The sequence below is a fragment of the Nomascus leucogenys genome, chromosome 22a, assembly GCF_006542625.1.
Source record: "Nomascus leucogenys isolate Asia chromosome 22a, Asia_NLE_v1, whole genome shotgun sequence".
Classification (NCBI taxonomy): domain Eukaryota; kingdom Metazoa; phylum Chordata; class Mammalia; order Primates; family Hylobatidae; genus Nomascus; species Nomascus leucogenys.
In genome coordinates, this window is record NC_044402.1 from 14,358,936 (window position 1) to 14,463,407 (window position 104,472).

At 51.7% G+C, this 104,472-nt stretch overlaps 1 protein-coding gene across 1 annotated transcript; it reads left to right on the top strand.

Moving 5' to 3' along the window:
- The first annotated feature begins 18,280 nt into the window (after positions 1 to 18,280).
- Positions 18,281 to 97,701, top strand: LOC100588242 (protein Daple). Its single transcript, XM_030802277.1, has 25 exons — positions 18,281 to 18,375; positions 19,825 to 19,899; positions 21,369 to 21,520; positions 21,832 to 21,865; positions 22,379 to 22,478; positions 34,777 to 34,846; positions 50,917 to 50,975; positions 52,127 to 52,210; positions 54,555 to 54,695; positions 55,117 to 55,301; positions 56,008 to 56,089; positions 56,415 to 56,573; positions 68,294 to 68,440; positions 69,417 to 69,561; positions 73,321 to 73,505; positions 78,815 to 78,952; positions 80,464 to 81,534; positions 84,623 to 84,750; positions 86,113 to 86,254; positions 87,384 to 87,572; positions 88,687 to 88,848; positions 90,913 to 91,190; positions 94,989 to 95,132; positions 97,571 to 97,660; positions 97,698 to 97,701. Exons 1-25 carry the CDS (start codon positions 18,281 to 18,283, stop codon positions 97,699 to 97,701), a joined length of 4,059 nt encoding a protein of 1,352 aa, XP_030658137.1.
- The last annotated feature ends 6,771 nt before the right edge of the window (positions 97,702 to 104,472 follow it).

Here is a 104,472-nt window from a genome sequence, read left to right on the forward strand (position 1 = left end):
TCTAGCACCCTGTTTTTAGGGTGAGAATTTGTGGCATTCACATTTTATGGAGTAGAGCTCATGAAGTTGATTTCTTTTCTTTTCTTTTTTTGAGACGGAGTCTCGCTCTGTCACCCAGGCTGGAGTGCAGTGGCGCGATCTCAGCTCACTGCAACCTCTGTCTCCCAGGTTCAAGCAATTCTCCTGCCTCAGCCTCCTGAGTAGCTGGGATTACAGGCATGGGCCACCATGCCCGGCTAATTTTGTATTTTTTAGTAGAGACGGGGTTTCACCACGTTGGTCAGGCTGGGAAGTTGAATATTTCAGATGGAAATGGACTAAGTTGCAGAGGCGAGTATCCCAAGCTTAGATGCCAGAAGAAAGCAGTGTTGGTGGTTTCTGAGAACTCTGGGCTATTTTGATAACCACTTGGGGCAGTTAATCCAAAACAGGTTGTCCAGACCTTCAGAGGGAGCCAGATGGGGGCTGAGGTGTGGGCCATCTGGGAAGGCGCTTCTGTCTGTACCCCTTCTCCTACCTTACCCTTGTTGCTTCCTTCGGGAGGTAGAATTCGCTCAGGTTGCCTCTGCCTCATCTGCCCCTCTGCCTGCAGGGCTGGGGGGTTAGGGGGTGGGGGGGCGCTCCCATCCTGCTTGCAGACAGAACAGCTGGCACCTGGATCTGCCATCTCCCAGCTCAGCCTCTCCCGGGGCGGCTCCTCTTGTCCTCCAGGGCCACGCTGACACTGGTGCGACCTAGGGCAAGCGGCCCTCCTAGCCTGTTGCTCTTTTGTCAGATGGGGGTGATGACTGCACTTCCCTCCCTGGGTTGCAGCGATTCCAAGAGAGCCAGTGAGCGATTGGTGCCTGGGAAATGCCCAGCCTAGTGCCCGGTGCCTGTGGGCTGTTTTCCAGGAGCAGACTCCGGTACTCTCTCCCTCTCCCGCTCCCTCACACGTCCTGCCCTTGCAGTTTCTCCTGCCCCAGTACCTTTCCTTTTTCCCTATGTGAGGCCTTGAGGACTCTCTGGAATTTAACATCATTATCGCCGTCATCACACCCCTGGCCCTGACTTGTTTTCTCTGTGTCCCACCCCACATTGCAGACTCACTCAGGGCGGGGACTCTGGCAGCCTCTGCCTCTCCCAGGAAGCGCAGTGAGGGGGCTCAGTGAGAGTGAGGGGTGCGGTGAGAGTGAGGGGCACGGTGAGAGTGAGGGGTTGCAGTGAGGGGCCACCCTTGCTGGGGTCTCTGGTGCTGCCTCCAAGATCTCCAAAGGGCCAGGTCCTGGGGCTGGGCTGGGCTCTTAAAATGTTCCTCCTTTTATGCATCGCTGGTATGGAAACCCTGGGTCATTATCGGCTCAGGGTTTAAAAGATGAGGTAAATTGATTTCTAAAGGCAAAGCCACTTTGACAAGCCTTTTGATCTCATTCCTTTTGAACAGAAAGGAATTGGAAATGTGACCAGCTGAAGCCTCTCTCCTTTCTCTTTTCCCCTTGAAAAGGTTCTCCTCCTCTAGTCCTAATTGAGGTGTCCTTCCCTGCTCTGGGTGGTTGAAGCCAGCCCCTCGGAGCTCCATGTCCACCGACTCCCACCTCTACGTTGTTGTTGCTATTGTTTTGTTTTATTTTGTTTGGCAGGGTTGGGGGTGGCATGTGGTAGGAAAGGGTGATCTGAAGCCACAGTTTATAGAGCATGTTAAGTTCTGGGTCTGTTTGAACTCCTCCTAGGTACAGGTTCAGGAAGGGAGAGCTGGAACCACTGGAGGTGGCTATGTTCATGGGAACAGGGTCAGTGGGAGCAGCTGTCATGGTGGCCCTGGGGGCTGCTACCCTGGAGGCCCCAGAGGCACCAGAGAGTCAGGAACAGCCAAATGGAGCCTGGGAGTGAACTCATGAGACAACTTTGAGATCCAAGTGTATGTTCAGATTTAGTTGGAAAGAGTTTAGAAAGTAGCTGGATTGCGTCACTGCACTCCAGCCTGGGCGACAGAGCAAGACTCTGTCTCCAAAAAAAAAACAAAGTAGCTGGAAAGCAGACTTTCAGCTCCAGAGTAGAGTAAAAATTTTAAAAACAAGAAAAAGGAATATAGTATACTCAGGAACATGTAACTTCTGGTCTTTTAGGAAGCTGCCTTGTTTTTTTTTTTTCTTTTTGAGACAGAGTCTTGCTCTGTCACCCAGGCTGGAGTACAGTGGCATGATCTCAGCTCACTGCAGCCTCAGCCTCCTGGGATCAAGCGATTCTCCTGCCTCAGCCTCCCGAGTAGCTGAGATTACAGGCACACGCCACCATGCCTGGCTAATTCTTGTATTTTTAGTAGAGACAGGGTTTCACCATGTTGGCCAGGCTGGTCTCAAACTCCTGGCCTCAAGTGATCTGCCCGCCTCGGCCTCCCAAAGTGCTAGGATTACAAGTGTGAGCCATTGTGCCTGGCCTACTTCTGACTTTTAAAAAGCAAGAAACACAGGGAGTTATTTGTGTAAGGGGTACAGAATTTCAGTTCTGCAAGATGAAAAGAGTTCTAGAAATGGATGGTGGGGATGATTGCACAACAGCATAAATGTATTTAATGCTGCTGAACTATACACTTAAAACTTAACCATTTTAGGCTTTTTTTTTTAAGGTTGTGCATATTTTACCAGAATTAAAAAGGGGCACCCAGTGGGTGTTTTTTTGTTGTTGTTGTTGTTGTTTTTTTTTTTTTTTTTTTTTTTTTTCAGGAAGAGAGTTTGTACTGTGAAGATGATGGTAAACTAAAAGAACTGTGTTCTGCATTCCCTGGGTCCAGCATGAGGCTCAACACACAGGTGCCAGTGAATGGGCAAGCTTCTCAGGCTTCTAGAACATTCTGGTTTGTGGCTGCCATTGTGTTAAGCACTTGGTGTTGAAGGCAGTGGGTGTTGGGACTGCTGCTAAGAATCCTTGCTTTCTTCCCTTCAGTCTTCACCTTCACTAGGTGGCATTTATTCTCATCTCAAAGATGAGGAGACGGAAGTTCAGAGAAACCACGGACCCTGGGAACCTTGTCCCAGAGCCCAAGACCTCAAAACAAGGAAGTGGTGAGCCTGAGGACCGAATCCATGTTCTTCCTTTCTGGAGACCCTGTCCTCTGCGCTCTCTGGTTCTGATAGGTGATGGGAGACCAGGTAAAGGAAGTAGAGTGTTTCCACCCCATTCTCTGGGCTTTGGAATCTGTTTTTTGGGTTTTTTTTCTTTGTAACTAACTCCCTTAGGCTCTGGGAATCCTGTAATAGAAGGGGACCAGCCACCGGCTTTTCGCATGTGTACCTGGAAGGCGACTTTGGTACGGCCACCGGCCACTGGGAGGGTGCAGTGGGCTGGCCATGGACTTTCATCCTGGTGACCCACAGCGCTGACTTGGAACAGTTAGTTAGAAAACCCAGAGGCTGGACGGGTGAGGGCCCTGTGGCAGCCTGTGCGTCACCGCCCCTGTGTTCTCTGTGATGGGAGGCTTTAATGAACAGGAGTGCCTCTGAGATGCCAGCTTGGTTTTTCTTCATTTAGCACAGAGCACGGGGCATGCTTTCGGTGTTGAACTGAGTGAGAAGAGTCCCCACCCTCTCCAGTCTGATAACGAGGTGGAGATGCCAAAAGCATAAATTAAGCGGATGGAGGGTTTCTGTGGAACATATGGCTATGTGCCAGACGCCGTGCTTAAATCTGTGTCAAGGAGCAGAATCGGGCATCTACTAAGAATGTGTGTGATAGTCATCATAAGGGGTTTGGAACCCCAGCCCAGCCTTGAAAGTAGCAACTTGCTGCCCCACTGAGGGGGCAAAGTAACCATGGCTAGTTGAGCAGGACTTGTCAGCATTTCTTATATTTTCTCTTTTTTTTATCCTTTTTCTTTTTTAAGAAAAAGCTTTTCTCCTCTTTTTTTCTTTCTTTCGTTCTTTTTCTTTTTTCTTTTTTTTTTTTTTTGTATTTTTTAAATAGAGCCAGGGTCTTGCTGGTGTTGCCCAGGCTAGTCTCGAACTCCTGGGCTCAAGTAATCCTCCTGCCTCAGCCTCCCAAAGTGCTGAGATTACAGGTGTGAGCCACCACGCCCGGCCAAAAACCTTTTTTCACTTGGAGTCAGCAAAGGGGTTTTTCCACATCTAAGCAATTCCTCTTAAGCCCCAGCAGCCAAGGTACTCCTGTTGATGGTGGATAGTCCTAGGATAGCAATGCTTTTTAGAAGCTCATGCTTAAATCAAGCAGGACTAAACTGTCAGACATGGAAGCATCCCTTTCTACTTGAAACCCTTGGGGTCAGTGACCTTGACTTTGAACTTGGAATCACATCTTCAAGAGCAGTTGTTGACTTTTCCCTGGGGAAGCCGGGAAGACCAGGAGGAGGATGGAGCAGAGGTCCGGGCCCATGACCCTCTCTTCTCTTTAAATGTTTAGACTCGGAGGAAGTCTGGATGGAGCCATTTTCCCTCCTCACCGTACCTGTCCGTCCCTGGTTTATAAACTACCCCCACTCCACTTGACCAGTAGCTGCTGAGGCCATAAGGGCCAGGCAGGCCTTCAGATGAACTAATTGGCTCCTCATTCAGGTGGGGGACAGGAGTGTATCTGTGTACTTCAGTTTCACTTGAACCTCATGTTGGGCTGGCATGCAGACTAATATTCTGACAGGCTGAGCAGAATCAGGACCCTCGGTGCTTTATGTCTTTTGTTTTTGTCACATGAATGATAGGGGTCTGAAGAAGACAGAGACTCATGCACCATCCTGCCACCTCAGCACATTCAAGTGCTTCAGGGTTCCCTGCGGAGCCTGTGGCCCTTCCCTGGGAAGGGAATCTGTGGCTTTCGTGGGGACAGCTGAGGGCCATTAATACCCAGGGAAGTCCTTTCCACCAGCCCCAAAGGGAGGAGTTCACATCCCTTGCTGCAAGTGTGCTTGAGTCATGGCCCACAGAGCGGATCTCAGTCTGTGTTTGGTTGAAATGTCACGTGTTTGAGTGTTTTGATCCTTTTTAAGTCATTCTCTGTGTTTTGCGAGTGGCTGACAGCTTGCTGTGTATGTTTCTTGTTTATACATCAGTTTGAGAGCTTACTGTGAGCGTCTGAGTTAAGCCCTGGGCAGCAGACGCGGTCACCGGTCACCGTCTGCTCAAGGCTGCTATAGCTCAGGTCACCCAGGAAAAGAGGGATCTAGTGTTGTTATGGCAGACACCTTAGCCCTGGACGTTTCCAGAACGGGCGCTACCTGGTACCTGCCTGGGCCTTGAGTGCCTGAGGCCTAGAGGCTGTAGCATCAGTGTCAAGAACGTTGAGAAGCTGGGCTGAGGCAGCCTAGAGCTATGAGGCCCAGTCCCCTCATGTTACATGGGAGGTGGAGTTGGGGGGTGGCTGAGGCCACATGGTGAGTTAATAGCAGAGCTGGAGCTCACTTCTGTGTGACAGATGACAGAAATCTGGTCATACATTGGTTAGGGCCCTTCACACCCTGGCTGTCTCCCACTTGCTGGCTGCAGCACAGTGGGGATATCGCTGGGGCGTGATAACTGCTCTTCTGTTTAGGCTAATGGTGACTCTAAGTGGGGTGGTTTCAGAGCAAGTCCTGATGGTGTGTGGCTTCGCTCAGCAGTGGAATGTTCAAGGTTGCAGGGACCTGAATCCCCAGCCGCAAGGCAGAACCAATGGGGAGCCCTTAAAATGCATTGTCTGGACCCCACCCCTTGCAGAGTGAGGGTTTCTGATTTAACTGGCCCAAGTGGGCTTGGCTGTCAGTATTATTTAGAAGCCGTTGTCTTAAATGATTCCGATGTGCAGCCAGGGTTGGGCACTGCTGATCCTGCCCAATCTGCTCCTCATTTAGCCAACAAGAAAACTGAAACATGGGCCATTAAGTGGTTTTTGTCCATGCCATCAGCATCTTGGCTCTTGTCTCTCAGGGTGCTGCCTTCCCTCCTTTCCTTGTTTCCCTGTCAGGCATCAGCCAGGAATCTTCCCGCGGCTGCATAAAGCCTTGTGGAAAGTCCCTGGAGTGGCGACAGCTGGCCTGTGCACTTCTTGTGGTCAGAGCGACTGGAGGAGGCCTGTCTACTCTGCCTCCTAGTGCCTTTGTCCAGGGCCTAACCTAGCAGGCAAAAGAGTTCAGGTTTGTCAGTTTCCATCTGGCTTTGGAAATCTGGGGTCAACAGAAAGAGAGCTCTTACAGGCGGCAACTGTCATTGCCTTCCTGGGAGCGGTTTTATCTATATCGTGTGTGGTTCCTGCCACACATGCTGCGGCGGTGGCTTGGCCTGACTGGGCCTTTGGAATAAGACGCAGCGGAGTGTAACCGTCATCTGAGCCAATTCGCCAAACCTCCATGGCCCGGATGTTGGCGCTCTCCATGACAACCGGTAGAGGTTCTGTGGTTGTGGGAACGGAGCTGAGAGGTTCAGTAACATAGCTCAGCCCCTTGAAACGGACTGTCAGTTCTACAAAGGAGTTAAAGTATCTTTGCGTAAACATTGTGTGTTTAGAGCCTCGTGGTTGATTTTCTTTCCCCAGAACAAGTCCTTGCGTTAGGCTGTGCATTTTGGATGTGGACAGTTGCGCCAAAGCTGATTCCACTTTGGGCGAGTCACTCTGCATCTTTATGCCTCATTTTCCACATTCGTGAAGTGGGAATCACAACAAGGTTAGATTAGACTGAGGATAAATAAGTTAATATATACAAAATACTTAGAATGGTGCCGGGCACTTAGTACACAAATATTAACAATGACCTCCACTTTTGCATTTCATCACAGAGGATGCCCAGTACCACCTCATTGTGGTGGGTCTTGGCTACCTTCTCTGGCAGAGATGACTTAGTTGGTCCAAGCCCCTAAAGTGGGGCTAGCCTGGGTCATAGCCCGTGACTACAGAACCCAGGGTTGTTTTGGTGCTGGGTGTGAGGAGAAAGTGTGCTGGCCTCTAAGACGGAATCCACAAGGCTTCCCTCCCATTTGAACAATCACGTCCAACACTGGGCTCGGCCGTGGTGGAAAGTCTAAAAGGTGGCATGCAAGCTGCATGAGCAGAAAACGCACAGATTGGCCCGAGCATGGAGACTGTCAGCTTCCAGAGCAGGGTCGCCCATCGGGGTGGCGAATGAACTATGGCCACCGTGGCAGGTGTGTGCGTGGCATGTGCAGATGTGCACAGGCCCTGTCGGTTCTACCATTGGTCTGCTCTACTATTTATTTGTTTATTTGTTTAGAGATGGAGTTTCACTCTTGTTCCCTAGGCTGGACTGCAAAGGTGTGATCTCGGCTCACTGCAACCTCTGCCTTCTGGGTTTGAGTGATTCTCCTGCCTCAGCCTCGCGAGTAGCTGGGATTACAGGCACCCACCACCATGCCCAGCTAGGTTTTTTTTTTTTTTTTGTATTTTTAGTAGAGACAGGGTTTCACCATGTTGGCCAGGCTGGTCTCGAACTCCTGTCCTCAAGTGATCCACCCACCTCAGCCTCCCAAAGTGCTGGGATTACAAGCGTGAACCACCGCACCCGGCCTGCTCTACTTTTTAAATTGTTGGCTCATCATAGAAAGAGCTCAATCATCACAGGATCTATAAAGAGCATGAAGTAGATGGTTCAGGAAGTATTGTCCCCATTTTACAGATAGGTAATGAGGCCCTGGGATGTTAACTGGCTTGCTCAGGGTCACACATGGCTAGTGAGTATCAGACCTGAAATTGGAATACAGGCCCTTCTGCTCCTGGCCCAGTGTTTTTCTCTGTACTGTGTGGCCTCTGATATAAAAATGCATGTGGACAGTTCTCCTAGGAGGTGGAGATGTGTCATAGGCAGCAAGCCCTGTGCCCCACCCAGGACAAAAGCAGGCTTTTAGTTTTAATTAATTAATTTTTTTTAGAGAGGCAGGGTCTTGCTATGTTGCCCAGGCTGGTCTCGAACTTCTAGTTTCAAGCAATCCTCCCACCTTGGCCTCCCAAAGTGCTAGGATTACAGGCATGAGCCACCACACCTGGTCAAAAGCAGGCTTTTAAAACCCTGGAATATCTAGCCCCCTGTTCAGCACACCCTGGACTACCAAAGAGGGGCAACCAGCTTATGGTGTCCGAGTTTGGCCTTGCCTCCCACCTTGTGACCTGAGGCCCTTCTCCAAACACAGGTTTTCTGTGGGCCAAGTGGGCACGGAAACCCTCACCTCCCGGGGCTGGGCAAGCTGCAAGACATCTGGCACTGTGTTAGCTCCTCCTCCTGGGAAACTTCTGAGGCTGTAGGAGGCTCCCACCTTGGTAATATGCGTCAGGGTGCTGCTGTCTGTCAGAACCGAGGCCTGATGGGGTGGGGGTGGTGGGGAGTACATGCCATGAGGGCATTTCTTTTTTTTTTTTTTTTTTTTTTTGAGACGGAGTCTTGCTCTGTCCCCCAGGCTGGAGTGCAATGGCACGATCTCAGCTCACTGCAAGCTCCGCCTCCCAGGTTCACACCATTCTCCTGCCTCAGCCTCCCGAGTAGCTGGGACTACAGGTGCCCGCCAACACGTCCGGCTAATTGTTTGTATTTTTGGTAGAGACGGGGTTTCACCGTGTTAGCCAGGATGGTCTCGATCTCCTGACCTCGTGATCCGCCGGCCTTGGCCTCCCAAAGTGCTGGGATTACAGGCTTGAGCCACCGCGCCTGGCCTTATGAGGGCATTTCTTGTGCTAAAGTTACTCGTGGGGTGAGAGAACCCTGGGTCTGGGGTAGAGATGGAAAGGCGTGTTGGGGCCCTGGCTGCGGTTGGCTGGCATTCATTGGGAGACTTCTTAGGTAAAACTCATGGCCAGTGGGTGACACTTTCCACGTGGGCTCTGTGTGCTTTGGGGTCTTGCAGAGCAGCACACCCAAACCTCCAAGTAAAACTACCTGAGCGTGCTACGTCCTGGTGGACCTTGTCTGTCTCAGAAAAGGATTGGTAGTGCCGGTCTCACCATGTGGCTCATTAGAAAAGGCTTCCAGGGGATCTAAGGGATCACACTGCATTTCTTCATGGGGAGAATGTGCTTTGAAAGGAAAAAGTTTGTCATCTTTAGAGGATAGGAACTGTAGTATCCTTTGCCGCTGGGTGGGTGGTGCCTTAAGAACCAGCCCCGTGCTGTGGATTTGAGGGTCAGGGTTTGGGGCATCACCAGTGGGCCTCTTCCACCCTTGGGGCTGTCTGTGGCCAGGAAGGGAGTGGGGGAGGACTCCAGGATCCGGAGTCCAGCAGCACACTGGGCTTGTTCGCAGCACGTTGACAAGTCTGGTTCCCCAGCTGGCCCTGCACCATGGAGCAGCCACAATGCAGGAGAGAGCAGCTGATGGGCGTCCCAGGTGTGCGGTTGGGGGTAGGCTGGCCGCCCTTTCCTCCTGGTGCCAGTGCGTAGTGTGCAGCACAATAGTGAAGGTCATAGTCTTTCCACCTGGGAATTTTTGGTTTATTATTATTATTTTTAAGAGATGGGGTGATGATTATGATGAAGAAGGTGAAGAAGCGGATGAGGAAGGGGAAGAAGAAGGAGATGAGGAAAATGATTCAGACTATGACCCAAAGAAGGATCAAAGCCCAGCAGAGTGCAAGCAGCAGTGAAGCAGGATGGTCTACCTTCTGCTTCCCTGGAAAGGATGAATTTACATCATTTGACAAGCCTATTTTCAAGTTATTTGTTGTTTGTTTGCTTGTTTTTGTTTTTGCAGCCTAAAATAAAAATTTCAAATACAAAAAAAAAAAAAAAAGAAAGAGATGGGGTCTCCCCCGTTGATCAGGCTGGTCTCTAACTCCTAGACTCAAACGATCCTCCCATCTCAGCCTCCCAAAGTGCTAGGATTACAGGTGTGAGCCACCACGCCTAGCCTCCACCTGAGAGTTTTTGGATAATCATGGCTTGGATGTTGATGCATTGTCTGTTGCACCTCGGTCTAATTGGATGCACCAGTCCTCTTGGTACCCAGGTGTGGTGCCCTAGGAACATCTTCCCGGGATGCACCAGTGTGCCGTGGTACCTGGGTGTGGCACTCCAGAAGGCCGTGCCCTCACATTGCCTGCAGAATGGGCCTTTATAGTAGAAACAGAGGGAGGCTGCTTTCTGCAGGTGTCACCGCGTCACCCATTACTGGAAAAGTTTACATACAGATAAATTTGTTTCTGCCTCACGGTGAGAAAGAAGCCCCTTCTCTTCTGGGGCTATCACCTTCCAGTGCTAGGTCCTCTTCGTTGGAGACCCCTCCCTGTCACAGCACAATGTGGGTAATAAAATGGTTTGTGGCCTGCGGGAGCGCTTGTGTCTTTTCCCAGGGCTTCCTTTCCCCAGTAATGTGGCTGTTCCCAGGGGTGTCTGGTTTCCAACTGGCCATTCACCCGGTCCCTACACTATTAAGCAGCAAGAACTGGTTTCGCAAAGTAAACCGATACCTCTGTGGAGTATCCTCAGCCAGCAAGGATGAGACAGTTTAATAAGTGCCTGGCGACCTCCGAGGAGGCAGAGTGTCCCTGGCTTCCCACTTTCTCCTCCCCCTTCCTCCTGGCTCCCGGACACCTGAGTGCCCAAGCAGAAAGAGGGAGGGGCTTTCTCATTCCTTGGTGCTGGGGAGGAGGCCTTGATCACAGTAGTGGTGTTTGGTGGAAACAAAGACAGTCTTGCTTGGGGGGTCTGTTCATGGCCCCCTGAGATTCCTGGCTGGACCCCCCACTGCATCATGGCCAGCCGGGGCTTTGAGCAGTCTCCTTGGGAGATGAGCCTTTCTGTGGAACGGATTGCCCTGGGCACTCCAGGCCTGGCAGAGCCAGGGTGCGAGGGGGTGACTCTCTTACCTTTGAGAAGCAGCTTCGCCAGCTCCAAGTCTGCAGATGGTGAGGAGGATAGGGCTCTGTAAGAAAGCTGGAGGCTGCAGTGAGGCAGGAAGGCACTGGGCTGGAAGGTGCTGGGAAGGGGTGCACTGGAGCCCTGAGGTCCTTCAGTAGGATCTGGCTTTAAGATGAGGCTTTGAGGGAGGCAGGAGCAACCCCAGCCTTGGAGGATGGAGGGAGGGATAGTGACTGACAGGCCCCTGCTCTGTGGCCTCCTGGGTAAGTAGGATGAGGGTCACAGCCCAGGGCTTTTCAGATTTCCGGGGCCTGTGACACTGGTTATTAAAGAAGCACAATAAGATGACACCTGGGCCCTGAGAGGCCCTAGTCTTTATGTTGCAGGAGATAAAGCAGAGAATTTTAAAGTGGGTGCATGGCCTGGGTTTGGAGTGTTCGCTTGAGTCTGTGCCAAAAGTCCAAGAAGACCAGGTCGCCTCTCGAATTTTCTTTAGGAGGCCAGGTAGTCCCTGGGAGCATCTGCGCATGCCTGTACCTACTTCTTGGGCTAAGGTCAGATTTAATCTCATCCCAGCTTTGGTGGTTGTGTATTTCCCCCCTCTTCTCTGGGTCATCTCTGCCTCACCTGCTGGATGGTGTCTATAGGACCCATGTCCTATAGAACAAAGGGAAACAGGCTGAGCTGGAGATGGAACAGCTTTGTTAGGGACCTGACTTTGAAGAACCTTTCAGGGTCTGTTATTCCTGACAAAGAAGGCCAATTTAGAGTCCAGATAAGCTGGGGAAAGATTGTGTTCTCATGTTTTGCATAATCTTCAAGGTGCTGTGTCATGGGGCCCGCCATGTTGAAAGGGTCCCTGGAAACCACCTGGTCCAGGGAGTGGCAGATAGGTTTAATCTTGAGTTGATTGGTTGTGGCTGCCCAGAGGGCTGTGTTGAGAAGGATTATGAGGCCTCTGCCTTGAGATTTGTGGAAAAGAGTGCTTTCATCAATTAGTGATGTCTGCTGTGGGGGCAGGAGGTGGGCAGTAGTGCTCCATACACAGTGTTTGCTATCTCTCATCTTACAAATGAGAAAACCAAGGCCCAGAGCAATTGTGACTTATCTCTGTATTTAATGGCGGATCTGAAACTAAAACCTAAGGCTGCTGAGATCCAACCCGTGCTCTTTCTACTGCCCTGACGTTACAGAACCCATCCTAGTAGAGGATGAGACAAAGTGTGAAACAATGAAGACAAGATGTCGTGATGAAATGGGCTGTTCAGAAAATACACCGTGGAAGGCATCAGGAAGGAGGCAGGGAGGTGGGCTCGGACTGGAGAGAGGAGTGAGCTGAGTCTCACAAGAAAGGGCTGGTTTTTTGTTGTTGTTTTTGTTTTTTGAGACAGTCTTGCTTGTTGCCCTGGCTCATTGCGACCTCTGCCTCCTGGGTTCAAGCGATTCTCCTGCCTCAGCCTCCCAAGTACCTGGAATTACATGCACGCACCACCATGCCCAGATAATTGTTTGTATTTTTAGTAGAGATGGGGTTTCACCAAGTTGGCCAGGGTAGTCTCGAACTCCTGACCTCAAGTGATCCACCCAACTTGGCCTCCCAAAGTGCTGGGATTACAGGCGTGAGCCACCGCACCCGGCCAAAAGGCCCAGTTTGGATGGAAGACAGATCTGCAGTCCCCTGCAGGGGCCACCTGGGGCAGAAAGTGTTGCTGCTGTCTCTCTTCTTGGGTCAAGTTTTAAAGCATTTTTCTTCAGTAGCAGGAAGAGGATGCAACTTCGTGGGCATAGAGAATGTAGAGAAGATCACATCCTAAACCCAAAAAATTCCTCCCCAAGTTTGCGGGCTGGTTGACCACATCTGTGTCCCCAGTACCCTGTGCACAGGTTGTTTGAGATTTGGAGTTTGCCCCCGGCATGGGCATGTGTGAGGGGTCTTGTGGGTCACAGTCTCCTTCAGAGGACAAGCTGGGGGGCAGGAGACTCAGACCCCACCAGGAAAGCCCCACACCTTTCAGTTCTGCCCACCCACAGGTGCTTCTCTGGGAGCCCCTGACTGATAGAGGTAACCTTTCCCATGGTGGGACCAGTGGCTTTCAGTGGGTTAAACAGAGGGTGGACCACGGCACACACTGCTTCACAGCCCTGTTTGTGGCTCATTTTTCTTGCAGGAAGGGGCATCAGTTTGGCACTTAGAAGAGTTACTTAAATTTTTCCACCAGCAATGCTATCATACCCTTACCGGGTTGGTGGGCCACGTTGTCAGCCTTCCAAGTTCCCATTCTCCTTGGCTGGTGGTTAGTGGTTATAGTCATAGAAGGGAGGACTACAGGGAGGATACAGGGAGTGCAAATCACAAACCCTCCCTGGGGACTGCAGCTTCCACCAACACAGTTCTCTCTCCATGGTCTCCCCCACCCCTTCCCTCTGTCCCCTACTTCTGGGCTGGCCTCCAAACACATACAGAGGCCTTCATTTTAAGAGGCACATAGGGGAAAAAAAAAACAACTTCAGAGCATGTAATTGTGGTTATGTAAGAAAATGCCAATATTCTTTAGAGGCGCATTCTGATGGAGAAGTGGAATGACATGATGCTGGAGTTTGCTTTAAAATTCTTTGCCTTTACAGCAAAGGGAAAAAAAGATAGATGGAGCCAATCTTGCTTGTTGTTGAATTGGAGGGTATACAGGGGCTTATTGTACTGTCTGCTTTTATTTGCATTTGAGACTTTTCACAATAAAAATGTTTTTAAAGTGTATAGAATTCTAATGACAACTTTTTGGCTTGCATGTAATTTTTGGCGCTTTTCTAAAAACTGATTTACCTATTTAGAGATGCGAGCCTGACTCCTACACCAGCACTTTGTTCTTGGGACTTTGCTGCCGCCGCCTCCTAGCTGAACACTGGTGTGCTTTATGTAAGGTCTTCTGAAAAGCTGCAGTATGTCCAGCCGCCGCAAGATAGCCGAATCCTATTATTAACAGTTTTACAAAGGTTATTTGTACTCTTGCATAAATAGTAATGTGAGTTTTGTTTTTACTAGACAAATATTGATTGAGCATATATGTGTGAAAACAAATATGAGGAAATGAATGAGGTGGGGGAGGGACCCTGACTGTCTCAGAACCCTGCTCCGGAAGCTGGCAAGGGAGACCACTGTAAGGAGAAAGGACCTTCAGCGTGGAGGTGGTTCTCACGGTGGGCTCGCCCAGTTCCCAACAGTTTTACCCCTTTTGATATCCCGTAGTGAGCCTGTATTCAGCCTCCAAACCCCTTTTCCTTTAGTAAAATCTTCTCATCCTGTTTTCAGGATAGACCCTTTTTCTGGTAACTAAACTTCTTGCGGGCAGACACAGCGTTTGATTTTTCGCATTGGCTTCAAGCAAACCCAGTGGAAGTGGACAGTGAACAAGACACCCCCGCGGGAGGCCCGGGCATGGGGTGTGGCTGCCAGGCCTGGCCACGGAAGGCCATCACTGTGGGCCATTCTGGAAGTGGCACTGACAGCCGGCAGGGAGAATGGGTGCTGGGGCGGAGTGGAAGGAGGTGAGCCTGAGGCCGGAGTTCCTCCCCCAGGAGGCACCGTCAGCGTCCCACTTCTGCTCGTGTGATCCCCTGGAGGCACATGAATCAGGCAGTAAACATGGAGTGAGAAACACCAGAGTAGAAGACCTTGCAACAGCACATGTGTGGGCCTAGTTCCTAGCTGCCCCGGGTGGCCAAGGCCACATCCTGTACACACTGGTCTGGGAGTGTCTGCATTTCAGCCCTTGACCGTGAACTTGACCCTCTGGAGGTGTCCATCTTGATGTGATCCTCTGATTGCAACCTCATCCTCTGCCTCTCAGAGCTGCCTCCCCCTGTGGCTTCTTGCCCTGAGGCATGGGAGGCATTGTTGCCAGGAGCTTGGGGTTTGAGTCAGGTTGGCTCGGGGGCAAGACCCAGCCCTTCCACACATTAGTTTGTGATGCTGGGTCATAGTGCATCTGTCTGCTCCCTGTCAAGGGACCAGTAACGCGAGGGGTCGGAGAAGGGATCAGAACTCTCGTGGGCCTCCAGTGTGTCGCAGGTTTTTGCTGTTCTGCTTTTCATCAGCTGCTGGTGGGATTGCAAATTGCTGTGCTCACTTTGGAAAAACTCTTCGGCAGTAATGCCTAAAGTTCCACATCCACACACCGTACTGTGGCCCAGCCGATTTCTCTCCTAAGGGTATCCCAGAGTAACTTCTGCACACGGATGCCCGGGACTTCACAGCCCTTCTGCGCACAATAACAGAAACCTGGAAGCCGCCCAGATGCCCATCAGCGGGAGAAGCGATGAATACACGAAGACACGATCACACAATGGAATATTATACAGCTGTCCAAACAAATTAACTGCAGCATAACTCAGTGATGTAGGTGGATTCTGGCAATATCATAAATATTAGTAAAAATAGCATGTTCCCAACGATGACGTACAGCACTATGCCTTTTAAAAATAAAGTTAAAAGCAACTGCAATGACTGCACTCTCTAGGAAAACTTACAGATGCAATAAAACTGCGTAAAAAAGAGCATGGGAATGTGTACTTCTCATTCCGGTTTTGGTGTCTTGGGTGGGAGGGGGCGGCGGTGTGCTGGGGGCGCCATCTGGTTGGCTGTAGGTTATTGTCGAGGCCCTAGCCTTTGTTTCAGCTGGCGGGTGTGCAGGTGGTTATTACATTGTGAAAAGTGACTAAGTGGAAGTGGGCCATGTGCAAACGAAAGATGAGTGTCCCGAGCCAAGGACTGCCATGAACAATTAACCCAGTTCCGTGCATGTCAGGCCCAGCGCTCCCTCGGCCCGGAGCTGGTTTAGCTGAGGCTGTGATGGCCCGGCGTTCACTGGGGGAGGGGGTGGAGTCTGCTTTTCCAGTTACTCTTTCCCCTGCTTCTCTTGTCACCCCCTGTCCCTCCAGCTCAGGCCTCCCCACTTCAGGATATCTGCTGGCTGTAGTGACCTCTGCCAGCTTGTGGCTTTGCACTTCCTCAACTACTGTTTCCTATCTGTGTCACACAATTAGTGCCTTGTTTTATATAGCCTCACCCACTAATCATTTCCACATGTGCGCGTGTCTTTTAATGAGATGGTAATCTCCACAGGGCCAGAGGTCATGTTTTATCTCCGCTAATGTGGCAGATTTCTGCCCAATTCTGTACCCACTCTCCTCTTCTTCCTTAAAGAACCCCCAGTCTCTCCTCAGCTAGGCAGGGCCATGCGGCTGCATGGCATGTATGGAGCAGCGTCGTGTGCTCCTGGGAAGTCTTCCTAGAAGGAGGAGGCAGCGCACCTCCCTTCCCCCTTCCTCCTTCCTGCTGCACGCGCTGCAGCGTAATGGCTGGAGGTCCGGTCCCCACAGAGGAGCAACCAGACAAAGACTGGTCCCTGACACCCGGCACTGGGGTCTCGTATAGCAGCTTTGGGCTGCCTGTCTCCTGAGAAACTTCAATTTTGTGTAAGTCACAATTTTTAAGGTCTTTGTTACTCACAGGTGAACATAATTCTCAGGGGTGCATCTTGTAACCCTCCCCACCATGGTTCTTAGCACTTCTGGGTACATAATGATGATTACACTGTGAATCCTGTGGGTTAAAAAAAGTGAGAACCTTGAAGTGGCACCGAGGGGGACCATCTGCATTTAGCAAGAGATCTGGACTCTCAAGAACTGACGATGAGTCCCACGATGCATCCCATGCTCGGGTGACCGGGGTGCATCCCTTAACCCCCTGAACTCCACTTGCTCGCTGGTTCAGGGAGTGAATAACCACGCCTGCCGACATCAGAGCTAAGTGGCATAGATCGTCAGCCATTCAGCACCATCACTCTGGCTCTCATTCGCGTGAACTGTCATCTTCACAGCAGGCCTCAGGCTGAGAGCTCCGCTATGGAAGAGTAAGCTCATTTCTTAGCCTGCCACACAGGAATGGGTTGAAGGGCCCCCGTGACACCCATGCCCTGTCCCTGGCAACTGATGCTGCCAGCCCTCAGTGGCCACTGCCACCCGCTCCTCCTGAGAAAAGCTCAGGGCAGACAGTCTGAGGTGGGATGAGCTTGTTTGTTCAGGTGGGGATGCTTTTTCATGGCTTCTGTTTTTCTTTATTTTTTCTTTCTTCAAGACCAGTGTCTCAGTGGACACAGGGTGAGAGCCGCTTTGTGGCAGTGGAGGGCAGCGTTGCTCGGGTGGGTGTGAAGTGGCTGGTCTGCCCACCCGGAGCAGTTCTTCACGATGCTCTGGGGCCAGCCCCGCTTTCCCAGGTCTGGGTGGCCGAGGCTGTGGCAGTCACTTTGGGATATTAACCTCAGGGGCTTGGCAGTGAGCATCTCGGCAGTGTGAACTGAGGGACAGACATCCTTTCCTACCTCGGCAGGCCGGGGTGTCGTGGGCAGCCAGCTGGAGGCTGAGCCAACACTGGGCTTACCTGGGGGTGCATGGCACCCATGGGAGGGCACCATCCAGGGGACTCCTGGGCCTCCCCACAGACAGCACCAACCACTCTTCCGCATCTCTGCTCTCTGCCTCTGCTGCCAGGTGGGTCTCAGGATGCCCAGCTGCAGGCTTCCCGGCATTCCTTCTCACCTCTGCGTTCATGCAGGAAATGTTTGTTTAGAGCCTCCCTGTGCCCCACCAGGGCTGTGTTCCCACCTACGGGCTCTCCAGAGACAGCGGTGGATAAAAGCCCCTTGCAACCTTGACTGTGGTTCCTGGAGGGCAGGGGTCCTATCTGCTTCCATTCACCATCACGCCCTGGCTCCCAGCACATGCCATGAGGGGACGGGGGCTCAGTAAACACTTGTTGGGTGAGTGAATGAACACATGAGTGGATATAAAATCCAGGCAGTCATGAGTGTGCAAAGCACAGAAGATGGCGACCAAGGTCGGGGAGCAGGAGCAGACTGCGCCCCCACCACCAGCCAGACATGCATACGCCCTTGTGAGGAGCACCTGGGTGTTTCAGGAGGCACTGAGCTCACAGGAGAGAAGCCTGGCCTGTGGTTGTCACCCTGTCCTGGGGGCAGCAGCGGGAGTGACAAGTGTGGCCTTTCCTGGCCGCCACAGCCTAAAGGGTGCTCTGCACCTCCCAGCTCCTCAGGTCTCCTCTGCAGATACATTTGGGCTGCTGGCAGTTGGCTGACTGGGTTCAAGCCTCTTCTCCTGTGAACTCGCGGGGCTGGAAGGTCTGCATTTCCAGCCCCAGCCTCATCACTTCTAGTGATGTGACCCCAGGGCACATCCTTACTGTCTGTATCTCAGTTTATTCCTCTGTAAAATGGGCACAGTTAAGGCACCTGCCCCATTGAATGCAAGAAGATGCATGCCAGCTGGAAAGGGTCAGATCAGAAGGAGACATTTGCGCCCCCCCCCCCCCCGCCCTGAGGAGCCTCGCACAGGGAAGGTGCTCCAGGCATGGACAGGGTTGAGTCTCCCCTCATCTCGTAGCTTGGGCTAGAAGAGTCCACTTGCTGCCGAGGCAGGGCTGGCACAGACTGCCATCCTGCTTGGCTTGGGCATGGGAACAGCTGGTGAGGGTGCTTTTATTTGCCTGAAGTGTGGGCTCTCGGCTGGCCCTGCGGTGAAGCCAGAGCAGCTGGTCTGCCTTGCCTCGTGAGCAGGTGCCAGGGCCGGTCTGTGCGCCTGCCCTTCCCTACTTCCCCGAAAACGCTCTTTGATTCCACTGCCCACCCCCCTCTTCCCCACCTCACCCACATCTGAAGAAAAGCTTCCCTACTTAAAGGAAAAAAGGAAGAAAAAGCTTCATCTGATTTGATTTGATTTTTTTTTGGAGTCCTCAGGTCGGAGCCTCACACAGCAGGGGTCCAGCTGGTCTAATTGAAGGGCATTGTTTCTGTCCCAGTCCTTTAGATTCAGGCTGTTCACACAGCCTGTCTCTCTCTCCCACATGCGCACACGCACACACACACACACACGCACGCTAACCCTGGGGCCAGTGGCCCTTCATTAGCTCATTTGACAAATGATGGCTGAGCCCTGCTGTGTGCCAGGCCCTGGGAGAGCCCTGGGGACCGAGACGTCCAGATCGCCACCCTCAGGAGCCCACAGCCTAGGAAGGAGACTCAAAGAGTAAGGCTGGTTTAGCAGAGGAAGCTCAGTCCGTAGCTTCGTAACTAGTGGAGAGAGTTCCTGGTGTTTTGCCCACATCCCCTCGGCATGTTGTATACCACATACGTGTTACCGCTCCTGTCCCATTGGGCTCCGTGAGGGAGTGTCACCACATCTTCATTCTTGGCTCTGACAGGCACCATTGACCGATCTTGGCCCTCTTTGTGTCTAAGCCCAGATCTGGCCTCAGAATCCTTCTCAACACAGAGCTCTAGGTAACCACTACCAGTCATCTGTGCCTGGGACCCAGGCTTAAACTGCCACTGGGATCACAGTGAGTTACTTGTGTGAGAGCTCCTTGTGCTTCCTGAGGCTTCGGAATGAGCCTGACCGCAGAGACCACTGCAGACGCTGCCAGACTGTTGGAATGGCCTCAGAGGTCAGCTGGGCCACCCCAGGCTCCGTGCTCAGCAGGACTGCACAGCCTGTTCTGGCTGCAACCTCTTGCCCCTGGCTGTTCCCTCTGCCTGAGATTCTCCAATTCCACCCGTCCGCCTGGCTCACACCCTCCCTACACTGGCGTTTTGCTCAGCTGACGATTCATCAAGGGCCCTCTTTGACCACCTGTCCGTAAGAGCTATGTTTTCTGTCACTTCCTCCTATGTTCCTTTATTTTGCTTCTTAACACACACATGTGACATATATTTACCTCTTTAGCCCTCTCATTTACTGCAATATCCCAAGCAATCAAAAATACCTGTTGATCAAATGGACCTTGCATTAGAAGATACCTGGTGGACTTAACCCTGCTACTGCCGGCCAGAGTTAGGATGAGAGGTAATAGACAGTGTGTCTAGCCGAGCTCCTGGTTTATGCAGCATGCTGATTTATTGCTGTTTGAAATACAGTGTTCTTTGCACTGTAGATGGGGGAGGGTGCGTTTAGTTGGAGGTCCCAAAGCCTCTGTTCTCACCAGACCCTTCCTCCCCGCAGCCAGTTCCATTTAGCCAGCAGCTGGCAGGCATCTGCTGTGGGCCACAGTGTGCAGAGCCCTGGGGGGATTCAGAGGTGAGCATGTTCCAGCATCTGCCCCGGGGACCCTGAGGATCTCAGTTCCCTGTGTGGGACTCAGGTGGGGACACGAGAGAGGGGCCTGGGAGCACTGATTGCTGAGGAAGTGATCATTGCCGGTGGAGGGGTCTGAGGAAGGCTTTGGGTAGGGAAGGCATTGCAGGCGAGTGTTGCCGGACAGAGAGGATTTTGTCAGGTGCGGGTGGGCAGGGGACCGGCTGGGCTGCCAGGTCACCTCCAACCCCTGCCCACCCCCCAACTTGTACAGCTGTTGCAGTCGATAACATCTTTTGAGATTTTCACTTCCTGCCGAGATATTAGTCATTAGAAACTTGTCATTTCTGAACCTTCCTCCTCCCCGGCTTTTCAACTGTGTCCCGATGTGCCCTCCCCCAGTTTCCTGCTATAGAATACATTCTTGGTGATAGAATAGAGAGTTTCTTGCTCTCTAGATGAAGTCTGATCTTTTGCTGCAAACTCATGTAACGAAAAGTGACCGGTTTGCACGAAATGTCTGCTCTACTGTCTGTTTCCTCCAGAAAGCTTTTTTGGAGGGGCGAGTGGGGGCTAAGGAGGGGTAATTACAGTCTTACTTATCCATGCTGGAGAGTCGTGGTTCCCGTGTGTGTAGAATTTCTCCTTCTCTTCATCCTTTGCCATTTGCCCAGCACAAGTTCTGCTTGGCCCCAGGCAGATGTCACTGATGAACCGTGGCACACTTGCTCCCGGGGCCAGACCTGCCCCTAATGTTCTCAGCGTAGCGTCCAAGCCAGCCCCTGTGAGTCCAGACCACCATAGGGCACTGGTATCGTGTGTGTTTTTCTTGGCCCTCCTGAGACCAGAGGGAGAAGAGAGAAGGTGGCCCCAGCAGATGTCCCGGCTCAGTTCTTCCTCCTTGGTCCTGAGCCCGGGGGCTGGGAAGGGTTTGTGTGTTCCTGGGGATTTCTAGAATGGACCCCGCTCCTTGCACACACGGGTAGCTGGAACCGTCTTACTTTATGGGCTGACTGTGGTGACTGTGGCTTCGTGTGTTTGCCCCCTGCAGAGCTGCCCTGTGTTGAAGCAAGAGGGAGGACAGTGTGTCGCCCCTGAGCATGTTGAGAGCATGGTGCCCAGCAAAACCTGACAGTGTAGGAAAGGCCTCAGGTTCAGCCAACACCTCCAGGGGCCTGATTTCATGCCAGGCACAGGCTTGATTGTCGCTAGGTTAAGTGATGCCTGCCTGCCCGGCCACCTGCCTTTCTGGCCACCTGGCAGGGGTTGACGCTGAGGCCCAGCAGCAACATGGTGGTGGAGCTGGCAGAGGGGACTCCAAAGCTGCTGCTGTCACCGTTTAGATACGTGCAGATGGGGCTGGGTCCAGAGTTCTGTGCACATCTGGTTCTCAGTTGTCCTTCATCGTGGGACTGTAGCCGGAGACACAAGGTGGGGGCACCTTCTGTGTCTTCCTTTTCCTTTATTCCTAGCCCTCCCTGCACTAACACATGCCCCCCAACCGCTGCCATCTACCTGGATGGCACCTGCTCCTCGTTCTTTCCCATTTCAGCTTCCGGCCACCTCCTCCTTGGAGCTTTTCTGGATTCCCTGCTCTCCTTTGCTCCCAGTGCCCCCAGCTCAGGTGCCTGCCATCCCTCTGTTAGGGTGCCAGACTTGCTGGTGGGATTTGCTGGTGGGATCAGGCTGTGAGCTCCCCAGGACAGGGCCTGGCCCTGTAGCAAACACCCTGGGCCCCCTCACTGTCCCCCATCCCACAGGCTTTGTCCTCCTTGTCTGTCTTTGTTTCCTGGCTCTGAGGGCAGCAGTCTTGGCTTCATACCCTCCACCTCCCCACTGGCATGCCATCAGACACCCAGCAGGTGCCCAGGAAATGTGGCATAAATGAGAGAGGGAATGGCTGCCCTTCTCCAAGGAGCTCTCCCTGCCCTCCAGATGCCTGCCCTGGGACACTGGACAAGGAGGCCTGGTCAGTTGGGAGTGCTGGTGCCCCTTGTGCTGTGGTGCTCGTGCCTTGAGGCCTGGGCTCAGGTTGGGGCATGGGGTGGGGGGCTGGTTGCCCCCACCGCCTGCCTTTCCCACCCTCACGGGTCCCGCCAGGCTGGGGTGGTCTGGGCTGCCATCTACCGCTGGAGGCTCCTGGGTGCCCTCCACCATCCTGCTCCGACTCGTGCCTGGGAGTGAGGTGGCATTGTCAGGCCACCGGGGGAGGGCTGCCAGGGTGTGGTGTGGCCCCAGCCCTGCCCTGGCTTAAGTGCCTGCAGGCCTGGGTGGGTGAGCGGTGGAGTGGGACATGGGACAGTGTGGGCAGGCGCCACGTTCCCCCAGCCCAGCTACTTGCTGGGACGAGGAAGGCCTTGCTTCTGCTGAGCTAGGGAGGGTGTGCCCAGGACAGATAGGTGCCCACCCAGGAAATCAGCTAGAGCCACCCCTGACTGGAGGGTGCGGGAGGCAGTCTTGGTCCCAGTCTGTGACTCCACAGGCTCCTCGGGACCAAGATTGTGGTCTTGGTCTGTGCTGTACTCCTGCCGCCGCCGGCCTCTGTACTCCTGCCGCCGCCGGCCTCTGTACTCCTGCCACCGGTGGGTGAGGCCGGCTGGGCCTGGACAGCACATGGCTCCTCCCGTGGGACCCCTACACTCTGGCTGGGGGGGTCATGGCCGTCCCAGCCCACCCTGCATGCATACCGTAGTTGCCTCTGGCCACACTTTCTCGGCCCCTTTCTTGCTTATCCATCAGCAGAACTACTGACTTTTCCATCCATCAGCAAAAATACTGACTTTGCCAAGAAACTTAAAAAAAAAAAGGACTCTACCACCACCAAGTCACAGTCATACGATCCCTCGCAGCCATAAAATCAGGGCCCTTGTATCAACTCCTAGCACTGGAGCACTGATGCTGTCGTTTTAGCTGGGGGGCGGGGGGGTGGCAGGAGGGGGACTTAGGCACAGAGGACAGGGCAGCCCAGAACCGCTGCAGATGCTGTCCTGTGGGGACAGGGCCCTGCTCTCCATCCCTAGCCTAATCCTTGAGGTCCTTCTGCCTCACCCCAAACACACACCTTAGGGCATAGCATGCACCCCGCAGACACCGCTGAGTGGATACAAGCTTCTTGGTGTGGCATAAGGAGCCCTAGGGCGGAGTCCAAGGAGACCTGGGTTTCCAGACCTGAATGTGGGGCTACGCCTCTGTCATTTTTTGCTCCGGGCCTCAGTTTCCTGACTCTATGGATAATCTTGATGGCTCTTTTGGTTTTAAAATGCAGATTCTCAGCATCCCTCTGCTGTTGGGGTCTGTATGCATGGATGTGTCCACCTGCTGACCCGCCTTCCCCTCCCCCACCATCCACACCTGTGGTTGCCACGGCATCACTGCAGCAGGTCATTCCGAAAGCCCAATGCACAGACCAGGCTTGCATTCCTCTTGTAAAATCGTTCCTGAACTACCGTTTATGGGCAGAGGTTCTCTTCCAAGAAGTCGAATGTTGTGTCCTGCCCATGTTTCTGGGGCTGCCCCCCGCCCCCTTCTTTGGCTCAGGGGCTCAGAACAGGCCCTTCCTGGCATCAGATAAGACAAGTCTGCCCACAGAGCAATCCAGGGCATCACACAGCCCTAAAGGGAAGGTGGCAGGCACTCCTGGGGGTACTTGAAACGTCCTTCGGTTCCCTCCCCGCCGGGTTCCCTGAGTTCTTCTGGACGCGTGGGCACTTGCCTGCTGGTGAGAGCTGGCAGCTGAGTTAACGCCATAAAGATGTGCTGTGCCTCTCTTGCCAGCAGCGTCTCCTTTTCCAGCCCCTCCCTTCCCCCTTCTGAAGGAGACTGAAGTCCTTTAGAGACTGTGGAGTCCTGATCCTGGTACAGATGAGGGTGTGGCTCAGAGAGGGACTGTGACTTGCCTGAGGCCACACAGCAGGTTACAGGCAGAGGCAGGAGTTAGTGGCTCTGCCCTCACCCGGTGGTGTTTGAGATTCCAGGTGCTCCTTCCCAGCGCTTCTCCTCCTGGGTCAGCTCAAAGGAAATATTTGTTTTCCTTTCTGTGAACAAAGAACCCACTTAGGTTTGTTTCTGTGAACGCAGCCACAAGGACAGGCAGTTAGGAGGTGTTCCGTGGGAGGCGGTTTTCTGATGACGTGGTAGCCTCGGCCGGGCCGAGTTGGTCGCTGGGTACAGAGACACGGGTGGCCTTGTTAGGGGAGCCGGCGCTCCTGGGCTTGTGCAGATTGCAGTTGGTTTCAGGCCCTGGGGATCCCAGGATTAATCAAAATGAGGTGGAACAGATGGATTGAATCTATCAGCAGCTTTACATGACAGCCTCGTAACATAAAAGCACTTCATTGCCACTCGTTTTGCCAGGACTCCCCGCCCCGAAGAGGGACTGGGTGGAGAGGAGAGCCTCTTGTGCAGATGGAGTTACGAGCATGTGGGCCCGGGCTTTGTGCAGGCAGTGAGGACAAACCACTGCTTGGGTTTTCCTCTCAGTGGCTATGTTAGAAAGTGTGCTGTGTTCCAGAGGTAAAAAAAGAAAAATAATAATGAATAAAAAATAAGAAAATTGGCCGGGTGTGGTGGCTCACACCTGGGATCCCAGCACTTTGGGAGGCCGAGGCAGGTGGGTTACCTGAGGTCAGGATCCCAGCACTTTGGGAGGCCGAGGCAGGTGGGTCACCTGAGGTCAGGAGTTCAAGACCAGCCTGGCCAATATGAGGAAACCCCGTCTCTACAAAAATACGAAAATTAGCCGGACATGACGGCGGGCGCCTGTAATCCCAGCTACTTGGGAAGCTGAGGCGGGAGAATTGCTTGAACCCAGGAGGTGGAGGTTGCAGTGAGCCGAGATCGCACCATTGCACTCCAGCCTGGTGACAGAACAAGACTCCATCTCAAAAAGAAAAGAAAAGAAAAAAAAATTGTACTCCAGCTGTAGTTAGCAGCCCAGCCCAGAAAGTGTTGGTTTTGGGGTCAAGTCCCTGTTGCCCTCTGATGGGGTGACACCGTGGCGGGTGTGATTGGCTGGGGTTGGGCCACAGGCTGTGTCGTGAATCATTATTGAAGGTTTGGGGCAGGCCTGTGCTGTAGAAAGTGCCCTGGCTTCGGGCATCAGGTGATGAAGACGGTGTCTATGAGGAAAGCACTCCAGGCCTGAGGTTCCAACCGTGGTCTTGCTCCGGACCCTGCTGGCAAACGATCGGCGACATTGTGCTGCGGCTCTTCCTTCCCACTGGAAATGCTCATAATTCTTGTCCTGGCCACCTCGCATGAATGTCAGGGAGGAAGGAGGAGAAAGGAGATGGAACCGCTTCACCGTCTGGTGTTTCTGGTAACAGAGCCTGGGGTTGGCTGGTTGCCAGTGCCAGGTCGCCAGGTGGTTTTTTGTTTTGGCCATCAAGTTGTTGCGGTACATTCAGGGGCTGCTTCTGGCCAAATCCAGGAAGAGGTTGTGAGATGTGTCCTGTGGAGAGTTAATCAGTGGCATGAGCGTGGACGTTCCAACACCTGCAAAGGAGATCTGTGGAATATCTCTCCTGACTACAGGGTTTTCTTGGGGGCCCTCAAAAAGCATCCCACCTGCCTGAAGCACAGCCAGCACCGTGCCGTTTCTAGAAGTGTTAAATCGATGCAGGGTTTCGACACCTCTCCTAGAGCACTGGACTAGACATTGGGAACACTGGAATACGTGTGGGGTCTTTCCTGTCTGAAGTCACTTCTGTAGTTTAGGAATTTAAAATTCATTTAGTTTTGCTTAGTTTGCTCATAAAACTATTGCATTTGGGATTTTACAGTTGGAAAGCATGGTGTATTCCAACCAGCATTACCAGTTCACTTTGGAATGTTTTTAAAAATCTACATTCAATCTTCCACTTATACAAGTTCTAATGGAAAATTCTAAAACAAATTCGAAGCTTTTTTTCCCACTCTGAAATGTTTTTAACTTTTGTTAGCAGCTACGGGCTGTGAATCTTAAGGAATATGGTGTCAGATTTTCCAGGTTTCAAGGCACAGGAATTAGCAGAGAAACCACCCTCATTGCAGTGATAGAGCAGAACAGTCGGTTTTCAGATCTTGGTTCCCTTGTCAACATGGAGGAGACAGAGAAGACACCTCCTCCACAAAAGAGGTTTTTAAAAACTGTGTACTCAATATATATTTTGAGGAATATTTTCTGATTTAATTTTCCCAACTGTCACTATTAGCAGCTTTTTGCCACTTCGGAGTGGGGAGTTGATTGACATGGCACAGTGTAGAAAGTGCCACAGAAGGGGGCTAATGAAGCATTAGGAGTTCGGGGGAGAAAAAAATCATCAGGCATCAGGTGGCTGCCTAGAGGAGGGGGCGTTTTAGCTGAGCTTTGGAGGGCGAGTAGGGTCTGGCAGGTGGTAATCTGGTGGTGATGGGGCTGTGGGAGGAAGGGCACCCTCGTGGGAAGTGCAGAGAGTGTAGATAGTTCAGTTTGATGCTCAGGGTAACCGAAGGGTTGACTTGCTGCCCACACTTAGCAGTTAATACATTTCCTGGCTCTGTCCCTCACGTGTCAGACTCCTAAGCATTCTCTACAGCCCAGCTCAGAAGCTGCCTCCTCTGGGAAGCCGTCCCAGACTTGCTTGGGCAGTTTGGCAGTACTCCCTGTGCTGTGCTGCCACTGTCTACCTCCCTCCCAGACAGGATGAGAGTTCTCAGCTCGCTGCAAGGTGTACACAGTGCGTGTCTTCTGAATATCTGAACCCCAGACCAGACCTAAAGGTGTAGAAAATGCCCTGGCTTTGGGCACCAGGGAAGACGGTGTCTAAAGGTGTGCTGGGTGCGCCTGCGAAGCCGACGTCACTCATGCTTCTGCTGTTTCAGTCTTGACTGTTAGCGTGTGTGGGTCAACAGCGGCATTCTTTGTGGTTTTGCTTTGGCTGTGTGGAAGGCTCTCTTTGCTGTTTGGACCATCTTGGTCTCCTTGGCAACCGTGAGCGTCACCTTCATCCTGGATGCCTGTGCCGGGCATTCGTCTTAACTTTTCTGGGATTTCCCTCTCATTTACTCTGCATTAGCAGCTCCCATTCATAGCCACATGAGGGGCATCCCATGGGCCTAAATGCTTGGCTTTCGGTAGCATTTATTCTTCCTTCCTGGTAAAATATCAAGCTGCGAGATTCAGTTTCATTTAGAAGGAGAAAAATAATTCTTCCCATTTCTTTGTGAAATCATTGTTCTTGGTCCAACCGTCCTAGTGTTTTCAGTGGATACTGAAGCCAACCTCTGCCACATGCATAGAATGGTGTTTCCACCTGAATCTTTCCAAGGACTGTAAAGTTTCTCCCACCTGCAGAGAAAAGGACCTTTTTGTTGGAGCAGGCACAGAGGTTGAGACGGCCCTGGCAGGATGTTAAGTCTTTTCAGGAGGCCATTACTTTGCCTCAGGTGTTGAGTGGGCCTTTTCTGGGACCTCTGAGGCTCTGTCTTCACAGGGCTTGTACCCTGAGAGTCAGCCTTTCGCCCAGGACCCCGTCCCCCTTCACTGGTTACAGACCCCTTGGGTGCTCCTGGCTCCCATCCGTTCTTCCCAATCAAGAGGCTTTGCTTCTCCTGATGAGAAGATGCTTGAAGGTGCAGCTTGCTTTTTGTGGCTATTATTTAAAATGGCAATCTACTTCATTCCTTATCTTGGATAGTTGGTGAATTGTCTCAGAGGAAAGAGTGAATATAGATATATAGATATAGATACAGATACGTGGTTTTTTCTTTCTTGTTTTTTATTTTTTATTTTTATTTTTTTTAGACCGTCTCGCTCTGTTGCCGAGGTTGGAGGGCAGTGGCGCAATCTCGGCTCACTGCAATCTCTGCGTCCCGGGTTCAAGCAATTCTCCTGCCTCAGCCTCCCAAGTAGCTGGGATTACAGGCACATGCCACTGTGCCTGGCTAGTTTTTGTATTTTTAGTAGAGATGGGGCATTGCCATGTTGGCCAGGCTGGTCTTGAACTCCTGACCTCAGGTGACCCACCCACCTAGGCCTCCCAAAGTGCTGGGATTACAGGCATAAGCCACCATGCCCAGCCCTGTGTGTGTGTGTGTGTGTGTGTGTGTGTGTGTGTGTGTGTGTGTTTTCAGTGGGTCTGTCATACTCACAGCTGAAATACCTAGTAAATAGATGCCTCTGACTATATGGTCTCTGTGAGAACCTTTACAGAATATTTAGAAAATGCTGGGGTAACTTGCTCTTGTCCTAATCACTCTAATAAAGAAAATTCTGTCATTTTAGTGTAATATATTTCCTTTGAGGTTTTGTTTTCTTTTTTCAACATCCATTTCCTACTGTACGTACAATTATGTATCTTTTTACACCTTTGAGCACTCTTTGCTGCCTTCCTAAATGGGATGAGTGGCCATAGCGTCCTGAACCATTCCCCAGCATGGATGAGTGGCCATAGCATCCTGAACCATTCCCCAGCGTTAGGTTGCATCAAGACTGTTAGAGTGCTGTTCTCTAATCTCACACCTCTTTCATGCTTCCATTTGAAGTTTTGGGGAGGATTAGGGCCTTTAATAGTCTGTGGTTGACAGATTGCATAGTAGATAGTTGACTCAAGTTGGGGTCTACATACCTGTTCTCAGAGGAGGGCTAAGGATGTCATTTAAGGTACTTGAGCTGAGTACCTTGTTGCCAAACCAAGGGAGGAGGTCCCAAAAGAAAGCACAGGCTCAGTTCAGGGCTTCCAAGACATTGAGCCCGTGGTGAACATGGTTGAGTGGATGCACTATTTCTAAGTCCCAGATAGAGACTGGCTGAAAAGCAATGAGGTGGCCTGTGCCCCTAACAGTTTAATGGCCTCAACTGGACAAAACAGAAAATGAGTTTCATCTACAAGCCCCAGGAGCCATACAGGGTCGTGTGGGGCGTGAGGGACCACCATAGGTGGAGAAGGGAGGCGCTTAGGCCCCTTTCCTTGGGTCCTTCCCAGCCCAGTCCTTTCCCGTCCTGATGCCTACCTGCTTCATGGGCTCCAGACACCTGCCTGCCACTCATTCTGTCCTGCCTCTCAGGAGGGCAGAAGCCCCAGCAAAGTGAAACCTGCCTGGGAGGGGTGAGGGGTGAGGGAGTTGGAGGAGAGGAGGAGAACACTTAGGCTGGAAGGGACCGTAGGGTGCCTGTGGCCTCCTGGAGCCAGCAGTGACAAGTGCTTAACATCAGACCATTGGCCTGGACACTGGTCTTGTTTGCAGTGGCCCCACCACCCAGCATGGGCGTCACTCCCTAACCAGGCGCCTCTACGATCTGATGTCGTCCTCCCCCGTCAGAGCTTCATAGCCTATGAAGCCTGGAGTGGGACACCTGTATCCTGTGTTTTGGGGACAGTCCCGATTTCTCAACAAGTACATTCATGTTTGTCCCCAGCAGGTTCAAATAGAATCAGCTTTCTCTTTGGTTCTGTTCTTAGAACTCTACGCCTGTGACCTTGGAAAGCCACTGCTACAGGCCTTGAGATGCAGCATGCTCTGGGCCACCCTCAGTTTGCTTCCTGTGATCTGGGTCGGGAGCTGGGAATGGAGGCTTGTTGACACCGTGTGCAGACACAACTGCTGCCCCTACCACCTTCCTGCCGGGGTGACAAATGCTTCCTGAGGGGGTCCTGGCCCACCCCAACCCTCCCCCATTGGGTGACTGCTAAGAGCCTAGATTTTATTTTATTTTTATTTTATTTTATTTTATTTTATTATTTTTTTTGAGACAGAGTCTCACTGTGTTGCCCAGGCTGGAGTGCAGTGGTGCCATCTCGGCTCATTGCAAGCTCCGCCTCCTGAGTTCACGCCATTCTCCTGCCTCAGCCTCTCCGAGTAGCTGGGACTACAGGCGCCCGCCACCATGCCCGGCTAATTTTTTTGTATTTTTAGTGGAGACGGGGTTTCACCGTGGTCTTGATCTCCTGACCTCGTGATCCGCCCGCCTCGGCCTCCCAAAGTGCTGGGATTACAAGTGTGAGCCACCGCGCCCGGCCGGAGCCTAGATTTTAGATTTGAGGCCAGGGTAGTGTCAGGTGGGTGGGCCCTCTCTCCTTTTGACATTACAAAGTGCTTTTCAGCCTTGCTCTCCCCCAACCCCTGGGGACTCCAGTGGCCCCTGCAGTATCCAAAACACAAATGCACCTGCCTCTGACCCTTTGTTCATTGACTTTTCTTTTGGTTTGTTTAAAGCACTTAATTGGCCGAGGAGTCATTCCAGGATGCAGTTGAAAAGCAAGTCATTTATGAAAAGCAAAATCTTATTTTAGGATCCGACAGCAAACCTAAAGGAGAAGTGGGGAGGAGTGGGGAAGAGTGCAATCTACCCTGGATTGCGATGCCGCACCCCCACCATGAGCTCTGCGGAAGCGGGTTCCCTTGGAGGGCCGTGCACCAAGCCTGACCCTCTTCTTCCCTGTCCATCAGACCACAGGACCAGTGACAAGACAGAGGCCTCAGCGAGGCTGGTGTGTGTCCCTTGTCCCTCAAGCTTGCCTTGGCACTTGTTTCTGCCATTGCAAAGGCTAGAGTGGCACAAGGAGGGCTCGCTGGCAAATGTGGGGGCCTGTCCGGAGCACCACTGGGCTTGCACTCTCCAGCCTGGTGTGGTCCTGTCTCATAGGTGGCTGGCTGGGGTGTGACCAGGTGCCCTGGCAGGACAGCATCAGCTGCAGCCTCCAAGTGAGCAGCTTTCTGTTCTGATGCCACATGGGAGGGTCCCCTCGTCAGCAGCCTCCTCACGTCCCTGCCAGACTGAGGGCCAGCCCAGAGGCCCCTCACCCCACCACATTCCCCGCGGGGGAGGGCAAAGGTCTGGTGATGGGGCCCGGTAGCCACCAGTCGCATGTGGCCTTCAGGGCCTGGAGATACTGCAGTGTGACTGTAGAAATAAATTTTTTATTTTAGTTCATTTAAATTTAAAAACTGGTACTCAGTTCAGTTGTAGGAAAACTTTTAAATGTGTTTGGAACAACCTGGGAATACAAGTCTGTTTTTTCTTTCTTAAAAATTTTTTTTATTATTTTTTCTTAATCTCAGCATATTATACCTCCAACAAATGAACTTTTTCAACTCTAGATTTCGTGAAATCTGGAAACGGTCAAGTATTTCCAGTGAAAATTTAGCATCTGAATTGGGATGTGCTGTAAGTGTAACATACACACTGATTTCAAAGGCTGTATGAAAAAAGAATGCAAAGGCCGGGCAAGGTGACTCACACCTGTGATCCTAGCACTTTGGCAGGCCGAGGTGGGGGGATTGCCTGAGTCCAGGAGTTCAAGACTAGCCTGGGCAACATGGTGAAACCCCCTCTCTACAAAAAAAAAAAAAAAAAAAAGTAAAGTAACTCAATACATTTTTATGTCAATTACGGGTTGAAATGATTATATTTTGGTTATATTGGCTTAATTAAAGTTGAATATTTTCACCTGTTTCTTTTTACTTTTTTAAAGATGGCCAATAGAAAATTTGAAATTAATGTGTCTCAATTATGTATATTGCTGGACAGCCCTGGCTTCTGAGCCAGTTTTTGCTGGAAATGTGATTGATAGTTCTGTAAGGGGACCAGTTAATGGCTTGAGAGTAGCTTTGGCCATAGGATTACATCTTAGGAGAACCACGGTGTTTTGAAAGAAACAACTCAGAAAGACATTGTCTGTTCCTAAAACATTCTTTCTTTCTTTTTTTTTTTTTTTGGAGATGGAATCTCACTCTGTCGCCCAGGCTGGAGTGCAGTGGCACGATCTCGGCTCACTGCAAGCTCCACCTCCCGGGTTCATGCCATTCTCCTGCCTCAGCCTCCCGAGTAGCTGGGACTACAGGCACCCGCCACCACGCCCAGCTAATTTTTTGTATATTTAGTAGAGACGGGGTTTCACCGTGTTAGCCAGAATGGTCTCGATCTCCTGACCTCATGATCCACCCGCCTCGGCCTCCCAAAGTGCTGGGATTACAGGCATGAGCCACCGCGCCTGGCAAAACGTTATTTCTTCATTGCACAAATGACACATGTTTCTTGTGGGAAAACTAGAAAGTACTGATTAGACAAAATTAAACATCCTGTTTTGGAAGGAGAACACATACATTTTCTAGCAATATTTCCAGCAGTGTTTTGCTTAGATTAACATTCGCATAAAAATAACAATTTGCATTTTTTGCAGTGACCTTCAGATTATTTCAAAAAACAAAACAACAAAACAAGATGATTTCATGTATTGCATCTCACTTATAAACACACGCACCCTGATACAGGGCTGAGCTTGGACAAATGGCAGAAGAAAGCTAGCCAAGAGTTGGAAAGGGGACTGTGGCTGGTTTGCTGGTGATGACCTTTGTTCTTTGGGTTGACTGGAACACTGGAGTGTAGTCTTTTTTTTCTTTTTCTTTTTTTGGGACAGAGTCTTGCTCTGTTGCCCAGGCTGGAGTGCAGTGGCGTGATCTCAGCTCATTGCGACCTTTGCCTCCTGGGTTCAAGCAATTCTCCTGCCTCAGCCTCCCAAATAGCTGACATTACAGGTGTGCATCACCAGGCCCGGCTAATTTTTGTATTTTTAGTAGAGACGGGGTTTCACCATGTTGGCCAGGCTGGTCTCGAACCCCTGACCTCAGGTGATCCGCCCACCTTGGCCTCCCAAAGTGCTGGGATTAAAGGCATGAGCCTCTGTGCCCAGCCAGGAGTGTAATCTTGAGGCTGGGAGGGAGCTGTGTGACGGACAGGCTCATGTCATTGGGCATCCTCCTTTCACTGAGTAAATTAGCTGGAAAGCAGATTTCACGGATTTTACTGGTGTATTTTTCCGGGGGTGGTAGGGTGAGGGTGTTGGAACCCTTTGGCGAACTCATGGACTTAAGAGACAATTTTTTCACATTGACTTTTCCCAAGCCCTAAAGGAGGGCTGAGGCTGTTAAACAACTCACACTATTGTCTGACGCGTACAGATATTTACCAGCTGAGACATGTTTGAGAAAGCATTAGCCGTTGCTGATGTGGTGACATGTGACCCTAGATAATGGAGAAATGTGATTTCCAGCATTGAGTGGAGGGGGGCTGGTGTCTTCAGGAGTGGGGTACACCTCATGGTTTAACATCCCCTCCTGCAATGTGGATAGGAGCCATAGAAAGACAATAAGGAGGGACGAGAAAACCATCTTCTATGTTCTCTGCAGGTGCTGGCCTCTCCTGGCATGTGGCCTCGGCCCCCGTTCTAATCTGACTCAGAGATGGTCTGAGATACGCACCCGGGTCTTGTGGGTTGTGTAATTATCCCCCTCTTCTTCTCGAGCGCTAGTTAGCAGCATACTGGATATAGAGATTCCGCATGTCATGCAATAGAGCGACTTATGAAACTAGTTGTGTCTGAACAGAAACACATTTTTAAAGGCCTAAGAGGAGCTTTGTTGGTGAAGAATTTCTATAGTGGCCACTATTAGAATAGTTACGAAACCCACCCTCTTTTTTGTCTTCCGTAAAATTGGATTTTTTTTTTTTTTTTTTTTTGTAGACAGGGTTTTACTCTGTCACCCAGGCTGGAGTGCAATTGTGCAACATAGCTCACTGCAGCCTGGAACTTGTGGGCTCAAGTAATCCCCCTGGGCAGCTGGGACCACAAGGCCTCAGTGCCACACCTAGCTGATTCTTAATTTTTGTAGATCGGAGTTTTTTCTGTGTTACCCAGGCTTGTCTTGAACTCCAGGCTCAAGCCTCCCACCTCAGCCTCTCAAAGTGCTGGGATTACAAGCGTGTCCACCGAGCCCCGCCAGAATTGGAATTTTAAAATCTCCTTATTTGTGAACAACATGGTGCATCTAGGCACAGAAGACTGATCTGCCCCGAGAAATACTTAGGGGGATGTAAGTGGTAAGGCTGGGTTGTGAGCTGGCACGCTGAGGAGAGCCTGTACCCAGACGAGCGGGCATGACTGATAACTGATGCCTGGGCCTTCTCTCCAAGCCCGTTGGTGTGAGGGCGGGAAGGCAGCTTGTCGCCTGCACCCCACCTCTGGCTGGGCAGAGCAGCTCTGATATATCCCTTGCTTAGGAAGCCCATGCTATAAACGAGAGGAGTCTCCTCATTTATAACTTGTACCAAAGACCTGCTTAGTGCTGGATCCTGAACCATCAGATTAGAAAGGCTCAGTAGCATCTCTTTAATCTTTATTTCTTCTTATTATTATTTTCTTTTTTGGAGACAGGATCTCCATCTGTTCCCCAGGCTGGAGTGCGGTGGTGTGATAGCTGACTGTATCCTCGACCACCCAGGTTCAAGCGATTGTTCCACCTCAGCCTCCTGAGTAGCAGGGATCCCAGGCACACACCACTATACCTGGCTAATTTAAGAGTGTGTGTGTGTGCGCGCGCGCGTGAAGATGGGGTCTTGCTATGTTGCCCAGGCTTGGTCTCAAAATCCTGGCCTCAGGCTATCTTCTTGCTTCAGCCACCCAAAGCGTTGAGACTACAGGCATTAACCACTGCGCCTGGCCTCCTTATTTTTTAATTGCACAAGCCATACAATAAAATTAAGGGTATCTTTTAAAAAAGAAACATCATACTGCTGTCCTAGCATGTCATCTATTGCCTTTTTTTCCAAGGCCTTTCTACCTATGCAGACATAACTTTAGCTTTCATTTTATTGTTTAAATATGCTTTTTCTTTTTTCATAACTCCATTAAATCTCTCGTAGACATACTTTTTATTTGCTAACAAGACAGAAATACAGTTAGGCTTTGGCTTTCATGTTTGTTTGCATCTTACGTGCTCCTTGCTGTCATTATTAGCATCTTCGTAGTCACCACGGGATGGCTGTGCACCTGTCCAGGGGCTTCGTTACTTGTAATTTACTTAATCCCTCTTTATTTTTGTTTCCGGTTCTTAATGGTATCTTTTCCCCCTTTGTTTCTGCAGGAAGTTCTCCAGCAGCTGATTGTAATGAATTTGCCCAATGTTTTAATGATTGGCAGAGACCCACTGTCTGGTGAGTGAAAGCTGCTCCCTTCTCCCCTGCAGTGCCCAGCCAGTGCCATGGCGTTGGGCAGCTGCTGGCCATCGAGCTCTGGCTGCCAGCTTGGGCCAGCACAGTGAAAACACGTGATCATTTTGGTGAGATTTTAAAGAGTGGGTTCATTACCCTGAGGCATTCGGCCAAGGGCACATTTCTTCCTTAAGAATGAAGCCTCCCAGGCCGGGCGCGGTGGCTCACGCCTGTAATCCCAGCACTTTGGGAGGCCGAGGTGGGTGGATCATGAGGTCAGGAGATCGAAACCATCCTGGCTAACACGGTGAAACCCCATCTCTACTAAAAATACAAAAAATTAGCTGGGCATGGTGGCGGGCGCCTGTAGTCCCAGCTACTCGAGAGGCTGAGGTAGGAGAATGGCGTGAACCCGGGAGGCGGAGCTTGCAGTGAGCTGAGATTGTGCCACTGCACTCCAGCCTGGGCGACAGAGCGAGACTCTGTCTCAAAAAAAAAAAGAGAAAAAGAATGAAGCCTCCCAACCGCTCAGATGTGTGTGCAGTGGCCGGCGAGGCCACTGCCTTGTTCCTCCTGGGAAGGTGAGTCTGGGTTTAGGTACGTGAGTCATACCATCTGGTGGACTCACCTCCTCAGTAAGTGTGGAATCAGCTGACACCATCAGGGAGTGTGGTACCTTAGACAAGAGAGTAAGAATCTCTTTAGAGAACTGACATCTGTCTTCAGTGGGGTCCTGCAAGGCTTCATTAATGCTTGGTGACGGAGCTTATTGATCTGTCTTATGTCTCCCTGCTGGACTCAGCTCTCCTGGCAGGCACGGGTTCTAGGTCCCCTCAGACTCTGATGCTCAATGTGAGTTTGAAAGACTCAGTGAGGCCGAGTGCAGTGGCTCATTCCTATAACCCCAAAACTTTGGGAGGCCGAGGCAGGAGGATCGCTTGAGCCCAAGAGTTTAAGACCAGCCTGGGCGACATAGTGAGACCTCATCTCTAATTATAAAATGAAAAAGACCAAATTAAATGTCCTCCTGGCATCTTACAGAAAGTCAGAACTTAATCTCTGCCTGTCAGATAACTTCCTGGGTGCATTAAATGGAGTGATGCCTTGCATCCCTTTCACCTGTGTGTGTTTACCTGCACCCATAGCTCATGGACAGAAGTCACAGGCCCCAGGGACAGACTTACTTGCTGTCTAGGACTTCCCTTGTTCTGATGGAGACCTTGTCATCATTTTGGAACCTTAGGTCTGGGGCCTCCTGGAATAGGTGAGGGGTCAAGGAACACAGGAAAAGCCACACCTGTAGGATGGTAATAGACCGTGAATCCTAAACATTAGAGACGTTTCCAAAAGGGACTCAGGCTTCCCTCTGTTGGCATCTCCTCAGCCTGGTCTCACTGCAGCCTGGCCATCCCCTCTCCTGTCCGTATGACAGTAGCTAGTGGCCTTGAGACTTTAGAAGAGTTCACTGAGTAACCAGCCAAGGACAAAGCTGGTGGGAGAGCAGTCTTCTTTTAGTGCCACTACCCTGAGAACATCAGCAGCAGCTTCCTTGTTCCGTGGGGGCGCTCTTTCTGGGCTCCAGCTGGCTGAGGTGTCCACCTTTTCTCTGCATGAGCCAGAAGGAAGAGCATCCCTGGACCCCTGATAGTCTTCAGTGCTCTGGCCTGTGGGCACTCACCGCCTTACATGGAGACCCTGCAGAGGCCACCCCTGGTCCTCCTGGTGGCACCTGGCAGCAAGTGCCCTCCCCCACTTCACATGTTAGTAGCAGGGAGCCTTTGGTTCTGCTCCCTTGCCAGCTCTGCCATGGGGCCATGTGTGTTCCAGCTTTATTTCATGGCTCCCCCAGAGAAAGGCGGGGACGCCAGATGCAGTCCATGCTGGCCACAGCCCTGGGCTCCAGGGAGGGGGGACTCTCATGATTTCTGGTAACTTCAGGGAAGTGGAGCCTGTTTTGCTGAGCAGAACTCTGCCACCTTCCTAGTTTATTTGGGGCTGGTTATGGGAGGAGATGAGAGTGACGCCTGTAGAGGTTGGCAGTAGCTTAGTCCTGTTGTTCCGTCTGCCCTGGAGACAGTGGAGGAGCAAGAGAGGGGGACAGCCAATCCTTAGCAAGCCCACCCTGTACTTGGCACTGAACGTGCATTACAAATGGAATGGAAGACTTAAGGTGGTGGCGAGACACTAGCTCTACAAAAAATAAAAAAGTTAGCCGGGCATGGTGACACGCGCTCATAGTCCTAGCTACTTTAGGAGGCTGAGGCAGGAGGATTGCTTAAGCCCAGGAGGTCGAGGCTGCAGTGAGCTGTGATTGTGCCACTGCACTCCAGCCTGGACGACAGGCAAGACTCCATCTTTAATTAATTAAAATTTGTATTTAAAGGAATGAAAACGTGCTTCTGTGGTGTGGCTGCGCCCATTTCCGTTTATAGGGAGAGAACTGAGGCTCTGAGGGCTTGGGTGCCATGCCCTTGACCACTTGGCCTGTAAGCAGAGGGGCTGATTGGAAACCTGCTCTGTCCACCCCCAAACCTGAGCCTCTTCATCTGTCACACATGGACATCTATGGGTGAGGTTTAACTGTAGGCGATTGCCAATATCCAGCCTTTTTTGACCTATAAAAATGGCATATGGTTGAACCTAACATTAAACACATCCTTCTCCCTGCCTTTTCTCACCCCTCCCTTTAGCTCCGACGTCACCTGCATAGCTTGCCCACCTTCCTGCTGGTGCTCCCCCTCTTCTCATCCCTGCAGGTGTCTCCCCTTCCACTGCCATCTGGAAGCCTGCCCTCTCTACCCCGCTGCCATCAGGCCCCTCCTAACACCATAGAGATTGTCCATGGGCAGAGAACATAGGTCCGCATCTCAGGTCTGCTGTCAAACAGGAACATCTGTAAAGATGTAGATGCTGATTTTTTTGTAACAGCTTTATTGAGGTATCATTTGCATGCTGTAAAATACACCCATTGTAAGTGTATAATTCAGTGATTTTTTTTCATAAATATACAAAGTTGTACAACCCTAACCACAATTCAGTTTTTAGAATGTTAAGGGGAAGCTGGTTTTAGACTGTTGACAGGTGAATTGAATGTCCCTGGGGCCCCCATGGTATATAATCAGCCCACATGGATCAGCTGGTCCCAGCTCTGAAGGCGGATTTGGAGAAACTGGACAGTGAGGGCTGGGAAGGTGAAGGACGGGAATAACCCTACCCATCACTGAGGGCTCAGAGGGCCCCGGGCCTCGCTGACTGACATGCTAGACGGTGGCCTCGGCAGGCTGCACACGGAAGGCAACGTGTCAGGGCTGGGGGACCGGGAGCTAGGTGCATGGATGAGTAGGTTTGACAGGGGTTCCAGGGTGCTCTGAGAGCAGAGGAGGCTGGCAGGGGACATCCACCAGCAGGAAGATGCAGACACCAGTGCTGGGGGCAGAGAGATGTATTTATGAAATAGCATTTTCAGTTTTAAATTGTAAAAATAGATGTGTGAAGCTTTTTTCGTTTCTTTTTAAACAAAGAACAAAGTTGGTGTTTTTTTCATTTGTATGGTTGCCCAGGGTGGGGCGTTTGTGTGCTTTTTAACTAACTCTGTCCCCCTTGTGTGTGAGGGGCTTGCTTTGTACTCTTTTTGATGGATGCTGACACTGTACTGTTATTTATAACGTTTTATAGTTTGGGGTAACTTTTCTGTTTTGGGCACATAGCATCACAAGCTCCCAGATTCCAGATCCCAACAGAGCATCTGGTCCACCCGCTGTTCCCCAACACAGTGATACTAAAAGACCCTCAGAGTCTATGCATTTGTCGCCTTTCTCTGACCTAAAAAAGGGAGGTACCACAACTTAACAGTTTTTCTGTACGTCTCACTTAACCCCCCACACCCATCAGACGGAAGGGTGTTTACTCTTCCTATCCTAGGTGGAAGTCAAGGACAGTGCAGTAACTATGAAACAGTACTTCGTATACTGAAAATTGCATTTGAAATCACTCCTCAGCGTCTGCCCATCCCAGCCCAAACTCCCCACTCCCTTACACTGTGTCCGCCCCGGGACCGTCTCTGGATTTCTGTTCTGATGGTGCTGTGGTTTTGCAGCTCACTCTCAGCTGCACCCACGTGCCTGGGGAGGGGAGGGTCTGTCTGGTTCCTCACTGCTGTAGTCTCTGCGTCTCCGAGCACAGCCTGGGCTCTGGCTGGACCCTGCTTGAACCCCGCCCTCACTTTTATATGACGGCTCTTATAAGAGCCGGCCCCCATAGTGAGGCAGTGTGCAGGCTTCTGGGGCCTGAGTGCCGTATAGCGCCCTTCGCTTTGTTTCCCCTCAGCCATCCTTATCCTTCCCTCTTACCCATGTCTTCGCCTTCGCCTGGCATCCTGGGTCTACCCTCAGTGCACCCCCAGAAGCCGAGCTCTCCTCACCACAACCAGCTACCCTGCTTCCGCCTGGCTGCTCCCCAGGCCAGTGTCCTCACCTCTGCCCCCTGCAGTCTGCTCCCAGCATGGCAGCCCAAGCAGCCCACTCCTCAGGTCAGCTGACTGTCACTTTGCAGCCCGCTCTGGGCACTAGGGCCTGTGCACCTGCCGGTCCCTCTGCCAGCGAGCTGTGTAAACACCTCCTGTGAGCCCCTGTTCAGTGTGGCCCCACCCGTCTCTCCTGCCACATGCCCCGTCTTCTTTGTTCTGCTCTGCTTTCCCTTCTCCATACCTTTTGGCACCTGTGAATAGACTACACTGTTCACTTATTTTTTCCCCTCTGTGGCATTGCATATTTTTCCCCCGCTAGGGTGCATGCTCTCATGACAGCAGGAATCCTGGGGTTTTTTGTTGTTGTTGTCAGTGCATTCTAATGCCTAGATCAGTGCCTGGCATGTAGTAGGTGCTCAGTAAATACAGCATCCATGCAGGGGGCCCACCTTTCTCTCTTCCTCTCTCCACTTTTCTCCCCCGTCAAGCTAGGGCCCCCGACAGGTGTTACCCACTTGCTCTCACAGATAAGAAGTCCAGTTTTCAGTGGTCAGGGTCAAATGAGATTCATTCTCTGCCCAGTACCACATGTCTGTCTCCCCTAGGCCTGAGATGACTCCCTGAAAACCGCCTTCACCATCTTGCCAGCTGCACAGCTATTAAACATCTTCCGCGGTTACTGATGAGTGTTTTCTACAAGAAGCCTGTGAGAAGCAAGAGCTCACGTCTGTGCTGTCTGAGCAGTGAGGGAGGATGCTGGATGGAGCTAGACCGGCTCCGGGGTCCCTCCAGCTCTGGCTTCTCAGCATCTTTCTCAGCAGCCAGGCCTGTCACTGTGCCACATGCACAAATAAAGATTGGATTTGTCTGACGGGAAGCCAGGGTGTTAGCAAATTACTTTCTGCGATGAATCACAGGACAGTTGCGCTGGAAGAGAGCATTGTTTTTTCTTCCAGGGTTTGTATCCAAGTATAGTAGTGGTTTCCAGACTTACACATGGCCGATCCCACTGAAGCCATTTAGGATGGAAGGGAACAAGCCATTTAGGTGCAGAAGCCCAGCCCAGAGAGCGGAGGAGCTCATTCAGAGGCACACAGCATGGAGGTCCCCATAGGTGCAAGACGGATTTCACACCATAAATTGCACAGATGGTTACTTTTGTGGATAGTCAGCCACTGGTTCCAAGCAAGAGGGTTACCGTCACCGGTCTGCCCTGATGTTTCTTACATTCTAAATGCCAAGCAGGATTCCTGGGAGCCCTGGAGGAGCTGTGACTCCATATGCACACCCTACAGGGTCCTGTCTGAATATCCCTGGAACCTTTGAGAAGAGCCTTGGGGTTTCATTAATTGCTGTTCAGTGGCCTGGCCCTCTGTCCTGTGTTTTCTCTCTCTTATGATGGTTACAGAGGGTGCGCATTCCAGCAGCAGAGGAAGCACCCCGAAGAGACAGGGTTCTGTGCACACAAAATGCTGTGACCAACCTTCCTTCTCAGCTGAGTGCAGGACTCTGCTCTATCTACTGCACCAGCTGAGGAAGCCAGAAGGCCCGACTTCTGACCTCCCCAAATAAAAGACTAGAGCACCTTTTCATCTTTCCTCATCTTAGCTGCCCGCCCCTCAGCCAGAGGCTCACAAAAGGAGCTCAGCCCAAGCACCTCCTTTAGCTCCCCTCTGCTGGTGAGATGAACAGGCCGCCTCTGCTCCAGAAGCCCCCAGTCTGGGTTGAGGCAGGAAGGGAAGACAGAGTCCTACGACATTTATTCTAGGACAGAAGATGGTGCAAGAATGTGCTTCACAGCCAGTGCAAGGGGGCTGATGAGTTCTGCTTGGGCAGGCCAGGAAGGCTTCCTGGAGGAGGCAATATCTGGGCAAGCCACGGACAGAGAAAGCGAGGAAAGGTGTTCTAGGTGGAACGAGCTCAGGGGAGTGCAAGTTGCTGGGAGTCTCATGAGGAGCAGCAAGCTTGGGGCAAGGAGGAGGCCTTCTGTGACAGCCGAGGTTTAGGTTTCATGGGCCAGAGGAAACAGACCTCCTGAAACTCCTTGGAATTTAATATTTAACCCTCTCAGTATTGATTTGCTCTCCTGCCAGTGTGTCCTTGGAGTGCTTTTCAGATCCCATGGAAACCTCTCTCTCGTAGCCCACACGGCACAGCCCTACCTTCCTTCAGGAGGCCCCTGGGAACTTGTGACGGCTGGGTGTGCCCGAGGCTTGCTGACCTCCACCCTGGCAACCCAGGCACAGGCTCAGAGTCCGGCTTGTGGGGAGCAGTCCTCCTGCTGCGGAGATGGTGCTTTTAAAAATCACAAGCCCTGTCTTCCTGGCCCTACGGCCCTCCCAGTCCTGCCCCTGGCCTCCAAGCCTGCTCACCGTGTGGTGTGGAGGCTGAGGGTCGGCCACTTAGGCTTCATGAGCCATTCTTGTGTTCTTTTCCCCTACCCCTGTTGTTTTTATTTTATTTCTCCTGGCCATAATTTTCTAATCCTGTGTATAATATGTGTGTGTGTGTGTGTGTGTGTGTGTGTGTGTGTGTGTGTGTAATATACAGTTTTCATATTTGCAAAAAGTTTTGGGCCTTTGAATGGGAGGGAAGAAATAAGAAAAAGCTAATCTTGCAGGCATTTTGATTGTTTTAAACTTTCCTCTTTCATCCTTGAGAGAGAAGGTTCAGAAAAGCAACCAAATGCTGTTTTAAACTACCCCGTTTCTATCCTGCTTCTTTGCTTCTGTGCTGCTTGTTGGATCCGGAAATGAGGTCTCCAGTCAATGTGCGGTGCTGGGGCACTTGAGCTGGGAGCCGAGGCTTTCCTTTCCTAGGAAGGTGCAGAGTTTGGCTGACACCAAGCCCAGCCAAGCGTCACAGCGCGGCCCACACGCTGGACTCCGAGCACCCGCGGATCTGCCTGGAGACCAGACTTTGTTAGTAAACTTCTTAGCGATGGCCCAGGCACACAGAGAACGCGCCGCTGGCTGCAACAGCCACACCATGGCTTACAGCAGCCCTACTCTCTGTGGCCACCGCCGTCTGCGGAGGAGGGAAGAGATGCTATTTGTCAAAGGTCTTTATGTTTGAGTTTTCCGCCTGGCGGTTGGGAGGGACCCTTTCCCAGAGCATCCCCTGCCTGCCCTAGCTCCTCGCCCCTCCCAGGGCAAACTCGGATCTCAAGCTGCAGGCTTGTGGCTGATTCTGCTTTTCTGGTCTTCAGTTGTTTGGTGCTGGGAAATGAATTCACTCTCAGCTTCTGCAGCCGTGGCAGGCAGGTGGGGCGGGAGGTCATTTTTGGGGTGAGGGTGCTCCGAGGGGCTGATATTTCAGAGTGTTCTACATGACCTGGGGGCAGCTGTCGTCTGTTGTGCATGGTGGTGCTGGGGTATCTGTGGGGGTGGGACTGACTTGACACGGGCAGCAGAGAGACACTAGGGTAAAAGGCCACTAGTCAGAGTGCCCCCGGGAGGCTCCTGCACCATTCCACACAGGCATGCAGCTTAGTGCCTGCCAGAGTCCACGTCTGATAAATGTGTGTGCCTGGTTATGTTAATGCCGGGGGGTGGGGGCATGTGGTGACATGAGGATTCCACAGGGGCCGCTCCCAAGAATGAGCCCGTGCGTAGAGGTGCCTGCCTTCTTCCCCACGGGTGGGGACACATATGATGGAGCATCCCCATGTGCCCACCCACGGGGAACTCTCCACCTCGAGTATTCCTTGGCAGTGCCTGGGAAGTACCCCAACTGTTAAAATAATAATAAACAGCTCTTCTCGTTGTAAGCTGAGCCCTCAGGAGGGCCCTCAGAGCCGTGCCCATGTGAGTGAGTGTTGGGGTGTGCCTGTGTACTGAGGAGAGACAACAGGGTCATGTTCAGTGCACTGCTGTTTTCAAATCACTGTGACAGCCTCGTGAGCATCCTTATGAAATAACTGGTTTTTAAGTACAAAACCAGGGAAAGCAGTTAGTGATTCACACCAGCATATAAGCCAGAAGAGAAGAGAATGTAGAATGAGTAAGCACACATATGTGCCGTAGAAGAGAGAAACTGAAACTGCTCTCTTTGCGGTTCTAACCCAGGTACTTGATGCTAACAGTTAACCTCACTCAGTCAGCAAACGCTGGTTAAATAACCTGCATGGGACCACTGGGATCAGACGCGAAATCACATAGCTCCCTGCTTTGGAAGGAAACATAAATAAGTTAGGAGATGGTAGGTGGTGGTGTCCCCGGGAACAGATCTTAGTTCTGTGACTCAGTCTTTCTGAGCTGCGTCCTTCTAGTCATCATGCCGTCTTCGGGGGATTGCTTTCGGAATTAAGTCACGTGGTAGCATGCCGTATATTAAGGTGCAGTAATGGTGGTCTATAGAAGGGAAGGGCAGAATTACTCTATGGAATATGGTCAGTCCAGTTGTGAGGATTAAACCCTGAGCCTGGCTGGTGATTTGCAGGTCCTGGGCCTCTGTGGTTGTGGGGAGCTGAGTTAGCAAGACAGAGGAATCAGTTTCACTGCTTTATCTCTGAGCCCTGTTCATCTGTGGAGAGGCATCACTGTGCCTTTGACCCCAGCAAGGGCAGAGAGTGTGCAGTTTGGGGCAGGAAGGGCTCCCTCTTGGAAAGGGATGCTTGCCTGCCATTGCTTAAATGCCCAGCTTCACGCCTCTGTCATTGTTTATACACAACAAGATTTAGTTCCTGTATCCAGAAATCAGAAAGTGTCTTCTGTCTGGGCATGGTGGCTCATACCTGTAATCCCAGCACTTTGGGAGGCCGAGACGGATGAATCAATCACTTGAGATCAGGAGCTCGAGACTGGCCTGGCCAACATGGTGAAACCCTGTCTCTACTAAAAAATACAAAAATTAGCCAGGCGTGGTAGTGGGTGCCTGTAGTCCCAGCTACTTGGGAGGCTGAGGCAGGAGAATCGCTTGAACCCGGGAGGTGGAGCCTGCAGTGAGCCGAGATTGTGCCACTGCACTCCAACCTGGGTGACAGAGCGAGACTCTGTCTCCAAACAAAAAAGTGTCTTCTGAACATGTGCATAGCTACATCTTAAAGAACCGAAGAGTGGAGTCAAAAAGGACTCTACACATTATGTACCAGTCATGGAAGGAAGATAGGTTTTGTTCCATGTGTTAACTTCCATTAACTGGTAGTCTGTGGAGTGCTGTGTTCAGAAGGATTCTGAGGCCTAGTTCCACCCTAAGTCAGAAAGTGCTGTGATTGACTAATCATGTCTGCCATGGACTCAGAGCTAGCAAGTTGGGGAATTTTCAAACCTTGATATACGAGACCACGGTGAAACCCCGTCTCTACTAAAAATACAAAAAATTAGCCGGGCGTGGTGCGGGTGCCTGTAGTCCCAGCTACTCGGGAGGTTGAGGCAGGAGAATGGTGTGAACCCAGGAGGTGGAGCTTGCAGTGAGCCGAGATTGCGCCACTGCACTCCAGCCTGGGCGACAGAGCGAGACTCCGTTTCAAAAAAAAAAAAACCTTGATATAATGCACATTTTAGAGGATGGTGTATTTTAATTGTGCAACTACTTTTTTTTTTTACTATACTTCAAGTTTTAGGGTACATGTGCACAATGTGCAGATTTGTTACATATGTATACATGTGCCATGTTGGTGTGCCGCACCCATTAACTCGTCATTTAGCATTAGGTATATCTCCTAATGCTGTCCCTCCCCCCTTCCCCCACCCCACAACAGTCTCGGGTGTGTGATGTTCCCCTTCCTGTGTCCATGTGTTCTCATTGTTCAATTCCCACCTATGAGTGAGAACATGCGGTGTTTGCTTTTTTGTCCTTGCGATAGTTTGCATGCAACTACTTTTCTATCCTCACCTCTGCCCTTAGAAATGTGTGCTGTCAGGCAGTTTCCCTTCTGTTTTGGAAGCTTATGACTGTTAACACCTGCAGCTTTCTATATAGCTTATGTTGGCCTGCCTGCATTGCATTTCTGCTAAGAAAGGCTGGGGTGAATTTCTTTGTGTCAAGACTCCAGGAAGCAGGTAGTAAGGTAAGGTTTTTCTTAGACTCAGCTATTGACTCAGGCCGTCCTGGGATTCCCCCGGGGGTTCTCCTATTCTCGACAGTGTAATTGTGGTAAGTATGGAGTGTGTCCGGTCTGATGTTTCTCGATCCCCGCCCCCAGTGGTTGCTTTTGACTTTTTTGGTGTAGAAATCCACGTCGTTTTATAACCTGCCCCCGTTTCTCCCTCTGAACAGCAGCTTGAGTAAGTGTAACCATAAAGCACTTATACTTTGACAAGCAGCATGCTCTCTTACCTCTTGGCCTTCGCACATGCTGTTCCCTGGGCCTGGAAGGCCCACACTTGCCTACCTGATAAGTCCGTCTCCTCTTTATCTGTGGAACTCAGCTCAAAGGTTATTCCCTTCAGAGTCCTTGCCCTGGGTCTTGCTGCAAATTAGAAGTTCCTTTCCCAGGTTCCCGTAGCATTTATCAGCTTTCAGATTGCTGGTTCGGCTCCCAGCACATAGTAGGTACTTGGCAGGGAGCTGTCTGTAGGTTTGTTTGATCTTGGCCTGCTTGACTGTGTCACTGAGCCAGTCCTACTGGCAAGGACCCAGGAGGGAATCTTCTGCTTTGTTTTGAAACTATTCAAAACCCACAATCTGGTAGATTTATGGAAATAGCGGTTTTTCTTACGACTGAAATCCTGAAAGAAATTGGGCATTGGCTTCTCATGAGAAATGAGGAAACTTCTGCTCCCCGCCCTGGGTGCTTTTTAAAAAAAAATTTTGTAGGAATCTGTAGGGGTGGGGATCACAGGATGCATTTGTTATAAGCAAATGTTTCTATTCACTCAGCCTGGTGAGAGCAAGCATCGCTCTGCTTCATTTGAATGAGGGCAGAGGTGAATTTCTTAGTAACCTGTTCATCACCAAAGAGTTTATATTTTTCATGAATATTTTTCTAAACTTAATTCTCTACCTTTAAAGCCTTTTTCCCTCCTGTTACAAACCTTAGCAAACAGGAATCCATACTCTTCTAACCTGTGCTGTGGGTCAGATTGAGTGTTTTCTTGATGTCTGATGGGTGTTGGGATGAATGAGGGAATGAATGAACTCAGGGTTGTCATCGTGTGTGATTGCAGGGTGCTGAGGGAGTAGAACCCTTTGCTCTGTCACCGAACAGCTTCGGAGTGTTGTTTGTTTCTGCGGTGTTTTTTATTTGTTTGTTTTGGAGACAGGTTCTTGCTCTGTCGCCCAGGCTAGAGTGCAGTGGCACAATCAAAGCTCACTGCAGCTTCACCCTCCCAGGCTCAGGCGATCCTCCTACCTCAGCCTCCCAAATAGTGCACCACCAGGCCAAGCTAATTTTTTTTTTTTTTTTAAATAGAGATAGGGTCTTGGCTGGGTGCAGTGGCTCACATCTGTAATCCCAGCACTTTGGGAGGCCAAGGCAAGCAGATCACTTGAGGTCAGGAGTTCGAGACAAGCCTGGCCAACATGGCAAAACCCCATCTCTAATGAAAATACAAAAATTAGCTGGGCATGGTGGCGTGCACCTGTAATCCCAGCTACTCGGGAGGCTGAGGCTGGAGAATCGCTTGAACCTACGAGGCAGAGGTTGCAGTGAGCTGAGCTTGCACCACTGCACTTTAGCCTGGGTGACAGAGCGCGACTCCATCTCAAAAAAAAAAAAAAGACTCGGCACAAGTGGCTCACGCCTGTAATCCCAGCACTTTGGGAGGCTGAGACGGGCAGATCACAAGGTCAAGAGATCAAGACCATCCTGGTCAAAATGGTGAAACCCCATCTCTACTAAAAATACAAAAATTAGCTGGGAGTGGTGGTGCACGCCTGTAGTCCCAGCTACTTGGGAGGCTGAGGCAGGAGAATTGCCTGAACCCGGGAGGCAGAAGTTGCAGTGAGCTAAGATCGAGCCACTGCACTCCAGCCTGGCAACAGAGCGAGACTCCATCTCAGAAAAAAAAAAAAAACAAGGATGATGGCTCCCTATGTTGCCCAGGCTGGTCTTGAACTCCTGAATGTAAGCGATCCTCCTGCCTCAGCCTCCCACAGTGCTAGGATTACAGGTGTGGGCCACTTACCCGGCCTCAGAGTGTAGTTTTGAGCCCTCTGGTGTGTGTGCAAGGTTTCTGGTCTCTTCCTTGCTCTCAGAACACCATCAGTGAGCCTCTCCAGCACTTTCCTCCCTTTTAATTTGCTGTTGTAATCTGCTTTGGGCTGGGGAAATGGATCACCAGAGTTGTCTAAATGATTCTACAGTGTGATGTAATTAGTTTCTTTGGGGCCTTTGCTGTGAATAGAGTACATAAAGATTTTCTGTGCAGACTCTGACTTCTGTTTAGGCTGATCTCAGGCCCTTAAGTGCTTTCTTAGTGTGTCATCTCCTCTGGTGGGTACAGTATCAGGTGAGTGGCATTTCAAAAAGTGAGTCTCACTGTAGGAAGACAAGCCAGTAACGGCTGGGAAGGATCTGTGCCTCTTATATCCAGCATGGGCATGCGATGAGCACTTGCCAGTGATCTGTGGGCCGACAAAAGGGAAAGGGGGAGGTGGGTGACTTGGGCTTAGCCGGCAAGCACTGTCAGAAAGACTGATTGGAGGCTTTGTTAGCACTCATGTGGGCATTCCCTTTTCTCTCTCTTTTTTTGAGACAGTCTTCCTTTGTCGCCCAGGCTGGAGTGCAGTGGAGTGATTTCAGCTCACTGCAGCCTCCGCCTCCTGGGTTCAAGTGATTCTCCTGCCTCAACCTCCCAAGTAGCTGGGATTACAGATGCGTGCCACCATGCCCGGCTAATTTTTGTACCTTTAGTAGAGTCGAGGTTTCACCATGTTGGCCAGGCTGGTCTCGAACTCCTGACCTCAAGTGATCCTCCCACCACGGCCTCCCAAAGTGATGGGATTACAGGCATGAGCCACCATGCCCAGCCCCTTTTCTCTTTATCGATACTAAAATTAAGTGGCTGATGAATAGCTCCATGTTAATAGGGAAGTGAGTCACTGTGGTGATATTTATTCTATGGATTAGAGTGTCTTGGGCCAAATAAAAGATCTCAAGTAAAAAAAAAAATACTAAGACTTTGAGAATTTTTCCATTTCAAATATTGACGAATTTCTAAACTTACTAGCAAAAGAAGGATTTAACCTTAGAAGATTTAGACCCTGTGGTCCAGCCCACCAGTCTCTCCCTGCCCTGCCTTCAGGCTGGGGGGCGGGGTGTGTTTCTGGTTCAGTGAACCCCCAGTTCCCAGTTCTGAGGCTTAACAATGATGTCATTATCTCAAGGAAAGCCAATTTTAGCTATTTCTCAGTTGAGGGGTCTTAGGAGGAGGTCGCATATTCACTCACTGCTTATACCCAGGGATCTGAAATGAACCGCAGCATTGGTTCTCCGGATGGCGGTTTGGTTTCTTCATCCCAGCAGTCTTTGACACTTTGAGCCGCTATAGCAGTGTGTGAGTTGGTTAAGTCTTTTAAGAGAAGAAAGCTATTTCTGGCATGTCCTTTCTTCCTCAAATACAATAGGATATAAATAAAAAGACAGAACACATAGTTTTGTTTTTTTTTTTTTAAACCTGAAAGGGAACCCTGCACATTACCCAGGCCATTTTATAGATGTGGAAACTGAGGCTTGGAGACAGAGTATGGCTTGTCTGGGACACACAGTTCCTGGGTGACCAAGCCCATCGTCTAGGCCCAGGTGTTCTAATGCTGTTTAAGTGTTTGAGATAGATAAACAGGTGAAGATGTATTCAGCCCCAAGCACAATCAAAGAGACACAGCCTAGATGACGAAATAGGATTTTTGGCCTGATTGACAAAGTTGGGAAAGAGTGGTAGGTTAAATTTTGGTCAAGGACAGGAAAGTGGGGATCACCACATATTTCCCAGGGTGAAATGGCAGAGCCTGTCTTCAGGGCAGTTTGTCAATATGAAAAGCTTAAAAAGGGAATGCATAAAGAATTAGCTACCATGATATTCTTTATAACATTGTTTAGATTGAAATATTTTAAGGCCAGGCACGGCAGCTCACGTCTGTAATCCCAGCACTTTGGGAGGCCGAGGCGAGCAGATCACGAGGTCAGGAGTTCAAGACCAGCCTGGCCAACATGGTGAAACCCCATCCCTACTAAAAATACAAAAATAGCAGAGCATGGTGGCGAGTGCCTGTAATCCCAGCTCCTCAGGAGGCTGAGGCAGGATAATCGCTTGAACCCAGGAGACGGAGGTGGAAGTGAGCCAAAATTGTGCCACTGCACTCCAGCCTGGGTGACAGAGTGAGACTCTGTCTCAAAAAAAAAAAAAAAAAAAAAAAAAAAATATATATATATATATACACACACACACACACACACACACACATATACATATATATATATATATATAATTGAACCTCTGGAAGGGGATTGGTTAAATAAGTTAGTGGCCTTGATTTACAAAGCAAGTATGCAACCATCAAAAAGGTACGGTGGCTCACACCTCTGATCCCAACACTTTGGAAGGCTGAGGCGGGAGGATCACTTGAGCCCAGGAGTTCAAGACCAACCTGGGCAATATCATGAGACCCCGTCTACAAAAAATACAAAAGTTAGCAAGGTGTGGTGGTGTGCACCTGTGGTCTCAGCTACTTGGGAGGCTGAGGTGGAAGGATCACTTGAACCCAGGAGGTGGAAGCTGCAGCGAGCTGATTGCACCACTACACTCCAACCTGGGCAATAGAGTGGGAACCTGTATCCAAAAAAAAAAAAAAGGGATGGCTTTATGTTATCTTACGGAATTCACTTTAGAATACTCCAGCCAAACAAACTTAAAAGGGGGAAGGAGGAGGCAGGTAGAGTGAGAGGTGCAGAATGTTGATAATGTGAGGCTGAGTGTATTGTGGAGGTTCATGATACTGTCCTCCCCTGTCTGTTTGGAATTTTGCATAATAAAAAGGGGAAGGTTGTATACAGCCTTATTTTAGCGTCGACTCAGTATTTCCTATGGGAGTTGTTCTCTCCCATTGTGTACTTTGCTTACCTGATGTGCTAAAAAGGGATGCTGACGTTATGGTTTGTTAATTATCATGGGGAGATATTTATGACATATTTGAATGGAATGGGGCCTCAAATAGTTATGTACAGAATTCTCATTTGGTTTAAAAAGTAAATAAGGCTGGGTATGGTGGCTCACACCTATAATTCCAGCACCCTGGGAGGCTGAGGTGGGTGCATCACTTGAGTCCAAGAGTTTGAGACCAGCCTGGGCAGCATGGCAAAAACCCATCTCTTCAAAAAATACAAAAATTAGCTGGGCATGGTGGTATGTGTCTATAGTCCCAGCTACTAGGGAGGCTGAGGTGAGAGGATCACTTGAGCCTTGGGAGGTCAAGGCTGCAGTGAGCTGTGGGCCTGCCACTGTACTCCAGCCTGGGTGACAGAGTGAGACCCTGTCTCAAAATAAAATAAAAAGTAAATAAAGCCACACATGGAAGATCGATGGAGTGTGTATACCTAAGTGAATGTCACAGAGTAGAGAGATGATTTTTTTGTTTGTTTATCTGATTTTTTTTCCTTACAGTAAACATGTCACTGAGATTATATCAGCAGTTGAGCTGAGTTAAATGTGTTGCTCTCTTGATCTAGGGAAGAGCATGGAGGAAATCAAGAAGGTGCTGCTGCTGGTGCTGGGCTGTGCCGTCCAGGTAGGGATTGGGCATGGCTGCAGCAGAGGGACCTACCCCAGCCATCTCACACTGGGTTTGCGGGACTTGAACGAGCCCTTAGCTTAGGTGGGAGGATGCTGCTTTCAGTCCAATATAACGGAAGGCCGCTGGGTTCCTGGAAGAGAGTGGCCATTGTTTTACGTGGCAGCTGTTTCTAGTACCAGGGCACCTGGGGCAGGAGGCGAGATGGGGATCTCTCAGGCCAGGGTACCATTAGCAAATCATCCCCAGTGTAGGAACCACTAGAACAAGGATCTGCAAACTACAGCTTGTGGGCCAGATCTGACTTGCTGCCTATATTTGTAAATAAAGTTTTATTGGGCCGAGTGCAGTGGCTCATGCCTGTAATCTCAGCACTTTGGGAGGCTGAGGTGGGGGAGGATCGCTTGAGGTCGGGAGTTCAAGACCAGCCTGGGCAACATAGTGAGATCTCGTCTTTACAAAAAATAGAAAACATTAGCTGGATGTGGTGGCGCATGCCTGTAGTCCCGGCTACTTGGGAGGCTGAGGCGAGAGGATCACTTGAGTGCAGGAGTTTGAGGCTGCAGTGAGCCATGATCATGCCACTGCACTCCAGCCTGGGTGACAGCGAGACCCTCTCTCAAATAAAGTTTTATTGGAACACAGCCTCATGCCCGCCTTTACATATTGTCTGTGGCTGGTTTCCCACTACAACGACAGAGCTGAGTAGTTGTGACAGAGGCCAAATGGCCCACAGAGTCTAAAATATTTACCAGAGTCTAAAATATTTACGATCTGGCTTTTTACACATGAAGTTTGCTGCCCCCCTGGCCTAAACCAGGTGTTCCCTGTCTTTACGTATTTAAGAATCACCTGGAGAGCTTGTTTAAAATGACGCGTTGTTCCACCCTGGTCTTTTCAATCTGGGTGGGGGCTTACGGATGGGAGTTTTAAGAACAAGCTCCCCAGGTGATTCTGGTGTGGGTGGTCCTGGCAACCACTAGAGACACATCACTGTAAGGCTGGTAGGAGGACAAGATCGTTCTTAGTTATGGAGGAGGAGCCCGGGGTGGGTGGTTCCTTTTGAAACTGTCGTTCTGTGGCCGTGGTGGACTCAGCTTCGCCCTCACTCGAACAGTGCTTCCATTAACACATGTAACCCTCTGCAGTGTGAGAGGAAAGAGGAGTTCATTGAAAGAATCAAACAGCTGGACATTGAGACCCAGGCTGGCATCGTGGCCCATATCCAGGAGGTAGGTGCGTGGCCTCGTGGAGGGCTCAGCCGGGGACTGCTGCTCCCGTGGTAGCCGGGAGGCAAAACTTCTCTATGAGTGGAAACGTTTAAAGAATACATCACTCATTATGATTTTGCTAATCTTAGGTTTCAGACACCACAGACACATTGATTCTATTTGGAAAGATAGCCATCAATCAGCCAGCTAAAATAAAATGAGGGTAAAAATAAAAATTAAAAAAAAAAACACCTCAATCAAGTCGTCTTTTGTCTCCTTCTTTTTGCCTAATATGGACTCAGACTATTTTTAAGAGCTGTCAAGTGGTTGAGGCTCAGAATTTGATTTACAGGCCCTGAAATTGTATTCTGGCAAATGTCACCCTGCTTTGAACGGTTGATCTGTATAGAATAGAGAGATTCTCTGCTTCTGTCAGTGACATGGCAGAGACAAGCTGACACCACTTGGGAATCAAAACCAGCGAGTCCCAGAAAGACCGCCTTGGGAGACTTGGCCCAGCCCCAACTCAGGCCCCCTAGCGAGGGGTTGGGAGGGCTCTGCACTGAGCTTCAGCGGAGTGGAGGAGGAGGAGCCCCTGGCCTTTGAGGCCTGACCTTCCCGGCCCTTTGCCGTTGATGTTGGCAGAGGTGGTATCAGCTAAGGAGGAGGCCACCCTGGGGGACGGTATCCAGGTGGAAATTTACTTTCCTGACCTCCACTTCCACACTCCTTTCAAAATAAGCATTGTGTGCTTTAATTACTTTAGGGGATATGGGTTCAGCAGTCAGTGTCATTGGACAGATGAGATAAATGCATGAAGAAGATTTGCATGCACAGGAGCTGGTGTGTGATTGGCAGAGGCAGCTGAGCACAGGACTCCCTGGGTTGATATTGGGGAGAAGCTGTAGCTGGGCCTACCAGCTTCCACAGCTGGCTGGGGCGGTTGCACCTGGGCTTCAGAATTCCCTGGGTGCTTTTTAAAAATTTGGGTGCTGGGCTCCATGAGAGACCCACTGAATCAGACTCGGGGAGGAGGGGGCATAAGCATTTCAATAAAAGCTCAGCAAGTGGCTCTGGTGCAGCCAGGCTGAGCCCCTGAAGCCCAGCCACACCACCCTTTACAGAGGCCCTGAGATGTCCAAGGACTTTCCCCAGCATTGGGTCTGGACCAGGCCTAGAACCAGCCTCAATCCTGTGCCCTTAGGGTGCTCTGAATCATGGGATACGATTTCTCGTAATTCTCAGATCACCTGTGTCCAAACTTGGCCTTTTAAGGTGGGGAGAGGTAAGAAGGTGGTGTCTTTTCAAATTTTGAGAAATTGAAGGGCCTTTGCTGACAGGATTCTGTCTGCTTTTTATCTTATGGGTTTGTCTTTTTTTAAGAGACAGGGTCTCTCCCTGTCACCCAGGCTGGAGTGCAGTGGTGTGATCATAGCTCACTGCAACCTCAAACTCCTGGCCTCAAGTGGTCCTCCTGCCCCAGCCTCCCAAGTAGCTGGGACCACAGGTGCATGCCATCTCGCCCGGCTAATTTTTAAAGTTTTTGTAGAGATGGGGTCTTACTATGTTGCTCAAGCTGAGTTTTTTTTGTTTTCTCTACCTCTGTTGATTGAATAAAGACTTCTTTGGGTGTGTTTCAGAGTAGATACTCCTGATTTCATTCTTTTTGTTTTCCTCTTTTGAGGCCTGAGCACTATGGTATCTTTCTTCCAAAATTGACAGGAGAAGAGCTCAAAATAGATCCTGTCTCCTGTGGCAGATCTGGGGGTGTGCGTTGAGAGGCTGCTTCACGTAGACAGAGCTGTGTATCTCCGCTCCCTGGCCAGGGAAAGGGGCACAAAGAGGCTGTCTTCGGTGGCCCGTGGGAAGGAGATGCACCCTTCCCTGAAAATTGTTTGATTATGAATAGTTCCAGAAAACAACCCAAGATTGCTTTGTACACAACATTGTGACATAAGATTAATATTTTTGCTCTGTTCGCATAGATTTTAAGAAGTAACATACAGTCCCTTTCCTCACTCTCTCACCCCGAAGCTTTCCTTCTTTGTATTCTACATTGATGTAGCTCCAGTGAAGATATCTTATCCCAGGACCCTATAGGGAAATAATTGTAAGGCGTGCTTTCTGGTCCCCTTGAAAATCAGCATCCTCTTTGACCCAGTTCTGAAAGCAGAAGTGGTTTGTATGAGCAGGGCTCTGCTGAAGGGTTTGGCCGCACTTGCGTAGGGCACCCTTTTGCTGGCCGCAGTAAATTTGTCACTGAGGGATTAGTAAGGTTGATTGGAAGGAGATGCTGTTTGCAGTGTGAGGGAAGTGGGCGCCCGTCTCTGCCGCCCCTGCAGTACCCTGCCATGTGTGCCCACAGGTGACTCACAACCAAGAGAACGTGTTTGACCTGCAGTGGCTGGAGCTGCCCGACGTGGCTCCGGAGGAGCTGGAGGCCCTCTCGAGGAGCATGGTGCTCCACCTGCGGAGGCTCATCGACCAGCGGGACGAGTGCACCGAGGTGCGTCCGCAGGTTGGCAGCTCAGTCAGCCTGGGAAGGGGCTCAGGCCCCTTCATCTCCTCTCCCTTCGTCTTCAGCCTAGACGCCTCGGTCCTGCTGCTGAGGTTCTGGTGGGGGTGGGACGTGTGTGCTTTCCCTGGTTATGGCCCCTGCAGTGCATGGTCACCTTGGGCCTGTGGGAGGATACAGGGAATCAGGACGTGGAGCTTGGGGCCCTCCTCCTTTGTACACTCCCTTTTGTTTCACTAAATATTTCACCTCTTTTCAAAACCTATGCCAGCCTCCTCCCACCTTCCTCCTCGTTTCTTAGTCTCCGCTGAAATATCTGTCTTTTGGCAGTTTCTTCACCCTGTTCAAGCTCAGGCGTTGTGCTGGTTAACCCCGTTTGTTCTCCTCCATCCCCCTCTCTGCCCGGCTGCAGCTGATTGTGGACCTCACTCAGGAACGGGACTACCTGCAGGCACAGCATCCACCCAGCCCTGTCAAGTCCTCCAGCGCTGACTCCACTCCCAGCCCCACCAGCAGTCTCTCCAGCGAAGACAAGCAGCACCTGGCCGTGGAGCTGGCCGACACCAAGGCCAGGCTGCGGCGTGTCAGGCAGGAGCTGTGAGTCCCCGGCTGCTTCTCCTATCTTTGTGTGTGTTGCAGACATGTTTCTGGTGTGGCATCGACTCACATGTGTGGTGCTGCCAATGGCACAGCTCTGACGTGCGCCCCGGAGTCAGCTGGGGTCTGCCGTGAGCTTACTCTTTGGCCTCGGACTAGCTGCCTCCCCTTCCGAGGCCCGCACGGGGATGAGGGCAGGGGTTCTTCCTGGTCTTCAGGGTTTCCTCCAGTCCAGACAGTGCGAGTTGTCCACCGAAGCAGCCTCCAGTCCATGCTCAGCTCCAGCTTGGGGCCGGGACCACCACACCTGATGTGTTTTCTTGGCTGGAGGGAGGAGGTGCCCCTCCTTCCCTCCAATCTGGTGAGCCTGTTCTCCCAGTTTCCTGCAGCTGATGGATGTCACCTGTGGAGCCTGGCTGTGGAGTGGCACAGCTGCCGCTGGGGTCTCCTTACCTGCCCCACACACTTGGAGGGAGACCTGAGTGGCGGATGGACATAGTTTAAGGGCCGGTGTTGCAAACTTATGAAAAGAAAAGAATTTTGAGTCGGTAACATTTTTGCAGGCCCCATAAGCAGATCGCCTCCCCACCGCCCAAATCCTGGGTCCTTTCCTTTTCCTACTGGTCTTAGGAAGTGGCAGCCTGCTCCCAGGGCTGCTTGTTGAGGAAGCTGCCTCCCACACTCTTTCTCCTTACTGCCTCTGCAGGGAGGATAAGACAGAGCAGCTTGTAGACACCAGACATGAGGTGGACCAGCTGGTGCTGGAACTGCAGAAAGTTAAGCAGGAGGTGAGTCGGGGGCCTGAGTCTGTGTGTCCTGGGGGTGGCAGGGCTGGAGTGTCCAGTAAAGGGGCCCAGAGGGTCAGGAGCGCAACAGCAGCGCTTTTAAGCCACCCAAGAGCCACTTGTCCTGAGCACGGCTATGGGGATGACCCTGTTTCTTAGTGACAGCAGGTGGGGATCCCATGTGGTGGCGGCACATGGAGGCCCCTGGCCATCAGGAGCTGGCTTGTCCTGGGCCATCATGGAGACACCATGCAGGAGGGCATTGACCTTTCTGCCCTCCCTAGAGGATGCCCTAAGCTAGGTTCTCCTGCCTTTGTCCACCTTCCAGAACATCCAGCTAGCGGCAGACGCCCGGTCTGCTCGTGCCTATCGAGACGAGCTGGATTCCCTGCGGGAGAAGGCGAACCGCGTGGAGAGGCTGGAGCTAGAGCTGAGCCGCTGCAAGGAGAAGCTGCACGACGTGGACTTCTACAAGGCCCGCATGGAGGTAGGCAGCCTTGCTGTGAGTCCCCTGGACGCGGCTGCTGGAAATTCCTCAGAAGCAGATTCAGACTGACCTGTCCTTGGGGGCTTGGGGGAGCGGAGCCACAGCTGTCTCAGCAGATGCTTCCCAGGGGCACCTCAGCCTGGGCTTCCCAGTGCCCCCCTCTTGCTCCTCCTCATCCCCCAGTCAGTAGGGGAGGGGAAGGAGTGTCATTGGTTGGTGTAAGGCAGTGATTCCTTTCAGGTTTTCTCCTGCCCCCACCTCATGGCATTATGATCACCTTCTATCCGTGTGCATCTTTTAAAAGACTTCTTGCAATTTCTGTGGCTGATTTGCTAGGACTGTTTCCTCATCTGTGGGAATAACGGGCAACCAGGTGCAGCGGCTCACGCCTATATTCCCAGCACTTTGGGAGACCAAGGTGGGAGGATTGCTTGAGGCTAGGAGTTTGACATCAGCCTGGGCAACATAGCAAGACTCTGTCTCTACAAAAAATAAAAAAATTTAGCCAGGCATAGGTGCCACGTGCCTGTAGTCCCAGCTACTCAGGAGGCTGAGGCAGGAGGAGTGCTTGAACCTGGGATGTCGAGGCTGCAATGAGCTATGATTGCACTGCTGCACTCCAGCCTAGGTGGCAGAGAGGAACCCTGTCCCTAAAAATAAAATAGGAATACTGTTATGGCTCTATGAGGTTTCAAAGATGTAACTGGTGTTGGGCAAGCCCCATAGTAAGCCATCAGCCAGTGGAGGCTACTCTAACCATCTTTATTTTAAATCTTATCAAGGTTCTGGGGAAAATGCAGGTGAAAGGGTCAAGGCTACATAGAAACCCAGACCCAGGTGAGGTCTCTGATGCTTTGACCACTCACCCTGACAACCTCATGTCAGTAGCAGCTTCTGGGACCGTCTTTTCTGAGGATTTAGGAATTTTTTTTCCCATTGCCTATTCCAAGGGGGGCTGGAAGTGGTTAGAAAACGTGAGCTGAGTGAATTCAGAATACTGGCACACATTGAGTGGACTTGTTCAAGGCTAAGAAATAATCCCGACATCTCTCCTACCAGCCAGAAGGGCTTCTTAGGCCACCGAATGCAGAGCACCGTATTGCCCTCTCCCTGCCGTGGAGCTGTCGGGCTTGCCGGGGAAGGCCTGGGCCCAGGATCTCCACATGCTCTGTGCTGCGCTGGGCCCTGGAGGCCCTGGGACTGGGCGAGGTGGGTTGGCGAGGCTGTGGCGAGGGTTTGTCTGTTTCTCAGACCCACTCAGGGAGTGTCCCCTGAGGAATGTGAGCCACACGCTAAGGCTCCTTACCTCCTGCTGAGGAGGCATCCTGGAGGCTGTGCAAAGCCAGCCCGCGCCTGGGTGAGGGGTGGGGAGGGTAGACCATTTCTCAGCTTTGTCGTGGAGATGGGCCACTGGTTCTGGGTTATGAGAGGCACGAATCCCCGGCACAGATGCGTTCCAGGACATGGGCAGCTTCTGATGGCTGCATTGCTTACTGGAAATGTCCTGGGTGGGAGGGCTGGGGATTGTCATGCACAAACCACCACCTCAGCAGCTCCTCCTGCACATGGGGGACCTCGTGCAGCCCCAGAATGGGGTCATGGATGGAACGTGACTCCCCATCTCACCCCGTACCCTGATTTGTGGAGGAAGGTGGGTTTGGGAATCCCGTCTGCGTGTTCGTTCCTGGCCTTGTGGGAGCAGCCTTGCTCAGTCACATAGACGCGTCTGCCCAGCACCCACCTGCGTGGTAACTGAGCCCTGCACCAGTAGCAGAGGATCTAGAAACACACAAGCTGTGCCCTCTGCGTCAGGGACTTCTTGGAGTTTTAGAGAGGTTTCCATAGTTTCCAGTGTCACGCCTCTGTGAAGTGACAGAAGTATTTTTCACATTAACGACTTTCATAATGGAAAATTACCATGAGATTTATAATGCCTTAGATTTCGTATTCACTTTATTAATCACAAGAGAAAGAGAAATAGTGTCTATCTGCATGAGACATTTACTCAGGGATAGGTAGTGACCCAAACGTGGGTTTGCAGACACTGAGCTGCAAACACAGGTGATTAACTGGGCATGGTCAGTTGAGTCCAGGCCACTGTTGAGAGGAGTGAGCTGTACTCCCTTCGGATGCCCATAGTGTCAGGAATTAGATAAATGGTGGAGGACACCTGTCCTCAGATTGGAATAGTTACAACAGCCTAGCAAACCGTCTTCAGTCCTCATAGGATGCTTAGAACAATTTGGGATTCCCTCCCTTGTCCCTCTCCCAGACTTGAAACCTTTCCGATTGTGAGTGACTTTGCCTTCTTCATGCAGTGACGTTAATTGAGCAGCATGGATATAGTCATGGAAGAGACAGCTGGACCCACAGGGCTTAGCCTCTGGGGAGGGAAGCAGGCAGGCAGCACATTGTTAGGACGCAGCACCATCAGTGCTGTGCTGGGGGTCACAGAGGAGGGCGCCTCACCCAAACACGGCTGGGGCCAGGGGTGGGGGTGCTGTTGAAAGTGAGGCCTGAAATAGCTAGGAGTTAACCAAGCAGGGAGAGCCAGGCAGCGGGAGGAGCAAAGGCCTGGAAGCCCGAGAAAGCAGCGTGCAGGAGGGACCCCTGAGGTCAGGGCCACAAGGTCCTGGTGTGTCCGGCCTGTTGTGTCTGGGTGGACAGTGAGAGGTGAGGCTGGAGGGAGGGGCTCTCAGGGCCCAGCCATGGAGGGTGTGCAGCGTGCATCATGCCCATCAAGCATTTTCACGAGGCGGGTGGTGTGGGGTGTTTCAGAACATTTAAGCACTCAGGCTACGTGGCCCTAAGTCTGCCCGATGCACGAGCCCTGCTTTCTACCACTGCTTCCCCGAGTCCCAGCGGACGAGGAACCCTGGCCCAGGAGTTTGGTTTCTGTCTTCTTGGGCATGTTCTCAGCATGTAGAGCAGTTCTGGCCCCTGGGAGGTGTTGGAGAGACATTTGCTGAGTGAATCTGGAGCTGGCTTTGGGCAGTGCTGCATTTGCAGAGCTGGTGGCTGCTCTGCTGCATTGGAGACCCCACCTTCTCAGATACCTGCAGAAGCCGAGTATGGGAGCACAGGGCTCTTGGGGCGGGCCTCCCACCTGAGCACTCAGGTGTGTGTTAGACTTAACTTAGAATGCAGCTCAGAGGCCTGGAGCTGAGCTGCTTTGAGATGGGAGCCAGGTACCATCTGAGCCTTGCTGGGGTTGAGGTGAACCCTTGCCCCCAGTGGCAGATGCCTGAGCCAGTCACTCCCTCCAGTGCTGAGTGGGCTTCATGTCAAGGCCCAGCACTGCCTTAATGCACAGGTGACTTTGATGGGCCCGTGTTTGCTTTTAATAAATGTGTGCCCAGCTTTATATGAAAATCCAGGGTTTTCAGGGTGTAGCGATGCACATTTCCAGGGAATTTGCCCTGAGATTCCTTAAGAACAGTTCCTATGCAATTAAAAGCAGACAGCACCATGAAGAAATGCATCTGTGGCCCAGGCATGGTGGCCCATGCCTATAATCTCAGCACTTTGGGAGGACAAGGCAGGCAGATCTCTTGAGCCCAGGAGTTCAAGACCAGCCTGGGCAACATGGTGAAACCCCATCTCTACAAGGAAATGCCAAAAATATTAGCCGGCTCTGGTGGCAGGCAGCTGTGGTCCCAACTCTCGGGAGTCTGAAGTGGGAGGATTGCTTGAGCCTTGGAGGAGGCTGAGGTTGTGGTGAGCCAAGATCGTGCCACTGCACCCCAGCCTGGGCGACAGACTGAGACCCTCTCTCTCAAAAAAAAGAAATGCATCTGTGAATTGAGGTTGACTCGCAGGTGGTAAAATGTTAAATTAGAAAAGACCCAAGTACAAGGTATGTTTATCCAGAAAATAAAAATGAAGTGGTTAGAGAGATGGATAGATGGATGGATATGTGATAAAGCACATACAGCAAAAATTCTAATTGTAGAATCTAGGTTGTGTGTGTATGGGTGTGTATGATACAATTATTTCGACCTTTCAGGAAATTTTATATTTTTTATAATAAAATGTTAGTGTTAGAAGAGGTATTCCAAATAAAAGGTCAGCGGGACAACAGGCACTTTGCCTCAGCTCACACCTGGTCAACCACATCCATTGTGAAAACAGTTAAAAATATTGATCAGTTTAAAGCTGTGAAGCAGCTTCCCATAAGTCTCAGCTCTTCATTTCTCAATTTCTCAAGATGTGGTCTGTGTCTGCCTATATCAGGATCAGCCGAGGGTTTGTGTTTAAAATGCAGATTCCTGGGTCCCACCCTAGACCCTAGGGAGTAAGGGCAGGCCCTAGAAATCTGCATTTTACAGGCCATCTTGCCCCCCTTAAAAAAATAACCGTTACTTTTAAAAAATTAGTATGTGCGTTATAGGAAACTGAAAAAGACAAGCAAAGAACAAAGTCCTCCAGAATCACAAGCAGTTTACAGTTTGCCATGTCCTTCTGTGTCCTGTGTGTGCACACAGCATCGTTTTACATGGTTGAGAGCGTGCAGTATATGTCATGCTTTTTCACACATCATGAATATTTACCAATTTGAAATCCCAAAGCTGTATGAGTATTTTGATAACCAAGAATACACTACACCAACTCAATCTGTTAGGAAAAAATGTAATCCTGCCTTTCTTTGGACATAAATTTCACAGACGACAAAAATGGCAACAGGCTTCTAGATAAAATTGTTGGCAGAGTTAATGTTAAAATACTATATTCCCTTAAGGCTCAGTTTAAAATGAGACATAAAGCAACAGGGTACACTAAGTATATGTTTCGAAGAGAATTCATTAGCAGATCTATACCATTAAAATATTAGCAAGAAGGTTCCATTGAATTACTTAATGTATTCCTATAGTACAGCCAAAAGAGATGCACATACGTCAGTGGCTGTCATCCAAATGGAAATATGAACACATCTGCGTGTGTCTCTCTCTTTATACTTCTTGGATTCCTCCCAAGCTGGAGGAATATGGTTGCAGATGAACAGAGTGCTTTTTTTCCCCCTGAGGCTCTTCACTCATGGATTCCCTCTGGAAAAGCAGGGTTTGCAGAGCCAAGGGCCAGTCTGTGGGTGGAGTGTGGCCAGAGGCTTTTTGTGTGGACCTTGAGCCCCAGCAGGCGGGACTCTTACTTGACTGCGTGTACACAGAGCCTGGCACACACAAGGCACTTGGTAATCACGCCACACTTTACTCTGCAGTTAAAAGGCTTGCAGTCTGGGGAGGAGGGAAGGGGAGGAATCATGAGTTTTTCAACTCCTTGGGATTGGAGACAGGGCTGTTAGGTGAGATGGGCAGGAGAGCAGAGAGGTTATTGCATTCGTGCCAGCTCGAATTGATGCAGCACTTGCAGGTACAGTGGGAGAGACTGGTGGCCGGGTCTGCCCAGACAGGCTGCCCCGTCTAACCTGGAAAGCACATCGGTGTGCATCACCGAAGGGAGAGCACGTCCTGCCATGTGGGAGGACAAGATAAAGGACCCAGGCTTCGGGGCAAGGGCAGATTGATTTTGGTTACAAAAGCATGGAACACAAATGTACATGGTTTGTTTTCAAAAGTCTGGCAGCTATTTTTGCTCCTAGCCTAGCTTACATAAGAGGTGAAAAAACAAAATGAACAGCAGAGTAGGTGTCCCTCCGTCCAGGAGGAAGCGTGCAGGCGGGCGTGGGGTGTCCCTGACTTCCCTTTGTAAACAGTAGTTCTGCTCAGTGCTGTCCAGGGCACGGGGGTTGCTCTCAGGGCTGCGTGGGAGGAGGACGAAGGCAGAGAACTGGAAGGTTCTCTTTCCCCATATTTTAAAATTGGCTGAAAGTTTCTACTGCAGGCAAAAGGCAGATGCATAGATGCTGTGTGCATCCTGAGCGGAGTGGATGTAGCCTCTCTCTGCTCCTGTGCGATTTACGGCTCTCTAGGCCGCGCTGGCTCCCAAAGAGCCCGAGGGGCAGAGACCTAGCTGGGCACAGTCTATACCCAGCTTGCCAGGTGTTGGGCAAGTGTTGTCCCCATCTGTCAAAGTAGGGGGTGCTCTCGGGCATGTCTGAGACCTTGGCATCCTGTGATATAGGAGCATGTTTGCAATGGGCTTATCCTGGGGTGCACCTGTCCACGGGGAGTCTCCCCAACAGGGAGCTGCCCGAAGGAGGTGGGGACCGTGGAAGAGATCTCTGCAGTGAGGGGTCAGCCAGAGGGACAGAAAGGGTTGTTGGCCAGCACCGGCCAGTGAGGAACTGGGCTAATGATCATTCTCAGAATGTGTGTCTGTCTTTCTCTCTCCTCTCTCTCGCACGCGCACACACACATGTGCACATGCACACTCCCCCCACCCCACCATGGTGACCAGGAATGGGGTGGGGCAGGAGCTCTGCTGTGGCCTGGTCTGCCTTACCCATGGCGCCTGGAGATAGGGCCACAGCTCCTCTGCCCTTCTCCAGCCTCCTCTGGCCCCAGGCAGTGTCTCCTGCAGCTCTCAGAGGTCTCCGTCATCTTCGGGAGGAAAAGGTGCTTGGGACATGTTTGTTGATTTGTGTCCAGTGTCTTAGGGCCCCTGAGGCTCTCCCATCTTTAACTTAAAACAGACCTTTCCACTTTCCTCTGATTCTCTCCAGCTGCCTCTCCCTGGGCTCAAAGGCAGACCTGTGTGAAAACAGTGTCAGCTGTGGGCCCATTTCCCCCAGTCTGGGGCCACCTGCCGTGCCTGCAACCCTGCTCCCCCCACTTACCAAAGCCACTCTTGCCAACGAAGGGTGCTCCTGACATGGACATATCCGGCAAGCTCTCCTCAGCCCCAGCCCCTCCTACCACTTCCTCCCTGAGCTTCCACTCTCCCCACTCCTGGACTCACCCTCCCCTCGCAGGCCCACCCCTCAGTATCAGGGCCCTCATTCACCCCTCGCCCTCTGCTCCTCTGGGCTTTCTCCAGGGATGGCTCACCTGCCCCGCCCCCTTCCCTTAGCCCACACATAGACCCTCGAGTCCCAGATCTTAATCCCTGGCTGAGGCTCTGTCTTGTGCTCCAGGCCTCAGTGTACCCGGGTCGTCCAGAGACATCTCAAGGCCAGTGTGTTCAGAGTCATTGTCTTTCCCTCCACACCTGCCTGTCCTGTCTCTGGTCTGGAGTTACATCCACTCGGGTGCTCAAGCCAGAGCACAGGGCCACCTTGGTTCTTTGTCTTCCTCCCCATCCCCCTGTCCCCGGTCCAGGTGCCCCTCCTGTTTGTAAGCCTGTTTCTCACCTCCCAGCATGTCCTTGTCCAGAGGCGGGTGTTGAAGAGTGTGCCTCAGCCTCACTGACATCCTCACTCATGTTACTCCAGAGTCGGCCCGCGGAGTGCCTCCCTAATGGTCTAGACTGGCCGGTCTGCCTCTGTCTGTCCTGCTGCAGAGGCCTTTGCAGCCACTCTCCATGGCTCCTGGGTAAAATCCACACTGTGCCCTCATCTGCCACTCCCCGCTTCAGCTCCCCCAGGACTCCTGGTGCTTTTGCACAAGTGCTTCCTCAGCCCAGCCCCGCTCTCTCCTCCCAGCTCACTCCTCAGACTCCGGGGCCAGGTCAGGGGTGGGGTGCTGAACTGTGCAGGCTGCGTCTCCCAGCCTCCTGCTCCAGGCTTCCTTGAAACCCCTCCTGACTGCAGGCAGTGCTCATCACGTGGCACTTTCCTGTCTGTTTCCCAACCAGAGTGGGAGCTCTTTGAAGACAGGGTCTGTGCCTTACCAACCCCTGGTCCTCTGTGCCCCATGCACCTTCTGGCTCAGGGGTCAGCAGATGGCAGTCCCTGGGCAAACCCGGCCCCCGTGAGTTTTTATGAACACAGTTGTGTTGGAACACAGCTAACACCCATTTGTTGTCTCTTTTTGTGCTCCCTCTGTGGAGTTGAGTAGTTGTGACAGAGACTTAAAACCTGCAGAGCTGAAAACATTGCCTGACTGGGCCTTCACATTCTCAGGGGCTGGCCCAAATGAGGTGCACAATCGGCTCTTTCAGTGAGTGGTAACGACCTGTGTATCTGTGGAGCTTTCCCCGCCGGCTAGGAATGGGGTCAGGCCCTAACTGCATCCACGCACTGAAGCCTCATGGTGGCTCTGCAGGTTTAGCAGCCACTGTCAGTTCCTCCCCTCTTTTCAGATGAGGAAACTAACGATTGATTAATTAATAACTTGCCCAGCATGGCAGTTGCTAAGCAGGGGGACCTGGGATGGGAATGACTGTCTGCCTCCAGACCTCGATGCTTGCTTGTGAATGAATGTGAGCTTCAGCCTTCACAGGAAGGAAGAAAAAGGGGGTGTGGGAAGTGCTGAAAGAGGGGTACTCCTAGGAGAGGTGAGAGGCTGCCACTGTCTCGCCGTGGAGGCCTGAGGAAGGGCCCCAGCCTCCAGCAGCTCACGTTAGAGCTGACACATCATGTCATACTTAATCAGGGAATGTCAAGATTCAGGGCACTTACTAAGGACACCTTGAACCCAGGGAAGTCTTCTGTTCTCACCTGGGACTTTGTGTCTTCCTTGTTCCTTAATAACTGCTGAGGAGTTGTAATGAGGTTCAGCACACTAAGACGTTGAACAGGACAGACCTGACGTTTGGTTTAAGTCCCCCATGCTTCTCAAAGCGGGTGAAATTTAAAAACAGGCAGGTCTTCGGTGAAGTTCAAGGGATGTCCATGAAGCTGGATGAGCAGGTAGAGTTCAGAGCGGGGGTGATGTTTCCTGGGTGGGTAGGAGGTCTGCCCGGCCTGAGTCAGCTGACCCAGATCCTCCCGACTGAGGATGCCCTGGGCTGGCCTCCTGCTGTGGCCCCCTTAGGGAACCGTATAGCATCGTGGTCGCTACCGAGCTCCCTGGCGGAAGACTGCCTGTTTGTTTGATTCCGCACCCTCTCTGGTGCTGTGTGCTCCTCAGGGGTCAGGAGGCACCCTAGAAGCCAGTCTTTGCTGTTAACATGATAGGTGCTCCGTGGGGAGTGCTGGGGGTGCTCTGTCTGTGTGAGTTGGTGGCGATGGCCGCTGGCGAGTTTGTAGGTCTCAGGCGCTGCGCATGGAGTATTTCACATGCATCACCCAAGCTGTGCATCACCCTGCCTTCAGGCCTGTCCTGTAAAGGAGGAATCCATGTTGAGGATGTATGTAACGGGAATCGGGGCCCATTAGCTCCCATGCCTAATCACTGCCCCAAGTCGCAGTGGCAGATTAGAAGTGAGCTCTTGAGCCTCCTGGACCAGCCCTCAGGCCTGGCCTGTGACTTCATGAGTCTGGTCCCCTCAGCTGTTTGCTGGGCTGGGTCGGGCCTTCAAATAGCCTCCTAGGTCACTTGTGGTCAGGGCCATGGTGGGGCGTTCTGGCCTTGGACAGCTACCCAGAGGTGCGGAATTGGGCTTCCCACTCCTCCTCACCGGGTGACCGAGCGAACTCTGGGCTGGCTTTGGGAGCTTGGGCGCAGCTTCTGGATCTGGCTTCTCATTTCAGAGGTGGTAGTGCGGTGTGCAGGGCACTCGAGATGTTTCTGTTACCTTATATATAGTGGAGGTTGAAATGGCCAGAAAACCACGGCATGTTTGAGTAGCAGTTAGAAATCTCCTGTTCCATGCCATCTCCCGCTCCTGGCCATCTCCATTCATTCCGGGAAGTCTCTGAGTTCTTTAAGGTCCACCTCACATGCCGCCTTTGATTCCTCCTTGTGGCATGATTTGGCCAACTAGTGTTATTGAACACTTATGCGAGGCTCACAAGAGCAAGAGCACAACAGTCCTGCCTGGGGTTCCTGGTCTGGGGGAGGAGCAGGCCAGCCTGCTGTGGCCTCAGAGCAGACCCAGGGAACACTAGGAGTCCAGAAGCCTGACTTTTGCTGGGACACAGTGAATTCTCAAGCACTTCTCCTAGGGGACAACTCCGGCTGGGTCTTGAAGGCTGAATAGGAGTTGGTTGTGAGGGTGAAGCAGTGGGCAGCCTGTGCGGTGGTTGCTCAGGGCCTGAGGGTAGTGATGCTGGGGAGTGCTGGCGGTGGACCCTGCTGGAATGCTGGTTGGAACAGTGGGGGCAGTAGCCAGAGAGAAAAGGCCAGGCCTTCTTTCTGCTTTGAAGCCGGTCATTGTGCTCTGGCTTGTGTCGTTAGTACAATAGGGGCCTCTCACCCACACAAGCCCCTCGAGGGTGGGCTTCAAGGAGCTGAGGGCAGTGAGGAGAGCACAGGGTCTGCAGCCTGTCCGGCCCCAGCTTTGTACCTCACTAGGTTTGTGGCTTTGAGCTCATTATTTTTTCTGAGTTGGTCTTTCATCTGCAGGAAGGGACTGTCCCTGCCTCCCTCTGAGGGCCACTGTGAGTAAGGTAGGACATGGATTGCCTGGGGCAGGGCCAGCTACATAGTAGATGTGGTCTCTGCTGGGGACAGGCAGAGAGAGGGCACGCAGGTGAATCCAGAGACTTAATGGCCAAGCCCCTCACCCCGCCTGCCAGGCTTTGATCAAAGCTGTGTCCTCTGGCTGGAAAGTGTGTGGCTTCCCCTCCACCAGGAATCTTGGATTCTGGCCCACATAGGAAGATGAGCACATGGTGGATAAGCAGAAACTCCCAGCCTGGTTCCCAGTGTGATTCGTGAGTGGGACAAACCTCAGACAGCTCTGCCCACTGAAAGAAGTGTACAGGTTCCCGGCGTGTGCTGTTTGTAACCTGCGAAGGCATTTGGGGGAAGCTCGGTTCCCCACCAGATACCGAGCGGTGCTTGGAAGGGCCCAGGAGAAGAGAAACCAAGAAAGCCCTTAGCAAAGGAACAGTGGAGATGTGTGCCCCGGACCGACTTCTTCCCTTGTGCACATCACTGCCTGTGTCAAAAATAGATCCAGCGGACCCCTCAACTGTATACATTTGTGGAGCCCACATTTGTGTGGTTTGCTGTGCTGAAACTTTACTGTCTTAAAGACCCCCATTTCCAGGAAACTGCCAGAACTTTTGTTATCTAAGAGCGTTTGTAAGATACTCAGATAGGAGCAGTGTATTGAATGAAAGTTTATCCGAATAGCTGCTTTTTTCCAGGCCCCACATCTGTAGAATGAATGTTGCATTAAGAGGTCTACTAGACTCAGACCTGGAACCCAGGATTTACTCTCGACCCCACTCCTTCCTTGTTAAGGAAATGGGCTCAGGGTCCCCTTGTCCGTCCAGATGAGATTAGGCACATCAAAGCCTTGGCACTATTCCCAGCCTATCTTGATTCATGGATTTTTTTTTCTTAGAGAAAGTCCATTGTCCTTGCCCGATTAAAAAGGGTGAAGATGGGCTGGGCACAGTGGCTTACGCCTGTAATCCCAGCATTTTAGGAGGCCAAGGCAGGTGGATCACCTGAGATCAGGAATTCGAGACCAGCCTGGACAACATGGTGAAACCTCATCTCTACTAAAGATACAAAATTAGCTGGGCGCGGTAGCAGGCGCCTGTAATCGCAGCTGCTTGGGAGGCTAAGGCAGGAGAATTGCTGAACCCAGGAGGTGGAGGTTGCAGTGAGCTGAGATTGCACCACGGCACCCCAGCCTGGGTGACAGAGTGAGATTCCGTCTCAAAAAAAAAAAAAAAAAAAAAGTGGAGGAAAAACTCCCTGCCTCGGACTTCCCTCTAGATTGTTTGCTTGGGTCCAGATGCCTGAAAGAGTTTTGGTTTTAGAATTCCATCCTAATGACCCAGGTGCCTTTATCTGATGGTTCTCATGTATGTTTTTGCTAACCAGGAGCTGAGAGAAGATAATATCATTTTAATTGAAACCAAAGCCATGCTGGAGGAACAGCTGACTGCTGCTCGGGCCCGGGGCGATAAAGTCCATGAGCTGGAAAAGGAGAACCTGCAGCTGAAATCCAAGCTTCACGACCTGGAATTGGTACTGCAGGCTGTGTTGTTACTGCACTGAAAACAGATTGGGCTCGGGAACAGTGGCTCATGCCTGTAATCCCAGCACTTTGGGAGGCTAAGGTGGGAGGATCCCTTGAGCCCAGGAGTTCTAGCCCTGGCAACCTAGCAAGACCCCATCTCTACAAAAACTAAATAATTGGGCATGGTGGTGTGAGCCTGTAGTCCCATCTACTTGGGAGAGACTGAGGGGGGAGGGTTGCTTGAGCCTGGGAGGTTGAGGCTGCAATGAGTCGTGATCACACCATTGCATTCCAGCCTGGGTGACAGAGCAAGACCCTGTCTCAGAAAAAAAAAAAAAAAGAAAACTGATTGGGGCAGGTTCAGGTTTATGCTGTGCCCTTCTCTGATAGTTTAGCTACTGAGTTTGTTGCTGCTACTGCCGCTGCTGCTGCCACCGCTACCCGCAATGACTTGTTGACTGTGGGGAGTAGCTTGCTAAAATCAGCAGACTTGAGTGGGTGCCACTTAACACCCACAAACAGCACTTGACTTCTGTATTGCTTTTCTGTAGGAATGAGTGTATGTGTGTGTCTTTTGCAAGAAGGGTCTTTGCTGGTGTTGATGGTGGGGGTGAGCTGTGATTTGTTAGCCTCTTAACAGCCTTAGAGGCCTGTTAGGGCTTCGCTAGAGCCACGAAGCTGCCCATCACTGCACACTTGCTTTAAAGCCCTGTGCAATGTGTCACTTTGTTCAGACAGCATTCCGTTAGGGACCTCGGGTCTCTCTTCATAACCTAGGTAGCCAGGTCAAGGTACCTTTGAGTGGCTTTACCTCTCATAGCAGGGCCCTGTGTTGGGATGTTTCTATGCAGCTCTGTTTATTTGGAAGTGAGCCAGTACGTCTTCATCCACAGCACATGACGGTAGCTGTACAGGGGCTGAGGCTTGTCCAGAGGGATCCCCAGCTGTGCAGCCTCACTTCTTGCCTCTTCTTGCTTGCCCCAGGACCGGGACACAGATAAGAAACGAATTGAGGAGCTGCTGGAAGAAAACATGGTCCTTGAGATTGCACAGAAGCAGAGCATGAACGAATCTGCCCACCTTGGCTGGGAGCTGGAGCAGCTGTCCAAGAATGCAGACTTGTCAGATGGTAGGTAGCGCCTGGTGCCGGAGAGCCAGCCTGGCCGTGGCCGCCGCTGCCTCCAGGGAGCTGAGTCCTGGGCTCTGAATCTGCCATGTTAGCCCATCCATTCATCCCAGGCAAACATGATTTCCTTCAAGCTCCACTTGGAACTGTTTCATTACAGTTCTCCCCAGGGAAGACACGAGGGGTCTGGCAGCCTTGATGTCAGGACGCAAAACAGAAATTAAGTGTTGCCAGGTTTCCCAATTCCCATATGGACATTCCCAGGAGCTTCCAGATTATAGTGCACTGACACCCAGAGGCTCTCTTAGGCCATCTGTGGATGGCTGAAAGCCCTGGATGGCAGAAGCCATCACCAGTGGCCACGAATCCCTGCTATAAATGTACCCAGGGCGTCATTTCCTCCATTCATTTGCATAATTGGGCAAGATGGAGGCAGCCTGTTTTCTGCCTCCTGGGTGGGGAGGGTGCTAAGTGGCTGCTGCCTCTGAGACCCAGGTTCTCAGCGCCTCTGCCGGGCCTCTCCCTTTCCCTCTCCCTCCTGGGCTTGTTCTGCTGCCCACTGCCCCGCGCCCCGAGAGGTGTCGGTCATGGGAAGCGTGGGCGGGGCTGCACTCAGCCCCCTGCGCAGGAAGCCTCAGCCCCGGCAAACAATGAGCCAGTTCCTGTGTTTGAAAATAGCACACGCTCACCGTTCCCGTGCACGTGATAGTGCAAGTTCATAGTTACTTAGACTTCCCAGGGTGTGATGGGGCTTTTGGCTTGTTTAGGGGGTGGCTTTAAAAAATTCTGATAGACATCTAAGCATTCTGGAAAAGTTATTGGAAATAGGTGAATATTTCTTGTATTTGGGGTTCCTATCAGTTCCGAACCTAAAACCAGTTTCTCTGTGAATCTGTGTGAGAAGTTAGCTGTCTGTGCTTTGATATCTGTGTGTAGCTCTAGGGCCTGAGGGCTGCACAAGGGGGATCCCCCAAATCCCTTGCCTCTGGAAGTCCAAGTTGGGGGCGCCCCCTGGTGGAGAAGAGAGGTGGTACAAGCAGCTAGGATGGTCTCCCATCAACTAAATATTTGTTAGAGACCATAGTGGCTGGTGAGAAGGCCTCACCGATTTAGACCATTTTGTATAATGTGTGAGCTCTTTAAAGTTAATACCGTGATTTATTCTTAGTGTTGTCAACTCCTAGTGCCTAGCTAGAAGCTGACATCATTCTAGTGTTTGCTAGAATGATGGCATCGTGCAAGCAAAGCCTGAGTGTATGGGGCAGTGGCTTCGAGAGCCAGAAAGACCTGGCATAAAGCCTTGGCTCCTCCACTGGTTAGCTGGGTGACCTAGGGCAAGTACTTAACCTCTTAAAACTTTAGTTTCCTTACCTGCAAAATAGGGGTAATGAACCTGCCTCGCAAGATGACTGTGAGGATGAGTGAGAGAAAACAGTGGAGCATGAACCCCGGCTCTGGCCCTTGGTGTGTTCCGTACAGGGCGGCCCTTCTTGTCTCTCTTACTAAGACATACCCAGTTACTCTGGTTGCTGCGGGGTGCTGACGAGATTTGCACTAGTAAAGAAACACTGGGCCGGGCAACAGTGGCTCATGCCTGTAATCCCAGCACTTTGGGAGATTAAGGTGGGCAGATCACTTGAGGTCAGGAGTTCGAGACCAGCCTGGCCAACATGGAGAAACACCCCCCCCTCCCCACTAAAAGTAAAAAAATCAGCCAGGCGTGATGGTGCGCACCTGTAATCCTAGCTACTCAGGAGGCTGAGGCAGGAGAATCGCTTGAACCTGAGAGGTGGAGGTTGCAGTGAGCCAAGATCATACCACTGCACTCCAGCCTGGGTGAGAGAGTGAGACTCTGTCTCAAAAAAAAAAAGGCCGGGCGCGGTGGCTCACGTTTGTAATCCCCGCACTTTGGGAGGCCAAGGCGGGCGGATCACGAGGTCAGGAGATCAAGACTACCGTGAAACCCCGTCTCTACTAAAAATACAAAAAAATTAGCCGGGCGTAGTGGCGGGCGCCTGTAGTCCCAGCTACTCGGAGAGGCTGAGGCAGGAGAATGGCGTGAACCCGGGAGGCGGAGCTTGCAGTGAGCCGAGATTGCGCCACTGCACTCCAGCCTGGGCGACAGAGCGAGACTCCGTCTCAAAAAAAAAAAAAAAAAAAAAGGAGAAACACTGGCGTTTTAGTAGTAAACCACTGTGTCATTTTAATAGTCTTCAAGCCACTGACTTTAATGGAAGAGGAAATGAAACATCGATTCCATTGTTTAACTCATAGAACCTTAAAAATTATTCTCTGTGGTCAGGTTGGGAACGTGAAAAGGGATGGTGGTGATGGTTGCAGAAAAGAGTGCTGTACCTAATGCCACAGATCCAAACACTTTAAAATGGCTAAAATGGTACCTTTTAAACATATTTTTCTGTAATTTTAAAAATGGGTCCCCCCCCATGAATTCTGCAGAGGCACTGTCCAGATGAACACAGGTTTTGAAATAACAGAGTCTTATTTGAGGCTTGGTGTTGAAGTTAGGTTAGTTTCATTTACAGCTTAGTTGGGACGGAGCCCTCCAACCATCCTTGTATGTGGAGTGCGTGTGTGTTTATGTGTGTGTCAGCGCTGGGCTGGGGCCAGGGACACACCGTCCCCTCCACTTCTCACCTGTTGTTGGTTTGGGTCTTTAGGGCGTTCTGGCCTGTTGGGTGGTCCGTGTCGTTATCCTTGGTAGAGGATGAAGACTCAGAGGGAAATGAGACGCTGTTCAGTCCTTATGATCACCCGGGGGATCTGAACACACACATTTGCAGATTTATGTGTTTGCTGTGAAAGCCATCACCCCCCTGTACCCACAGCCCCTGGGGTGAAGAGGTAGGGGGAGGAATAGCCATATTAGCAACAGCGTGGAAAGGCCCCAAGAGATGAGGATGTGGCACTGTGTTGGGTAAATGAGGGGTGGAAGAACCTGGCTCCCTTCCTAAGAGGGCTTTTGCATACCTTTTTTTTCCCCCTTCCCGAAACAACCCCATGACTTACCTAAAATCATGCACCTGCTTGTGGCAGGAGGGGGCCAGGAACTCCCATGCCTGACTCGACACTGTTCCCTTCTCCATTTGCATCTGAGCTGTTTAAAAGCAGAGTAGATAGTCTGCCTTTTACTATTTTTAGCTTATTTTTCATCTCACTTAGAATTTTAAAAGTAATTTGCATTTACTATCACAGTTTTCTTCAACATAATTGTGAAGTCACAGAAAGAAATCTCTGCATAGCGTCTCATCCAGGCTGACAAGTGCCCGGCACGTGTTCCAGTGTAGCTTTCTACCACCCGTGGCCAACGGGAGTGGTCAGTTACGTGCCCCTACCTGCTGAGCAGCCCAGATGTCCACTATGCTCTGGGGGGTATGGAAAACGTCACCTATGTGCCATCTCTATTAGCATCTTAAAATCCTTGATTGGACAGTTAGGATAGCAGCCTGATAGCCAAATGGTTCCCGTAAGTGACACAGCCCTTGCTTTGGCTCCTGGACTGTAACCTGCCACCTTCTTGAGACCTGGATTGCTGCCCTGACAGACCCCAGCAAAGCCTGCAGAGGAACCCTCAGGCACTGGGAGCGGAGGGGCAGGAGGGAGGGTCCCCAGGTGACCTGTGGGAGCTCCTCCCCAGCCCCTTAGACCCTGGACTCCGGGACTGATGACCATCTCAGAGCTCGGGGCAGAGAGTGGAAGCAGAGGCCCACAGAACACTGGGCTCTGATTGGACTTTGTCTTCAGCCTCCAGGAAGTCGTTTGTGTTTGAGCTGAACGAATGTGCGTCCAGCCGCATCCTGAAGCTGGAGAAGGAGAACCAGAGCCTCCAGAGCACCATCCAGGGGCTGCGGGATGCATCCCTGGTGCTGGAGGAGAGCGGCCTCAAGTGCGGGGAGCTGGAGAAGGAGAACCACCAGCTCAGCAAGAAGGTACCTTGGCCTCCTTAGGTCAGCGGGGAGGCACAGAGCCCTCGGGCACCCTCCCATCCTCCCCAGTGCTTGTCTGGAGCACGGACAAGGAGGCGGCCAGGTAGAGCATACAGGTGTCAGGCAGTGGGCAGAATCCAGGTGCAGTCACCACTGATTATAATAGGAACAGGAGTGAGGACTGGGGAGAGCCAGAGGGAGTGTGGCCCTGTCCCTGCTCTGCTGCCTTTAGAGGATGACCCGGACATGTGACTTTCTTGTGCCTCGTTGTCTTCATCTGTGAAATGGGGTTGATGGGGTGCCTTCCTGTAAAAAGAAAACTCCCTTGTTCTCTTCCATGCCACTGCTCCCAGTACCTCACTGCTTGTACCAGGGGTGTGGGGTTTTCCCCATATCAAGCAATTCTGGAGTTCTCGGGGGACACCAGCTGGGTATCCTACAATTTAACTCAATTCTGACACTACAGACCCAGCAGCCTGAGGGCTCAGTCCCACCAGACTGCCTCCTACTTCAGGTGCCAATCCAAGTCCGGATTGTCACCTGTGCTTCTGACCGGCTGACTGTAGATCAGAGGTTCCCACCGCTCCCTTCGTGGGCTCCACTATTGCCTAGATGGCTTAGTATTCCTTGTTTATGACGAAGTATACAAGGCACAGGCGGAACAGATGCACAGGGTGGTGGGTGCAGGGAGTGGTGCCACGCTACCCTGCCCTCTGTGGGTGCCCCTCCAGCACCTCCACATGTTCACCAACTTGGACACTTTTTGACCGAGTCCTTTTGGGTTTTTATGGAGGTTTCATTATATAGGCATGATTGATTACATCATGTGCCATTTGATGAGCTCAACCTCCAGCCCCTGTCTCCTCCCTGGAGGTAGGGGAGGCCTGTAAGTTTCAACTCTCTAATAACATGGTTGGTTCCCTTGGCAACCAGCCCCCATCCTGAGGCTCTCCAGCAGCCCCCAGTCCTCATTCATCTTAGCATGCAAGAAAGGCCCCTATCCCTTTGGAGATTCCAAGGGTTTTTGAAACTTGTGCCAGGAAGTTTAGCAGCAACCAAACACGCATTTCTTTCCTTTTTTTTTTTTTTTTTTTTGAGACTGAATTTTGTTCTTGTTGCCCAGGCTGGAGTGCAATGGCACAATCTCGGCTCACTGCAACTCTACCTCCCAGCTTCAAGCGATTCTCCTGCCTCAGCCTCCCGAGCAGCTGGGATTACAGGCACCCACCACCATGCCCAGCTAATTTTGTATTTTTAGTAGAGACAGGGTTTCACCATGTTGGCCAGGCTGGTCTCGAACTCCTGACCTCAGGTGGCCCACCCGCCTCGGCCTCCCAAAGTGCTGGGATTACAGGCGGGAGCCACCGTGCCCGGCCCCAGACACACATTTCTTATGCTAGCTGTTGTGGGGATTAGAGGAGGTAGTATGTGTGATGGATTCGGCACATAGTAAGCGCTCAATAAAAAGAGAGCAGTGCACTGTTATAAAGCATACAGTAGGGACCCAGGGAGAAGAACCAGTAAGGTACCGAATACCAGATGCTGAGTTGTTGACTACTGTGATAATGAACGTCCTTGGGGCCGCAGAGCCTGGGTATGTATGTGTAAGGCCACTGATGGAACACCTTAGGGTCTTGCTGTGGTAAAACAAGCAGGTCAGTGCTTTCTCACTCCTCTGGCTTTATGGGATGGGGAAGAAGAGATAGCTGAACTGTGTTCTGTTTTACTGACAGCTGTTGGGTCTTCCTGGGAGCACAGTAGAAGCCATACATCTGGGTGAACACATGAGGATTTGCAAGCCAGTCTCGTTCTACAGTTAAGAGGATCCCTGTCCCATGGCAGATTCCATCTCAGGTGCAGGAACCGGCCATTGAGAGACTAGGGATTGCCGACAGGGCTTGCTCATTCCAGGTCAGAGGACCTGTCATCCACCTGCCTCACGCTGTGGAGGCACTGGTGTATTGTGGGCTCTGAATGCACCAGCTGTCAGATTCCAGTCGAGGGAGGAGGCCAGAGTGTTCTTGCGGGCTGACTGCCGTGCAGGACAGGCAACCCTCAGCCAGCTCAGCTCATCCTGAATTTCCCTCTCCAACCTCAGCCATCCAGCTGTGAGTCCTGGCAGTGTCATTTACTGAGGCATCACTGTGGCGGGAGACCTGGGTCCCCTGGCTCTGCAGGTTCTTTTTTTTTGGACGGAGTCTCACTCTGTTGTCCAGGCTGGGGTACAGTGGTGCAATCTCACCTTCCTTGCTGTCTCCACCTCCTGGGTTCAAGCGATGCTCCTGTCTCGGCCTCCCAAGTAGCTGGGATTACAGGCATGTGCCACCATGCCCAGCTAATTTTTGTGTTTTTAGTGGAGATGAGGTTTCGCCATGTTGGCCAGGCTGGTCTCCTGACCTCAGGTGATCTGCCTACCTCAGCCTCCCAAAGTGAGCCACCGCACCCAGCCACTCTGCAGGTTCATCATCTCTGAGGCTGGGAACAGGTCCCCCACTCCTAGGAACTGGTCCCTTGAGTTCCCTCATGGGACCTCTCCTACGTGGCTCCTCCCTCTTTTCCCTTTGAACTTTGTGTGCCTTGCAGCGTTTGAGCTGTCGGGTGGTTTTTCCTCTCTTTGTAGGACAACAGAAGACACCCCCGTCTCATGCCACGTCTTCCGGTGCAGGGCAGCATGGGAAAGTGACTCAGTTTTTTGAGACAGGGTCTCGCTCTGTCATTCAGGCAGGAGTGCGGTGGTGTGACCATGGCTCACTGCAGCCTCAACTTCCAGAGCTCAAGTAATCCTCCCACATCAGCCTCCCACATAGCTGGGACCACAGGCACGTACTACCGCCCCCAGCTAATTTTTTTTTTTTGGAACTGGGGTCTCTTTATGTTGCCCAGGCTGGTCTCAAACTCCTGGGCTCAAGCAGTCCTTCTGCCTCAGCCTCCCAAAGTGCTAGGATCACAGGTGTGAGCCACCACGGCTGGCTCAGTGTTTTGGTTTCTTGGATTCATGTGGGCCTAGCACAGGAAATGTCTTCATAAGTGGCAGCCCAACCTTGGCCATGATAAAAATAATTGCCCTTTAAGAAGATGAGAACCTCCAGCTCTGCAGGCCCTCACGATGCTGCCTCAGAAGGCCTGCAGTATTATCTCACTGGCCTAGTGATATTTTGGGTCCCCTCCTGGCAGGTCACCGGGGTGGTGCCCAGGCATCTCTCTGCCCTGTCCTGTCTGCTGTGGCCCCTCCTCTGTACAAACAGGACCTGGCGGGGGCGCCGCCCACCCATCACAACTCCTTATGCTGATCTCTCAGGCCCTACCCATTTCCTCCTTGGCCCGACGCCAGCCTCTCCTGCCGTGGCCCTAGGGAGGCCCTGTCTTGGCACACACTCCCTGGTCTCGAGGGCGCCGGAAGGGAGGGGCCGCTGTTTTCAGGCAGTGCTGTCCTGTGTCTGAAGCCTGGAGCTCTCTCCTCCCTCTTGTCTATGGCCTGCCCTGAGCCTGGCTGGAATCTGGCCCGACCCTGCAGGGTGGTTCTCCCTTCACCCTCTGTCCATGTCTCACTGACTGTTTTATTGGCCCCATGGAAGGGGTCCCCGCCAGCGATTGACAGGTGAACCCTTCAGCACCAGCAGGAGGTGGGCTGTGCTTCAGGCCTGGCAACCCTCAGCCAGCTCAGCTCATTCTGAATTTCCCTCTCCAACCTCAGCCATCCAGCTGGCATTTCCTAGTCAGTAAGCAAGCCCGCTGGCCCTGCTGAGTCCCACAGAGGGCCCCTAGTGCCAACCTGGCTCTTCACCTCACCCCAAATGTAGCCCAGGATGCATGCTTGCTTTGGTCTGGGACCTCTGGAAACCATAGTTCCCTACAGTTCAAACATCTTTCTCTCTAACTCAAGGCACCTCCGTGGGTCCTAAAAAAGCCCCCTCCCTCCTCTGTGTCTGTAGCTTTGTATTGAAGTCATAAGAGTTCATTCTTTGAGTCAAGAAGGAAAAAGAATCCTTATTTTTAGAGGAAGAGGGGCAGCTTTTTGGGGGCCTGTCATGAGAGGCAGGAGCAGCTCATGTGAAGACATGCAGCCTGGGGGCTGAGGGGCAGGGTCCTGGCCCCACAACTCCCGGGAAAACCTGATGCTGCACCACATGAGACTGTTGCCCAAGCCAGCAGCTGCAGGGAGGACAGGAAACCCTCTGGGGGCCAGAAAGTCTGCAGCCATCCCGTGTCTCAGCCCAGCAGGTTCGTCAGGGGCAAGGGTGTTCTTCGGGGATGGACAAAGAACCACAGAACGAGAAAGGTGAGGGGTCCAGCAGGGGTAGGTAGGACCCAGGAAATCACACCTTTAGACCAGAAGCAACAGCAATCAGAAATGCAAGGGTTGGCCAGGCGCGGTAGCTCACACCTGTAACCCCAGCACTTTGGGAGGCCGAGGCAGGCGGATCACCTGAAGTCAGGAGTTTGAGACCAGCCTGGCCAACATGGTGAAACCCCGTCTCTACTAAAAATATAAAAATTAGCTGGGCGTGGTGGCGGGCTCCTGTAATCCTAGTTACTCAGGAGGCTGAGGCAGGAAAATTGCTTGAATCAGGGAGGCGGAGGTTGCAGTGAGCTGAGAGATCATGCCATTGTACTGCATCCTGGGTGACAAGAGCAAACGTCCGTCTCAAAAAAAAAAAAAAAAAAAAAAAGTGGAGTCAGAATCTGCATTTCAGCAAGTCGGGCACTCATGTGCAACGGGGAGCATGAGGACCTCTGTTTAGGTAGTTCATGTTTAGGAAGGCTGGGAACAGGTGGGTTCTGGCATAAGACCTTGATGTCAAGGAGATCACTGGGTGGCCGTCAAGGCCAGACAAAATGTGGCGTGGCCTGGCCTGTGATGGAGATGGTGGAAGTGTGGAAGGGGTAGGAAGGACAGGGCTTGGTGACAAATTTCCATGGAGGTGAAAGAGGAAGAGATACAACAGAGGGCCACTTGAGCAGCCAGGTGACATCACCAGCTGAGGCAGGAAGTCCGGGAGGACAGGAAGATGGGTGCAAGTGAAACCCCCCAGGGCACCCAGCGGTGGTGGCCCCAGGCAGTGGAGCACATGGCAGCAAGGATGGGGCAGAGGGACGCTGGGGGGATGGTGATGGGTTGCTGCCTGGTGACTTTCTGTCTTAAGAGTGACAGCTGTGGTGTGGGGAGGTTGCTACAGAATGATGCCAGGAGGTCTTCCCTTGAGAAAAGACCCACTAGTGCATTCTATGGGGGCGGTTTCTGTTTTGTTTTAAATCATGGTTCACTTCGTAGGACTAACGTCTGCACTGGGCTGGGTCTTTTGGTTCTGCAGATTGAAAAGTTACAAACCCAGCTGGAGAGAGAAAAGCAGAGCAACCAAGACCTGGAGACCCTCAGTGAGGAGCTGATCAGAGAGAAGGAACAGCTGCAGAGTGACATGGAGACCCTGAAGGCTGACAAAGCCAGGCAGGTAGGTGCCTCCACCACTAACGCCTCTCCCAGAACCCCTGCCTGCAAGATGGAGAGCCAGGATTACAGCCATTCCTGTTACAGTATTGTGCATGCATGGATTATCCATTACCTAGCTTAGCCGCAGCTTAAATCAGCAATTCTCAATTTCCCAACTGGCGGTGGGAAAAGGTGGGGTGAATTTTGCCTCCCAAGGGACATTTGGCAATGTCTCAAGACATTTTTGATTGTCGTGACCCAGGGGAAGAGAGGGGGTGGTGCTCCTGGCATGGAGTGGGTGGAGGCCAAGGATGCTGCTACACATTCTTCAGTGCGCAGGGCAGGAACACTCCATCTGCAAATGTTCGTAGTGCACCAGCTGAGAACCCTGGCAAACCCGTGTGGTTTTATTTGCCTCACACTACAGGCAGCCCCAGGGCAGGCAGTCCAGGGCTGATGTAGTGGCTCAGGGATGCCATCAGGAACCAGGCCTCTTGCCTACAGCTCCACCAGCCTTAGCAGTGGCTGCCGCACATCCCTAAGGTACAAGCAGGAGAAAGGTGGAGGGCTTAGCGGCACAGGGAAACCCTCCCAAGGATGCTCCGTAGACGTCATGTTGGCCGGAACTAACGTGTAACTACCTCTGCCTGCAAAGAATGCCAGGGTACCAAGTATTTTAGTTTTTTGTTTTCGTTTTGTTTTGTTTAATTTAATAGAGATGGAATCTCGAAATGTTGCCCAGGCTGGTCTCGTACTCCTGGGCTCAAGTGATCCTCCCGTCTTAGCTTCTCAAGGTGTTGGGATTACAGGCATGAGCCACCATCCCCAGCCCCAAGTATTTTAGCTTTTTGGTGTCTGTAGTAGAGGAATAAAAAGCCTGGAGAAGATGGTTGGAATGGCGCATGGTAAACAGACTGACAGGGCTCTGCCCAGATGTTGCTCCCAGCCAGGAAGGCACACTTCCAGGTGACAGGCAAGATGATCTCAGGAGGATGCTACTGAGAGAATAGGGTGCTGAGGGAGAGAATACTGGGATACACGGCCACCTTAGAATCATCATGCCAGGATCTTTTGGGGGGCTGACCCCAAGTATGAGAAAGAGCAAGTGAGGCAGATAGCCAGAGGAAAGTACTCCAGGCGGAGGGATCAGCATGTGCAAAGTGTTCACAGTCAGCTGGGCTAGGAGCAGTGAGCAGGAGGTGGAGAGTGGTGTAAGCAGAGGCTGCAGAGGTGGGCAGGGCCCGGCCACCAGAGACCAAGACAAACGGCTGAAACTTAAGTGAGGGAGAGAGATGTAATTTACATTTTAAAATCCTGGCTGCTCTGAGTGTATTCTGACTTGAACCATCTAAGTGGCGGTGTCCGTGCCCACTCACCCATGTCTGTCAGGCCTCTGGGGAACACACAGGCAGCGTCTGAGCACAGGTAGGACAGCTGTTGAAGGCCTTCTCTCTCCCATCCCCAGTGTGAGCCCACGTCACTGAAATAGGTTCCTGCAGCAGCCTGGGTTGTGCCTGTTGTGTTTTCCCGTAGATCAAGGACCTTGAGCAGGAAAAGGACCACCTCAACCGAGCCGTGTGGTCGCTGCGGGAGAGATCGCAGGTCAGCAGCGAGGCCCGCATGAAAGATGTGGAGAAGGAGAACAAAGCCCTCCATCAGACGGTGACGGAGGCCAATGGCAAGCTCAGCCAGTTGGAGTTTGAGAAGCGGCAGCTGCACAGGGACTTGGAGCAGGCCAAGGAGAAGGGGGAGCGGGCAGAGAAGCTGGAGAGGGAGCTGCAGCGACTCCAGGAGGAGAACGGGAGGCTGGCCAGGAAGGTGACCTCCCTGGAGACGGCCACTGAGAAAGTCGAGGCCCTGGAGCATGAGAGCCAGGGCCTGCAGCTGGAGAACCGGACACTGAGGAAGTCTCTGGACACCTTGCAGAACGTGTCCCTGCAGCTTGAGGGCTTGGAGCGTGACAACAAGCAGCTGGACGCGGAGAACCTGGAGCTGCGCAGGCTAGTGGAGACCATGCGCTTCACCAGCACCAAGCTGGCACAGATGGAGAGAGAGAACCAGCAGCTGGAGCGTGAGAAGGAAGAGCTGAGGAAGAACGTGGAACTGCTCAAGGTGCTGGGCAAGAAGTCAGAGCGCCTGGAGCTCAGCTACCAGAGCGTGAGCGCTGAGAACCTCCGGCTGCAGCAGAGCCTGGAGAGCAGCAGCCACAAGACGCAGACCCTGGAGAGTGAGCTGGGCGAGCTGGAGGCTGAGCGCCAGGCGCTGCGGCGGGACATGGAGGCCCTCCGGCTGGCCAATGCACAGCTGGAGGAGGCCGAGAAGGACAGGAAGGCCCTGGAGCAGGAGGTGGCCCAGCTCGAGAAGGATAAGAAGCTGCTGGAGAAGGAGACCAAGCGGCTGTGGCAGCAGGTGGAGCTCAAGGACGCGGTCTTGGACGATAGCACTGCCAAACTGTCCGCTGTCGAGAAGGAGAGCCGCGCACTGGACAAGGAGCTGGCCCGCTGCAGGGATGCGGCCGGCAAGCTGAAGGAGCTGGAGAAGGACAACCGGGACCTCACCAAGCAAGTCACCGTGCATGCAAGGACACTGACGACTCTGAGGGAGGTGAGTGGACACAGGCGGCCCCTGTAAGGGGATTGGCAGGTGGTGGTGGTGGTGGGTTCTGTGGTGCATGGTTTCAGGAGAGAAGTAAGACTCTGTGTCCTCCTTAAATGCTTTATCTAATTCTAAACAGCAATACCTAAAGGTCTAAGAACCCAGTAAATACCACGTATTACAATCTTACGACCCAGAGATAACGTTCCTCATAGTTTGGGTTGTTTCGTTTCATCATTTTCCCTCACGTATACAGACACATGCTTGATGTCATACTTACACACAGGTGAGCTGTTGCAGTTTTTATTTATTATGTTGTGGTTTTTGTTATTTTAGATTTCAAAGCCACAACTTCCCAATGGCTGTAAGATATTTATTTGTTTTATTTATTTATTTATTTTTGAGATGGAATCTCACTGTCACCCAGGCTGGAGTGTTGTCGCGTGATCTTGGCTCACTGCAACCTCTGCCTCCCGGATTCAAGCGATTCTTGTGCCTCAGCATCCCACGTAGCTGGGACTACAGATGCATGCTACCACACCCTTCTAATCTTTTTGTATTTTTAGTAGAGACGGGTTTTCACCATGTTGGCCAGGCTGGTCTCGAACACCTGACCTCAGGTGACCCACCCGCCTCGGCCTCCCAAAGTGCTGGGATTACAGGCATGAGCCACTGCGCCCAACCCTTACTTATTTTTGAGACAGAATCTCGTTTTGTCACCCAGGCTGGAGTGCAGTGGTGCGATCCCAGCTCACTGCAGGCTCCACCTCCTGGGTTCAAGTGATTCTTCTTCCTCAGTGTCCTGAGTACTGGGATTACAGACACACACCACCACGCCTGGCTAATTTTTGTATTTTTGGTAGAGACAGGGTTTCGCCATCTTGGCCAGGCTGGTCTTGAACTCTTGACCTCAGGGGATCCATCTGCCTCAGCCTCCCAGAGTGCTGGGATTACAGGCATGGGCCACTGCACCTGGCTAAGATATTTAATCCTATAGGTTTACTGTAATTATTTTTTAGATGTTTAGATTGTTTTAGTGTTTTCCACTATTTTATTTTTACTTATTATTTTTTAAATTTTATTACTTTTTTTCCTAGAATCCTTTCCTGAAGTTTTTTTTATTTTTAAAATTGTATTACCTTTTTCCTAGAATCCTATTTTCCACTATTTTAAATAATACTAGACATCCTTGTACACATAGACCTTCACGAATCAAACTATTTTTTAGGGTATATTCTCAGAAATGGAATTACAGGGTCAAAGAGTGTGAACGTGTTAGTCTCTTGAGGGATGTAAAATCCTCCAGAATTCTATGTTGTCCTTACCCTGGTAAGTGTTGTGTGGGCCACCTGGGCATTTGTTTAGTATGCTGGGGTGAGTAGATGGCTGGCTGCTCTGGGAAATGGCTTCAGCAGCTGAGTGGCCCAGCACCGTTTATCTCACTCGTGTAGGGTCTAGTGTGGGGGCCCTGCCCACATGGGAGAAGCCAGGCGCTGGAGTCACTGCACTTAAGGCCCATTTCAGGTGCCTGGCTTCTGCCATCTTGAGGCTTGGGCACCCCCAGTGGAGTCCTCTTCTGGTTCCTCAGCGTGTGGTGGGTAGAGGAGGAAGAGAGAGAGTGAGGAAGATCACGCTGCATGGGTGGGGCTCAGCAGCACAGCCACACCCAACCACAGGGTGCCACATGCCTCACAAGAGAAGGAAATGGGTTTGGTGAACACTGAGCAGTCTCCACACTGGAAAAAGATGACTGACCATCCATGCAGACAATTCCGTGTGCTGTGGGGGAGAGATCCAAAATATGAACGCAGGCAGAGCCCCGGCTTGTTAGCATAGGTTAGTTAGGCTGTGCTACGATAGCCAACCCCAGCATCTCTGCAGCTCATCACAGGCAAGGCTTACCTCTTGCTCACCAGAGTCCAGGGGACCCTTCAGGGAGTTTGTCTTCTGCTTGACCCAGCAGTCCAGGCTGTTTTGATCTCATGGCTCCACTGTCTTAACACCAGGCTTGGGCGGTTGCCATGGCAGGTGAAAGGGCAGCTGAATGTCACACATAGGCTCTTCTGTGCTCCAGCCAGGAAGTCACCCACATCACTCCCACCTCAGCCCCTTTGCCAGAGCTGGTGACCTGGCTTCAGCTGATACAGGGTGGCTGGGAAATTTCGGGGAGCAAGTGATAAGCATCACTGTCTCTGTCACACTGCCCTTCAGGTCTGAGGATTCGGTTAGGGTTAAGCATGCATGCAAATGACTGTGACACCAGGCAGAAAACGGTCACTACCTACAGAGCTACAAACAGATGCTGACGTAAACTGGGGTGGAGGAAGTGAACCACCGACATGCATTCAACACCCACGTTTTGAAAAGTAGACCAAGGCCGGGTGCAGTGGCTCACGCCTGTATTCCCAGCACTTTGGAAGACCAAGGTAGAAAGATTGCTTGAGGCCAGGAGTTCAAGACCAACCTGGAAATATAGCAAGACCCCATCTGTACAAAAAACTTAAAAATTAGCCAGGTGTGCTGGTACACACCTGTAATTCCAGCTACTGAGGAGGCTGAGGGGGGAGGTTCACTTGAGTCAGGAGTTCAAGGCTGCAGTGAGCTGTGATCACACTACTGCACTCCAGCCTAGGCAACAGAGCAAGATGCTGTCTCTAAAAAATGAAAAGTAAACCAGATCCAGGGTTTAAAATAAAATCTTTCCCCTCTTTACACATTTTCTGTTTCAAAGTATCTACAAGGGGCCTTTAATTACTTGTTGCTCTGTTGAAAAGACAGCCATATTATTAGAAATCAAATGCACTACTTAAAGGTCAACATAAGTGGCATTTCAAATACATGACTTAGAGAAGTGGCATATTAGATCCATCCTGACATGTTGCCACCTGGTCTGGTTGTTTTCAGCACCAGGTGGGCTGGACAAGTGCATTCATTGGCTTTCCTCGGGAAGAGCATCCCTGGGGTTCAGAGTCCCCTCGCTCCACATGGAGGCAGCCGTGGCCTGGGAGGACAGTTGCTCACACCCGGGCAGGGCTGGCGCCTGACCTCTCTGCATCTTTTGCTGAGCTCCTATCTCGTACTCTCCCCATCATTCCAGGACCTGGTGCTCGAGAAGCTGAAGAGCCAGCAGCTCAGCAGTGAGCTGGACAAGCTGAGCCAGGAACTGGAGAAGGTCGGCCTCAACAGGGAGCTGCTGCTGCAGGAGGACGACAGCGGCAGTGACACGTGAGGGCCTCCTCTCCCTCTCCCCATCGTGGGAGCACTTCCTCCGCTGTTCAGTCTGCAGGCTTCTCACCCTCCCCTGAGACCTCCATGAACTCTCTACTGCCGAGGGCTCTGACCTCACGCAGTTCCTTGAGCCCAGAGTTCCTTGGTTGTTTCTGTTCCAGCTCTTGTTCCTTGAGGTTCTCAGATAGATGTGGAAGGAGATTTTGTCTGATGAAAAAGCTTCTTTTTTTTTTTTTTTTTTTTTTTTTTTGAGACAGGGTCTGGCTCTGTCGCCCAGGCTGGAGTGTAGTGTTATGATCTCGGCTTACCTCCATGTCCACCTCCCGGGTTCAAGCGATCCTCCAGCCCCAGCTGGAGACCACTACCTAGCTGGGACCACAGGCATGCACCGCCACACCTGGCTAATCTTTGTATTTTTCGTAGAGAGGGGGTTTCGCCATATTAGCCAGGCTGGTCTTGAACTCCTGAGCTCAAAGTGATCTGCCCACCTCAGCCTCCCAAAATGCTGGGATTACAGGTGTGAGCCATGGCTCCCAGCCACGCTTCTTAATTTTTTTAAAAAATTAGACTATTACAGTTTTTCCCTGCAATGCTTGCTTAAATCATATTGGGTTTTGTTGTTGTTTTGAGACGAAGTGTCACTCTGTCACCCAGGCAGGAGTGCAGTGGCACGATCCCGGCTCAGTGCAACCTCTGCCTCCTGGTTTTAAGTGATTCTTACGCCTCAGCCTCCTGAGTAGCTGAGATTACAGACATGCGCCACCATGCCTAGCTAATTTTTGTATTTTTTTTAGTAGAGACGGGGTTTCACCATGTTGGCCAGAATGGTCTGGAACGCCTGACCTCAAGTGATCCTCCCGCCTTGGCCTCCCAAAGTGCTGGGATTACAGGCATGAGCCACTGTGCTCGGCCTGATCTTGTTTTTTTGGGAAATCGCACATCTTGGACTTTTCCTGGACTTGTAACCGAGGAGATCCACATGCCTTATAGTAGGAGTCCTCTGGTGGAAAGGCCTTAGACTTACCACTTAACCTAGCACTGTGACCTTGGACAAATTTCTTAACCTTTCTGAGACTTAGTTTCCCCTTTGGTAAAATGGCAATAATAATTACTTCTTCAGACAGTGACTGTAAAACTGCAGCCGTGGTGTTGCCTTTGAAGGTGTCACAGGTGTTTCTACCCAGGGAACCCCCAAAGGGCTCTGGGAAGATGAGTTTTGGCTGGTGAGTTCTTCTGAATCAAAAGCTGCAGTTCCCTAACCCAGCCTAATGGAAGGAGTGATGTGTTGGCAGCGAGGACACTGGGAACTTGTGGAGAGGAAGTAGATAAGCGATACTATTGTATCTTTGTGTTTTCCAGAAAATACAAGATTTTGGAGGGCAGAAATGAATCAGCATTAAAAACAACACTGGCCATGAAAGAAGAAAAGATTGTGCTCTTAGAAGCACAGATGGAAGAGAAAGCGAGCCTAAATCGCCAGTTAGAGAGTGAGCTGCAGATGGTGAGTGTGGAGGTTGCACTGTGGGGCCCAGCTGCCCATTCTCAGCCTCACCCTTTCCAGCCGCTCACCTGTATAGCAGTGGGGTGGCCTGGATACTCATTTTCTAGGGCAGGTGTAGATGCACCACAGAGTGACTGAGGGAGCCACCCTCAGAATCACACACACTGGGGCCAAACAGAACCAGAGTAAGAGCCACCGGACTGCGGGGAGGCGGGCAGTGGCCTAGAACAGCACCAAGTCCACCAGGCAAGATATGGGAACACCCCTGAGAGCCCTCCATGAAACTGCACATTGGGCACTGAGCAACGGCCTGCAGAGTCTCACGGGCGCCCTCCAATGAGACAGATGGGTGCATGGGGACTCGTGAGGACATGCACATGTCTACTTCTGGGTGCATGCATGCACACGTATGTGCCACGTGTGTGAACACACTTTCCACACGCATATAGATGTGTGTTCTCCACACATACTCTCGACATACATATGCACACGCTCCTTACACATGTACATGCATGCTCTCTACACACACACATGTATTATCCATGTGCCCACCATGTGTGTGCACACTCCACACAGACACATGCTCCTCACACACAGGTGTACACACCCGACACGTGCTCTCAATGTGCACACTCTCACAGGTGATCAGGTGTGCACACTCCCCCCTTCCACACACACACTCTTCCAGCCTCAGTTTTGAACACGTGCCATGCTTCTTGGCTGCGGGACTGAATAGGAATCTGGATGAAGCTGCTCCAGTGCCAGCAGGGGCTTTGAGACCTCGCCCCTGTTCACCTCCTGTATCCTCAGCCTCACCTCTGTTTGAGGGAGTGGATAACTGAGGCTCAGGAAAGCAGGAGGCCACATAGCTAAAGCAGGGACTGAGGCAGGAACGGGTTGCAGGCCCCCACCTCCCTGTCCTCTCCGGAAGGGAAGGGAAAATACAGGGCAGAGGGTTGGTACCTTCCCCTCAAAGAAGCGCGTCCGGCTTACACGCGGCTTACATGCACCAGGGCGGGAGTATGGGGAGTATGGAGGGTGTGGTGCAGGCTGCCCTCAGCCACTCACTCGGGGCTCCAGGCCAGGCTGCTTCCGCCTAAAGCCTCCTTGCTCATTGTCACGCCCGTAGCTGAAGAAGGAGTGTGAGACCCTCAGGCAGAACCAGGGAGAGGGGCAGCATTTGCAGAACTCTTTCAAGCACTCTGCAGGGAAGACAGCCGCCAGTCACCAGGGGAAGGAGGCCTGGGGGCCCGGCCACAAGGAAGCCACCATGGAGCTTCTCCGAGTGAAGGACCGGGCCATCGAGCTGGAGCGGAATGTGAGTGGGCTGGCCTGGGCATAGTCCATCGGGGACAGAGAGAGAGACTGCCTTATCAGTAGTCCTATTGATGACTTGTCATTGCTGTAAAGAACACAAGAGATTTCGCCAGATCTATCTAGTTGGACACGTCTTGAGTTGCAGGTCCCGTGGGCCCTTCTTCATTTGAGGTCCCTTCAGTGATTCTCACATCAGGGGCACACACAGTCTTCATGGCAATTCAGCCTCTTCCTGTAGTGTTGTGTCTTTCAGTGCCCAGTACCAAGGATTGGCAAACTCCAGCCCCCACCTGCTTTTGTAAATAAAGTTTTATTAGCAGACAGTCATGCCCATTGTTTACAGGTTGTCTGGGGCTGCTTCCCCTACAGTGCCAGTGATTCTTTAGGTCGAGATGGAAACCCCATGGCTGGCAAACCCAAAAGTATTTCCTATCTGGCCCTTTCTAGAAAAAGTCTACTAATGCACGTCCGTACCTCTGACTTTGATTTTCAACAATGACTTTATGAAGTTCAGAGTGGTGATTTTCATTATTTGATTGATTATAAAGCTAAAACAGAATTTCAGAGACTTGACCCAAAGCCCCATGCTAATAAGGGATAGTAAAAGACTACAGGTCCTGGCCCTCAGCCCAGTTGGTGGCAAACTTTAACATGGCCTTTATTAGTCTCATGTAATGTGAAGTGCCTTATTCTACTTGCTGTCACCTCTGAGTAAGGCTGTAGCCTAAGGCTTTGACTCCCTGTCCTGTGAGATACTCAGGGTTGGAGTCAATGGGAGATGGAACTAGCTCACAGAAATGCACTCTTAGGGTGTTCAACAGAAAACAAAGGAAAGCATTAAAGAGACAAAGGAAACAGCTTTAACTCCAGCATGCATTCACCTCCCACTTAGATACGCAGGTCTCAGGCAGTGTTCCCATGATGTGTAGCCTTTTAAAAAAATCCTGCTGATTATCTTTTTCAAAGAGAGAAAATATACTGCCCTCATCCAGCAGACCCCTCGCTTTGGCTCCCAAAACATCAACTTTTGAGGGTTCATTACATCCCAAGTACCTGTGGCCAGTTAGCATTTACCCAGTTGGAGTTTGATTCGCTCATGCCTCCCGATCTTCTAGAACGCAGCTCTGCAGGCTGAGAAGCAGCTGCTCAAGGAACAGCTGCAGCACCTGGAGACCCAGAACGTGACCTTCAGCAGCCAGATCTTGACACTGCAGAAACAGAGCGCCTTCCTGCAGGAGCACAACACCACGCTGCAGACCCAGACCGCCAAGCTGCAGGTGAGCGGGGCTCCCAGCGCCAGTGGTCCACAAGCCCAGCGGGATGTTTATCTGTGGCGCCTGGGGACCAACTGGGGGCATTAGGACTCCTCAAAAGCAGCAGATCAAAGCACAAAGCAGTTTGGGATTTTGTTAATAGACCCGCTGTAAACAGTGATCAGTGAAGGGGGTGACAGTTTTTAAGCCATTTTCAGTGATTGAGAAAATGGCTGCATGGGCCATTTTCATTTCATTTCTCTCCTTTCACTTGCATTCTTGTCCATGTTTTCCAGTCTTTTCCTTGAGGTGTTATAAGGACTGACTTGGAAAAGAGGTTTCAGGATTAAGCTTGGTTTAACAAAGTTAACCAGGTTTCTTTACTGTAGAACCTGGCAGAACTCTTTCTTTTTTTTGAGACGGAGTCTTGCTCTGTCACCCAGGCTGGAGTGCAGTGGTGCGATCTCAGCTCACTGCAAGCTCCGCCTCCCGGGTTCATGCCATTCTCCTGCCTCAGCCTCTCTGAGTAGCTGGGACTACAGGCGCCCGCCACCACACCTGGCTAATTTTTTTTGGTATTTTTAGTAGAGACGGGGTTTCACCGTGGTCTCGATCTCCTGACCTCATGGTCCGCCCGCCTCGGCCTCCCAAAGTGCTGGGATTACAAGCGTGAGCCACCGCGCCTGGCCAGAACTCTTTCTTTTTAAGCTAATGTGAATTTTTCATTTCTAAGAGGGAAGTGTAGGATATGAAGTGGCTCCCAGACTGTTGAGAGCATCAAGCACAACTAGGTCGTGTGCCACTTCAGATGCTTGTTTTCATTTATCGCTTGTAGACTGTGGGAAAATAAATTATTTATTGCAGTTTTTGTTTGTTTGTTTCGAGGTGGAGTCTCACTCTGTCACCCAGGCTGGAGTGCAGTGGTGAGATCTCGGCTCACTGCAAGCTCCACCTCCCAGGTTCAAGTGATTCTTGTGCCTTGGCTAATTTTTGTATCTTTAGTAGAAATGGGATTTCACTAAGTTAGCCAGGCTGGTCCCGAACTCCTGACCTCAAATGATCCACCCATCTCACCTCCCAAAGTGCTGGGATTACAGGCGTGAGCCACCACACCTGGCCTTTTATTGCAGTTTCTGAGAAAAGTTTGAAAATATGTAACTTATGGGGCAAGGACAATCAACAGGAAACTGTTTGGCAAAGAAATTGGAATTTGTTCTGGTAACAAGAAAATAGTATATTGACTTACTATTTTGAATTTTTCTTACAGTCTTAATCTGGTTTTAATATCAGGGTAATTCTGGCTTCATAAAATGATTTGGGAAGTATTCCTTCCTCTTCAGTTTTCTGATGATTTTGGATGTTGTTGGATGGAGAGGTATACAAATACCAATTATGTTAAGTAGGTTGACAGTATTGTTCAGGTATTCTATATCCTTATTTACAGATATTCTGTCTACTTGTTCTAGAAAATAGGTTTTGTTTTCATTGTAAGAGACAGGGTTTCACTCTGTCGCCTAGGCTGGAGTGCAGTGCTGTAATCATAGCTCACTATAACCTCCAACTCCTGGGCTCAAGCAATCCTCCTGCCTCAGCCTCCCAAGTAGCTGGGACTACAGGCATACAGCACCATGCCCAGCTAAGTTAAAAATACTTTTTTTTTGTAGAGATGGGGTCTCACTATGTTGCTCAGGCTGGTCTTGAATTATTTGGCTCAAGTGATCCTCCTGAAGTCCTGGGATTACAAGCCTGAGCCACCACAGTCAGCTGAAAAGAGGTTTTTAAAAAATAGCCAAAGAGGGCACAGCACACAAGGGAGTTATCCAGGGAAAGGACATCATCTGCCCCAGCAGCTCACATCTGTGGCGAGTGGCTCAGGACTGAAGCACCCTCTGAGTGTCCGTCTATGCGGTTTAGTCCCCTTCCCACAGCAGTTCCTTAAGTTCTGGAACAGCCGTCCTGGGTACCCTCTGGGTCTTCTGCCCTGAGGGTCCCGGCTATTTTCGTGTCTGCTCCAGCATTTGACCTGCTCCCCAGCCCTCCTCGCTGACTGTGGGGCCTGCGCCATGCCGCGCTTCTCCATCTCGGCAGGTGGAGAACTCCACGCTGAGCTCCCAGAGCGCCGCGCTCACCGCGCAGTACACGCTGCTGCAGAACCACCACACGGCCAAGGAGACGGAGAACGAAAGCCTGCAGAGGCAGCAGGAGCAGCTTACAGCGGCCTACGAGGCCCTGCTGCAGGACCACGAGCACCTGGGCACGCTGCACGAGCGGCAATCGGCCGAGTACGAGGCCCTCATCCGCCAGCACAGCTGCCTGAAGACACTGCATCGGAACCTGGAGCTGGAGCACAAGGAGCTCGGGGAGAGGTGGGGCCTGGGGAAGGAAGGGGGTTTGGGGAGGGGTAGAGTCCAGAGGAGAGGCTGGGCCCAGGGGGAAAGGTGGGGCCTGGGGTAGAGGCAGGGCCTGGGGAAATGGGTGGAGCCTGGAGGAGATGGGTGGGACCTGGGGGAGAGTGATGAAGCCTGGAGGAGAGGTGGGGCCTGGGGAGAGGGGTGGAGCCTGGAGGAGAGGCAGGGTCTGGGGGAGATGGGTGGGACCTGGGGGAAAGGCGGGGCCTGGGGGAGATGAGTGGAGCTTGGAGGAGAGGCGGGGGGCCTCATGAGAGGGGTGGAGCATGGAGAAGAGGTGGGGCCTGGGGAGGGTGGAGCCTGGAGGAGAGGCAGAGCCTGGGGAAAGAGGTGGAGCCTGGAGAGAGGCAGGGTCTCGGGGAGATGGGTAGGACCTGTGGGAAAGGCACGGTATGGGGGAGATGGGTAGGACCTGTGGGAAAGGCAGGGCCTGGGGGAGATGGGTGGAGCCTGGAGGAGAGGCGGGGCCTCGTGGGAGGGGTGGAGCCTGGAGGAGAGGTGGAGCCTGGAGCAGAGGCAGGGTCTCAGGAGACGGGTAGAGCCTGGAGGAGAGGCAGGGCTTTGGGGAAGTGGGCAGGGCTCGGGGGAGAAGCAGGGTGTGTGGGGAGGGGAGGTGAAGGAGGGTGGAGGTGGGGCCACTGGGTAGGCCTGCAGTGGGGCCTGGGGCCAGGCTTGGGGAGTCTGCCAGGCTGCTCGGAGGACTGGGACTTCCCCAGCCCTCCCCTGCCGGAAATCTCTTGGCCGGCTGCTTCCCATTGTTGGGGCACCTGAGCTTTCCCAAAGGGAAGGAAATAAACATTACCTTCAACAATTTGGAATTTGTTTAACTGGAGACAGTAGCAAGAGGGGGTCCTGTGTGGAGAAGGGGGTGCCTCTGCTACTTCCAGTGGGCCTTTGGGGCCCTGATCCCTAGGGATTCTCTTCTCTCTCCAAAACAGAAATAACGAGGGAACTCTCCACGGCTCTGTTTGTAGGGGTGTGCCTTCTCTGGCCTCCCAGCTCTTCTCTTTTCATATCAAGGTCTCGCTTTATTTCTTTCATTTTTAACCTTTAGTTATGGAAACTTCCGAACATATAGAAAGTAAAGAGAATCATTTAGTGAAACTCTTGTGTATGCATCATGCACTCTCGACAGTCATTTATGTCCTGCCGTTCTCATTTCATGTGCACCTCCCACTCTCCACCCCCTCACCCCATTTTTTACAGGTAAAACTTACTTACGTTGAAATGCACACATCTTTGCACTCTTGACAGTTCATGGTCTTGGGTTTTGTACTCATTAAGTCAGCCAATCTTGGCTGGGATTCTGTCTCCTGCTAATCAGTGATGGCACCAGGCACCTGCGCAGGGCATGGCAGGATCCAGGGAGGGCTAGGAGAGGTAGGATGCTGCTCTCCAGAGTCTGAGGGACAGGTGTGATGTGCACCTGAATCTGATGCATGAGAGAGACATGGCTTAAAGAGAGGCTCTCAGATACTTGGAGTACAACAGAGGGAGCAAGATCTACTTCCTTTGCCTGGGAAATGGCCCTGCTGAGGATATTTCCTTTGGAGCAGCCTCAACAATATGGCTAAGTGATCACTGGTTCTTCAAGGTGGGAGCGGGGAGGACATCTCCACGGTCAGGAGCCACAAATGTCATTGAATCACAAAAACCTTGTGTGGGTGCTGATGATGCTTGTGGGTTCATGGGTGGTGATGACATTCATTTATTCACTTACCAAGTGCTTCCTTTTTATCTCTATCTGGAGTTCTTCACCCCTTTTATCCATCCAGATCTCCATCCTTCAGGGGCTGTTGAGGCGTCTGAAACTATAAGACTACTCCTTCCGGCCTAAAGTAGCATATTCTGTCTCTTGGCACTTTGATCTCTCCCTCATCTTCCCCCCACCCATCTTGTTATTTGTGTGACATTTATTGTGTACGTGGTGCTGTGTCTAGACGTGGTGGGAGCTGCACCCAGCTGACAAACTAATGAAGCATTCGTGTAAGTCTGATACCAGCATGATGCCCAGCACTCACCAGGCACGCACGTGCCTTATTCTTAGTGTTATGTTATGTCATGTTAACTAATGTCGTATTGTATTCTTTCTTTCTTTCTTTATTTTGAGATGGAGTCTCGCTCTGTCGCCCAGGCTGGAGTGCAGTGGAGCGATCTTGGCTCACAGCAGCCTCCACCTCCTGGGTTCGAGCAATCCTCCTACCTCAGCCTCCCAAGTAGCTGGGACTTGGCAGGCATGCACCACCACACCCAGCTGATTTTTGTATTTTTTAGTAGAGACTGGGTTTCACCATGTTGACCAGGCTGATTTTGAACTCCCAACCTTAAGTGATCCACCTGCCTCGGCCTCCCAAAATGCTGGGATTACAGGCGTAAGCCACCGCGCCTGGCCCCTTATTGTATTCTTAATGTGCATTCAGAGGGCAAAGGTTTTGGCAGGTGGAGTTTGGACTGTTGTTTTCCCTGCAGGTCCTTGCTCAGTACAGCATGTGGTAGTTACTCAGTGCTTTTTGCTGGTTGGACGATGACTGGAGGCTCCCTTGCTGTGTCTGCAGCAGGGCTACAGGTTTAGGAGTGTAGGTACATGGCACACAAGGATGATGGTTTTCTATTCTTCTCATTTGACACTTAAATCGGAGATGCTCACTCACTCATTGCTCTAACAAGCATTCACTACGTGTCATTCATCACACGGGGATTCACTGGTGAGTAAGAGTTATAAAGTTTCTGCCCTACACTTGGGTCATTGCTGATGGTTAGAGACATGCTTGATGAATGTGCTTTTCCAACAAGGTACAGTGGAGTCCTGAAGAGAAAGGCTGGAAACCCCAGGAACACTGGCTAGTCTCTGTCAGATTGTCTTTGGGTGTGAGACACTCAGGAAGGGGTCTGTGGCGAAGAATTTGCCTGAATGGGGAAGATCAGGAGGCTGTGCCTCAGACTTCTCAACACTTCCAGTCTGCTAGGAGATCCTGGGTCACCCGTGAACACACGAGGTTGAAACAGGCTGGGAGGGGGAGGGGCCGGGGCCTATGGGGCTACATCATTGTATCTGCCCCCCAGAGATGGCCAGTGCAGCCAACAAAGATAGATAAGAGCCTGGAGAAGACTAGAGCCTGGAGGGTAAGGAGAAAGTTGTGGGGACGGTGAGGGCTGTGGCTAAGGGGCCCGAGGAGAGCTGCTGTGTGTATGTGACAACAACTAGTCCCTGGCAGCTCCTGGGTGAGCCTCTGTCTCTTGGGGAAGGCCAGACTAAGAACAAGTGGATGCGGGCTCCTAAGGGGAGAGGGAGAGGCTTCTCCAGCCCTTGGAGGGTGGGATTAGCTGTGATGTGCAGTGGAATTCCGCTGTTTGTTTTGTGGTTTCTCTTAGATTTATTTGTGCTTAGTGAACTACCTAGTAGCTTATTTATAATTCCCTAAAAGAGAAGGGCGTGGAGCTTAGCAAATGTAGTCATCGCATTGTCAGGTGGCTAAAGGAAGAGTGACTGCTTTATCAGGGCATGGAGGGACTATGGAGACAGATTGGGCTGGAGGAAGAGGATTCTGGGCTCCAGGGCTCGGCGCTGGCCTTGACATGGCTCCCAGCGGCCGCGCTCCCCGCCTGCTCCCTGCCCCATGCCCCTCACTTCTGCAGAGAGACTCTCCAGAGGAATCCCATTTTCTCACAGGAGGCACGCAGATCCTCCGGGATGTGAGTTACCTGTAGGAAAAGAAGGCCCTGGCCAGACTCACAGCAGATGTGTCCCTCCAACAGGCACGGTGACATGCTGAAGCGCAAGGCGGAGCTGGAGGAGCGGGAGAAGGTCTTGACCACTGAGCGAGAGGCGCTGCAGCAGGAGCAGAGGACAAACGCCCTCGCCGTGGGCGAGAACCAGAGGCTGCGGGGTGAGCTGGACAGGTGAGCGCTGGCGCCCGGCCCTGCATGTAGCAGCACCCCGGATTCTGTTCAGACCCTCCTTGCATAGCAACCACTGAGAAGGTCGAGTCCCCTGGCGGTCATGGATTTTTATCCCTTGCTATGTGAACAGCTGGGTGGGTAAAATAAGCTAAAGGGTAACTCTAGCTGGTTGCTGGCCTGCGAGCACTCAGGTGACACCTGGGGATGGAGTGTCGTCTGAGTTAGGTGGTTCTCCCCTCCCACCCTTGTGGTGAGGATTGCATCAGGAACAGGTGAATTCATCATCTGGCTTAAGCCCACCTCATGCTCATGAAGGAGAAACTTCAGATTCCTCATGATTCACAGAACTCCTATTTGTGAATCCACCTACTTGCTAAGGTTTTATTTGCCGCCCAAGACCAGTCTCCGTGGGGCTTTCGTGGACACGCACAGAGTGGTGAAATGCGGGAGTCGCTGGATGCGCACCTTCCCAGCTGAGGGCACACACGACAACACGCTGCCTTCTTGTTTCAGCCCCTACTGCAAACAAATGTCCCTTTCAGAATCTCTTCAGTGCCACGGTTTTCACATTTTGTGCTTTCGGGAAGTGACTTTGCTGTTTAAAATGACCTACAATTGTAGTACTGAAGTGCTGTTTCATGTCCCTAAACAGAAGGTGGCTGTGATGTGCCTTACAGAGAAAAAAGTCTTAGATAAGCTTTGTTCAGGCATGAGTTACAGTGCTGTGCTGTTGGCTGTGAGTATGTTACATAAGGTATCTTTAAACAGAAACCCACATAAAACAAGGTTATGTATTGATCAAGTAACAAAAATGTGACCAGAGGCTCCCGGGAACCTAATTCTGTATTTTTTCCCGAGGCTGGATGCTTCGCTGTTCACTAATTCAGTGTTTACAGTAACTTTATAGAACGTGACTACCACACGTAATGAGAATCGACTATACTATTATTATCTTTTTGGCTTTATTTTAAACAGATGAGGAAACAGGTTGAGAGACATTAAATAACTTGTTCCCAGTCAGTGTTTCTAGTGAATAGCAGAGTCAGGATGGAAGCCAGGTCCTGTCTCATTGCAAAGCCTTGACCGTATGAAATTCTTCCTCCTCCCACATACTCGAGTTCGTGTATACGGGGGGTTAGAAACTCTACCTTGGCTCCCCAGGCAAATAAAGCACATGGGTAAAACAGTACCAGACACAGACCACAGACCGTAGAACGGAGAACGCACATTGTCTAAAAGGGCAGCAGAGAATTGGCTCCAGCAAAGGCCACCAGCTGGAGGCAGGCCCGGGACTGCCTGGGCAGCCTTTTGTTTTTTATAATTTAAGAGAACCTGAATGTTTGGGTATTGATGTAAACTTCAAATTGTTTAATGCTGGCAACTAAATTTTTTTTTTTTTTTGAGATGGGATCTTGCTCAGCCACTGAGGCTGGAGTGGCATGAGCATGGCTCACTGCAGCCTCAACTCCCTGGGCCTAAGTGATCCTCCCAGCCCAGCCTCCCAGGTAGCTGGGAGCACAGGTGTGCATCACTGTGCCCAGCAACGGTTTTTTTTGAGACGGAGTCTCGCCCTGTCGCCAGGCTGGAGTGCAGTGGCGCGATCTTGGCTCACCGCAAGCTCCACCTCCCGGGTTCCCGGCAACTTTTTTCTACTTTTTGCAGAGATGGGGGTCTCACTATGTTGCCTAGGCTGCTGTGGAACTGGCCTCAAGTGATCCTCCCTCCTCAGCCTCCCAGAGTGCTGGGATTACAGGCATGAGCCACCATACCTGGCCAACTAATTTGTTTTTAAAAAGTAAAATTGTACAGGCCAAATAAGACACGTCTATGTCCAAATCAAGTCCACAAGACCCTGGTAATTTGAGCTTTCTGATACAAATCTCCAGAGAACCCCCAGTTGGATAATAGTTGTTTTGATGATGGCAATTTTAGTAGATTTACATAATACACACCATCTCACACTTTATCTCAGGAGCCGAAATTAAAAAGGGGCTTGGAATTGGGAAGAAGAGCTGGGCAGAGACATAGAATTTTAGAGCAAAAATGGTCTAGTTCAGTGGTTTAAATATTTTTTAAACAGCAGAATCTTGTTTTTCAAGTGTACACAGATACCAAAGCTGTAGCATAGAAGAGATCGTAGCAGTGATGCTGTGTTGAAACACATGTCTGAGCTTGCCTGCTCGGTCTTCCTGGAGGCTCAGTGTGGTGGCATCAGGGGTACCCTCATGCAACCCCAAAGTACACAGTTTGCTGGTGGACAGTTTTGTTCAAGCTCCTTATTTTACACATGGGGGGAAAAAAGGCCCAGAGAGGTTGTGCTTTTGTCTAAGGTTGCACAGACTGCCACTGTCAGAGCTGGGACATAGCCCAGGTCTCTGGGCCGTTACCTGTTTGGCAGGCTCTTCAGCTCCTTTGCCCTGTGACTCTTCCCCCTCCAGGGTCAATTTCCTGCACCACCAGCTGAAGGGGGAGTACGAGGAGCTGCACGCCCACACCAAGGAGCTGAAAACCTCACTGAACAACGCACCGCTGGAGCTCAACCTCTGGCAGGCCCGCTTCGATGAGCTGAAGGAGCAGCACCAGGCCATGGACATCTCGCTGACCAAGCTGGACAACCACTGTGAGGTGAGGCCCGCGCCAGGGGAGCCTCGGGAGACAGGGATGAGTCCCCCAAAGGGACAGCCCAGGGCTCAGCCAGGCTGTGAGGCGTCCTCATGGGCATTTGTGCTCGAAGACACAAATGTGTGGAGGTGGCACAGAGGCTGCGGTGAAGCCAGAGGTGCTGACGGGGTCAATGCAGCTTCTGGTGGGACTATATACGAAAACACCCCTGTCTGACCGTCGCCTTTTGCAGGGTCGGGAGAGGCACAGTGGGGACGGTTGATGATGTTTTATCTCGATCCTCTTGGCTGTGTCTACACTGTCTTCCTGCTTCTCTTCAGTTCAGTAGTCACACTGTCCTAGAGAAGTGTGAATTTGCTCCATTTTGGGGTGTGGCTGCCTCTGGGACGGAGCTCACTCAGGAGTCCCCGGCTTCCAGAGCCGTCCCTTCTAGTACGCAAGGTTGGAAATGGCCTCAAGCAGCAAGACCCTCTCCAAATGAGATCTTAACAGACCTCAGCACATGGAAGGCTGGTGAGGCAGGTCTGGCAGGGAGGAGCACGTAGGTCTCACCCCACCTCCTGGACAGCCCCAGGGACAGCTGGCACCTCAGGACAAGGTTTGCTCTTTTATTGAGAAACAGTCTCAGACGCCTTTTGCCCAGACCCCTCGGTAGCCCTGTGAGACATCACAAATGAGGAAACCGAGGCGCAGGGTGCCAAGATGCCTTGTCACGGCCACCCACCCAGGTCTCGTGTTGCCCCCTGAGAATGAGAGACCCTGGGACCCTGAGGGCCCCACGGGGGTGGAGGCAGGATGGAGGCAAAGGCCACGGCACTGCCTGTGGAATCCCGGCCCCCAGGGGCTATGCTGTCACAGGCAGGTGCGTCAGGATTTTCCAGGAGGTTTCAGGTCAGGGGCTGCAGCGCAGGCCCTGTGGAAAAGGTCCCACTTGTGGTGAAGTGAAGTACTGGCAAGAGCTGGACATATGTGGTAGGCTTTGCATGGGAAGGACTCATTTGCACAGAAATGGACGGGGGTACTTTTTGGAAGATGCTGATGATTCACTCAGGGTGGAACACAGGTCATCAGAGGGGACGAGGGAAGGGCTGTGGCCGGGATGGTGGCTTTTGGGAAGGGGTTCAGCGGAACTCCAGGTCCAGCACAAACCAGTGCACCCAAACAGGCCACAGATGGAAGCCATGTTCGTCTACCTGGGCTGGAGGAGCAAAAGACCACCAGCCGGGTGGCTTAAGCAGCAGAAGTGGGTTTCTCCCGGTTGGGAGGCTGGACGTCCATGATCCGTGAACCGGCAGGGCTGGTTTCTCCCAAGGCATCTCCTTGGCTTGCAGGCAGTGCTCTTTTCTCTGTGCGAGCTCATTCCCAGTATCTATGTGTCGAAATTTCCTTTTCTTGAAAGGACATCAGTGAGATTGGATCAGAGCCCACCCTCACGGCAGCTTCATTTTAACTTAATGGCCTCTTTCTGGACCCTGTCTCCAAATGCAGTCCCATACTAGGGACTGGGGCTTAGGGCTTCACTGTATGAATTTTGGCGACATGGTTCACCCTGTGGCAGAAGCGAAGCAGCATGAGCGAAGTGATGAGGGCGTGGCTGTGCTCAGAGCCATGCTCGCCGCTCCTCCCACCCCGCCTCTCTCCAGGAGCCCATATGCCTTACACTGGGTTGGTTTGTTGCCCTGCATCTAATGAGGTGGAAGAGCAGCTCCCCCATCGTTACTGGGATGCACTGGTCCTCAGGATCATGGACTTGGGCTGAAGGGCGGGGCCCGGCCGGCTTGGTTCCCTGGGACCCCCCCGGCCATACAGGGTCTTTCCATTGGGCCAAAGCTGAGTTTCCAGGGACGGTCTTTCACCCTGCAGACCGCTCACTTGCCACGTTTGTGACGTGCCTGACTCCCAAGCCTCATGCAGTTCTCTACACTGGGGAGACTAATGCTTTATTATGGTATTTGTTTTAATTGCTGCCCAAGCAATATAGCGGTGGCAATCACAGAAGTATTTTTAGTGAAAAAATGCCATAGCTTCACCTCCTTTTCCCTTCCAGTTCTTCTCACTGTATACATAAATTATGTATAATTATATTCAAGACAGGTAGAATTTTGATTTTTCTCTTAATGGTGAAGTCAAAGTTAGAAGTGCTAATGGGGTGAAGAGGAGGGGACAGCCTGTGTTTCCCACCTCCGGTGTACCAGGCATTTTGCTGTGTTCTCCTCTATGTTACTCAATCCTTACGGTGGCCCCACGAGCCCATCCTCCTTTCTCATAGTCACGCATTGGAATCCAAAGCCTGTGATTTTCCCACTGCACCCCAATCATACTCTAGAACAGAAGTTGGCAGACTTCAGGCCAGGCGCGGTGGTTCATGCCTGTAATTCCAGCACTTTGGGAGGCCGAAGCGGGTGGATCACCTGAGGTCAGGAGTTTGAGACCAGCCTGGCCAACATGATGAAACCCCATCTCTACTAAAAATACAAAACATTAGCTGGGTGTGGTGGCACGCGCCTGTAATCCCAGCTGAGGCTCAGGAGGCTGAGGCAGGAGAATCACTTGAAGCCAGGAGGTGGAGGTCGCAGTGAGCTGAGATCATGCCACTCCACTCCAGCCTGGGCAACAAGAGCAAAACTCCATCTCAAAACAAACAAAAACATTATTGATGAGATTTTTCGTATTCTTTTTATTTGTATTAAGCCTTCAAAATCTGTTGCATATTTTGCACTTGTGCATCGTGATTCGGACTAGCTGCATTTTACTGCTCAGTCGCCACGTTGCCAGGGACATCTGGATTGGACAGTGCAGCTGCAGAGGGAACTCAGCCATTCCCACGTTATTGGCCGTTTGGCCCTTTCCAAGTTTCCACTGGTGTAGATTATGCTGCGTTGAAAATCTCTGTGCAGTGGCCTTCTTCCTTTGGGAGCTAGGTTCCCAGCAGTGGGAACACTGGGTCACGTGGTGTCTGAGACGCTATTGGTCTGTGTTCTAGCTGCTCTCCCGTCTCAAGGGGAACTTGGAGGAAGAAAATCATCACCTGCTGAGCCAGATCCAGCTGTTGAGCCAGCAGAACCAGATGCTTCTGGAGCAGAACATGGAGAACAAGGAGCAGTACCATGAGGAGCAGAAGCAGTACATGTAAGCAGGGAGTCCCTGAACCCCTCTCCGCACCCTCACCACAGCTGCACGTCCTCAGTCTCTGGAGGTCCTGGCTTCCCATGCAGAGAGGAGCCCTTGGGCCCGTTGAGATCCTGAGGGCAGGGCACAGACCGATCACCAACACGGACTGCCCTTAGTTTCCTGGAATGTTCTCAGTTTCTAGAGTTCTCAGTTGGCTTTTGTTTGCTCTTTCAGAGGCGCTTTCCACCACCAGAAACTTCTTTTCTCTACTTCTAGAGTTAAATTCACTTGAAAAAATCATGAGAACACTGAAGTATCTCAAGGGGGAGAATTCAAACTGAAGGCTGGGAATGAGTGCTGTGCACCTGCCTGTGTCCCCGTGGATGGAGGGAAATGGGCTCGGTGGGCCCTGTGAGGTGCACAGAAACAGTTCCCTGGTAGCCAGGAACCAGTAGGGGGAGGTAAGATGTGAACAGAGCTTTGTCCATTACCAGCCAGATGTGAAGGGTTACATGAAACGTGGAAAAAAACATAGGGGGATTTGAAGTCCGCAGCTACCCCGGGGGGTCTGGGGGAGGCCCACAGGAGGTGGGCCGTGGCAGGCGAGGGGACAGGAAGGTGGGCCGTGGCAGGTGAGGGGACAGGAAGGTGGGCCGTGGCAGGTGAGGGGACAAGAAGGTGAGCTGTGGCAGGTGAGGATGGGAAGGTGGGCTGTGGCAGGTGAGGACGGGAAGGTGGGCCGTGGCAGGTGAGGGGACAGGAAGGTCGGCCGTGGCAGGTGAGGATGGGAAGGTGGACCGTGACAAGTGAGGATGGGAAGGTGAGCTGTGGCAGGCAAGGGGACAGGAAGGTGGGCCGTGGCAGGTGAGGACAGGAAGGTGAGCTGTGGCAGGTGAGGATGGGAAGGTGGGCCGTGGCAGGTGAAAATGGGAAGGTGGGCCGTGGCAGGCGAGGGGACAGGAAGGTGGGCTGTGGCAGGTGAGGACAGGAAGGTGGGCCGTGGCAGGCGAGGGGACAGGAAGGTGGGCTGTGGCAGGTGAGGACAGGAAGGTGGGCCGTGGCAGGCGAGGGGACAGGAAGGTCGGCCATGGCAGGTGAGGATGGGAAGGTGAGCTGTGGCTGGTGGTCTGAGTGCGGCGAATGTGCAGGGGGCATCCAGAGAGAGGGCTGGAAAAGGAGGTGGGCGCTCAGCTGTGGTAGCTTCCATGTCCAGCTAAAGATGTTGGATTCCTGGAGTTGTTTTGGAAGGGATACTAGTCTGGCAGGGCCAGGGAAGCTTCCAGAAATAGAAGGCAAGAGGACGAACCCTGCTGCCAGGAATCTTGTGGTTCAGAAGTCGAGGAATCAAGAATCTAGAGTGGTTTCTGGATCCTAGCCATGGTGGTTGGGCTGTCCTTCCACGTGGTCGGGAATGGCTGGTGTTGGCGTCCGGGCAGGCATTGGTGTGCCGGCATCAGTGTGGGGAAGGCAAGAAGGGACGTGCTTGTGGTGGGACGTGGTGATTGTGGTCACAGTGAACACTGGTGTGCTGTCCCAGCTCTCTGATGTAACGATGCTCCTTTGTTATTCTGTCGGCTTCACCTACGTGTCTAGGGCTGGCATGCCACCTTCGGGAGGATGGTTTGTATGTAAAAGCACACTGTAATTGTGGGGTGGAAATGACCCTGAAGTTGGCCCTCTATAATCCCAGTGATAAAAATCTCCAGCAGAGGTTGGGCAGGTGCTAACTGGAAGAAGTATAGGAGCACTCGGGGATTATTTGATGACGTTTTTGCATTAGACAGTGTCTACTCCAGGCCAGCGGGTTGGCAGGTTTCCTGGGGCCTGCTCCGGGCCCTGGAGTTTGTGTGAGTGTGTGGGGCCAACCCCAGCCATGAAGCACTTAAGGCTTAAGGCTCAGCAGCACGGCCGTGAGCACAGAACACCAGCACACAGATGTCGAGTCAAGGGACTGGGAGCGGAGCGTGGCTGGGGTCACTTGTTACAGAGGCTCACCTCATCGCGAGCTCTTGGGAAAGCCCTCAGTTGGGGCAGGACCTTGGCAGCTTCGAGAATGAGCTGTTACCTCTCATGTAAGGCCTCATTTTTAGACGAGGAAACCAAGGGTCTGGGCTCTCAAGACCACCCAGCGCTGAGGCATGAGTGGGCAGCAGTCCTCAGTACCATGGGCAGCGTGGCTCCAAATGCACTGTGGACGCAGCCCCATGACTCCCTAAGTGCAAACAGAAGCTTTCTGTTTGTATGAGGAAGGCCTAGGTCTCGCCAGTAAGCAGAGGTGCTTGAGCCCGCCCAAGATTTAAGAGGTATCTCTTCGGTCCCTGGCAGGGTTTTTGAAAAGTGGCCCAATTTCCAATATTTAGGAATCGGGAGATTTGGCTTCATCATCTGGGCATCTGGTGTCTTGGGAAGTCCGCCCCGCCGTGCCCTGGTTCATTCCCCTGTGGCAGTGGGGTCTGCTGGAGTTGGCAGCACAGGAGCTACTGTAGTCCCCACCAGGGCCCCTGGTTTCTCCAGCCCTGCTGTCCTCATTAACTTCTCTTTCTGGCCCCTGAAAGCTTCTGAGTTTGCTTCTGAGTAGGAACGGGCCTGAGTCACACATCTGACTTTGCTGAGCTGACTTTTTCAACCTCACTGCCCAGGTGTTGTTAATATGTACCCCCTGAACCCCGCCCCCCTACCCAACCAGGGGGTAGCTTCTGCCTGACCCCAGGAGCACCCCATGTCTTGAACAACCTGGAAGGAAAATCCTTGGGTCTTCTGAGTGTGAGTTTTCAGATCGTTAGAAGTTTGCTGCCTTGAGCTCGCTCACAGCTGGGTCCCAGGGGCTTCAGTAAATCTCAGGGTCATAGAGCTCCCTGAACCCACGGCACATGCCTCCATTCACGTATTCCAAACTCAATGACCATGACAGTGATGAGCACCCTCATCTCAATCCTGGAAAAATACCAGCCCTGGGTGCACAAGGTTCCAGGCTGGGCTGATGAGTAAATTCACTTGTTTGATTTAAAATTGGATTGATAGGTTTTCTTTCTCCTATGTTCACAGAGACAAATGCCTTACGAAGACATAAGGAAAAGCTGGAAGAAAAAATCATGGATCAATACAAGTTCTATGATCCTCCTCCAAAGAAGTGAGTTGATTTAAGTGTAGTGACATAAAGACAGAACTTAAAAGCTTCCTTTTCTGTGCACAGGGTGAAAGCAGCCATCTAGGGCAGGCCCCGCACCATCCACTGTGTGGCGGATCACCTGTGCAGGGATGTCTCCCACATCAGAGAGAGTTTAGAATCCTTTCAGCCTGCCTCTGTACTCTAGCTTGTCCTTTGAGGGGTGGCCAATGCCTGGTGACCCCAGTGAGACACAGGCTTCATTTAGCTGTGAGCCTTTTTAAGGGGGCAGAGCATCCGTGGTCCTGGAGTCACTCAAGCAGGATGGCAGGGCTGCCTTGTCAGGTTTTTGTCTCAGGATTAAACATGACGTGGACACCCATGTTCCTGTTTTGGAGAGGATGCTTGGGCAGCACACTTGGCCCAGCCCCCATGGTCTTCAAATATGGGAACCTTTTGACCTTGCGCAGATTTTTCTGGATTCACAGAACCTCAGGGTGG

Coding starts and splice junctions, on each gene's coding strand:
- LOC100588242 (XM_030802277.1), top strand. CDS start 18,281: ATGGGAACAGCTGGTGAGGGTGCTTTTATTTGCCTGAAGTGTGGGCTC. Junction 78,953..80,463: donor AGGCTGACAAAGCCAGGCAG/GTAGGTGCCTCC, acceptor GTTTTCCCGTAG/ATCAAGGACCTTGAGCAGGA. Junction 81,535..84,622: donor CACTGACGACTCTGAGGGAG/GTGAGTGGACAC, acceptor CCATCATTCCAG/GACCTGGTGCTCGAGAAGCT.